Source organism: Cibotium barometz, chromosome 60 (genome assembly GCF_041138505.1).
Source record: "Cibotium barometz isolate CiBa-2024 chromosome 60, ASM4113850v1, whole genome shotgun sequence".
In the NCBI taxonomy this organism is placed as follows: domain Eukaryota; kingdom Viridiplantae; phylum Streptophyta; class Polypodiopsida; order Cyatheales; family Cibotiaceae; genus Cibotium; species Cibotium barometz.
In genome coordinates, this window is record NC_141105.1 from 13,026,645 (window position 1) to 13,170,823 (window position 144,179).

General features: G+C 42.7%; 2 protein-coding genes across 3 annotated transcripts; both read right to left on the bottom strand.

The window, feature by feature from the left end:
* Positions 1-38,164: 38,164 nt before the first annotated feature.
* LOC147605002 (putative diphthine methyl ester synthase) lies at positions 38,165-102,567 on the bottom strand. 2 transcript variants are annotated; one of them, XM_086793872.1, is made up of 6 exons: positions 102,286-102,567; positions 55,534-55,658; positions 39,225-39,454; positions 39,087-39,126; positions 38,854-38,945; positions 38,165-38,702 (listed from the first exon to the last, which is right to left on the bottom strand). In XM_086793872.1, the coding sequence occupies exons 1-6, from the start codon at positions 102,433-102,435 to the stop codon at positions 38,506-38,508; spliced, it is 834 nt and encodes a 277-aa protein (XP_086649998.1). In that variant the 5' UTR covers positions 102,436-102,567; the 3' UTR covers positions 38,165-38,505. The 2 variants fall into 2 exon arrangements, with proteins under 2 accessions (XP_086649998.1, XP_086649997.1); XM_086793871.1 differs by lacking the exon at positions 102,286-102,567 and adding an exon at positions 55,846-56,135 and having other exon boundaries at positions 38,359-38,702.
* LOC147605003 (uncharacterized) lies at positions 71,130-73,135 on the bottom strand. Its single transcript, XM_086794046.1, has 2 exons — positions 72,336-73,135; positions 71,130-72,205 (listed from the first exon to the last, which is right to left on the bottom strand). Exons 1-2 carry the CDS (start codon positions 72,386-72,388, stop codon positions 71,950-71,952), a joined length of 309 nt encoding a protein of 102 aa, XP_086650172.1. The 5' UTR covers positions 72,389-73,135; the 3' UTR covers positions 71,130-71,949.
* Positions 102,568-144,179: the final 41,612 nt, after the last annotated feature.

Genomic DNA, 144,179 nt, shown 5'->3' on the forward strand with positions numbered 1-144,179 from the left:
CTATGCCAGAATTATGCTGAAATAATGATAATTTTTACTATTCTCTAAAATTCTCTCCAAATTGAAGAAATTGGAGCTTCCCTCCTTCTTCAATCTCCATTGGTGGCTCCATCAACACACCAAACCAATTGATTGGTTGGGGGCCTCTACCATGATCAAAGAATCAAGCAATTTGTAAGGGTAAGGGTGAATTTTGATCTTTTCTATAATTTCTCAATGTTTCTTTCTTCTCAACCCCTCTCAAGCTTGAGAAGCTTAATTGGAATAGCTTTTTAATGCTATTGAAGTTAATTGATGATGAATGATAGTAAGGAGATGCATAAATTTCCATCTATGCTTAATTTTATGGTTTTTTTATGATTTTTGTCTTCTCTGAATTGAAAATGGTGTTATGCCTTGAAAAAAAGGCATTCCCCTCTCTTCTTTAGTAAATCCAACCATTCTTTATCCTAGATGAATGATTAATGGATAGAATCAAGTTTTTCATAATGTTTTTCATAATGTTTTTCTTAAATAAGTAGAAATTGCTTACATTAGAATGAATTAAATACTCTTGGTGAAATTCTTGTTGATTTTAGAAAGTAAAAATTTTAAAAATGGTCAGCCATACAAAGGAGGTTATGGCAAAATTTTCTAAAATTGTGTAAAAATAAGTTTTACTTTTTTATTCTAAAAGTGTAATTCCTACTAAATTGGATGTATGCATGGATAGATGCATTAATAATTTAAATTAATCCAAAAAGTGTTATTTTCATCAATTCTTATTTTATGCATAGAAAGATGCATAAAGAATTTTATTTTTAATTCAAAAGAGTGATTTTTATCATAAATGATTTTATGCATAAATTAGATGCATAAAAGAAATTCTTTTATATTAAAAGAGTGATTTTCATCATAAATGATTTGTATGCATAAACATATGCATAAAAGATATATTTTTTTTTATATTAAAAGTGTGATTTTCATCATAAATGATTTTATGCATAAATTAGATGCATAAAAGAAATTCTTTTATATTAAAAGAGTGATTTTTATCATAAATGATTTGTATGCATAAACATATGCATAAAAGATATTTTTTTTATTAAAAGTGTGATTTTTATCATAAATAATTTTATTCATAAATTAGATGCATAAAAGAAATTCTTTTATATTAAAAGAGTGATTTTCATCATAAATGATTTGTATGCATAAACATATGCATAAAAGATATTTTTTATATTAAAAGTGTGATTTTCATCATAAATGGATTTTATGCATAAATTAGATGCATAAAAGAAAGTTTTTATTTTAAAAGAGTTATTTTTCATTGGATTTAGTTTTTATGCATGGGAAGATACATAAGAGAAATTCTTTTATTCTAAAAGTGTAATTCCTACTAAATTAGATTTATGCATGGAAAGATGCATAAAGAATTTATTTTAATCCAAAAGTGTTATTCTTATCAATTTTTATTTTATGCATAAATAGATGCATAAAGAATTTTATTTTTATTCCAAAAGAGTTATTCTTATCAATTTTTATTTTACGCATAGAATGATGCATAAAGAAATTTATTTTTATTTCAAAAGAGTTATTCTCATTAAAATTGAATTTATGCATAGAAAGATGCATAAAAGGTTTATTTTATTTTGAAAGTGTTCTTCTCATTAAAATGGAATTTATGTATAGAAAGATGCATAAAAGGTTTATTTTATTTTGAAAGTGTTATTCTCATTAAAATGAAATTTATGCATAGAAAGATGCATAAAAGGTTTATTTTATTTTGAAAGTGTTATTCTCATTAAAATGAAATTTATGCATAGTAAAATGCATAAAAGGTTTATTTTTAATTCAAAAGTGTTACTTTTCTTTAAAATTGAATTTATGCATAAATAAATGCATAAAAGGATTTTTAAAAGTGTTATTCCTACTAAAGTTATCTTTATGCCTAATTAGATGCGTAAAGAATCTTTATATCAAAAAATTAGAATTCTCTTACATTCTTTAAATAGATGTGATGAGATGTGATAGGAATCAGATAGATGTAAATGGATGGATGGAAGTGATATGAATTAGATAAATGAAATTGGATGAATGGATGATGTGGTTTGATGTGTGAATGATGTAGATTAATGTGGATATGGATGTATGGATATGGATGAGGATGTGGATGTATGAATGTAGATGTGAAAATGGATGTATGGAGGTGGATGTATGGATGTGGATGTGGATGTGGATGTGGATGTGGATGTGGATGTGGATGTATGAATGTGAATGTGGATGTGAAAATGGATGCATGGATGTAGATATGGAAATGGATGTATGGATGTGAATGTGGATGTGGATGTATAAATGTGGAATGTGGATATGGATGTATGGATATGGATGAGATGTATGAATGTAGATGTGGATGTGGATGTATGGATGTGGATGTGGATGTGGATATGAAAATGGATGTATGGATGTGAATGTGGATGTGGATGTATGAATGTGGAATGTGGATATGGATGTATGGATATGGATGAGGATGTGGATGTATGAATGTAGATGTGGATATGGATGTATGAATGTGAATGTGGATATGGATGTATGAATGTGGAATGTGGATGTATGGATGTGGATGTGGATGTATGAATGTAGATATGGATGTGGATGTATGGATGTGAATGTGGATCTGGATGTATGAATGTGGAATGTGGATATGGATGTATGGATATGGATGATGATGTGGATGTATGAATGTAGATGTGGATGTGGATGTATGGATGTGGATGTGGATATGGAAATGGATGTATGGATGTGAATGTGGATGTGGATGTATGAATGTGGAATGTGGATATGGATGTATGGATATGGATGAGGATGTGGATGTATGAATGTAGATGTGGATGTGGATGTATGAATGTGGATGTGGATGTGGATGTATGGATGTGTGGATGTGGATGTGGATGTATGAATGTGGATGTGAAAATGGATGTATGGATGTAGATATGGAAATGGATGTATGGATGTATGGATGTGAATGTGGACGTGGATGTATGAATGTGAAATGTGGATATGGATGTATGGGTATGGATAAGGATGTGGATGTATAAATGTAGATGTGGATGTGGATGTGGATATGGAAATGGATGTATGGATGTGAATGTGGATGTGGATGTATGAATGTGGAATGTGGATATGGATGTATGGATATGGATGAGGATGTGGATGTATGAATGTAGATGTGGATGTAGATGTATGAATGTGAATGTGGATATGGATGTATGAATGTGGAATGTGGATGTATGGATGTATGGATGTGGATGTATGAATGTGGATGTGAAAATGGATGTATGGATGTGGATGTGGATGTGGATGTATGAATGTGGATGTGGATGTGGATGTATGGATGTATGGATGTCATGTGAATCAGAATGTGAATGAATAATATAAGATGTGAACGAATGAGATGTAATGAGAAATGGATGTGATGAGACGTAATGTAAATTAAGAAAGATAGGAATGGATGTTATGTGAAGTGAATGAATCTGATGTGATGGGATGAAAAATGATATATCTGGTCAAGAATGGATACACATATGATTTGGATTTGGGTTAAGTAATATGGATTGATGTGGAACAATCTGGAAAGACGTGAGTTCATTATAGAAACTATATTTGTGAACTGTTTGTAAATGACTGTTTTATGTCAAGAATGCTGGTGGGGAAGCATTTTGACTGTCTTGCGAATGTGGTCGTGGAGACCTACCTGATAAAGTTGCAACAGCTGCTGACGGAGAGTCAACGAATGACGTCTCGCGTAGCAAGGTCGGCCGAGGTCTTGACCAGCCTCGGTTCGATTTAAATGGTGAGCTTCGGGTACGGTGGATGAGGGACCAAGGAAGCAGCCTATGAGTGAAGCGCTAGGTGACCTGCGAAGGATCCTAGAGGGTGCTGACCATATGGTGCTCGGGCTCTGGGTCATCGAAGATACCCACACGTGCATCATGGAAGATATTGGAACAAGGAGTAAGAGTTGTTTTCTGAAACCGAGTATGGATCTGGTTGATTGATTTTTATGCATAAAGTGATGCATAAAAGAATTTTTTTTATTATAAAGTGTTACTTTCATCAAAATTGAATTTATGCATAAAATGATGCATAAAAGAATTTTTTTTCTTATAAAAGTGTTACTTTCATAAAAATTGATTTTATGCATAAATTGATGCATAAATGATTTTTATATCAAAATTAGGGTTCTCTTTAATTCTATGTTTAATTTCCATGAATAATCAATAAATGAATAAGTAAATACACTATGAGAGAAAATTCTATCGTTTCATATTCACTCGGACGGTAATGAGAAAATTTAAAAAAATCTATCAAAGTCAAAAATTAGATAAATTGATTAATTTATTCCTCATAGGAATTCGTGATAATTAGTTTAGAAATCAGCTAAGTGAATATTCAATGAATGAAATTCAGTAAAATAGTGATTGAAATATCACTCCCTTTTGAGAAAGGTAATTCAGGAAGAACCTTACCACACTCAAATCCTTAATCAGGCTATGACCAAGACCAAACTCCTTCGTCTGTTTCAAGGAAAGACGATGTGACCAGTTCAGAGAAAAATACACTCAAATCACCCACCGAATCTGAAACTAAGTTGAGACCCTTTGAATTTGATCTGAGGATCAAGGTTACAGAATTCGAGAAATTTTGTTCGGAATTCAGACCTACCATCCAGAAGTCTTGGATACGGATTTAAGAAATACTCATTGTATTCAAAAGAAAATCAAAACTGAAAACTTGCATAGAAACCATGTTTTCTTAAAGGACTGTCTTACGCCAGAATGCTGGAGGGAGCATTTGTTATATGTGTTTTTCTAAGGGAAGTTCGGTTGTAAGAGCTGGCGGGGAGTGTTCAAAGGACGGCTCACGCGGCAAAAACCTGCCCAAATCTTGACCAACCTTGGTATGGTGAAAAATGGTGTGCTTTCGATACGATGGGCGAGGGCCGACAAAGGGGTCCCTGAGTGAAGTGCCAGGACACCTAAGGAGGATCCTGGAGGGTTCTGACCAAGCGATGCACGGGCTCGCGGTGCTTAGGACACCCATGCGTATGTCGTGGAAGATATATATATGTATGATGACAAAAAATTATTGTAATCTGTTACTGGATCTCGTTGTTGACCAGTTGGTCTCGACGACGGAGAGTCGAGAGTGATACTTGTTTTTGAGAAACAAGGAACTGGATAGAAATTTTGAGTTATGATATCTGTAATCAATAACTGTTTGTTCAATAGATCATTTTATAAGTTCGAGTTTAAAGAGGAGTGTGTGCGCATCTATTTTCTAAAGCTAAAGTTAAGAAAGGCATTCAATTATGGGTGGGTGAGTACTTGTCTGGTTCTACCAATTCCAGTGGTTGGGCGGTGGCTAACCCATGGGCCGGATGGGGTTAGGCTGGAATCAGTAGAGTTTTAATAATAAAATTGTTTAATAGGAATACACTTAGAACTCGAGTAGTTAAATAAAAGCCTGAAGACTTCTCAAATGAATAGATCAACGGCTGTGCCTGATTTAATTAGGAAAAATGTGTTGATTTCTTCAAGTTAAGTCTCTAATAGTTTTCCTTCTATCTGGTTTATTCAGACGAAGGTTAGTATTAGTCTCTTGACCCCATTAGAAAATTCGTTAAGAAATTCAAAAAGGTGGAATTGTCCCCGTTTTTCGGACACGGGAAATTTTTCCGGTTTTGGTTTTTGGAATGACCACCAACTTAGTCTCGTGCACGGACATTCGAGGGCGAGGCCTCGAGTGGGAAATCCTACCCGCACAAGAGGGAGCTGCTTCCGCTGCCAGCAATCGGGAATCTCGATGTGTGGAGGGGGCAGTGGGATCCCACAGTTGGTATCAGAGCGCTGTTGTAAACTTATGAAACAGCAGCAGAAAACTGCCTAAAATTCTAAAGTAAATCTGCGAAAAAAAAAATCACTTGCTAAGATTATGTTTGAAATGAATTCATAAATTGAATTGGATTTTTAGATGGATACCCCAAATCAATATGGCATTCGTGGACTCTCCCAGAGTCAGGATATGTTAGCCTTTGCATTCGAGCATCTCGTCAACTCCGCTACAACCCGTGTAAGCAGAGTGAGGCTTGCTCGTCACTTTGAGGATCTATACTTCCCTGATCCTATAGAGCGACGTCGATATATGTGGTTCTCTAGAGGATGATGTATTAATACCAATACCAATCAGCGTCAGAGATTTAGGCAAAATATTTCCTTAGCCATGATCTTGATAAGGCTAGGGGTTGTTCATTATGTTCAACTCTTTAATCATTCACCCAAGAATTTTAGAATTTCTTGCCGAGTTTTTAGGCGTCTTAGCCGCTTTATCCCTACTAGAAGTAGAATTACAGCACCTCTTCCAGTGATGAATCGTGTTTATCATGGCATGTCTCCTTCAGAGTTTTGCTTCTTTATGCGTACGTGATTGAGGCAGTGACTTTGGAGCCGTGATGCTCTATGTATATATCTCAAACTTTTAATAATAAATGATGTTTTGCAAAAAAAAAAAAAATCCAAATTGTTTTCATGATTGTGAATATGGTTAATAAAATTATCAGAGTAAATCTTGTTTCAAGAAGTATGATGAAATAATTATCTATTTAAAGAATAAATCGTAAAAATTAAATAAGCATACATCTGTTGTCAAAGTTAAGTTGACAAAAATCTTGTTTTGTCAGAATCATGAGGCACGCGGCCCGTGCAAGGCAACCGGATCCTCTAACCGATGAGGAAGAGTTAGATCCGGATGTTCGTAAAGCCCTGCACAGATCCCAACCTGGCCCCTTCAAGGGTGAAGGGGAGCAGTTAGGTGAAGTAGTGGAAAAGTGGATTGAGGCAATGCAAGAATACTTTGATGTAACTGGCTATAACGAGAGAAGCAAGATGGCTCTTGCCAGATTAAAGATTGTGGAAACAACCAGGGTCGCGTGGAGGAACCATTGCAAGAGACAAACCGTCTCGACCGAAATACCCAGACCTGGACAGATCTTAAAGCTTACCTCAGGAAGAGGTTTTGTCCTCCGGGCTTCCTTGAAACCAAAATGAATGAGTTCTTTGAACTAAAGCAAGATAGCCGGACAATTGAAGAATACCATAAGGCTTTAACCCTTCTCCTCAAATATTCCCCACAATTGGATGAAGAGCAGCTGATGGCCAGACAAAAGCCTTTGTTGTTAAGGCCCTGCCAAAGCCTGCACCCTCTAACTTTATTCCAAACCCCAGGAAGTACTTCAAACTTTCCACCCCCAAAGAGGCAGCAAGGCCCAAATCAGAATCAGGATACTAGGAGATTCACAAGTGACGGAAGACCCTTCCCACAAAACACTTTCTCAGGAGCCCCACCTCTTTCAAGGATTCGGAGGGATGAGCTTAGAAGTGAGAACCGGTGTTTTGGATGTTAGGGTTTTGGTCACCAACTGAAAGACTGCCCGACTCCTGCCATGTCAAGGGGACAGGGATGTAAAGGACCAAGAGTGCTAAGACCAACCCCTTTGTATCAGTCAACCACCTCGCCAAAATCAAGGCAATCCCAGGAGAACTCCAGCTCAGCCATCTGCCTCAGTTTAGAGTAGTCTCAGAACTCCTTCCTAGAACTGGGGTAACCAAAGAGAAAGAGTTCCGCCCCAATCTGCAGAAGCAGCCAGAGCAGTCACAATTGCAAAAGTAGTGGAAGAGGAAAGAGGTCAGATTTATGTAGCAATTGAAAACCAAGGGCCAAATCATCAATTCTCTATCATCCATACTCCAGCTGAGTATCAGGATAAGCCTTTTAAACTTTTTATTGATTCAGGCAGTACTCATTCATTTATTTTCCTAGGATGCTTGCGTAAGCTAGTCTTAGAACAGAAATCAGGGAAACCTATGCAAGTTGAATTGGCCAGTGGGAAGATTCTTTTCACTCACCATGAGACAAATCGTATTCAATTTAATCTAGATGGTAATATAACTGAGTGTTAGTTCAGAGTCATACCGACGGGATCCTTGGAATGGATTGGCTCCACAAAAATCAAGCTGACATTCACTGTCACAATGGAACCATTTCCTTCCATGACCTTCACGGAAACAAAGTTCAAGGAACCGGAATTTCAGGATCCCCAAGTCTGCAATTAGTAAAAGCTTCTAAATTACTGAAAGGACTTAGAAAGAAGCAGCTCATTTACATTGTTAAAATGAATCCAGTATAGACACAAAGTTAGAGGCTAAAGAACCAGATACCCCCGGAGCTCAGCCAGTAGCCCAGCGCACGTACAAAATGCCAGTTCTTGAAGCCATCAAACTCAAGGAACAGCTTAGACAGCTGTTAGAACAAGGGTTTGTAAGACCCAGTGTTTCACCTTGGGGAGCGCCAGTTCTCTTTCAGAAAAAGAAGGATAGAACGTTAAGACTCTATGTGGCTTACAGAGGTCTCAACCAGCTAACAGTTAAGAATAAATATCCTATCCCCAGAATTGATGAGCTTATGGACAGGCTAAAGGGAGCCCAGATCTCAAATCAAGGTATTACTAGATCAGGATTAATGATCAAGATATCCCGAAGACAGCCATCAATACTCGCTATGAGCATTATGAATTCACAGTCATGCCGTTTGGTTTGACAAATGCCCCAGCTTCATTCAATGGCCTTATGCAGGACATTCTCAGGGAAGACTTGGATGATTTTGTTCTTGTTTTCTTTGATGATATTCTGATTTACTCAAAGAATGCAGCTGACCATGATAGCATGTAAAAAATTGAAAAATGGTCAGCCATACAAAGGAGGTCATGGCAAAAAAAATTTAAATTTTGTGGAAATAAGTTTTATCTTTATGTTATTCAAAAAGAGTAATCCCCTCCGTTTGTGTATTCTAAAAGTGTTATTTTCATTCTGTGCATATAGAAAGATGCATATTGGATATTTTTTATTATAAAAGTGTGATTTTCATTAGATTTAAATTCTATGCATAGAAAGATGCATATTGGATATTTTTTTATTATAAAAGTGTGATTTTCATTAGATTTAATTTCTATGCATAAAGTGATGCATAAAAGAATTTTTTTTATCATAAAAGTGTTACTTTCATCAATATTGATTTCTATGCATAAAGTGATGCATAAAAGATTTTTTTTAATCATAAAAGTGTAACTTTCATCAATACTGATTTCTATGCATAAAGTGATGCATAAAAGAAATTTTTTTAATTATAAAAGTGTTACTTTCATTAATACTGATTTTTATGCATAAAGTGATGCATAAAAGAATTCTTTTTATTATAAAAATGTTACTTTCATCAATATTGATTTTTATGCATAAAGTGATGCATAAAAGATTTTTTTTATTATAAAGTGTTACTTTCATCAAAATTCATTTTATGCATAGAATGATGCATAAAAGATTTTTTTTTCTTATAAAAGTGTTACTTTCATCAAAATTGACTTTATGCATAAATGATTTTTATATCAAAATTAGGGTTCTCTTTAATTCTATGTTTAATTTCCATGAATAATCGATAAATGAATAAGTAAATACACTATTAGAGAAAATTCTATCGTTTCATATTCACTCGGACGGTAATGAGAAAATTCAAAAACCTATCGAAGTCAAAAATTAGATAAATTGATTAATTTATTCCTTAGGAATTCGTGATTAGTTTAGAAATCAGTTAAGTGAATATTCAATGAATGAAATTCAGTAAAATAGTGATTAAAATATCACTCCATTTCAAGAAAAGTAATTCAAGAAGAATCTTACCAGACTCAAATCCTGAATCATGCTATGACCAAGACGAAACTCCTTCATCTGTTTCAAGGAAAGACGATGTGACCAGTTCAGAAAAAAATACTCAAATCACCCACCGAATCTGAAACTAAGTTGAGACCCTTTGAATTTGATCTGAGGATCAAGGTTACAGAATTCGAGGAATTCTGTTTGGAATTCAGACCTGCGATCTAGAAGTCTTGGATACGGATTTAAGATATACTCATTGTATTCAAAAGAAAATCAAAATTGAAAACTTGCATAGAAACCCTGTTTTCTTAAAGGACTATCTTACGCCAGAATGCTGGGGAGGGAGCATTTGGTATATGTGTTTTTCTAAGGGAAGTTCGGTTGCAACAGCTGGCGGGGAGTAATCAAAGGATGGCTCACCCGCAAAAACCTGCCCAAATCTTGAGCAGCCTTGGTATGGTGAAAAATGGTGTGCTTTCGGTAGTACGATGGGCAAGGACCGACGTAGCGGTCCCTGAGTGAAGTGCAAGGACACCTAAGGAGGATCCTGGAGGGTTCTGACCAGGCGATGCATGGGCTCGCGGTGCTTAGGACACCCATGCGTATGTCGTGGAAGATATATATATGTATGATGACAAAAAATTATTGTAATCTGCTACTGGATCTCGTTGTGCTGACCAGCTGGTCTCGACGGAGAGTCCAGAGTGATACCTGTTTTTGAGAAACAAGAAACTGGATAGAAAAAAGGAACTGGATAGAAATTTTGAGTTATGATATCTGTAATCAATAATTGTTTGTTCAATGGATCATTTTATAAGTTCGAGTTTGAAGAGGAGTGTGTGCGTATCTGTTTTCTAAAGCTAAAGTTAAGAAAGGCATTCAATTATGGGTGGGTGAGTACTTGTCTGGTTCTCCCAATTCCAGTGGTTGGGCGGTGGCTAACCCATGGGCCGGATGGGGTTAGGCTGGAATCAGTAGAGTACTTGTCTGGTTCTCCCAATTCTAGTGGTTGGGCGGTGGCTAACCCATGGGCCGGATGGGGTTAGGCTGGAATCAGTAGAGTTTTAATAATAAAATTGTTTAATAGGAATACACTTAGAACTCGAGTAGTTAAATAAAAGCCTGAAGACTTCTCAAATGAATAGATCAACGGCTCTGCCTGATTCAATTAGAAAAAAAGCGTTGATTTCTTCAAGTTAAGTCTGTAATAGTTTTCCTTCTATCTGGTTTATTCAGATGAAGGTTAGTATTAGTCTCTTGACCCCGTTAGAAAATTCGTTAAGAAATTCAAAAAGGTGGAATCGTCCCCGTTTTTCGGGCATGGGAAATTTTTCCGGTTTCGGTTTTCGGAATGACCACCAGCTTAGTCTCGTGCCGCCCGGACATTTGAGGGTGAGGCCCCGAGTGGGAAATCGTGCCCGCGCAAGAGGGAGCTGCTTCCGCTTCTGCCAGCAATCAGGAATCCGGTGCGTGGAGGGGGCAGTGGGATCCCACAGTTGGTATCAGAGCGCTGTTGTACACATATGAAACAGCAGCAGAAAAATGCCTAAAATTCTAAAGTCAATCTGTAAAAAAAATTGTTTTTCACTTGCTAAGATTATGTTTGAAGTGATCTCATAAATTGAAAACTCATAAATTGAATTGGATTTTTAGATGGATACCCCAAATCTATCTGGCATTCCTGGACTCTCCCAGAGTCACGATATGTTAGCCTTTGCATTCGAGCATCTTGTCAACTCCACTACAACCCGTGTAAGCAGAGTGAGGCTTGCCCGTCACTTTGAGGATCTATACTTCCCTGATCCTATAGAGTGATGTCGGTATATGTGGTTCTCTGGAGGAAGATGTATTAATAGCAATACCATTCAATGTTAGAGACTCAGGCAACATATTTCCTTAGCCATGATCTTGATAAGGCTAGGGGTTGTTCATTATGTTCAACTCTTTAATCATTCACCCAGGAATTTTAGAATTTCTTGCCGAGTTTTTAGGCTTCTTAGCTGCTTTATAGAATTTCTTGCCGAGTTTTTAGGCTTCTTAGCTGCTTTATAGAATTACAACACCTCTTTCAGTGATGAATCGTGTTTATCATGGCATGTCTCCTTCGCAGTTTTGCTTCTTTATGCGTACGTGATTGAGGCAGTGACTTTGGAGCCGTGATGCTCTATGTATATATCTCAAACTTTTGATAATAAACGATGTTTGGCACAAAAAAATTCCAAATTGTTTTCATGATTGTGAATATGGTTGATAAAATTATCAGAGTAAATCTTGTTTCAATAAGTATGATGAAATAATTATCTATTTAAAGAATAAATTGTAAAAATTAAATAATCATAAATCTGTTGTCAAAGTTAAGTTGACGAAAATCTTGTTTTGTCAGGATCATCAGGCGCTCGGCCCGTGCAAGGCAACCGGATCCTCTAACCGATGAGGAAGAGTTAGATCTGGATATTCACATAAAGCCCTGCACAAATCCCAACCTGGCCCCTTCAAAGGTGAAGGGGAGCAGTTAGGTGAAGTAGTGGAAAAGTGGATTGAGGTAATGGAAGAATTCTTTGATGTAACTGGCTATAACGAGAGAAGCAAGATTAAAGCTTACCTCAGGAAAGAGGTTTTGTCCTCTGGGCTTCCTCGAAACCAAAATGAATGAGTTCTTAGAACTAAAGCAGGATAGCCGGACAATTGAAGAATACCATCAGGCCTTTGCCCTTCTCCTCAAATATTCCCCACAATTGGATGAAGAGCAGCTGATGGCCAGATTCATTCGGGGAATGAACGAGCCATTGGACACCTTAGTGAAGAATGCCAAACCTGTCTCAATGGCCGAAGCTGTAAGAATGGCAAAGGACTTTGCCAAAGCCTTTGTTGTTAAGGTCCCGCCAAAGCCCTCTAACTTTAAAAGATTCCAAACCCCGGGAAGTACTTCAAACTTTCCACCCCCAAAGAGGCAGCAAGGCCCAAATCAGAATTAGGATACTGGGAGATTGAAAAGTGACGGAAGACCCTTCCCACATAACACTTTCTCAGGAGCCCCACCTCTTTCAAGGATTCAAAGGGGCTCAAAAGTGAGAACCGGTGTTTTGGATGTCGGGGTTTTGGTCACCAACTAAAAGACTACTCGACTCCTGCCATGTCAAGGGGACAAGAAAGTCAAGGACCGAGTGCTAAGACCAACCCCTTCGTATGAGTCAACCACCTCGCCAAAATCAAGGCAATCCCAGGAGAACTCTAGCTCAACCATCTGCCTCAGTTCAGAGTAGTCTTAGAACTCCTTCCCAGAACTGGGGTAACCAAAGAGAAAGAGTTCCGCCCCAATCTGCAGCAGCCAGAGCAATCACAATAGCAGAAGTAGTGGAAGAGGAAAGAGGTCAAATTTATGCAGCAATTGAAAACCAAGGACCAAATCATCAATTCTCTATTATCCTGATACTCCTTCTGAGTAACAGGATAAGCCTTTTAAACTTTTGATTGATTCAGGCAGTACTCATTCATTTATTTCCCCAGGATGCTTGCGTAAGCTAGTCTTAGAATAGAAATCAGGGAAACCTATGCAAGTTGAATTGGCCAGTGGTGGGAAGATTCTTTTCACTCACCACATGAGACAGATCGTATTCAGTTCAATCTAGATGGTAATATAACCGACTCTCAGTTTAGAGTCATACCTTTGGAAGTTTTCGACAGGATCCTTGGAATGGATTGGCTCCACAAAAATCAAGCTGACATTCACTGTCACAATGGAACCATTTACTTCCGTGACATTCACTACGGAAACAAAGTTCAAGGAACCGGAATTTCAGGATCCCCAAGTCTACAATTAGTAAAAGCTTCTAAATTACTGAAAGGACTTAGAAAGAAGCAGCTCATTTACGTTGTTAAAATGAATCTAGTAGACACAAAGTTAAAGGCTAAAGAACCAGAATGGTTAAGTGAATATGATGATTTATTCCCAGCAGAGCTTACTGAGATGCCTCCAATTCGGGAAGTAGATCATGTGATAGAATTGACTCCCCGAGCTCAGCCAGTAGCCCAACGCACGTACAAAATGCCAATTCCTGAAGCCATCGAACTTAAGGAATAGCTTAAACAGATGTTAGAACAAGGGTTTGTAAGACCCAGTGTTTCACCTTGGGGAGCGCCAGTTCTCTTTCAGAAAAAAAGGATGAAACATTAACACTCTGTATGGATTATAGAGGTCTCAACTAGCTGACAGTTAAGAATAAATATCTTATCCCCAGAATTGATGAGCTTCTAGATAGGCTAAATGGAGCCCAGATCTTCACAAAGATAGATCTCAAATCAAGGTATTACCAGATCAGGATTAATGATCAAGATATCCTGAAGACACCATCAATACTCGCTATGGGCATTATGAATTCACAGTCATGCTGTTTGGTTTAACAAATGCCCTTGCTACATTCAATCGCCTAATGCAAGACATTCTCAGAGAATACTTGGATGATTTTGTTCTTGTTTTCTTTGATGATATTCTGATTTACTCAAAGAATGCAGCTGACCATGAAGCTCATGTCCGAAAAGTTCTTGAGGTTCTAAGGAAGCACCAACTCTTTGCAAAAAAGAGCAAATGCACTTTCTCTGCCGACCATGTTGAATACTTGGGCTTTCTGGTATCCAAAGATGGAATTTCTCCAGATTTTGCAAAAGTCCAAGCAGTCATCATACATTGGCCTGAACCAAAGACAGTGAAAGAAGTCAGGGGATTCTTGGGATTGATTGGTTGGTATAGAATTTTTATCCCAAAGTATGCTCTCATAGCTTCCCCCCTGACTAATCTTCTCAAGAAGAATACCCCGTTTCAATGGTCTACCAGGTGCTAGAGTGCTTTTGATAAGCTGAGGACCGCCTTGGTAACCAATCTCGTTCTGAAGTTGCCAGATTTCTCTCTACCCTTTGAGGTAGTAACTGATGCCAGTGGTTTTGCCCAGGGAGGTGTACTCATACTACAGGAAGGTTATGCAGTGGCCTATGAATCCCAAAAACTCAGAACGCATGAGAGGAATCATGTTGTCCACGACCTGGAACTACTTTTAGTAGTCTATGCCCTGAAGTTGTGACATTACCTAGTGGGTCAAAGATTCACTTTGATGACAGATCATCAGAGCTTGAAGTGGATCTTCACTCAGAAGGATCTCAACATACGTCAAAGAAGGTGGCTGCAGACCCTGCAGGAATTTGATTTTGAAATCAAGTACCATCCAGGCAAAGAAAATGTGGTAGCAGATGCCCTCAGCAGAAAAGCCTCCTTGCTTACAATTACAGTGGTGTCAAATCCATTGATTAATGAGGCAAGAGAGAAGATCATGCAGGATAAATTCTTTGGCCCTATTGCTACCCTACTTATGCAGGAAAGCAAAACTCCTCAGGAGTTGAACCGAGTTCAAGGGTACAGCTTGGATGATGGAATTATGTATTATAATCACAGGCTATGCATTCCCAATGATGAGGGGACTAAGGGTCAAATTCTAAATGAAGCCCATGACAGCCTTATTGCAGGACATCCAGGTTTCATCAAGACTTGCATATCTGTAAAGAAAAGTTTTTTTGGCTTGGTCTAAAAAAGAATGTACTTAATCATGTACATCAATGTCTGTCATGTCAGAAAGTCAAAGCCGAGAGAGTAAAAATGTCTAGGAAGTTACATCCATTAGACATCCCCCAGATGAAGTGGGAATGTATCAGTATGGATTTTATTACTGGATTACCTTCAGTGCAATCAGGTTAGAACTCCGTCTTCGTGGTAGTTGATAGACTAACCAAAGTTTCCCATCTGATTCCACTAAAAAAAACCTACACTGTAGTGGATGTGGCCAGAGTGTTCCTCAAGGAAATCTTCAGATTGCATGGCCTACCCACCACCAGGAGAATAGTTAGTGATCGAGATCCCAAGTTCACGTTAAGATTCTGGATTGCATTTTTCGAAGCAGTAGGAACTTTCTTGGATCTCAGCACAGCTTACCACCCCGAGACCGATGGTCAAACAGAAAGGGTAAACCAAGTAATCGAAGATGTATTACTTCGGTCATGCTGTGGGCAAGGAACCCAAGAAGTGGCTAAGCTATCTGCACCTAGTCAAGTTCGCTTACAATGCTTCTTATCACCGAAGTATCGGGGATGAGCCCTTTCAAAGCTCTGTATGGACAAGATTTCTTAACTCCATTAACTTGGTCCGACCCATTGATTAGGGTCGAGATGTCCAGAGAGATGCTTGATGACATGGAGCAGCAGATGCAGTCAATTCGTAAAGATATTAAAGCTGCCCAGGATAGACAGAAGCAATATGCAGATAAGAAGAGGTCAGACAAAGAATTCGAAGAAGAAAATATGGTCTTCATTCGAGTACGCCCAAAAAGAAGTTCTCTATCTCTTGGGAAGTACAAGAAGTTATCCCCCAGGTATTGTGGGCCATATCTGATTACAAAGAAAGTAGGTGACTTAGCTTACGAGCTTCTTCTGCCTCCTCATCTCAAAGTACATAATGTATTTCATGTCAGCCTACTTAAAAAGTATGTGCCAAGCCCGAATCATGTGCTTGATTGAGAGATCCCTGTCCCCACCTCGCAACCGATTCGGGGTACTAGCAGCGGAAGTAGCACTTCTTACGCGGGGCAGGGTCCCACACTCAAGGCCTCGTCCACCACGGATATCCGGACAAGAGACTAATCCGTCGGTTTTTCCAAAACCGAACCCGAAAAAACTTCCCTTACCCGGAAAGCACGGGCGATTCCATCAGGATAACTCTTTACTCTAACGTAGTCAAGACCATTACTGATCAAGCTGATCCGACTGCACCTGTAAAGATACTCGGTCAGATCAAGGAAGAAACTTGCACTTGGATCATTGGGATCAACGCTTTTTTCCCCATCAAGAGGCACAGCCGTTGATTCCTATCCATAGAACAATTACTATCCGGGATTTACTTTATCTATCGTAATAATAGAATTTGAGTCTCGATTTACGGATCCATCAGTCCAGCCTAACCCCATCTAGTCCCATGGGTTAGCCAACCACCCAACCACTGTAGTGATGGGATCCAATTAAGAATTTGGTTAGGTTTTGTCCCGGGTACCAAGGAAAAGAGTTCCAAGGTCCCCTAGCCGGAAGTTCATGCAAACATAAAACTAGTCACACCACTTACACACCCAATATGAAATTGCCTTTTTCTTAGCATCAGCTAACTTTAAAACAATCCTTTAATGAAACCATTATGTCACTGATGACAATCCTCAAAGTCTCTGGATGAATCCTTATTTCTAGTCATTCATTCATCGGTATACTTATGGCATCATTGGCAACCAGGACGCTCACCACCTGTTCACTCAGGGGCCTTTTCCATAGTTCCTAGCTCATAGTAACCGGTAATATATTCATATAATAGAATGGAATCTCCGTGGAAGATCAGCAAGATCAACCCATAGATCCATATAAAAGAGCCATGGACTCATACGTTGAGGACCAGCAGGTCAATCAACCAGATCCATGCCCGGTTTCAGAAAACAATTCTTATTCTTTATTCCAATATCTTCCACGACGCACGTGTGGGTATCTTCGGCAACCCAGAGCCCGAGCACCGTATGGTCAGCACCCTCTAGGATCCTTCGCAGGTGACCTAGCGCTTCACTCATAGGCCGCTTCCTTGGTCCCTCATCCACCGTACCGGGGAAGCTCACCATTTAAATCAAACTGAGGCTGGTCAAGACCTCGGTCGACCTTGCTACGCGAGACGTCCTCCATTGACTCTCCGTCAGCAGTTGCAACTTTAACAGTTAGGTCTTCATGACCTTAATCCACAAGACGGTCAAAATGCTTCCCCAGCATTCTTGACATAAAACAGTCATTTACAAACAGTCACAAAATACAATTTCTAAATCGAACTCTCGTCTTTCCACATTATCCCTCCTTAGTCCACATTACTTATTCCACATTCCATTCAATGTGTACTCATTCTCATCCATTTCCTCATATCGACGACACATTAATTCACATACACATTCACATTCACATCCATACATCCATATTTACATGCATACATTCATTCTCACATCCTCATTTATACATCCACATCCCATATCCACATTCATACATCTACATCTACATGCATACATCCACATCCACATCCACATTCACATTCATACATCCACATCCACATTCACATTCACATCTATAAATCCACATCTACATCTACATCCACATACATACATACATCCACATCCGTATCTACATCCATACATCCACATCCACATCCACATCCACATCCATACATCTATATATCCACATCTACATGCATACATCCATTATCACGTCCTCATTCATATATCCACATCCACATACATACATACATCCACATCCACATTCCCATTCACATCTATACATCCACATCTACATCCACATACATACATACATCCACATCCACATCCACATTTCCATTCACATCTATACATCCACACACATACATACATCCACATCTACATCCACATTCACATCTACGCATATACATCTTCATGCATACATCCATTTTCACATTCATACATCCACACTCCCATCTCCACATTCACACATCCACATACATACATCCATTTTCACATTCCCATTCATATAACCCCATATGCCTTCACATCTAATCTTTTACATCACATCCATTCTTGCCCTATCACAACCCATATACATCTTATCCTATCACATACACTTCTTACCTCATCCCATACACATCTTATCACATCTTAATTCATCTTATCACCTGCTAACTTATTTCATAAGCATCTTATCACCTCTTATCACATCTTATACACCTCTTATCACATCCTATCACATCTTAATTCATCTTATCACCTGCTAACTTATTTCATAAGCATCTTATCACCTCTTATCACATCTTATACACCTCTTATCACATCCTATCACATCTCATATCTATTTATAGAATACAAGAGAATTCTTATATTTGATATAAGATTTCTTTACACATTTATTTATGCATAAATTCCATTTAAGGAGATTAATACTTTCGAAGTAAAAATCAATCTTTTATGCATCTTCCTATGCATAAATTCATTTTAAATGAAAATGACACTTTTGAATTAAAATTCAATCTTTTATGCATCTTCCTATGCATAAATTCAATTTGGTAGGAATTACACTTTTAGAATAAAAGAATTTCTCTTATGCATCTAAGTTATGCATAAAATCCATTTATGATGAAAATCACACTTTTAGTATAAAAAGAATATCTTTTATGCATACCTCTATGCATGAAATCCAATATGATAAAAGTAACACTTTTACAATAAAATAATCAACTTTTATGCATACCTCTATGCATGAAATTCAATTATGATAAAAGTCACACTTTTATAATAAAATAATCAACTTTTATGCATACCTTTATGCATGGAATTCAATTATGATAAAAGTCACACTTTTATAATAAAATAATCAACTTTTATGCATACCTTTATACATGAACTTCAAATATGATAAAAGTCACACTTTTATAATAAAATAATCAACTTTTATGCATACCTTTATGCATGAATTCAATATGATAAAAGTCACACTTTTATAATAAAATAATCAACTTTTATGCATACCTCTATGCATGAAATTCAAATATAATAAAAGTCACACTTTTATAATAAAATAATCAACTTTTATGCATACTTTTATGCATGAAATTCAAATATAATAAAAGTCACACTTTTATAATAAAATTATCAACTTTTATGCATACCTCTATGCATGAAATTCAAATATGATAAAAGTCACACTTTTATAATAAAATAATCAACTTTTATGCATACCTTTATACATGAAATTCAAATATGATAAAAGTCACACTTTTATAATAAAATAATCAACTTTTATGCATACCTCTATGCATGAAATTTAAATATGATAAAAGAAACACTTTTATATTAAAATAATAATCTTTTATGCATACCTCTATGCATGAAATTCAAATATAATAAAAGTCACACTTTTATAATAAAATAATCAACTTTTATGCATACCTCTATGCATGAAATTCAAATATGATAAAAGTCACACTTTTATAATAAAATAATCAACTTTTATGCATACCTCTATGCATGAAACTCAAATATGATAAAAGAAACACTTTTATATTAAAATAATAATCTTTTATGCATACCTCTATGCATGAAATCCAAATATGATAAAAGAAACACTTTTATATTAACTTAATAATCTTTTATGCATACCTCTATGCATAAAATCCAAATATGATAAAAGTAACACTTTTATAATAAAATAATCATCAATTATGCATAGCATAAAAATCAATTTCTCCATGATTACAATAAAATTCTTTCAAATAATCTAGATGATAATTCCTAGAATATAGTAGGAAGTTCTCTTTTCATGCTTTGAATGAAATTATTTTATGTTTAATTTTTATAAAAATTTTGCCCTAGCTCCGCTACTATGACTGATAAATCTCAATTTATTTTGAAGGATAAAGCTTATCATTAAGAGAATGATTAGAATGATCTCTAATTGGATCATTAATCCAATAATGGATTGAATCATCAATATTCATGAAATACATAAACTAAAAGCATAGAAAAAAGCCATTAATTTATACTCAAGCATAGATTTATCTTGGATTAAGAAAAAGCTTTATGAAAAGCTTCATTTGGATTGAGAATGGGTCATGAGTATGACCATTTCTTGAGTGAGAGAGAGAAATTACATAAAAACCATTAGAATTAAGCATAAATAAAAATTTATGTAATTCTTTACTATCATTAATCAATTAACTTCAATAGCATTCATCAAATTATGTAACTCTTCACTACCATTCATCAATTAACTTCAATAGCATTCAAAGACCATTCCAATTAAGCTTCTCAAGCTTGAGAGGGGTTGAGAAGAGAGAAGCATTGAGAAATTATAGAAAAGATCAAAATTCACCATTTACCTTACAAATTGCTTGATTCTTTGTTCACGGTAGAGGCCCCCAACCAATCAATTGGTTAAGTATGTTGATGGAGCCACCAATGGGGATTGAAGAACGAGGGAAGCTCCAATTTCTTCAATTTGGAGAGAATTTTAGAGAATAGTAGAAATTAGCATTATTTCAGCATAACTCTAGTATAGTAAAATTCTTCTATATTTTTTCAAAGGACTCATGTTCTATTTATAGGAGAGGGAGGCTCTAACCAAAGCTAACTGATTTCTAGAATTTTCCAATTTCAGTTTGGTTGAATTTGGACTAGATTTAGACCTAGTTTAGTTCCTTTTTGATTCGGTTTGGTTCCCTTTTGATTTGGTTTGGTTCAAGATAGAGGAGAGATAAAAATATCACATTATTTTTGAGTTTAAAACTCATTCAAGCATGTGAAGTATGCACCTCCTTTAAGGGACTCCCCTTCCTTACATATGTGTCAAAATGGAATCATTATACCCAAAATATCTCATTTTTTTAGTAATACTCATAGTTTCTTACTAATAAACCTTGTACATATTCAACTCTTCATCTTATGTGAGCATTTACTCATTTTTGGATACCCAAATTATCTCATTTTTTGATATTACTCATAGTTTCTTACTAATAAACCTTGTACATAGTCAACTCTTCATCTTATGTGAGCATTTACTCATTTTTGGGTATCTTCTTTTACAAATTGGATTTATCTCCTCCCTACACATGGATTGATGCTATTGGCCCATAGGAACCTTAATTGGACCATAATCCAAAAATTTCTGAAAATCTAGACCCTTAGGCTAAGGTCCTTTGTACCCATTTTCAATAAATTTCAATTGCACATTGGAAAGTTCTTTTTGAATTTCTGTTTCAGGGGAATTCATTTTAATAATATGAAAAAATTTTCTATCTAAAAATATTCAAAATCTGAATATTCTCTCTCTAGAATATTTTCTCTCTCTATGTCAAAATAGGCAGAGACAAGATCTTTTATATATCTAAAGAGGGGATTGATTATAGGGGAAGATGCTGGACATCTTGAGAGGCTGGGGAGGAATCTTACATTGATGATGAAATCTTAACTTCTTCAACCCAAGGGCAGATGGAACTCCAACCTAAACTGACCCAAAAATGGTCAAAAATTGACCAAACTAATCTGGAAAATACTAGAATCAGTTTGCTTGGTTAGAGGCTCACCTTTTTCTATAAATAGAAGCCTTCCACTTTGTAGAAGCTTATTAATGTTTTATACACTGTTACTCTACTCCTCCCCAAAGCCAAAAACATTGAATTCTTTGATAATTCACTTGTTTTTGACTATTTCCTCTACAAAGAATTGGTGGGCCACTCTTCATCCAAGCAAGAGTAGAACCCTCGATCCCTCAAGCCAAAGGATAGCTCACAAAACTCCAGGTAAGTCAGAAATTCTACTTTTTTCTAATTCTATTCTATGGTTTTATGAATTCTTGCTTCTTTTAAATTGAAATTGGATGTTATGCCTTGATGGAAAGGCTTCCCCCTTCTCTTCATTGAATTCAGCCCTTCTTTATCCAAGATGTGTAATCAATTAAATAGAGTTAAACTTTTCGTATTGTTTTCTCTTTAAAAAATGAGAATTGATTAGATTAGAGTGCTAAATTCATCTTGGGGTAAATTCTAAGTAGATTTAGAATGTAAAAATTTAAAAAATGGTCAGTCATACAAAGGAGGTTATGGTAAAAATTTCTTAAATTTTATAGAAATAAGTTTTATCTTTATGTTATTCAAAAAGAGTAATCCCCTCCGTTTGTGTATTCTAAAAGTGTTATTTTCATTCTATGCATATAGAAAGATGCATATTGGATATTTTTTATTATAAAAATGTGATTTTCATTAGATTTCAATTCTATGCATAGAAAGATGCATATTGGATATTTTTTTATTATAAAAGTGTGATTTTCATTAGATTTAATTTCTATGCATAAAGTGATGCATTAAAGATTTTTTTTGATCATAAAAGTGTTACTTTCATCAATACTGATTTCTATGCATAAAGTGATGCATGAAAGATTTTTTTTTATCATAAAAGTGTTACTTTCATCAATACTGATTTCTATGCATAAAAGATTTTTTTTTATCATAAAAGTGTTACTTTCATCAATACTGATTTCTATGCATAAAGTTATGCATAAAAGAAATTTTTTTATTATAAAAGTGTTAGTTTCATCAATATTGATTTTTATGCATAAAGTGATGCATAAAAGATTTTTTTTTATTATAAAGTGTTACTTTCATCAAATTTGATTTTATGCATAAAAGAATTTTTTTTCCTCATAAAAGTGTTACTTTCATCAAAATTGATTTTATGCATAAATGATTTTTATATCAAAAGTAGGATTCTCTTTAATTTTATGTTTAATTTCCATTAATAATCGATAAATGAATAAGTAAATACACTGTGAGAGAAACTTCTATCGTTTCATACTCACTCGGACGTACTCACTCGGACGGTAATGAGAAAATTCAGAAACCTATCGAAGTTAGGAATTAGATAAATTGATTAATTTATTCCTCATGAATTCGTGATTAGTTTAGAAATCAGTTAAGTGAATATTCAATGAATGAAATTCAGTAAAATAGTGATTGAAATATCACTCCCTTTCGAGAAAGGTAATTCAAGAAGAAACTTACCAGACTCAAATCCTGAATCATGCTATGACCAAGACGAAACTCCTTCGTCTGTTTCAAGGAAAGACGATGTGACTAGTTCAGAAAAAAATACACTCAAATCACCCACCAAATCTGAAACTAAGTTGAGACCCTTTGAATTTGATCTGAGGAAACCCTGTTTTCTTAAAGAACTGTCTTATGCCAGAATGCTGGTTGGAGGGAGCATTTGGTATATGTGTTTTTCTAAGGAAAGTTCGGTTACAACATCTGGCAGGGATTGTTCAAAGGACGGTTCGTGCGCAAAAGCCTGCCCAAATCTTGACCAGCCTTGGTATGGTGAAAAATGGTGTGCTTCCGGTAGTACGATGGACGAGGGCCGACGAAGCGGTCCTCCCTGAGTGAAGTGCCAGGACACCTAAGGAGGATCCTGGAGGGTTCTGACCAGGCGATGCACGGGCTCGCCATGCTTAGGACACCCATGCGTATGTCGTGGAAGATATATATATGTATGATGACAAAAAATTATTGTAATCTGTTTACTGGATCTCGTTGCTAGTCTCAAGGACGACGGAGAGTCCAGAGTGATACCTATTTTTGAGAAACAAGAAACTGGATGGAAATTTTGAGTTATGATATCTGTAATTAATAACTGTTTGTTCAATGGATCATTTTATAAGTTCAAGTTTAAAGAGGAGTGTGTGCGTATCTGTTTTCTAAAGCTAAAGTTAAGAAAGGCATTCAATTATGGGTGGGTGAGTACTTGTCTGGTTCTACCAATTCCAGTGTGGTTGGGCAGTGGTGGCTAACCCATGGGCCGGATAGGGTTAGGCTAGAATCAGTAGAGTTTTAATAATAAAATTGTTTAATAGGAATACACTTAGAACTCGAGTAGTTAAATAAAAGCCTGAAGACTTCTCAAATGAATAGATCAACGGCTGTGCTTGATTCAATTAGGAAAAAAGCGTTGATTTCTTCAAGTTAAGTCTGTAAAAGTTTTCCTTCTATTTGGTTTATTCAGATGAAGGTTAGTATCAGTCTCTTGACCCTGTTAGAAAATTTGTTAAGAAATTCAAAAAGGTGGAATCATCCCCATTTTTCGGACATGGGAAATTTTCTCGGTTTTCGTTTTTGGAATGACCACCAGCTTAGTCTCGTGCCCGGACATTCGAGGGAGAGGCCTCGAGTGGGAAATCCTGCCCGCGCAAGAGGGAGCTGCTTCCGCTTCTACCAGCAATCGGGAATCCGATTCGCGGAGGGGGCAGTGGGATCCCACAGTTGGTATCAAAGCGCTGTTGTAAACTTATGAAACAGCAGCAGAAAACTGCCTAAAATTCTAAAGTAAATCTACGGAAAATGTTTTTCACTTGCTAAAATTATGTTTGAAATGAATTCATAAATTGAATTGGATTTTTAGATGGATACCCCAAATCTATCTGGCATTCCTGGACTCTCCCAGAGTCAGGATATGTTAGCCTTTGCATTCGAGCATCTCGCCAACTCCGCTACAACCCGTGTAAGCAGAGTGAGGCTTGCCCATCACTTTGAGGATCTATACTTCCCTGATCCTATAGAGCGACGTCGGTATATGTGGTTCTCTGGAGGAAGATGTATTAATATCAATACCAATCAGCATCAGAGACTCAGGCAAAATATTTCCTTAGCCATGATCTTGATAAGGCTAGGGGTTGTTCATTATGTTCAACTCTTTAATCATTCACCCAGGAATTTTAGAATTTCTTGCCGAGTTTTTAGGCTTCTTAGCCGCTTTATCCCTAGAAGTAGAATTACAGAACCTCTTTCAGTAATGAATCGTGTTTATCATGGCGACATGTCTCCTTCGTAATTTTGCTTCTTTATGCGAACGTGATTGAGGCTGTGACTTTGGAGCCGTGATGCTCTATGTATATATCTCAAACTTTTGATAATAAACGATGTTTTGCAAAAAAAAAATTCTAAATTATTTTCATGATTGTGAATATGGTTAATAAAATTATCAGAGTAAATCTTGTTTTAAGAAGTATGATGAAACAATTATCTGTTTAAAGAATAAATTATAAAAATTAAATAATCATAAATCTGTTGTCAAAGTTAAGTTGACGAAAATCTTGTTTTGTAAGAATCATGAGGCGCGCGGCCCGTGCAAAGGCAACCGGATCCTCTAACCGATGAGGAAGAGTTAGATCCGGATGTTCGTAAAGCCCTGCACAGTTCCCAACGTGGCCCCTTCAAGGGTGAAGGGGAGCAATTAGGTGAAGTAGTGGAAAAAAGGATTGAGGCAATGGAAGAAAACTTTAATATAACTTGCTATAACGAGAGAAGCAAGATGACTCTCGCCAAATTAAAGATTGTGGAAACGGCCAAGATCGCATCATGGAGGAACCATTGCGAGACAAACGGTCGACCGAAATACCCAGACCTGGACAGATCTTAAAGCTTACCTCAGGAAGAGGTTTTGTCCTATGGGCTTCCTTGAAACCAAAATGAATGAGCTCTTAGAACTAAAGCAGGATAGCCGGACAATTGAAGAATAACATCAGGCCTTTGCCCTTCTCCTCAAATATTCTCCACAATTGGATGAAGAGCAGCTGCTGCTGCTGATAGTCAGATTCATTAGAGGAATGAACAAGCCATTGGACACCTTAGTGAAGAATGCCAAACCTGTCTCAATGGCCTAAGCTGTAAGAATGGTAAAGGACTTTGCCAAAGCCTTTGTTGTTAAGGTCCCACCAAAGCCTGCACCCTCTAACTTTAAAAGATTCCAAACCCTGGGAAGTACTTCAAACTTTCCACCCCCAAAAAGAGGCAGCACGGCCCAAATTAGAATCAAGATACTGGGAGATTCAGAAGTGACGGAAGACCCTTCCCAAAGAACACTTTCTCAGGAGCCCCACCTCTTTCAAGGATTCAGAGGGATGAGCTCAAAAGTGAGAATCGGTGTTTGGGATGTTAGGGTTTTGGTCACCAACTGAAAGACTGCCCGACTCCTGCCATGTCAAGGGGATAGGGATGTAAAGGACCAAGAGTGCTAAGACCAACCCCTTTGTATCAGAGTCAACCACCTCGCCAAAATCAAGGCAATCCTAGGAGAACTCTAGCTCAGCCATCTGTCTCAGTTCAGAGTAGTCTCAGAACTCCTTCCCAGAATTGGGGTAACCAAAGAGAAAGAGTTCCGCCCCAATCTGCAGCAACCAGAGCAGTCTTAATAGCAGAAGTAGTGGAAGAGGAGAGAGGTCAGATTTATGCAGCAATTGAAAACCAAGGGCCAATTCGTCAATTCTCTGTCATCCATACTCTAGCTGAGTATTAGGATAAGCCTTTTAAACTTTTGATTGATTTAGAGAGTACTCATTCATTTATTTCCCCAGGATGCTTATGTAAGCTAGTCTTAGAACAGAAATCAGGGAAACCTATGCAAGTTGAATTGGCCAATGGGAAGATTCTTTTCACTCACCACATGAGACAGATCGTATTCAGTTCAATCTAGATGGTAATATAACTGACTCTCAGTTCAGAGTCATACCTTTGGGAGTTTTCGACGGGATCCTTGGAATGGATTGGCTCCACAAAAATCAAGCTGACATTCACTGTCACAATGGAACCATTTCCTTCCGTGACCTTCACGGAAACAAAGTTCAAGGAACCGGAATTTCAGGATCACCAAGTCTGCAATTCATAAAAGCTTCTAAAAGTACTGAAAGGACTTAGAAAGAAGCAGCTCATTTACGTTGTCAAAATGAATCCAGTAGACACAAAGTTAAAGGCTAAAGAACTAGAATGGTTAAGTGAATATGATGATTTATTCCCAGCAGAGCTAACTGAGATGCCTCCAATTCGGGAAGTAGATCATGTGATAGAATTGACCTCCAGAGCTCAGCCCAGTAGCCCAATGCACGTACAAAATGCCAGTTCCTGAAGCCATCAAACTCAAGGAACAGCTTGGATAGCTGTTAGAACAAGGGTTTGTAAGACCCAGTGTTTCACCTTGGGGAGCGCCAGTTCTCTTTCAGAAAAAGAAGGATGGACCGTTAAGACTATGTGTGGATTACAGAGGTCTCAACCAGCTGACAGTTTAAGAATAAATATCCTATCCCCAGAATTGATGAGCTTCTGGACAGGCTAAATGGATCCCAGGTCACAAAGATAGATCTCAAATCAGGGTACTACCAGACCAGGATTAATGATCAAGATATCCCGAAGACATCCATCAATACTCGCTATGGGCATTATGAATTCACAGTCATGCCGTATGGTTTGACAAATGCCCCAGCTACATTCAATCGCCTAATGCAGGACATTCTCAGGGAATACTTGGATGATTTTGTTCTTGTTTTCTTTGATGATATTCTGATTTACTCAAAGAATGCAGCTGACCATGAAGCTCATGTCCGAAAAGTTCTTGAGATTCTAAGGAAGCACCAACTCTTTGCAAAAAAGAGCAAATGCACTTTCTCTGTCGACCATGTTGAATACTTTGGGTTTTCTGGTATCCAGAGATGGAATTTCTCCAGATTTTGCAAAAGTCCAAGTAGTCATAGATTGGCCTGAACCAAAGACAGTGAAAGAAGTCAGGGGATTCTTCGGATTGACCGGTTGGTATAGAATATTTATACCAAAGTATGCTCTCATAGCTTCCCCCTTGACTAATCTTCTCAAGAAGAATACCCCGTTTCAATGGTCTGCCAGGTGCCAAAGTGCTTTTGATAAGCTGGCCGCCTTGGTAACCAATCTCGTTCTGAAGTTGCCAGATTTCTCTCTACCCTTTGAGGTAGTAACTGATGCCAGTGGTTTTCCCCTCCTGGGAGGTGCACTCATACTACAGGAAGGTCATGCAGTGGCCTATGAATCCCGAAAACTCAGAACGCATGAGAGGAATCATGTTGTCCACGACCTGGAACTGCTTTCAGTAGTCTATGCCCTGAAGTTGTGGAGACATTACCTAGTGGGTCAAAGATTCACTTTGATGACAGATCATCAGAGCTTGAAGTGGATCTTCACTCAGAAGGATCTCAACATGCGCCAAAGAAGGTGGATGCAGACCCTGCAGGAATTTAATTTTGAAATCAAGTACCGCCCAGGCAAAGAAAATGTGGTAGCAGATGCCCTCAGCAAAAAAGCCTCCTTGCTTGCAATTACAGTGGTGTCAAATCCATTGATTAATGAGGCAAGAGAGAAGATCATGTAGGATAGATTCGTTGGCCCTATTGCTACCCTACTTATGCAGGAAAACAAAACTCCTCAGGAGTTGAACCGAGTTCAAGGGTACAACCTAGATGATGGAATTATGTATTATAATCGCAGGCTATGCATTCCCAATGATGAGGGGACTAAGGGTCAAATTCTGAATGAAGCCCATGACAGCCTTATTGCAGGACATCCAGGTTTCATCAAGACCTACATATCTGTAAAGAAAAGCTTTTTTTGGCCTGGTCTAAAAAAGAATGTACTTAATCATGTACGTCAATGTCTGTCATGTCAGAAAGTCAAAGCCGAGAGAGTAAAAATGCCTGGAAAGTTACATCCATTAGACATCCCCCAGATGATAAAGTGGGAATGTATCAGTATGGATTCCATTTACTGGATTACCTTCAGTGCAATCAGGTTGTTACAACTCCATCTTCGTGGTAGTTTTGATAGACTTACCAGAGTTGCCCATCTTATTCCAGTAAAAGAAACCTACACTGCAGTGGATGTGGCCAGAGTGTTCCTCAAGAAAATCTTCAGATTGCATGGCCTACCCACCAGGAGAATAAAGTGATCGAGATCCCAAGTTCACGTCAAGATTCTGGACTGCATTTTTCGAAGCAGTAGAAACTTTCTTGGATCTCAACACAGCTTACAACCCCGAGACCGATGGTCAAACAGAAAGGGTAAACCAAGTAATCAAAGATGTATTACTTCGGTCATACTGTGGCAGGGAACCCAAGAAGTGGCTAAGCTATCTGCACCTAGTCGAGTTCGCTTACAATGCTTCTTATCACCAAAGTATTGGGATGAGCCCTTTCGAAGCTCTGTATGGACAAGATTGCTTAACTCCATTAACTTGGTCCGACCCATTGATTAGGGTCGAGATGTCCAAACAGATGCTTGACGACATGAAGCAGCAGATGCAGTTAATTCGCAAAGATATAAAAGTTGCCCAAGATAGACAAAAGCAATATGCAGATAAGAAGAGGTCAGATAGAGAATTCGAAGAAGCAGATATGGTCTTCATTCGAGTACGCCCAAAAAGAAGTTCTCTATCTCTTGGGAAGTACAAGAAGTTATCCCCCAGGTATTGTGGGCCATATCTGATTACAAAGAAAGTAGGTGACTTAGCCTACAAGCTTCTTCTGCCTCCTCATCTCAAAGTACATAATGTATTTCATGTCAGCCTACTTAAAAAGTATGTGCCAAGTCCAAATCATGTGCTTGATGAATGAAATTTAACTTCTTCACCCCAAGGGCAGATGGAACTCCAACCTGAAGAAATCCTTGATGTTCGAGAGAAGGTTCTCAGGAACAGAATTCTGAGAGAATTATTGGTCAAATGGAAGTTCTATCCTTTTGAAGATGCCACCTGGGAGAAAGAAGCCGAACTGTTGTGGGATTACCCCCAGTTTACGAGATGAGGACATCTCGTGTTTTTCAAGTGGGAGAGAATGTAAGATTCCTCCCCAGCCCCTCAAGATGCCCCTGTAATCAATCCCCTCTTCAGAATAATAAAAGATCTTGTTTCTACCTAATTTGGCTTAGAGAGAGAAAATATTCTAGAGAGAGATTATTCAGTTTTTAGATATTTTTGATGGAAAAATATCTCTTCTTATTAAAATAAATTCCCCCAAAACAGAAGTTCAAAAAGAATTTCAAAAGGTGCATTAGAAATAAATTATACTCTCTTCAAAAGGCCTTATCCTAAGGGTCCAGATTTTCTGAAAATTTTAGATTAAGGTTCTGAGCAGCCAATTAGATTAATCCAAATGTAGGGAGAAGATAAATTGAAGAAATAAAGAAAATCCCCCCAAAAATGAGTAAATACTCACATAAGATGAAGAGTAAACTAAGGACCAAAGGAAATACTAAAAAACTGAATTTTTGACACCTCAGAGTGGGGATTCCCCCTCATGAAGGAGGCACCTATTTCACATGTGTGGTGGAGTTTTAAACTCTCAAATAATGAGATATTTCATCTCTCCTCTCTCCTAATTCAAGTCTAGTTCCAAAAAGTAAGCTAAACTGACCCAAAAATGGTCAAAATTTGACCAAACTGATCTGGAAAATTCTAGAATTAGTTTGCTTGGTTAGAGGCTCACTTTTTCCTATAAATAGAAGCCTTCCCCTTTGTAGAAGCTTATTAGTGTTTTATGCACTGTTACTCTACTCCTCCCCAAAGCTAAAAACATTGAATTCTTTGATAGTTCACTTGTTTTTTACTATTTCCTCTACAAAGAATTGGTGGTCACTCTTCATCCAAGCAAGAGTAGAACCCTCGATCCCTCAAGCCAAAGGATAGCTCACAAAACTCCATGTAAGTAATAAATTCTACTTTTTTCTAATTCTATTCTATGGTTTTATGAATTCTTGCTTCTTTTAAATTGAAATTAGATGTTATGCCTTGATAGAAAGGCTTCCCCCTTCTCTTCATTGAATTCAGCCCTTCTTTATCCAAGATGTGTAATCAATTAAATAGAGTTAAACTTTTCGTATTGTTTTCTCTTTAAAAAATGAGAATTGATTAGATTAGATTATAAAAGTGTTACTTTCATCAATATTGATTTTTATGCATAAAGTGATGCATAAAAGAATTTTTTTTGTATAAAGTGTTACTTTCATCAAAATTAATTTTATGCATAAAATGATGCATAAAAGAATTTTTTTTCCTTATAAAAGTGTTACTTTCATCAAAATTGATTTTATGCATAAATTGATACATAAATGATTTTTATATCAAAATTAGGGTTCTCTTTAATTCTATGTTTAATTTCCATGAATAATCGATAAATGAATAAGTAAATACACTGTGAGAGAAAATTCTATCGTTTCATATTCACTCGAACGGTAATGAGAAAATTCAGAAACTTATCGAAGTAAAAAATTAGATAAATTTATTTATTTATTCCTCATAGGAATTCGTGTTTAGTTTACAAATCAGTTAAGTGAATATTTAATGAATGAAATTCAGTAAAATAGTGATTGAAATATCACTCCCTTTCGAGAAAGGTAATTCAGGAAGAACCTTACCAGACTCAAATCCTGAATCATGCTATGACCAAGACCAAACTCCTTCATCTGTTTCAAGGAAAGACCATGCGACCAGTTAAGAAAAAAATACACTCAAATCACCCACCGAATCTGAAACTAAGTTGAGACCCTTTGAATTTGATCTGAGGATCAAGGTTACAGAATTTGATCAGAGGATCAAGGTTACAGAATTCGAGGAATTCTGTTTGGAATTCAGACCTGCGATATAGAAGTCTTGGATACGGATTTAAGATATACTCATTGTATTCAAAAGAAAATCAAAATTGAAAACTTGCATAAAAACCCTGATTTCTTAAAGGACGCCAGAATGCTGGAGAGGGAGCATTTATTTGGTATATGTGTTTTTGTAAAGGAAGTTCGGTTGCAACTGTTCAAAGGACGGATCACGAGCAAAAACCTGCCCAAATCTTGACCAACCTTGGTATGGTGAAAAATGGTGTGCTTCCAATAGTACGATGGGCGGTGAAGTGCCAGGACACCTAAGGAGGATCCTGGAGGGTTCTGACTAGGCGATGCACGGGCTCGCGGTGCTTAGGACACCCATGTATATGTCGTGGGTGGAAGATATATATATATGTATGATGATAAAAAATTATTGTAATCTGTTACTGGATCTCGTTGTGCTGACTAACTAGTCTCGACGGAGAGTCCAGAGTGATACCTGTTTTTGAGAAACAAGGAACTGGATAGAAATTTTAAGTTATGATATCTGTAATCAATAACTGTTTGTTCAATGGATCATTTTATAAGTTCGTATATTCCAAGCTATTAGGATCACCCAATATTGCTTGGTGTTGATCAGGAGATCAAAAAACATAATATTTTGAAGCCTTGGGTGTGTTTTTTAGTTTTTGTTTTTTATTTTGATTTGAAGTTTATTTACATTAGTGCCTTCTTAGAAGGGAAAAAACTTAAGATTTGCATGACTTTATAGCCCCAAAAGACTTTCATTACATTGAGCTAAGGAATAGCTTAGAAAGTGTGACTAGGTGTGAAATTATGATTGCGAAAACATGAGCATTAACCTCTATTAGGTATGGATTAGAGTGGGATACGTAATTTTTATTCATGCATTTCATGTTTTTTCATATTTTTTCATGCATTGTTTGAATTGGTAGCTTAGAAGCATGCAAATTCAACCCCAAGAGAAACATAGGCTTATCTCATAAAAGAAAGTATGTGAACCTAGTTCATACCAAAAAAATTAAACCTGGAGACGTGAGCATGCTGACATGAGTCTAGAGGTGTAAATGTGGAAACGTAAGCCTACATACATGAACTTGCATATATAAGCATGTAGACATGAATCTAAAGATGTGAAATTGGACACGTAAGCCTGTAGACGTTAACCTATAGATGTGAGCCCTAGAAAAACAAAAAAACGTGTCCGAAACTAGTCTCGGACCTACTCCAAAAGTACTAAAAACCTTTGATGTAAACTCGATCTAGACTAATTATTAAAAACAACAATACAATTGATTGTAGTGCATGAAACCACACTTTCTCTACCAAGCCTTTAATCCCAGCAACTCGCTATTTCTCCCCACTTAAGAAGGCTAGAGTCCTTTGGATCCACCTCAAGAAAGGAACTATGGGAAGAAATCAGCCACCAACAAAATGCACACTTGAACGGAGGAATAGTGGAACACCTAGAAACAATAACCACCATGGCCCTCTAAGCCTCAGATTCACGTCAAGGTTTTCTCTCTCCGAAAGTGGTCAACCCATGTCCAACGCCATAACGTTTTAAACATTTGGGATTGATCCTGAGCTAGGTTTATCCCAAGCTAACCACGACCAATGACAAGTAGCCCAACAATTGCCACAGTCGATCGAGACGTGTCTCCTTTAATGTACCATTAGGGACGAGCATTCTTCACAAACACCTAACAACAAGCACACATAGTGCACGCACGAGTCCCACTTTCCCTAGGAGCTCCTTATAGAAGTGTCTTTACAAAGGAACCAAGTTCTAGGTCTTCCCTGTTTTGGACGAGGGACAGGGAACACGGGCAAGGGTAAAGGGCCACAATGTCCGGGTACCTCAAACCAAAGGGATCCACAAGGGTATTCACATGTTGTGCCCTTAGCCGAAAGCGAGTGTGTAGCCTCTCAAAGCCAGGCAAGCGGGAAGCCATATAAACTAATAAAAAAAGATTTTTTAAGGTTTGTTTGGGAATGACATGTGGGCCTGCGGTGCCACATGGCATACATAACCCATTTTCTTTTTAACTCTTTTTTGGGTGATGATGTGGCACCCATCAATGCCACGTAGCATTGTTGAGCATGTGATACCATATTTATTTTTTAAGATTTTTTGGGTGATGATGGGGCACCCTATGCCACGTGGTGCACACAACCACTTTTTTCATAAATTTTTTTGGTGATGATGTGCCATCATGGACCTGCATTGCCACGTGTCACATGCAACCCTAATTTTTGCTTTTTTAGGAGTGATGACGTGGTAATATGGGCTGTAATACCACATGGCACCAAGTGCCACATGACACACAATCCTAAATTTTTTAAGATTTTTTTCACGAATAACGTGGCACTCGGTCCCACGTGACACGCAACCCTAAATTTTGTGTGTGTAAACTTTAGACACTATAGAATCACGATTGCTAACATGTGTCCAAATGCATTCAAATCATGTCAACTAATTTCAAATTGTACTCCACATGCATATTCTATAATTATTTGTTGTGTTCGAGTAATTCTGATTTGCCATGATTATCTCAAGAATTACACCCATGACTCCTCAAAATCATGACAACAAATCTTCTTCTTCCAAATGCACAAATGCATGGTATTTTGACATTCTTTCATCATGTCTAAACTACTAAAGTCCTCTCCCCTCAGCATACATGCAATATTATACCTGTGATTCTTCCAAGAATTAGGCCCGTGATTCTTATCTTTGCTTAAGCACACTGACTTGGCTATCTCAAATTCCATAAGGAAATTTAAATGACCTACACGCCGCCAGTTTTTTTTTGGGGGGGAGGGGGGGGAGGGAGGGAGGGAGGGGGTTAGAGGGGGGTTGTGTGTGTGTGTGTGTGTGTGTGTGTGTGTGTGTGTGTGTGTGTGTGTGCATGCATGTATGTGCGTATGTTACCATGGATAGAATGTGTGCACGTGCGAGCGTGGGTGTGTGTATTTGCTGTGTGCACATAGGTACATGTGAATGTTTTTAATTTTTTGACGTTTTGAGTTTTGTTTTGGGTTTCAAGTTTTTAATCATTCTCGTGTATAGGTGTATATACAATTAATAGGGAGTGCTATGCTACATATGTACAATGGCATTTTGGGGTTTTGTGCGGCTTCACTGAGCGAAGGCAGAGAGTTGCTTGCCCATCCATGACGCAAGCCTTGATTTCACTGCAACCAGCTTTGTTGGCACGTTTGAGTCTTTCCACTTCCACAGCTGGTGAGTTGGTGTTGCAACGTGACACACACGGGTGTGGTGGGGGTTGCTCGATGGTGTCATAAAAGTGTGTGCAGAGCATTAATTGAGGTTTGGCACCATGGGTGGCTCTTTTTTTATGAAAACATGGAGGGGTTAGGCCACTGCACATGAACAAGGTACTGCCTCTTGTTTATAGGCATCCATGGATCCCTCTGACTTCTCTAAAGATGGTGTCGCACATGAGTCCAATCAAAGGCATGGCTTTTAGTCTCCACTCCATTTTTGGTCTAGCGTTTAGTGGTGTGGTTGCAAAGGCTTGTGGTGCGGATTTTCTTGACTTTGAAACCCAAATGTAGGGGTTCCTTTCATAGAAGTCTTGTGCTTCTAGCAGCTTGGTTGGGACTTAAAGATTGTCTAATAGGTCTATTGTCACGCCACTAATCAAAGATGTTGTGTTTATAGACCTCTAGAGATGGTCATGAAGTCTCTTGCTCTTGAAATCAATTATAAATAGATCGATGAGCCTTAAGTCATCTAGTCTCTCAAGCTACATCTCTTATTGAGATACTTGGTTCTAGCAATGCAATCCCGCATTATTTCACACTCCTCTTGCTTGAGGTTATAGATTTGTACGATGGAACTCCATCTAGATTCATTTGACGAGAATTCCACAATGAATGTGTCTCGAGACCTTGTAGTTTACCTTTTCATGTGGATTTTTTTGACCTAAAGCACCGGCATGCTTTGCCTTCAAACAAAGGTTGGTGGAATCATCAATCGTTCCCATGGCCTCATAAATTTAATCGGACTTCTCTAGATATTGAATGGGATTTCCAACTCCATCATGTCATCATCTTTGATGAGAAGTGGATTGTCTTTGTTTTTCCCAACTCTACGTCTCTAGGTGCTATGTTTGTGACAACTCCCCTTCCCATTTCAAATGCCATCCCAGCATGTCTTCTATATATTCACATGGTAGTGGAATGTAAGGGAGTGGTTGCATACAACCCTATGTTTCAAGGTTTGGGATTTCTTGCCCCATGGGCTTAGGTTGTGAGATGCCCTTGAGGTCAAGACAAAGCCGTATGTTGCCAACAATCCCAAATTTCACCTCTAAGTTGTGCAAACTATGTAATGCTCCACTTATTTCCGCCACATCGTCATGCTTGAAGCAAGTAAGCCAAATAGCTACTAACTTTTCAAAAAGAGGATCAAGATGCGTCTAGAATTGTTTGGTCATGTCTGACAAGCCACCCATCGCTTGCAATTTTTACACTTGTACATGCGATATTGAGTGTCCTAAATTCATCCATTCTCATTGACAACCCAACCTCATTGACACCCGCCTAATCGGCCAGTCTCATTACACATCAACACTTAATTTCCTATCTCAAACCATGTATAAGAGTCAAAGAAAGAAGACAAATTAGTGGCGAAGAAAGCGGTTTGTCACCTGAAGGAGCTTTTGCACGGACCCACCTTCTGTCCACAATGCCCATACACAATACCTACAATATACACATGTACTCTTGATCTTGTAGACACATCAATAGACACTGATATCTCAAGCACCTACATTAAGCCTCATCATAGACAACCGTCCAGGTATATTTCTGGATGGGAAAATCGTAGCGGGCGTACGCTTAGTCCATGGTACTACCCATCACCTAGACCTTCCTCAAATCAACAGAGACCTTCCGTGGACTCCTCTTCAGCCCCACCACCCCATTGATCCATGGTCTCTATCCCCAATACTCGCTATCGCCAAATTTCTTGAGCCACAAAGGACACCCGAGCATATTTCTGGATGGGAAAACCGTAGCGGGCATACACTTAGTCCATGGTACTACCCATCGCCTAGACCTTCCTCAAATGAACAGGAACCTTCCGTAAACTCTTCTTTGGCCCCACCACCCCATTGATCCATGGTCTCTATCCCCAATACTCGCTCACGCCAAATTTCACGAGCCACAAAGAAACCCAGGTCCATTTATGGAAAAGTATGCTACCATGCATTAACAATCCAACGATCTTGACTCCCCAAGAAAAAGGATGTCCAATAAATGTCGAAGAAAGTAGCAAAGAGAGTCGAAGAAAGCAATTAAGTGAAAAAAAACTTTGAGCTTTTTGGACTACACACAAGGCACATCTTGCACATCTTCCACCCATTGCCCATGCATGTCACCTACATATATCACTATGGGCCACATCTCGTACCTCATAGAATGCATGCACACATGCACCTACAACTAACCTCATCAATACCAAATCCTCTAAGTAGATCACTAAATGAGAGGACCATGGTAGACATAAGCCTCACCCATGGTACAATCCATCGCCGAAAGAACCCTCAACCTTGCAAGTACCTCCAGAGAGCTTCAATGTATGCAACCTCTACTTCGACTACCTCTACCAACTACCTAATTTTGCCACAAGCTGCCTACCACCAAGACTACCCAAAGATTCTCACCAACATACCCTACATCTAACTATTGATTGATCCTGAACCATACAAATTTACCTTGCATGTCAACTTCATGGCATTGCTATGAACCATCCACCCCTTTCCACCCCGACAACTTCACAACCAACTTGGGTGACACGAATGGGTATAGCTCATCATTAATTGATTTAACAAGGAACTCAAGACTTTGGCACACTGCATGGAGCCTCGCTCGAGTCACCTCGTTTCCCATTTCAAATATCTTTTAGCCCAAGCAAGCAACGCAAACAAAAATTATTTTATTACCAAGGAGCTCTCATTAAGTCCTATAGTGCACCTGTTAATGGCATGGAGCCCCACCTAGACCACCCCTTTCTAAATGTGAATAATTTCAACCTTTTCCTTTCTAGATAATTGCAAAAATGACATGCCTTAATGATTGTTCACTTGTTGATCATGTTTTCAAGCCAACATGATGATTCAATGAATTATTGGGTCTCATCAACACTTGTGGTCTTTTTGTAAGATGTTAATGCAATCTCTCTCTCTCTCTCTCACACACACACACACATCCATACACCAATCAACGATCACTATCATACCTTAGCCTTACAAACCACCCAGACTACACACCTTGCACTCCACATAAATATCCCCATGTGGAACATGAATTGGGTGACAAGGCGTTTGATCATGTGCAAAGTAAAAGAAACAGTGTAACAGAAGATGCAATTGGCATTGTTTAATTCAGCATAAGAACATTTGTATGCATTCTTAATATTGATTATGCTGGAGAATAATCAATAGTGTATGCATTCCTGATATTGAATATATATTTGTTGCAAGAAATTCCGTGAAAAAAAACATGAGAGAAGTTCCTGATACTAGAATACATGTACTATCTGACAGCTTTCTTGATTAAAAGCTAGCACAATCTAAGAATGAAGCAAAATTTCTTAACTGATAAGGTGGCGTGAAGAGTCTTTGTATAACCCCTTGATTGCAACTTGATTAACTCCATTTTACTCGTGTGAAAATTTGCATGCAAAGTATGATGCACTAATTACTTGGTGGGGTGTGCAATGCTGAAGAAAGCAAGCATCTCATCTTCCATGGGATGAGTATTTCCAGGGATAATGAGGCAATGAAGAGGAGGCCCGAAATCCACTGCAAGGAGATCCTTCATAGGGCCTGCCACAATCTTCTGTGTGGGATTGCCTAGCCGAGCCAAACCCACGCAGAGAGTGGTGTCATTGTAAGCTACCATGCAAATATCACCAATGAATGTTAGTTTTAGTGAATTTGTAAAGTGAAATGCTAGTCAAAGGGGAGAGAGAGAGAGAGAGAGAGCTACACAAAAAACCCTAAAAACATGAAATGTGCAGACAATGCTATGCATTGAGAAACCTACCATCACCCTTTCGAGCTTCCTCCACTTCAAGCAATTGCTCCAATGCTGTATTGATCGTCATATACTTTGGCGGCTCGTATTCTTTCTTCCCTCTGTTGGCATTCATTAGGTCAAAAACCATTTGCTTAAAATTTCACTAAACTAATTAAAATCTCTTGCATTAAGATGTTAAAATTGGCCAGCATTCAGTCTTCAAACCATAGCCAACCCATACACAAGATAACAAAGCTTACCTACACAAAGACTCAAGCGTGGGCTCCTTAACTCTAATATCTACAAAAGTCATTATGGTAAAAAGCAAGTTGAGTCTAATGGCATAACTCAAAACGGTGACTAATTAATTTTAATTAACAAAAACACACTGTCTTTACCAAGGAGGCATAAACTGTGGAGGCCAAGAAGCCGATTGGACTTTATTTTGTCATAGAAACTGTCTGGCCTCCATGTATCTGTGAAAAAAGGAATTGAGATAGCTTCACCAAAGCGGTATAGCTGTAATCCACAAGCACCAACAGCATTCATAACAGAAGCGTTATGGATTACTTGCACTTTCACACCCATTTTCCACGCCCGGACAACTAGATCAGAGTGTGTCGTTGCCCTGCCAAAGATTGGAGCCGTCATAGGATAAGCCATTTGTTCCATACATACAGACACACATATATACCTACACACATCCATATACCTTACATACAGACACATACATGCATGCATGCATGCATCCATCCACACACGCATGCCAAACCATAGTCACAAAAATGTTTCGAGTTTTTTTTTAAATTTTGTTTCAAGGTACTAAACGTTTTGTCCAAAGACATTTTATCACTCGGGCAAAAAACCTCAAGACCTCAAAAATCAATATATCAAAAAACTATTTTAAAATGAAGAAAGAAGGCAGAGAGAGAGAGAGAGAGAGAGAGAGAGTACTTAGGGTACACATATGGGGTGATGTACTTATTTGAGTGTTACAAGGTAGAGTTCCCCCTGTGTGCACCCCCCCCCCCTGCGCGCACGCCACGCTCGAACCTGAATCCAGGTCAGACCCCCATTTCCCCAACCTTTCTTGCCCCCCTCCACCCCCCCGTGGCTCCCCTTCAGAGGAGCATGATAATCAACCCATGGCACCCAACTTTCCATGTACCCAGTATAAGTCTTGGCAGCAATACTCAAAGTCACTTGAGGCCATCATCTCTTCCTCCCAATTCTCAATGCTCGGCCCCAAGTCTGAGACCTCTCCCCCTCATCTCATGGGCCACCCTATGGATTACACCTCCTTCCAATGCCTCCCCTTCGACACTAGTTCTCTATGCAGATTGTCATATTTCTGATTATACACATGTGGAGGAACACCATGGAAGGATAGGTATAGACCCTGGTGTGTGTTCCAAGCATGGTTTAGTTCATGTGGAAGGACTCCATGGAAGGATTGAGATCCTAGTGTGAGTTCCTGGCATGATTGGTTACATGTGTAAGGGCTCCATGAAAGGATTGATATCCTGGTGTGAGTTCTTGGCATGACTCAGTACATGTGGAAGGGCTTCATGGAAGGGTGGATACCTTGGTGAGTTCCTAGCATGCTAATGAAGTCTCACGGAGGGTGGACACCCTGGTGAGCATTCTTTATACCTGTATGGGCCGTGCCCAAGAAGGGTTTGGTACAAGATGAATAAGTTGGGAGATGGAATCCAGAATACTATGCATAAAGCTTTTGTGTGTTTTGACATGCATGAATGACTTGTCTTGATTGCCTGGACAATGCCTGGGTGTTCACATACACTTAAATTTGGGCGGACAAATTATAAAGTGTTCACATACACTTAAGTTTGGGTGGACAATTTTTAAAGTGTTCACATCAAGAGGAGCAGTTTTTAATAAAACTTGGCCATTACTCAAGGTGGGCAACCCATCAAGCCAAAAAAGATCCACGAGTTGCTATTACGGGAGGGGAGGGTCAAAATCAGCTAGGTGCCCCCCTTTCCAACTGTTTTTGGAGGTGGAACACCCTGGGCTTGAGACAGTTGTCAGTGGGGCATGCAAAATAGCTTGGGAGAGCTGGTCGATTATGGACAGGGCGGATTTATAGCTGGTCGCTTGCCTCCACAGCTTCTACAGGCAAAAGCGATTCTTCTCTCTCTCTCTCTCCCTTGAAGCAGGCGACCCCTTATGGCTTCTCTACAGGGCTGGTCAACTGCTGTACAGCAGATTTCTGGGCTGAATTTTGATGCTCAGGACGCTCGGACTTCAAGGCAAACAACAGGGCACCCATCTCGTCTCTTGGGGTGACCTGTACAGCATGTTTGTGGGCTGAAAACAATGCTATTCAGTCCAAATCAGTAAGGTTCTTCGTGACAAATTTGAAGGTAAACAGATCTTTCCAATATGCGAAATTCGTATGATTCAGATGATGATTTTCAGCTTGTATGGGCTAATTTACAGCATGGCATTTCAGCCCCGAACTATTGCATACGGGATGGATATTTGATGATGCAAAATCGCTTATGTGTGCATAAGGATTTATGGGTTAAGGTGATGGATGAATGCCATGCACCGCCGTATGCAGGGCATAGAGGAATTCTTGCCACTACGCAAGCTTTGGAGAGGTACTTTTTCTGGCCAAACATGCGCAAAGACATACATGTTTATGTGCGCGAATGTATGGTTTGCCAGAGTGAAGTTTGACAGGCATAAAGCACCCGGTTTGCTTCAACTGTTGCCTATTCCAAATCAACCATGGGAGTCCATAGCCATGGATTTGCCAAAAATGCAGTAGGGGAATGACGCCATATGGACCAAAGTTGACAAATTTAGCAAGCAGGATCATTTCATTCCCGTGCAAAAGAATATTAAGCCTAAACACATGGCGAGGATATTCTTGGCCCAGATTTCAAGCATCATGGTATGCCTCAAACTACTGTGGGAGATCGGGATCTGAGAACCAAAGTTTGTTTTGGCGGGCTTTATTTGATAATATGGGCACAAAGCTGAATTTCTCATCAGCTTATCATCCTCAGATGGATGGGCAAAGTGAAATTGCAAATTCAGCTATACTTGATTTGCTCAAATGCTATGTAGTTGAGCGGAAATCAGATTGGGATATGTACTTGCCTCTTGTGGAGTTTGCTTACAACAATACGGTACACACCTCGACTCGACTGGGAAAGCACCCTTCGAGATTGTTTATAACAGGGTGGTGCTTCCACCTATCCTTCGAACGAAGGATGAAATCTTTGCTATAGATGAGTATGTTAGATCTGGACACAGCTTTCTCACAGGTACGGACAGCCATACAAAGAACTCAAGAAAAGCATAAGAAAGCTGCAGATAAACATCGCAGACAAGTGGATTTCAAAGAGGGTGATTGGGTGCTTCTCAAGTTGTCGAGAAGGCACACCTTCGGAAGCAACCTGGCAAGGAAGGCAAGTGTCCAAAGCTGTCTCCCAGGTACTACGGGCCATTCCAGGTATTGGAACGGATTAATGAGGTGACTTTCAAGCTTGATTTTCCTAAACATTGGCGCATACATAATGCTTTTCATGTTAGCCTCCTCAAGAAATGTGGGTCCTGAGCCGCTTGAGCTAGTTATTGAGGACCAACCCGAAATTGATGAGCTTGAAGAAGTGCTTCAACCTGAACATATTGTGTATCATAAGAAACGGAAAGCTATTGGTGGCAGGCTTATCCGCAGGTTCCATGTGAAGTTTAAGAACTACCCCAATCTGGATGCGAAATGGGTAGATGAAGACTACTTCGAGGATTATCCAGATCTTCTTCAGGTTTATTTAGCTGCTTTTCAATTGCGGACAACTGATTAGAAGCCGAGGAGATGTCATATTTCTAATTATACACATGTGGAGGAACACCATGGAAGGGTAGGTATAGACCCTGGTGTGTGTTCCAAGCATGGTTTAGTTCATGTGGAAGGATTGAGTTCCTAGTGTGAGTTCCTGGCATGATTGGTTACATGTGGAAGGGCTCCATGGAAGGATTGATATCGTGGTGTGAGTTCCTGGCATGACTCAGTGCATGTGGAAGGGCTTCATGGAAGGGTGGATACGCTGGTGAGAGTTCCTAGCATGCTGATGAAGTCTCATGGAAGGGTGGACACCCTGGTGAGCATTCTTTATACCTGTATGGGCGGTGCCCGAGAAGGGTTTGGTACAAGATGAATAAGTTGGGAGATGGAATCCAGAATATTATGCATAAAGCATTTATGTGTTTTGACATGCATGAATGACTTGTCTTGACTGCCTGGTATTTCTGCTTGTGATTGTCCATGGGCTCCGGGGACACCTGGACACCCTGTGGACGCTTGTGTGCACACCTATTTGGAACTAAGGCAGTGGTCTTATGTGTTTTGCAGGTGGTAAGTGACCCCAAACTCAATTTACAGCTTATATTTTATTATACTAAGGTTTATGAGTGCAGGTGTTCACATACACTTAAATTTGGGCGGACAAATTATAAAGTGTTCACATACACTTAAAAGTTTGGGTGGACAATTTTTAAAGTGTTCACATCAAGAGGACCAACTTTTAATAAAACTTGGCCATTACTCGAGGTGGGCAACCCATCAAGCCAAAAAAGATCCACGAGTTGCTATTCTGGGAGGGGATGGCCAAAACAAACTAGGCGCCCCCCTTTCCAACTGTTTTTGGAGGTGGAACACCCTGGGCTTGAGACAGTTGTCAGTGGGGCATGCAAAACAGCTTGAGAGAGCTGGTCGATTATGGACAGGGCTGATTTATAGCTGGTCAATTGCCTCCACAGCTTCTACAGGAAAAAGTGATTCTTCTCTCCCTTGAAGCAGGCAGCCCCTTCTGGCTTCTCTACAGGGCTGGTCAACTGCTGTACAGCACGTTTCTGGGCTGAATTTTGATGCTCATGAGGCTCAGAGTTCAAGGCAAACAACAAGGCACCCATCTCGTCTCTTGGGGTGACCTGTACAGCATGTTTGTGGGCTGAAAACAGTGCTGTTCAGTCCAAATCAATAAGGTTCTTCACGACAAATTTGAGGCAAACAGTCTCTAAACCTACGTGAAGCTTGTGGCTCTAAGGGTGGAAACTTCGGGTGGCCAGAGCCAAGGTTTTCATGGATGGTTATTTGGGACAGCACCACTGCTAGAGGGTGTGATCACGTATTAGAGTGTGGTTGTGGCCGAGTAACTCTTGGAGGCTTGAGTTTGAGGATTCAGGCAATTGTTAGATTTGTTTTCATGTTATTCTGGATGTATCTGGTGCCAGTCTGAAGAGTGTTTACTCTCTGGCACCCGTTCTCTTGTATTGGAACACTCTGTCGGTAATAAAGATACCTCGGGTGGGGGGGGCGGCACTGGCCCAACTTCAGCCACTAGTGCTGTGTTTTTTTGTGCACGTTTTCATATTGTTGTTTCAGTGGTATCAAAGTATGATGATGATGTTCAGATGTTGTCAGATGCTATGTAATATGCCATGATGTTATGTATGGGATAAGGTTTTCTGTGCACACGCTTCCGTATTTGTGACACAGGTAGTGGCTCCTCTCCAAGTCTTTGTTGTTCTTGAAGCGGTTGTCTTCTCTTCCCCAAGTGTAGCCCCCTAGATGGAGTGGGACACTACCTCAGTAGAGCACCCTTTGGGGACCAAGAGCTAGACTTCTCGCATCTGAAGCGCAACCTCAAGACACAGACGCTATAGAGTAGCTTTGGTATACAGCACGTCTGAAGTTGGTAACACCCGTGAGAGCCTTGGAGACTCTTATCTCTGTTGGTCGTCTATGCGTGGAATCGGAAACCGATTCTTGATGATAAGCTTATTCAAAGCTCTATAATCCACACACATACGAAAGGATCCAGCCTTCTTTTGAACCAAGAGGACGGGTGAACAATATGGGAAAGAGCTTGGCTGAACCAAACCCTTCTCAAGAAGCTCATTCACCTGCTTCATGATCTCCTCTTTTTGGGATGCTCTTACACGATAGGCTGGCCTATTAGGTGATGAGCTACCCGGCACAGGGTACATTTGTAGTCCCGCTTTATACACAGGTTGCAATCCCGATTGAAACCTTCTCTTCCTTTCCGCCTCGGTGGCATGCATAAATGGAAACACCTCCAAAAGTACTTTCCAAAACTTTTGTACATATGCATTCACTGATCCCCCCTCATTTTGCTTCACCCAATCCACTTCATTGTTATCTAATTCAATGCATTGGGAGGCAAGAATTGAGCATAGAACCTCTCCTCGAACTCTTTCCATGATCTAACAGGATTCGGTGAGAGCTTCTCTGTGAGCCACCAATGGGCAACAATGCCTTTCATAAACATGCTTACATGCATGGATTTCTGAGTGAAATCCTCATCACTGAAAGCAATATCAAACTGGGCAATAAAAGCAAGTGCCTTTGATGCATCATATTCCCCATGATATGCGTCAAACCTCACAGATTTGTCTCTGGCTTTGAAGTCACGAGACTTTGATACATGTGCTTGCATCACGAAATGTTTTCCCCCATGTTTGTACATTGGGACAGCCCTTGTGACTGGCATCATTTTAGGACCAAAAGGTGACGCATAAGGCATAGATACATGTGCCTTGTAAGCATGAGGCATGCCTGGCCCTTCAACATGCATTGATACATTTTCAGCCATAGCTTCTTCCTCACAAACACACTCGAAGGCATGAGTGGCATAAAAGATACGTGGAATACCTGCACCAACAGAAAATTGCAGCCCATGTTGCATGTGTTGTGCATGCACATTTTCAGCCGGCAATGGCATTTGACATACATTTTGACCACAACCATAAACATTGCATCCTTCACGGGCTACATAAGGTATTCCTACATGGCGTGAAGTCATTGATTGTTCCTCTCCCATAGCATGGAGATTCATCCTCTTAGACATAAGTTCTTGTTCGGGCACCTGTGGGGATTCCAAGACATGTGGAATGGTTGCCTTTTCTGCATAGGCATCCTCGGTACGAGCCAAGTATGCACGTGCTGCATCCCTCAGTTGCATGTGCAACTCTTGAGCAATCATTGCCATTGCATGATCCATATAAGATTCAGCTTTCTTGGCCTTCAAACAATCATGTACCAATGGATCCTCGCGACGGTCGAGATTCAATTCTTCTTGTTGTGCATGGAGAAGAGCCTGCATACGAGTAAGTTCAGCCCTCAAGACTATGGACTCTTCTTCCTGCATCGTCTCTTTGCCACCACGGGACGGCTGTCCCACATATTCTTGTTCCCTATTGTGCACCACATGAGTTCGCTCATCCTGTAAAGCATTGGAGGCATGCATTTCATTGTCCCTGCCTCTTGTGTTAGCATCTCCAACAGTCACTGTATGGCTGTCCATAATGTTCTAAGTGTAGAGATAGCTAGTGTTCACGGTGATCGTCTCTCACGATAGAAGTGAAAGAGAACCGTATGCTCTGATACCAATGTAACTTGGTTGAACACAATGCTAATCAATACACTTAAATACACTAAGATTTGATGGACACTTGCTCAAATACAAGAAGTAATTTGCTGAATTGACAAGAGACACACAATGAGCCGGAACGGCCGACCCCTCCCTCAAATAAAGTATATTGATCTTAAGAGAATCAAGTACATAGTGTCATGGGCATTTCTGACCAGATTTCCATACCAATGCATATGAATACAGTATTACAAACAAGTGGTTGTCGATGTAAACTTGCAATCCACACTACCCTCTCAAGTGCCCATGTTCCCTACCATCTGCTCTCTATTGTTCCACCAACACATGGTAGCAACAATCTGCAAGAGAGCACGTAGGACAAGAGAACACTACACAGAGTATGTGATCTTGTAATCCGGTTCCTCCCTCCTGCTACTTGCTTCCATAATTAAGCAGAAAAGCTTACCAAATGCAAGTAGAGTCGATGACAGCGGAAGTCTTCGCGATGGAAGTCTTTGGAGTATTGAGATATTCCATTTCTCACATTTCTTTGCGACAAAAGTCTTCAAGAGGATGAAGGGAACCTTGGGAAAGCTTCCCCTATGGGTCAACTTGAGAAAGGAGGGCTGGGACTGAAATTAGGGTTTTCAGCAAAAATACCATAAATTACAGCAATAAAGAGAGCTGTTTTGCTAGAGAATGTGCAGAAAATGTAGCACAACAGTCCTCATGAAGGAGGCGCCCATCTCTAGAGAGGAGGAAGAGTGAGGTGGTGAGTTGTCCAGTGTAGGTGACAGGCAGTTACTTTGTGGAGCAAGCTAGAGTGGACACATGGCTGGTTACTCCCTTTGTACAAAGGAGATAAGGTCTGGGCGGTGGACATTGGGTTATGTCCACCTCGGGACATCAGTGTGTGTGAACACCGGGCTGGTCATACTTTATAAGTGAGTTTTGGTCGCCCAAAACTTAATGAAGTGTGTACACACTCACTTATAAATTAGTGCTAACTCCTAAGGCCAGGTTTATGACCAATACTTACCACCTGTCACATTCCACATAAACATGTCAGCAGACAGTTTCACACGCACGGTTCGTGGGCGGACGTCCCCTTACCCGGAACTACACATTGCATGAAAACAGCATGCAATTTCAATTGCAAGCAAGCACATAAAGATGCTATGCAATGCAGCATTGGTATGGACAATCCCTGTTCATGAGACTATACCAAAATAGACGTGCTCTTTTGCTTGCATTTACAAAGAGTGATTGGGCAGGTTACTATGACACACGAGTGTCAACCAGTGGTAACTGTTTTCTTCTTGGTGACTCATGCATCTCATGGCTCAGTAAGAAGCAGCCTACAATGGCCACTTCTAGCTGTGAAGGTGAATACATGGCAACCTTTATAGCTACTATGGAATGTGTTTGGCTACGACGCCTATTAGCCGATCTTGGTGTTGGACAACAGTCTCCTACCACCATTTACACTGACAGTCAGAGTGCTTTGGCAGTTGCACGAAACCCAGTATTTCATGCCCGCACAAAGCATATTGAGGTTCATTATCATTATGTCAGGGAAAGGCTCCATGCAGGAGAGATTGACGTGGCTTATGTGCCTACACATGCCAATATAGCAGATGGGTTTAGCCAACAAGACATCAGAAACATTTTCAGCCATCATTGAGTCAGTCAAAGAGCGCCTTACCAAAGCTAAGGAGGCTTATACAGCAAACAAGTCACGGAGAGACATCAACTTCAAAGAGGGCAATTGGGTGTACTTAAGGATCATGAAGCAAAGACTCAAGCAAGCGGGCAAGCCCTGGTCCAAAGTTGTCATTCAGGAGTTTTGGTCCTTTTCCCATCATCAAGAAGTTAAGTGATGTCGCCATGCAACTCAGATTGCTAGACAGTTTGACGATGCACGTCTTCCATGTCTCTTGGTTAAAGCCTTATATCGGACCTTCATTGCAGAATGTCCCAGAAGAGCAACAGCCAGAAATGTTGATGAAGCAGAAGTGATAGAGCCCAAGCAAATCCTTCTACATCGTTGGAAGCATAGTTCCGGACAACGACTTTGCCAATTTTATACAAAGTTCAAAGATCGAGGGACCCATGAAGCCGTTTGGCTAGATGAAGAATTCTTCCTTGAGTATCCACACTTATTGGCGGACTACCTCAAAGCCATGAACTTGCCGCCAAGCTAAGTAGGAGGGATGTCACGCGCACCCATGCACTGTGGTACACAATGACAAACTAGCTCATCAACAATGCAAGAAACATGTACAAAAGTAGTAGCTTTTTAGGATATTTTGTCGTATGCCGTGACCCCTTGGTGAGCCCCAATCTGGGACATGTCAGGCACGAGCTACGTAGGTCACTCTCCCAGCCATAGAGGTTTGTCAGGTCAGTCCTCTTAACCCACTTTGGACAATTCAGCAAGTAGTCCTCATGTAGGTGCATGTAGATGTCAGCCTTAGGAGTAGAATGCATTAGAGCATATCAGCCCCAAGGAGGGGCAGCCTTGCAAGGGGTATTTAATACCCTTAGCCATCAGCTATAACCAGTCGGCAGCCCTTGAAGAGACCTGGGCAGCAGTCGGCCAAGCCCAAACAGCAGAAACTCCTGGCCAGCCAACAGAACATCCAGTCGTGGCAGATAATTAACAGGCCGACAACCTTTTTGCCAGCCGACTAGCTCCCAATGGACATATAAAAAGGTGAGCAAGCCTCAGTCCATAAATCATCAGATAACAAACCAGATTCTCAAGTAAACAGTCAAGGATGTGAGCTTAGGCCTTCAGCCTTTGCATACTTTCAGCATTCTTATGCTTTCCAAGCCAAGGCAATCGAAGCTCAGTCTCTTCCAGAGTTCTCGGCACACCAACCCTCAGTCTCGGGCCGGTGTATTCTCTTCGAAGATAGCTTCACAGTCGCCTACAGCTTATGCACAAATCTGCCCAACGTTTGGTCACTTTGTCATCGCGTTTGGCGGTCAGTCAGTCAATTTGTTCCGCTCGGTCTTGTGGACACAATTCAACTTGTATTCAGAGCAAATACTCCTTGCAGGGGGAAGGGGGGGAGGGTGGGGGGGGTGATCAGTGACAATTTGGGACCCCAACTGGTATCATCTCGACTACATCTTTCAGATTCATGTATGCTGTTTAAAGGATTGCTAAAGACTCACTAAACTCGGGTTTAAAGAAGGCCTCGTTGTTTCACACAGTCCTAGCTTGGCGTATGCTACAATGCATTTGGAGAGTGGCAGACTGCCGGCCTGAGATGGAACCGCTGACCGACTTCCAAAGCAAAGCGGCGCCGATAGGCGCGCCAAGCTAGCAAGATCCAAGAGGATACGGTTGTGTTGAAGAACCATTTCGAGAACCTCAGCAGCCCCTCCGACAATGATGGCCCCCCCTCAATACCTCCGAGAAACCCACCCCCCCCCCCTTTTTCTGGAGACAATTACCTCATCGAGATCCCCCTATAGGCTTTCAGTTTCCCGAGAGGCTAGCTGACCTCCAAGGCCTGTGCCAAGCCCTTCTCACAACCCCAGCCCTCCCCCCCACACGCGAACCCTTCTCCCCCTATCCCCCCTTCGCAGCCCTTGCCCATCCCCCACCCCCCCACCCTCACCATCCACAACGACTCTCCCCCCTACAGCTCTCTCTACTCCGGCTGTATTGGAACCCCCTCCTCCCCCCCCCCCCCCCGCCCCCCCCTTCCACCTCTCCAAAGCACTCTTCCCGCCCCTCGGCTGCGCCAAACCCGAAGCGGAGATAGTCAGCCAGCTCAGTCCACCATTTGATCATCGTTTTTCGGAGCTAGTAGAGATGACCATCGTTGCCTCTCCGGTGTGCGGGCACCTAGCTTTAGCCCAGCGTTTGAGGATAGATTTGCACTCTCTTGCGTGCTTGGGATCATCTTAGGCCAGCCCTTCCACAGTCTACTCCAACAGCCTCCGAGGAGTAGCTCCGACAACCTCTGATATGGAACCCCATGGTCCGTATGCCTAGCGCTCACATGCTCGAGGCTCGCCTGCATGTGTCGTGGGGAACTTTGAGCACGGGCCCCGCCAAGTCACTTGGAGATTGGCTCACATTCAAACATCTATCCCTAGAGGCCCAAAAGAGGAACCTTATTGGGATTCGGGGCAAAGATAGACTTAGCCTCAACATCGACGACTCCATCCCTCTAGAGTGTCTAGCCCCGATACCAGCCCCTCCTCCCCCACAGTGACTGGGAGTGTTCACCCACATGTGTCGTGGGGAACTTTCAGCACGGGCCCCGCCAGGTCACTTGGCTATTGGCTCACATTCAAACATCTATCCCTAGAGGCCCAGAAGAGGGACCTTATCGGGATTCAGGGCAAAGACAGACTTAGCCTCAACATCGACAACTCCGTCCCTCTGGACTGGCTGGCTCGGGCCCCTCCTCCCCCATAGTGACTGGGAGTGTTCACCATGCATGATATACCCCTAGCAGTCCATGGCACAGATGACAGCTCTGCCTTACTCACCTTCTCTATTGGGCTTCATGGCAAACTGGAGAGAGTAGAGACCCCCTTAAAGGATTTCAGGGGATGCACCTTGCAGAGGGTGAGGGTGATTGGTTTTCATGCACACGAGTGGCACATCCACCGCGGCCAAGGTGGCCAAAGAGAGACGCTGGTGGTTATGGATTTGGGAGGGTCAGCCTCTCACGAGTCTTCAGTGGGACCCAGGAGAGTGGACAAGGCATGAGCCAGAGGACATTGAGGAGACGCCTGGCACCCCCTTTTTTGTCACTCCATGGTTGGGCCATAGGATTCAGATGTCAAAGGTGGAGGGCACTCTAGCAACAGTAGGACAACTAGTAGTCCCAAGGCCTACCACCGCACTTCTCTCAAATTTCTGGAAGCAATTGTGGGATAGTTTTCAGCCGTAGAAGAAGATCACTCTTCTCATGTGGCAGCTAGCACATAGGAGCTTGGCAGGGGAACTTGGTTGGCCATTAGGGGTAGACCACCATTCAGCCAAAGGTGTGGCCACCCCAAGTGTCCCAGCGTCATTGTCTTTGGGATTGCCCGAAGTCTCAGTAGGTTTGGCACAAGATCCTACGCATTTTCACTATGGATCGGGCCCCTTCCCACATTGTTATGTGGGGCACAGTTGCCGAGGACACTGAGGCCGTGACCGTCGTGTCATATGAGGAGGAAAGTGGGAGACTAGCCCTTCGGGTCTCTCACCTTCGTATTTCTGCAGTGCCAGTTCCAACTCTTCCTACAGGTCGTTGGACTCCTGGTTCTAGCCAAAGATGGGAGATTTGCAATAGTATAACGGCGTGGCATATATGGAGAGCTCGATGCAGCAAAGCCATCGAAGGCACCCTCACCCCGCCAACGGAGTCTATCCAGAGCATCTGGCTCAACATCATTCATACCCTCCTTGGTTAGTGGCTTGAACCCATCTTGGGGCCAACTTCAAGGTGGCACAGACCACATGTGGAAGCACACAAAGGCCTTCCTGAGGATCTGGCAGCATGGTCCCTTTCTTACAGATAGTGGTGGCGAGCCCACTTGGCATTATAGACCACCCATATGGTTGTTTCCCCGTCCGCCCATTGTATGAGATAGCCTTCTCCTCCTAGAGAGGCCAGCCAGAGGAGAAAGCATCCTCCCCTTTATACATCTTGACTCTCGTTTCCCATTTGGGGACGAGTTTGTACTTAGTCATTTGACTTCTTTTCTCAGTAACTAACAGAAGGATCTTTTTTCTGAGAAAAAAAAGTACTTCCCCCTCAAAAGAGTGGTAGAACTACAAGGTATGTCAACAATCTTGTCATGGATAACCTCAGAGAATGCACACATTAGGACCGTGCTCAAACTAGAACACCTGATGAGATCCATCAATTGTTACACCCATAGATCTCCTAAACACAAGACAAACGTAATTAGTTTCCATATTAGAGGTCGTACACACTAGATAATCACCCAACATTAGGTCTACATCAACATACCACAGCCAAGCACAAGGACTAAGGCTCAGAGCGGACCGTGTGTCCTAGGCCTAGGCACACACCTCTGTCATCCGACAAAACGATATACAATAGTCCACTCATTAAGCTCACCCCACTTATATAGCCACTATAGTCCTATATGGGATGATCCTAATTAACACCTTAGACCATGTAATTCAACCTGTTGCACTAATCTTCAGGGTCCCCTAACCCAAGATTAGGCCGACTAACCATAGGTTACTATCAGGTATGTAACACATGTGGACTAGCACCTCGTGGTAGGGGACTTATGTATACACCAACAACCACTAGGTTATTGTAGACTTGGGACTTTGATCCACACTAAGATTCAAAGTACGGTATTCCAGTTGGCCTGGGGACATTATGTCTACATCCGAAATGACCGCCAGTTACAAGCTAAATGAAAGAGAGATTGTCCAATACATTTCGTGCATTACATGGCATACCTGCATGCCTGGAATTGTCTTCGCCTGAATTATTTTTACTAGCTGCAAGATCTGTATGTGTGGTGTACAGATAGAGAATGCCCTCCTCTGAACCATGCGCATGAACTTGTATTCTGACCTTGCTTGTGGGATGTAGATAAATAGTAAGTGTGACTCTAAACTCTTTGTTTATGCTTGTTAGAGTTATTCCTCAGTTTTCTATTTTGCAAGTTCACACTTCATTAAAGCGTGGCCAAACAGGTTATAAACGAGTTTGGACATTCACACTTCATTAAAGTGTCGGCGGATAGGTTATAAGTGAGCCTGGGCATTTATTAGCTGGCGCCGGCCAAGCTCTCATAAAGCAGGTGCCCTTTTCATTAATACAATGTGGACACATAGTGGGCAGCCTCTCCACTTATGGGAGAGGTGTGGCCTCCTGTGAGATGGCCCAATGGCCACCACCTACAAGTATGGAAAGGATCTCCTCTCTCTCCCCCTTCTTGGGAAATTGACAAATTTTGGAGAAGAGGAAAGAAAAACACCATTTTCAGCCAAACTAGTCCATACACATGCTCAATTACATGCTTTCCTCCTACTCCAACCTTTGGTGAAGCCTGCACGTGATTACCATGCTATTGTCCAGCCCTTGTATGTCCCTTTTCGGCTGCTCTCTTATGGATTTCTACCTATTGAAAATACTTTTGAGCATTTCTGTCGCCAACACTTCAACCTAAAGTTGATTGGAGCCTACAAATTACATTAAATTCACTAGTAAGAGCTTCTATGAGTTCTTTTAACCTACTCTACATCTGCATGCTTGACCATGAAGGTCTCCTATATCTTGGACTCACACACACATGCTTGTGTATGGATGCCATTGGAGCATAGCTGCTTGTGGGAAGTCAATGGGGATTGGGGAGCAAGGTTCTACGTGACAAAAGCTTTGGAATCGACTCCCAACTTTGACAAAACATGTTTGCAAACAGTTTTCATTGCATGAATGTCATTGGAAATCTCGCGTGTGATGCCCATGAGGCTTGTGTCTCAATTCAGGATTAGTATCAACGAACAGCTACCAGACATCACTGACATGATGAATTTCAAGGTCATATGGTTCTTTTGTTCATAGCTCCATAAGACAATGAAACAAGTTTTTCCGAAGTTACGATCACGTTACTACGGTCCTTTTCGCATTGTTAAGAAAAATTCTCCTTTAAGTTGTAAGTTGGATTTACCACCTTCATGGGGAAAAAATCATCCGAGAGAGAAGACAGGACATGTAGACTCTGTCAGATGGGGGTTGAGTTAGAGAAGCACTATGTTTGCCACTGCCCAATCTACTATGAGATCAGAGGGAGATTTCACTGTCTATTCGAAGAGGGCTTTGGGCCCTTATCCCAGATCATGGAATACCCAGATTAGAGGTGCCTTGGACTCTTCCTACTTGAGCTCAACCGCCGACACAGAGAGTCACTACTCAACACTCTTCTCATCCTCACCCCCAACACTTCTCTCATCTTACCATCACCAGTTTTTCCAGCCTAGAGGGCTGGATAGGGAGGCACCAAAGCCCACTACAGTGGATACAAGAGCCTATACCACAATGCCCCCTCACAATGGGCCCATGGGAGTTACATCGATTGGGTGCACACACTCTAGAGAGCTAGACGCCCTCTTCCCATGGGACCCCGGCCACCCCCAGCTCAACAGCCCCAAATTCAGAAGATACTGGCCCGCCATTGAGCAGCCTCATCCTCACAGCAAATTATCAACATCTCTAGCCTTCTTGCATCACCCATGATGGACATCTTGGATGGGCCGTTGCCCGGCATACAAGCTTAATTGATTGATTTTATTCAGCTCTCCCATATCCCAACACTTATTGTACCCTATACCAAGCATAATAGGATCTAGATTTTTCATCTTGTATAATCTCAAAGTCTGAGATCTTAGCTTTCAATTTTCAGTTTTAGTTTACTGTTGCTTTTTCTTTTTTCATCCATAACGAAATTTCATGGACACTATCTATACATCATTTTGGTCTCATAAACCCTTTGGGTCTTTTGAAGACGTTAATATAACTTTCTTCTCTCTCTCTCTCTCTCTCTCTCTCTCTCTCTCTCTACAATGGATCTTGTGGACCCACCTCGAGCTGCTCCAGTCCTACCTCGCCCAAGAGGAGTTACCTCGGACCGGGCCTCCGCACTCCAGCGTGCCCGACGCCCCCGGACCCCTGGCCGTCGGCCATGATCCCAAGACATGCTCCACCGCCATTGAGCTACCTTTCCACATGACATAGTTGACAGAGACCTCTCGGCCATACTCATTAGCCCCATGCTTGATATTTTGGAGAGTGGTATACCATCTACAGAGAGCTGATGCTGCTCTCATGTTTCTATGTTCCTAGTATTCCATGATGAGTTTCCATGGACAGTTTTGTATCACCCTAGTGAGATAGCTATGTTTATGCTTTGTTTCTGTTTTATTTTCCATTCCATGATGAGATATGCCATGGACATTATTATATCATTTTGGTCTCATAGGCCCATCGGTCTTTAGTAGACGCTTAATCTCTCTCTCTCTCTCTCTCTCTCTCTCTCTCTCTCTCTCTCTCATAGGCCCATTGGGTCTTAAGTAGACGCTTAATATATCTTTCTTTCTTTCTCACACACACACACACCCACACACACACACAACTTGTCACTAAAAGTGTACTTCCCAACAAAGATAAGAAAGGTTTCCAAGCTCTTTTTATGGCATTCTAATAGGGCATTCACAAATACACTTCAAAACCATGTGAAAATGAAAAAGAAAGAACCCTTGGACTTCACATCGTACCCAAATGGGTCTCCAACAACGAGAAAGGCAACATCAGAAGATTTGGCCTGTTCTAATATTTGATCTGCACCCAGTTCGACTGTTTCTCTATCAGCCAAGAGGACTGGCCGGCCATAAAGCTTCTCCTGTAGGGAACATTGAAGAAACTATGACCATCACATATACCTCATGAGACTTCAATCTAGATTCTAGTTAATTATTTCAGATCATAATGCAACAAACACCATACTTTACATATGTACTGCTAAATAGCTGAGCAAAAAGTAATGTTCTAGAATGTTGCAACTGTTTCACAGGCTGACAAATATACACCTTGATGTGTGCTTCGCTTCTTGACAAATATTGGATGCTTTCTCGGCACCAGGTCAGCCTTGTGTTGGTGCAGTGAAGAGACTGGAATGCTGAACAATGAAAATGAGACATTGGGACGTTTTTGATAGGCTGCATAAGCCCCTTATTGTGATACCTGTAGTCCCAACCATGGTCTGCCATTTTGAGCTCCATAAAGCAGCCAGGCGCCCTTGAAAAGCGTCCGACCACCTGCTGGTTTTTTTAGGCTGCCCGATGTAAACACTTGGCCAATCAAACCTGTTTTTCTCACCTAGCCCATAAACAGCCCTACAAATGGGTGATGGCACGTGCACACCTGTGCCATGGCATAATCTCAGCATATTCCCTGGTTTAGGCAGCATTTAGGGTTAGCATAGGGACCACATGGGTCTCATCAGGCATCAGGCAGCATGTGCACATCAGTCGGCAGTATCAGATAAGTCGGCAGTCAAAGATGATTTTCCTCAGGTCGTGGACAGCAAATACAGGCCGGCAGCAGTACCATCTGGCCGACCAGCATATTCAAGCCTATATAAGCGTTAGGCATCATTTGTACAAGGCATCTATTCCATCTTTTGGGCTTAGGTCATCATGTAGGTAGTAGAAGTGCATCAGCCACCTTTTGGGCAGGCCAAAGGCCTCATGAAGTTGTAAAGTCATACATCTTTTTGTAACATAGTAATATACTGAATACCAACAGCCATCTCTCTCTCTCTCTCTCTCTCTCTCTCTCTCTCTCTCTCTCTCTCTCTCATCATTTCCGTGAGCATCTATAGGTCTTCCATTATCAGGCTTAGGGCTGGATCATCACAGAAGAAGGCTTCCATACATGCAACATTGGTATCAGAGCATTCAGGCTCAGCCACTAAGCACAATGTCCCAAGAAGGTGTTTAGAGCCATCAAAGAATGCAGCCAAGGGTAGGTAGCACATGGAGTGGTCTGCAACACAGGCAAAGCTAGAGGAAAACATTCTCTGGGAGAATGTACTCAGAACCAGTACATTAGTTAGCTCTCACAGCAGTTAAAAAGTCCTAGCAGCACGCCCGATCAGTTCCAGCACGTGACCGGCCGCTATGTTAAGGGAAAGGGATAGCAGGCATGGGGACAACAGTGGAAGAGATGCTCAGTTCTTCATTTGGACTTGAAGTGGAGTTCAAAAGTGGATGGCGTTCAGTCAAAGTGTCAAAGTCCATCAAGTCAGTAAGTAAATGAAAGTCGGTAGTCTAGGGAGGACGGACGGATGACAAAGTATCCACCCCGTCATCAAGTTTAGCAAGGGGGGAGGGGGGGGGGAGGGGGGGATGTCACGTGCACACTCGTGCCATATAGCAGCCCACAGTTCTTCAACGCAGCCATACAGTCATACACAGGCCATAACCAGCAAGTACACCTGCGTTTTCTGCATACCCAGCAGACGGCCTGTGCACAGTTCCCCTACAGATCTGCATTTCAGTCTACAGCAGTTCTCAGCCTTCTAATCATCATCCACATCTGCCCCAGCCATCTGGTGAAGGTAACACATCATTCATAAGCATTTATAGCATTCTAACATAGCTTAGAACAGTCCACCGCCTTCTTTTCTCAGCCTCAGGTGTGCAGCCCTTCCTCATGCCCTTGGGAAGAGTGCATAGGCTCGAGATCAGTTCATCGAGGTGTTTCTACAGCTGTGTATAGTTCAGCCAGGCTTCCGATCCTCCGAGATCTTGCGTTTGGCTTATCTACAGTCCACAGTCATTCTCTCTAAAGAAATAAAGCAAATACTATCTCGTTATTGGGATAGGGGGCCCTTCAGTGGGTAATTCGGGACCCAATCTGGTGTACAGTTCTCATATCTCTCTCTCATATCTCTTTAAAGTTTGAAGTATTAAAGTGGATTGCTGAACTCATGAAACTCAGGATAACGAAGACGGTGTGAGCATCTGTGTGACAGGATCTTCCAATACAAAGACTTCCGCTGCATATCACAACACCACCAGCTAGTAATAGGGCAAATCATTTGTGACACAAGTGGTCAACGTCACAATATAAGTGTTTTGCACATGCGAGGCAGGCAGCCTCTATGTAGGACAGGCCTTCCCCTTACTGCAGTGACCACCTGTTGCATGCCAAAAGCCTCCTTCTGCAATCCAGCCCTAAGCTTGATTATGGAACACCTGTAGATGCTTAAAGAAATGATTAGACATAGAAGACAGAGAGAGAGAGAGAGATGGCTGGTGGTATTCAATATACCACTATGTTACAAAAAGATGTATGACTTTACAACTTCATGAGGCCTTTGGCCTACCCAAAAGGTGGTTGATGTCTTTCTACTACCTACATGATGACCTAACCCCAAAAGAGGGAATAGATGCCTTGTACAAATGATGCCTAACGCTTATATAGGCCTGAATATGCTGGTTGGCCATTTGCTGTTCATGACCTGAGGAAAATCATCTTTGACTGTCGACTTTCACACGTGTGGGATCTGATGCTGCCGACTGATGTGTACATGCTGCCTGACCCCTAATGAAACCCATGTGGTGCCTGTGGATGGCTGAAGGCAAAACACAGATGCTTAGAGGGCTAGAGAAGCAAAACTCAAGTACTCCAAGGCTGGATGAGACTAGTCTAGTGCTGAAGGCAAGGGTACTCCTAGGGCTGAGGAGGAAAGCTCTTAGCACACTGAAGACTGAATGAGAAACTAAGCCCTATGCAAGCCTATTTATACTAACTAGAGGCTGGTCAAGTTGGCTGGTCATTTATTTAATAAAGTTTATATTTATAAACGCTAAATAAATACTAGAAAATATGGAAAAAATACCAGATAAATCCTAGTAAATTCCCTAAGGCTTCTGGGATGTCCTAAATGATGCACACGCATATGAATGCATATTATGCAGGATGCAGAGTGCTTTCTGATGATGCAAACCCTAAGGTTTCTACTGACTCTGCATGCATGAATGATTCTCTCCAAGTGGGTTAAGGGACTTGACTGACTGACTGACCCGCTAAGGCTGAGGAATGACCTACGTAACTCATGCCTGACTTATCCTGGACTGAGGATGTACAATGGGGGTCACGGCGTACGACAAATAACATCCTATTGGGTTCTAATATTGTACAACTGTTGCACTGCTGATGATGAGCCAATTTGTCACCATGCACTGAGTGCAGAGTGCATATGACATTCCCTCCTGCTTAGCTTGGCGGCAAGTTCATGGCTTCCAAGGAGTCCACCAAGAACTGGGGGTACTCCTGGAAGAACTCCTCGTCTAGCCATACGGCTTCGTGGGTGCCTCGATCTCGGAATTTCGTATAGAACTGACGTATCCGTCAACCGGAACCATGCTTCCATAGATGAAGAAGGATCTACTCGGGCTCAATAACTTTTGCTTCGTCTACCACGTCTGGCTGCTGTTCATCTGAAACATCAAACACTTCTGGACCAACATATGGTTTTAGCCAAGAAACATGGAAAACATCATGCATTGTCCAACTGGTAGGCAACTTTACCTTCATGGAGACATCCAAAACTACGGAATGAAAGCTTGGGACAACGTTTGCCCACTTGTTTCAATCTCTGTTTCATGATACGCAAATAGACCCAATCCCCTTCCTTGAAGTGGACATCTCGTCTAGACTTATTCGCATGTCTGCTATATGCTTCTTGAGCTTTGGTCAAGCGGTCCTTGACTGACTCAATGATCTCGGAAAATGCTTCCATGGTTTTATTAGCCTCTAAAGATAGAGACACCATTCTCGTCAAAAGAGAAGAAAAACGGCGACCAAAGGCTGCTTCATATGGAGTCCGTCCAACACTGGATGAATGAGTGTAGTTCAAGATAGCTTGGACCAATGGAAGATAATGTTCCCATTTGGACTGCTGGTCATGACAGTATGACTTGAGAACATCAAAGGCCAACTGGTTATAAATTTCTGTTTGGCCATCTGTCTGCGGATGAAATGCACTAGACAACTGCAACTTAGTTCCGAAGTTTTCAAATAATGCCCTCTAGAAATGCGAGGTAAACTTGGAATCTCTATCTGATGTTATGGTGCTAGGCAAACCACAAACTGGATACCAATGCTTGAGAAACAGACGGGCTACGTCCTCGGCTGTGGCCGTATGCTTGCATGGGATGAGCATGCAGAATTTACTAAAGCGATCCACAATGGTAAAACACTGAGTGTTACGGGATCCGGTGGATGCTGGTAAAGGCCCTACAAAGTCCATAGATATGTCGATGAAAGGTCAGTCGGGGATAGGCAAAGGTTGAATTAAACCTGTCTTCTTTGTATGGGGAACCTTGACATTTTGACAAATCTTACAGGCTTGTACATGTGCGTAGACATCACGCCTCATCTTTGGCTAATAAAAGGCCCGTTCTAATTTCTCGAGAGTACTGTTGATACCCCTATGTCCTCCAACTAGGGAGTCATGGGCATCGTGGAGAAGAGCAGAACGCTTTTCCCGAGTAACACAGAGACTATTCTTGTAGAACAACCAACCGTTCTTTACTGAATAGTGGCCAAGCTCAGAATTGAGGGCCAAACTGTACTGAGTACCAAACTCAGGGGAGTCAACATATTGGTCTTTCATACTATCTAAGTCTTTCCCCGTGATTTCGAGAATGGTAGATTCTTGGACTGCCTGGATGCTGGACTTTCGACTAAGAGCATATGCTACTAGGTTATGCTTACCAGGGATGTATTCAATCATACCTCCAAACTGTTGGAAGATTTGACTCCACCTAGCCTGTCGATCACTCCACTGGGCACTTGGCATAGTCTGAAGCCACTTAAGTGCTTGGTGGTCTGTTTTCACTGTGAAAGCATGCCCATAAAGAAAAGGCTTCCAATGTTTGAGTGCTGTGATCACACCCAAAAGCTCTTTGTCATATACCGAATAATTCTTTTCGGCAACATCCAACTTTCTACTGTAATATGCCATGGGTCTATTGTCCTGTTGGAGGACTGCACCTATGGCTACATTGCTGGCATCGGTGATGACCTCAAAAGGTTTGTCCCATGATGCTAACTTTAATACAAGTGCTTCTGAGGCAGCTTTCTGGAGTGCACGGAATGCATCAAGTGCCTTGCCTGTAACTGAAACTTTCTACTTACGAGTCTTTACCCCCTTGAGCAAGTCGGTAAGAGGTGCTGCAAGATTGGAAAACTGATGGACATGGGTACTGTAGGCCTGACAAAGACCTACGAATGAGCGGATTTCTTGGGCGGTCTTAGAAATGTCCCAATCTAAGATCTCCTGAACCTTTGATGGATCCAGTCTAATCCCATCGGAACCGATGATGTAGCCCAGATACTGAACTTCCTTAACACCAAAGACAGACTTCTTGGCGTTTATGTAGAGCTGATTATCTCGCAAAAGTTGCAAGACTTTCTCCACATCATGCTGCTCCACAATGGTTGAGAAGACTATTATGTCATCAAGGAATATGAAAATACACTTCCCAATGTGGACTGCGAAAATCCTAGACATCATCTTATTGAAGGTTACGGGTGCATTTGTAAGCCCAAAAGGCATGACTACGAACTCGTAGTGACCACGCTCTGTTCGAAAAGCTGTTTTTGGAATGTCAGCTTCAAAAATGCGGACCTGATGGTAACCACTCTTGAGGTCGATCTTAGTGAAAAACTTAGCACCGTCTAAACGCTCCAAAATGTATTCTATCCTTGGCATAGGAAACTTATTCTTCATAGTGAGTTTGTTTAATGCCCTGTAGTCTACACAAAGGCGTGCAGACTTGTCCTTCTTTTGGACAAATAGGATAGGTGCAACAAATGGGGAGGAAGAAGGCCGAATGAATCTGGCTCAGAGAAGCTCAGATAACTGCTTTTCTAACTCGCCCTCTAAAGTCTTGGAAAGACGATAGGGAAACCTGCTAGGAGGATCTGATCCAGGGACCAAATCAATGTGATGGTCCTCAGGGCGAGAGGGTGGGAGACTGGGCGGGAGATCGTCCCTAAGCATAATGTCCTGATGTCTGGATAGGAGGTCTGCTAACTGAGGGACTGAAGATGTAACGGATGCTACTAATGAGGGAGGGGCTGTTTGAGCACGAACATAAAGGAGTGCTTCTTCTGCTCCCTTGCGGATAGCTTGTCTGGCCTGGAGATGCGAAATCGATGGGATGCCAAGAATGCTTCTATCCCCACGAATCATGATAGGCTCAGGAAAACCTTTACAAATAGTAAAAGTGTCTTGTCCCCAATCGGGAATAGGCTCATACTGACGGAACCACTGAATTCCTAAGATCATGTCACACCCCAACAGAGGTGAGACGATGAAATCTCGTTGAAATGAGGCCTTCTGAACTTCAAAGACAAATTGTTGTGCCTTCTGGGAAATGTGGATGCAAAGACCAGGTGTAAACCCGTCCACATCCAGATGATATGGGACTAATGTGCAGTTCAATTTATTAGCCAACTGGGGAGAGATGGCGTCTTCAGAACTACCCATATCGAAAAGGACTACAAACTGTCCATCCTGGGCAGAGCCATAAGCTCGGATAAGGCTCTTCTGAGCAGCATCGCTCTCACCCTCCTGCTTAGCATCAAATACCACGGATGGCATAGGATGCATAGAAGGTAAAAGTTGAACTGCATTTGAGGTAGTAGGCAGGGCTGGAGGAGTTGGGGCTGGAGGAGTTGGGGAGGTTGTGGCAACTGTGGCAGAAGGAGCTTTGGCGGCTTGTGCCACTTGCCATTTGTGGCAATCCTTCTTACCATGCCCTATAATATGACAGAAAAAACATCTATTTTCTGACTGGTACTTTCTTTGCTCCTCTGAAGGAAGATAACCTCCAGTAGTGCCTGCTTTAGCCTTTTCATCAGGGGTTTTCTTAGGTTCTTTATCTTTCTTGCCCCCTGAACTGGAGCTATTACTGCCGTCCTTTTTAGAAGCGTTACCTTCCCCTGTCTGTGCAGCTGATTGCTGCTGCTCGGGTTTGGTACTGGATGGAGATGACTGCTTGGGCTTGCCCCCGTTCAGCTTCATTTCTTCATTCTGAGCGAGAGTCAGAGCCCAATCATATGTACTTGGTTCAAAATTACAAACTGTGAACCGAATGTTAGAGTCCAATCCACGAATGAATTGCTCCATCTTAGCTTGCTCAGATAACCCTAACTGCTGTGCTAAAGTAATAACCTGACCAGAAAACTGAAGCACTGGGGATCCGTTCTGTCTGAGTCCATAGAACTCGTCTTTCAGACCGGTCATGTACTAGGACAGGAGAAATCTGGTCTTCGGGTCATGGACAAAGATGTCCCAATCAAAGGCTGTGACACCTGTGGCCTGGTCTGTATGAATACTAGACCAATGCTGCCACCAAGTGACTGCCTCACCAGTGAGATGAGGAGCCGATAAGTGGACTTTATCTTGTGGGTCTGTGATCCTAGCTAATGGAAAATGAGCATTAAACTGATGAATAAATTGATTAACTGATGAATAAATTGATTAACTGATGAATGTTCACACTTACCATCATACTTACTGAAGTTTGGTTGACTGCGAATAACGGTGGTTGATGCTGCTGCGGACTGCTGGCTGGTGACACCTATGACTAGGAAGACTGAGGAGAGCTGCTCATACCTCAAGTGTATGGCCTCCTTTTCCCGTTGGTGCTCGAGTAACATACGTTCTCGATCAAGCTCACGTTGGTGTTCCCAAGCGGCGAGTTCAGCCTGACGCCGGTCTTCGTCGATCCTGCGTTGGGCTTCCTTATAGTCCTGTCTTTCTTCTTTTTCTCTTTTCCTTCGAACCTCATCCTCTCTCCTTTGTTGTTCCATCTGAAAGAAGAGGGAGATGTAGTCGGGTGCTGCTGGAGGTGGAGAAGGACGTGCTGCTGCTGCCTCCAAGAGTTGGAGACGCTCCATGAGCAGCTGATTCTGAGCTCTAAGAAGAACTATGGTGTCTACTGTAGGCGGAAGAACATGGTCTCCTTCGGGGGAGACGTCTTCCGGCTGATGAGTACTCTCTTCTGTAGACATGATGCTGAAGTCGGTGGTCGTGCCGGAACGCAATCTAACCATCCAAGGATGCCCCCACGCTAGGATACGGTGTGTGTGGACAATCTGAATCTGATACCAATGTGATATGCAGCGGAAGTCTTTGTATTGGAAGATCCTGTCACACAGATGCTCACACCGCCTTCTGTATCCTGAGTTTCGTGAGTTTAGCAATCCACTTTAATACTTCAAACTTTAAAGAGATATAAGAGAGAGATATGAGAACTGTACACCAGATTGGGTCCCGAATTACCCACTGAAGGGCCCCCTATCCCGATAATGAGATAGTATTTGCTTTATTTCTTTAGAGAGAATGACTGTGGACTGTAGATAAGCCAAACGCAAGGTCTCGGAGGATCGGAAGCCTGGCTGAACTATACACAGCTGTAGAAACACCTCGATGAACTGATCTCGAGCCTATGCACTCTTCCCAAGGACATGAGGAAGGGCTGCACACCTGAGGCTGAGAAAAGAAGGCGGTGGACTGTTCTAAGCTATGTTAGAATGCTGTAAATGCTTATGAATGCTGTGTTACCTTCACCAGATGGCTAGGGCAGATGTGGATGATGATTAGAAGGCTGAGAACTGCTGTAGACTGAAATGCAGATCTGTAGGGGAACTGTGCATAGGCCGGCTGCTGGGTATGCAAAAAACGGAGGTGTACTTGCTAGATATGCAGAAAACGCAGGTGTACTTGCTGGTTATGGCCTGTGTATGACTGTATGGCTGCGTTGAAGAACTGTGGGCTGCTATACTGCTGCGTTGAAGAACTGTGGGCTACTGTACTGCTGCGCTGAAGACTGTGGATGGCTGAAGGCAAAACGCAGATGCTCAGAGGGCTAGAGAAGCAAAACTCAAGTACTCCAAGGCTGGATGAGACTAGTCTAGTGCTGAAGGCAAGGGTACTCCTAGGGCTGAGGAGGAAAGCTCTTAGCACACTGAAGACTGAATGAGAAACTAAGCCCTATGCAAGCCTATTTATACTAACTAGAGGCTAGTCAAGTTGGCTGGTCATTTATTTAATAAAGCTTATATTTATAAATGCTAAATAAATACCAAAAAATATGAAAAAAATACCAGATAAATCCTAGTAAATTCCGTAAGGCTTCTGAGATGTTCTAAATGATGCACAGGCATATGAATGCAATTATGCAGGATGCAGAGTGCTTTCTGATGCAAACCCTAAGGCTTCTACTGACTCTACATGCATGAATGATTCTCTCCAAGTGGGTTAAGGGACTTGACTGACTGACTGACCCGCTAAGGCCGAGGAATGACCTACGTAGCTTGTGCCTGACTTATCCTGGACTGAGGATGTACAATGGGGGTCACAGCCTACGACAAATATCATCCTATTGGGTTCTAATACTGTACAACTATTGCACTGTTGATGATGAGCCAGTTTGTCACCATTTTCTGAGTGCAGAGTGCATGTGACAATTGTGAATGGCATCTCTGTTCAAAGCCTTGTGCTGCTACTGTGACACATGTGGGCAGCAGACAGGTGCACATAGGCCCAAGCAAACAGTTGGGACACTCGGACACCAAGACACTAGAACAAGTTGGAGCATCAGAATTCAGCGGCAGATTGGGCAATGAAAAGTGGTGCAAATGGGCCAAAAAGATGCTAGAAAAGTGTTCTCACCCTACTACAAGGTTGAGCCAAGAGATTGAACCCTCCAAATGAGCCCCAAGCGACCTTTTTATAGGTTAAAAATAGTGAGAAGGGACAAAACTGATTGTAAATAAGTGTCTTCTTAAAATAGTCACCAGCACCTGTAGATAACCCACCTCTTCACTTATTCCTCATTCTTGCTATTGGATATTTTTGTTGTCACCATTTGGCCACCCAATTGGTCCACCCGTGCTTTCTCATCGTGTATGTACATTGGACTGGTGTCCATGGCAGTTGTATATGCTGGGGATTGATGCCACTCATGTGATACTATGGAATTGGCTTTCCGTTGGGACTTGTGCCTCTGTGTACATGCCCGGAAATACCTGGTGGATTCATGTTCCATTGGGTCTGGTACCTCGTGTACTTGCCTGGAGCACGTCTATTTTGGTATAGTCTCATGAACGGGGATTGTCCATACCAATGCTGCATTGCATAGCATCTTTATGTGCTTGCTTGCAATTGAAATTGCATGTTGTTTTCATGCTTGCTTGACCAATGTGTAGTTCCGGGTAAGGGGACGCTCGCCCGTGAACCATGCGTGTGAAACTGTTTGCTAACATGGTTATATGGCATGTGACAAGTGGTGGTAAGTATTGGTCATAAACCTAGCCTTGGGAATTAGCACTAATTTATAAGTGAGTGTATACCCACTTCATTCAGTTTTGGGCGACCAAAACTCACTTATAAATTATGACCAACCTTGGTTCGCACAATGATGTCCCAAGGTGGACAAAACCCAATGCCCACCGCCCAGACCTTATCCCCTTTGTACAAAGGGAGCAACCAGCCATGTGTCCGTTCTAGCTTGCACCACAAAGCACCTACCTGACACCTAGAGTGGACAACTCACCACCTCACTCTTCCCTCTCTCTCTAGAAGTAGGCGCCTCCTTCATGAGGCCTCTTTGGCTATATTTTCTGTACTTTTCTCCTTCCCAACTCCATATCCAAGCTTGCTAGGGTGTTTTTCCAACTTCCAAGAGTGTTTCCAGGTGCTGTACACTCTCCTACACACTCCCCAATGACTGAAATTCAGCAAAACAGCTCTTATTTTTGCTGTAATTTCTAGTCTTTTGCTAAAAACCCTAATTTCAGCCTTCCTTTCTCAAGTTGAACCATAGGGGGAAGCTTTCCCAGGGTTCCCTTCATCCTCTTGAAGACTTTTGTCACGAAGGATTGCGACAAAACAAAGATTTCAACACTCCAAGCACTTCCATCGCAAAGACTTCCACTGTCATCGACTCTACTTGCAATTGGTAAGCTTTTATGGTTAAATATGGAAGCAAGTAGCAATAGGGAGGAACTGGACTCCAAGATCACATACCCTATGTAGTGTTCTCTTGTCCTACGTGCTCTCTTGTATATTGTTGCTACCATGTGTTGGTGGAACAATAGAGAGCAGATGGTAGGAAACATGGACACGGGCCATAGTCACAAGGGACGAGGGACGGTAACGGGGGACGGGGACGGAACGGGGGATGGCCATAACTAGGGAACGGGGATGGGGGAGGGAACGGCACTCAAAAATACCTTTTTTTTAAGTTTTTCTACTCTACACTTATTCTACTTTGGAAGTACATCAAAATGAGCACAAATTTACACTAAAATGGTAAGCTTTTGAGTCATATTAACAAAATACGCCAATCAAAGAGTGAAGGTGTTGACGATTGATTGTATTAATAATTAAGTAGATACAAAATGAGTCATGACTCAAGAGTCAAGACTAAGCCTTAAGGAGGCAGAATACACGGACGGACTCAAATGAGTCAATGACAAAAAGTGCTAAAGCCTAGAGGCTAGAGGCTAGAGCTAAGTAGTAAGGCCCATGAATCATGATCCATGAATGATCATCCACGTGAAGTGCTCACCTCATGGTCATGGGTAGCTTGTGCCAAAGGAGCATCAAGCTCATCCTCACTCTCATCCTCACTGGCATGCTGCTCCTGCACCTCATCCTCTTGTTGACTCATCTCCCACTCGGTGAAGGGATCTGCCTTTTTGGTCACACTCTTACAAAGCATTCGCAAGTTCGCGCTGACGAAGACAAGGTCATTGACACGCTCTACCCCGAGTCGTTTCCTCTTCCTAGAGGCAATGTGGCTGTAGGGGCTCCAAAGTTGTTCCAAGCAAGAGGAGCTGATGGCCTAGCTAAGTATGCGGATGGCAAGCTGCTGTAGCTCCCGTCCATCCGAACCAAAGTCCTCCCACCATAGAGCAGCACCAACTTTGGAGCGGTCGATTTTTGCATCATGACAGCCATAGGAGCCATGAAATGACCTGTACATGGAAAGCTAGAACCTAATCTTGCGTCTAACCGATGCATCAAGCACAAGACGGTCCAAGATGATCCTCCATCCAGCGCTCACATCTCGGTCGCTCTCCTGCTTGTTGCCTTGGAATTCTGGGTCCACCACATAAGCTACTGCATGCAATGGAGAATAGTAGGAATTCCACCTTCCTAGACACAAGGCATGGATCTCCTCGTATCTGTCTTCGTCAGGCACGAAGTCTTTCAACTTCTTTATCATGCGATCCATGGCCTCATAGACCTTGCCTATGCATGGTTGCATAGCGTCTATGGCCTCATAGACCTTGCCTATGCATGGTTGCATAGCGTCAATCCTCAATAGGTGGACTATGGGCCTCACCATAGCATCCATGGTCTTCACACACTCCCACCAAGAGGCGGCATCCGCCCATAACCTACACTCTTGGCCAATGTTTGTACGGGACTCTCGCATGTCGACAAACTCGCCGCTAAGGAAAAGCCCCCTCAAAGCACCGCTACAATCCTTCAACCGGCCCAACATGAGGAAGTTGTAGGCAAACCGGGTGTCGGAATATTTGAGAGAGAGAGAGAGAGGACCTCTTGTTGAACTCATGCCGAAGTCTTTGGTGGTTGAGGACAAAGGAGACCATGGTGTTGGCCTCCTCAATGAGCGGGCTGATCCATGGCAATGCCCCTATGTCCTTGAGGAGGTTGTTTAGGCAATGAGCCATACAAAAGGACACCGCGACATGTCCATACATACCTTGGAGGATAGCTCCCGCCGCCCTATTGGAAGGCTCCCCATCCGCAACAAAGCCCACTACATGCTCAGGGTCAATGATCTCCATGGTGGTAGCCCACTCCGCCGCAAGCACATCCGCGCTCTTCCCGATGCTGGATGCATCATGAGATGAGATGAAGTACATCTCTTCGTGGGAATATGCAACCACGCCATGAATACTCCTCTTGCGGGTATCACTCCATCCATCCACAATGAGAGAGACTCCGTTCCTCTCCCACTGCCGCTTTGTGTTGTCGGCCGCTTGCTCTACAATGCGCTTCTCCTTCTCGAGCAATGTAGTGCGCAAGCTCTCGGATGAGGGGGGCGTATAGGTTGAGCCATACTCCCCAATCTTCTTAACCATGACCTTGAAGTATTCCGACCTATTCAAAAACAGCAATTTACTAATGAGAAGGAGACTAGGATGATGAAAACATGAATGCTGAATTGGCAATGATCGATTGCACTTACCTAGCCGCTTGAAAGGTAATGTGGTCGTGGCAGAAGAAGCAGGCCACCGCCATATCCACCTCCTCCTTCAACTTGGGGTTCCAATTCGTGGAGATGGAGGGTGCCAGCGTCGTGGATGGAGCAACATTCCGACTCGATGGTGAAGGTGATAGTGTGCATGATCTTGATCCACCACATGACTCCATTGTAGAGGCTTGAGTTCCTCTCCCCATCATCGCGGGATCCATCGTGGTGTCCTTCTTGCCGCTTCGACCGCCTCGTAGACGGAAAGCTTGTCAAGAAGTTCCCGTCTCTTCTCAAACGTGACATTCGTGCAAAACCTCACCTCATGCCCACTCTCATGCAAGAGGTCAAGTTCACCTCGCATTTTTGGAGGGCATTATTCAAGAACTTTGGGATCAAGTTACAGTTGTCTAGATAGAAATTTATAACCAATTGGCCTTTGATGTTCTCAAGTCATACTATCATGACCAGCAATCCAAATGGAAACATTATCTTCCATTGGTCCAAGCCATCCTAAACGATACTGTCACATGCACACCCATCAGGTGTACAAGTGGCATGGCATCATCAAGCATTAATCAGACATCTAAGTATTAGTCAGGCATGTATCAGCATGAGCATGTATATGGGGGTGTTTCAGCACCAACAACAGCACTTCAATCATCATGAGCATATAAGGTATTCATGTGCATCAGGTCGAGGCATTTGCACCAGCCAACAACCTTTTAAAGTCAGCCGACAAGCATTTATGGCATTATTGCCAATCGTGAGCATTCAGCAAGGCTGGCCGACTGCAGCAAGGCTGGCCGCTAGCAGCAATTCCCACATATAAATAGAAGCGCATCCTCCATTCAGTCCATCATCGCATCTCAGATCAGCATTTTCAGCATAGATCATCGCATCTCAGATCAGCGCATATCTCATCAAGTTCAGTCCATCAGATTCAGCAAACGCATCCATCTCCTCAGTGTTTCCTTCCCAGGTAACAAGGAGAGCATCTGCGTTTCATCATCACATCAGTCCCAAGCCATCTCTTCAGCGTTTCCTTCCCAGGAGACAAGGGAAAGTCAGTGGGACAGCAGTTCATTCAGTATATCAGCATATTCAGCATATAAGTCATCATTCCTATCTCCTACATAGAGGGAAGCCGGCATCGCAGGGTGGACCTCAGCATTGGAGCAAGGAACAGTCCTCACCATCAGCATTCAACCTATTCCTCTCATCCCGAGAAGGATATCCATCTAGGACAGCATTATAGATCTTTTTAGATCTCATCGTAACCCATTCATCTAATATAGCTGCATTTTATTGCATTGACACTATCTGTCTTTCTTAAGCATCATTAAGTGCAGTTTAGTTAGCCTAAGGTTGTGTTTACGACGGTCAAATCCTTCACATGTCACAGATACTCATTAATCCAGTGCAGACGTACTCCGTATGAGGCAGCCCTTGGTCGTCATCATCATTTCTCTCGTCTTTTGACGAGAATGGTGTCTCCATCTCTCAAGGCTGACAAAACAACGAAAGGATTCTCCAAAATTATCGAGTCAATTAAAGACAGCTTGACCAAAGCCTAGGAAGCTTACAGCAGACAAGCAAATAAGTCTAGACGAGATTTCCACGTCAAAGAAGGGGATTGGGTCTATTTGTGTATAATGAAACAGAGATTGAAACAAGTGGACAAACGTTATCCCAAGCTTTCTTTCTGTAGATTTGGACTTTTTCCTACAGTTAAGAAGCTCAGTGATGTCTCCATGAAGTTAAAGTTGCCTACCAGTTGGACGATGCATAAGAGAGAGAGAAGCTTGTGTAACTCTGCTATATACACCAATAAATCTCGGAAAAATACAAGGAGTGTGGGGACCATAGTTTCCAGGAGTTTCGGAAACGGGGGTGCGGAGCACGGCGGGAAACGGAGTTTCGGAGTTTTGGCCTTCGGGAAGAAACGGGGAAACGGAGTTTTGGTTTTAGGGTTTAATACATACATATATAATTAATAAAAACATTACAAAAGCTTACTCAAGTTCAATGTCAAAGACTCAAATGATAGATCAAAATTCAGAAATGACAACTGTAGGCTCAAGGCTCAAGCCTCAAAAGAGTCAATACAAAACAAGATCCATCATCCATCATCCATAATCCATATGTATAGACTATAGTAAATACAAAACATGATCAAAAAATATCCATGTGGCTGGCAGGCTGGCAGCAGCTGTTGGCATGACAAAATCCTAGAGCTAAGTGCTCCAAAAATCACTCATCAAGATCATCCATGGAGGAGTCATCCTCCGACTCATGAGAGTCAGGCTCAGATGAAGAAATGGTAGGATCGTGGTCCTCTGCCTCTGCTGAAGTGGAAGCGATGGATCCCCCCCTCTGCCTCTGAGAATGGGTGGTGCAGCGGGTGTTGTGGCTCGGCACTGTCAGCTCCTCATAAAGCAAGGTGTACATATCACGCTCATTCCGTGGGATCTCTGGGATGAACCTCTCCCTCCTGATGTCGATCTTATCCACATTCACCTGCGAAGGCTCCGGATGTTGGGCATTCCTCTCAAGGAGCTGGAGGTTGCAATGACAAAACACCAACCGCTCTAGCTAAGCGGTACTCAGCCTATTCCTCTTCTTTGTATGGAAGAGGGCCCAAGTGCTCCAATTCCTCTCACATGGACCCGAACTGCAATCCTGTGAGAGCACTCGAATGGCGATGCGTTTCTATTATTGAAATGCACATACAATTAGAATTAGAACTAAGTGGAAACAAGAAAGATGCACATTGTACAGTGTACTATGTAAACTGTAGTTAAGGGTAGTGAATTACCAGCGTGGGAGCACAATTTCCATACTTCTCCCACCTGAGACAGGCTGTAGCTGAGTCTCTCAAAGCTTTGCAGTCTCTCGACCAAAGCTCCCTGTCTGGTTGCGAAAGGCCAAGAGATCATCCTCTATACATTTCAGCATGTGCACATTACCAGATGTCAAGTTCCTCATGTATGTCATGAAGCCTTCTTCTAGCTCCTCGTTCTCGTATTGCTCCTCATCTCGCCACAAAGGATGCAATACATGTGCTACTGCATGAATCGGCCTGTGAAACCAATCCCATCGCCGATTCCACACAGCCTTGATTTCATCAACCCTTTAGAGATCAAACCATAAGATAAAAAAGGACAAAAAACAAGAGTCAAGAGTCGAGACCAATGTAAAGACTCAAGAGTAAAATAAAGATAAGAAGTAAAGCAAGGGTAGCCATGACTGAGGAGACTTACTGCTCTGCTCTCAAGTAGTCTTGCTTGTTGAGAGCCTCCCCAATCTTGTCCATGTACTAGTATAAAAGGCCTAGAGTACTGCCCTCCATGTCTGTAATGCATAACACTGTGTAGATGGGGTTGAGAGTTTTGATCAACCCCTCAACCTCTACCCACCACTCCTCTCTCATGACATCACGCACAAAAGCTCTTGCCTTGGGGCTCTCTCTCTCATCCCACTCTAGCCATTCATTTGAGTAGACAGTGCGTACCAACTCTCTGCGGACTCGCAGGAGTCTCTCAAGCACAATGAACATGTATGCAAATCTGGTGGCTGCAGGCTGCAATAGCTCAAGAGTGCTGTAGGCCCGATACATGCTCAAGACTTTTGGCCTCTTCTTCACAAACTTCACCATGCTTCGTGCGGTGCAAAAGATGGCTTCAACCCATTGTATTTGACCTATGTCCTCAATCAATAAGTCGAGGCTATGTGATGCACAAGGGGTCCACACAATGGCTGGAAATTCATCCTCTAGCATAGAGCCCATAGACTTACAATTACTTCCATTATCTGTCACCACCTGCACAACATTCTCAGGCCCAACTTGCACTATAGCCTCCCTTATATGTGTCCAAATAAATGCACCTGTAACTGTGAGACCTGGGAGGGAGGCATCAATGGCTTTCAAAAACATAGTGCCTTTGCAGCATGACACCAAAACATTGTATACATTTCTCCTGCGTACATCTGACCACCCATCACACAATACAGTGCAGCCATACTTTTTCCATGTTTCCTTCAAGGGCTCTAGCTGCACTTCTATGCATGATTTTTTCCGCTTTAGCTCTCGTGTCCGCAGAGCCTCAGATCTAGGGCCATCCCACTCGCATCCAATGCGGCTGATGGCCCTCATGGTCTTCCTCCATTGATTTGTCTTGGCCACATGAAAGGGAATGGCACACCGTATGAACATCCGGGTGAGCTCCCTAGTTGCCTCTGCAATTGCTTGCTTTTGAAATCCTGCTTGGATGCTAGCCCTTTGTACAGTATTTATTGGAGGGGTGTCTTGTGAATGTGATGCATCACCTGGCAAAGGAGTCCTCCTTGCATGCACACCCGACACTGAGGTAGAGGAGAAATCTGATCCTGTGTCTCTGCCTCTGGCCCTCTTTGCTGCTGCTGCTTGACTTGAACCAGCTTCATGCTCTTGACCACCCATTGCTGCAGATACTTCCTCTTCGGGAATGGCCAAACGCTTTCGCCTCCACATTTCAAGGCTTTTCCGAACATCTAGAGGAACAGAGGGGCATGGCCCTACATCTTTGTTTGGAACATGAGCAAGATGGTCCTTCACACGGGTGACACTCCCCGTTTTGACCAACCCAATATTTACATCTCCATTTCCTGGAGCCACCAGATCCTGCATAACCCCCCACTTGCTCCACATGCTGCCAAATAGGATCCGGAGTCCGAGCCATGTTACTTAACTTACTTGTGCGGTTCGAGGTCGGAAGACTCGGAGAGATTCGAGAAGTGGAGGCTGTTTTTCTGGTCCTGCAGGCTGCAAGCAAGGTGCGACTCCTTCTTGCTTGGTAGAGCTTAGATGGCAAAGGTGGAGGCCCCAAGTAGAGAGGTAGAGGGCGTGGTAGAGGGCTGATGTGGAGGTAGAGGAGTAGAGGGCAAGGTAGATGGGTAGAGCAGCTCCAAACACGCGGCAAAAAAAGGGCGCAAAATGCCGGCGAAAGAGAGCACGCGGGTTTCTAAACCCTGGAAAAAATAACACCTTGGAAACGCCGTTTCCGTTTCTGGAAACGTTTCTGAAACGTTTCCACGTTTCGGTGGGCCAGAAACGGCGTTTCTGGAAACTATGGTGGGGACAAGGGGCCCTTTTATATGGCCCCTGGCTGCTAGTCGGCCAGCCCAGAATCAGCCGACAGCAGCTCTGGCAACCCATGACCAGCAAATGTCCAGTCGGCCAGAAGAGAAGCAGTTGGCCAGCACTGAGAAAAAGCGTCGGGCAGCACCAAATCAGTCGGGCATCACAAATACAATCGGCCAGTCATCTAGGGGCAGCCGACAGCCCATACACAGCTCCAGAAAAAAAGGGGAAAAATACGGAGAGAGATGAAAAATGGGAAGACACTAAAAACGGGCGGGCACACCCACAATAGAGGCCCTAACATAGCGTACAAACAGGAGATGACTGCTAACACCCCCTCTCAACTCCTGGATGTGGAACCAACCCCAATGAACTGGAGTGCCGCCAGAGCATAGCCTAAGGTAGAGACTTCATGAAGAGGTCCGCCGCATTGTCCTCTGTCGTACAATAAAGAAGCAAGATGTCACCAGCCAAGATCTTCTCACGAACAAAGTGATATTGTATCTCTATGTGCTTGGTCCGGGCATGGAAGACCGGGTTCCGAGCAATAGCGATACAGCTCTGGTTATCACATTGGATGACCGTGGGCTCCTTCTGTGGAAACCCAATCTCGCCAAGCAACCTCCGCAGCCACACAACCTCGCAAGCAACAGCACAAGCAGCCCGGTGCTCTACCTCTGTAGACGACAAGGCAATAGTTGGCTGCCTCTTGCTGCTCCATGAAACAGCTCCTGAGCTGAGGGTAAAACTGTAGCCTGAGATCTCCTCATGTTTGGATCTCCTCCGAAATCTAAGTCATCCAACCTTGGAGTCGAACTCATTCCTTCGTTTCACCTCCACTGGTGTAGAATAGTCCAAGATCCTTCGTACCCTGCAGATACCGCAAGATCCGCAATCCTGCATCCCAATGAGACTTCAATGGCGTCTGCATAAACAAGCTCAACAACCCCACAGGAAAGCTCAAGTCCAATCTGGTGTTCAGCAACCAGATTAATGAAACAACCAGCTTCCGGTACAAAGAGGCATCAACTGGCTCACAAGGATCATTAACTGTAAGTTTCGTGTTCGGGTCCATCGGTGATGTGATAGGCTTGCAGTTCTCCATCCCAAAGGTCTCAAGCAACTCATGGGCATACCGCTGCTGAGAGACAAAGAAGCCCCTCTGGGTCTGCCACATCTCCAATCCCAAGAAGAAGTGGAGTAAGCCTAAATCGGTCATCTCAAACTCCTTTGACAATGCAGCCTTCATCACTGCAATGTGCTCCATATGACTGCCAATGAGAATGAGGTCATCCACATGAAGGATGATCAACGTGACCATGCCGCGTTTCCGAAAGAGATATAGATTAGGATCTACAACCGATCTCTGAAACCCAGTCCGTAAAAAGAAGGAATCATTCTTCTGATTCCAAGCCATGGGAGCTTGCTTAAGACCATACAAGGCCTTCCGCAACCTGTAAACCATCCCCTTTGATCCTGGAACCTCAAAGCCTAGAGGCTGCTCAACATACACCTCCTCCTGCAGGTCACCATTAAGGAACGCAAATTTCACATCCATCTAAAATACGGGCCACCGCTGAGAAGAAGCAAGGGCAAGAACGGTCAGAATCGTGGTCATCCTCGTTGTCGGTGCACAAAGGTATCCTCATAGTCGATGCCAAGCTGCTAAGCATAACCCTTAGCCACAAGTCTGGCTTTGTGTTTGTCCACCGACCCATCTGACATATACTTGGTCTTAAAGACCCACTTGACACCAATGACAGACCGTTTCGACAGCCTCGGAACCAACTCCCAAGTGTTATTCTTCTCTGTGGCATCCAGTTCCACCTGCATGGCTTTCCTCCAAGTATCCTGTGCAAGGGCCTCCTTGACACGGAAGTGGACTCTTTGTCCCGCATGATACGAGACATCAAAGCATAGTTTACCTGTAAAAGCTCCATTGAATGACTTTTGTCACGAACTCTGCGATCTTCGAGATCCGTCCTCTATGGTCCATTCGGAGGAAAGCTCCGTAGCACCTGACTCCCGAAGGGTGTCTACCAACCACCTGGGTACTCGAACAAAACGCGGAGCCTCCTGCTGTTGCGGGGGCTCATCTCCAACGACGGGCTCAACCTCCTCAACTGACTGAGGCTCAACCTCCTCAACTGACTGAGGCTGTCCAGCTGGAACAATCGATTGGGAATCATCATCAGAATCCTCTGGGTCTCCAAGAAGCGGTGGCTCATCAGCAGTGGAAACTGGAACATAAGCTGTGAGCCATCTGAAAACACAAGCCTCACATCACCTCTGCCAAGAATCTTGCATGCATGGTTATCACCCAAATAAACTACTCCTTCATTGCCAGCAGTATACCTGACAAACAAGTCTCTGCAACCTGTGACATGAAAGGAGGCACCTGAATCAATGATCCATGAGTGCATACCATGACCATCTCCTGTAAGAAGTGAACGGGCATCAAGTGAAGACGTGAATAGGACCTCATCCTCAGTGTCACCTGCATGTGACACATTGATTTCTTCAATCTTGACTCCACTTTTGCCCTTTGGCTTTACATCTTTAGCTTCATCTTTGTCTTTGTCTTTGCCTTTTCCCTTTTCCTTTTGATCATTTTTCCATTTGTAGCATTGCTTTTTGATGTGTCCCTTCTTGCCACAATAATGGCATTCCAAGTCCTTTTTGGAGCGGGACTTGCTCCTTCCCCGTTCTTGGCTTTTACCCCTTTGCTGGGATCTCCCACGTGCATTCATTGCATTGGACTTTCCAACAGAGTTGTTTTTCCTGTTCATCTCTTCTTGAAGAAGAGCACCCTCAACATCTGCATATGACAGCATAGCATTCGAATTGCTAGTGGCTGTCCTGAATGTGTCCCAACTCTCTGGCAAAGTGCATAACAGAAAAGTGGCTTTGAACTCATCGTCCATTGCCAACTTTTGATTTATAACTTGGCTGACAATACCATTAAACTCATTTAGATGGGCTGCCATAGACGCCCCTTCCTTCATCTGAAGACCTATGAGTTTCTTCAACCAATACACTTTGCTTGAGGCACTTTGCTGGGCATACAAGTCCTGCAATCTCTGCCACATTCCCCAAGCTGTCTTCTCTTCACGAATGCTGAAAAGTAAAGAGTTTGACACAGATAACATGATAGTAGATCTTGCCAGCTCATCCATATCTTCCCACTCTTCAGCAGTAAGAGAAGCGGGCTTTACACCCCTTTCTTTGATAGGCTTGTGCTGCTTCTTCTGGAGCAACACATTATAGCACTGGGTTTGCCAAATATCATAGTTATGTGAGCCTTCAAGCTTCTTGATGTGAAGCAATGAAGAGCTCTCACCTGTGGTTGCCATAGCAATATGCAACCTGTCAATGCCTGACTCCCTGCAAAATGTGCAAACACTGCACCAAAAGCACACAAAGTGCTCACAGTTGTTCTCCCAAGCTTTATCTCCCACTGCGGAAGCACAAATGCAACTCTACTCCCACTGTATGTGATGAAATCACCAAAATCTGGTTGCTGCAGATTTAGGACAGCACCTTAAATGTGCTCTGTTCCCCTTCCAAAGTACTGTACAACAGTACCAAGTGCTCACCTGTGATGTACCAAACCTGTACCGACAAGTACAGCAGCTGAAATTGAGATTTTTTGCTTACTCAAATCAATGTGCAGCCATGCCAAAACTTGTACAAAGCTGTACCAAATCTGTACCAACAGGTACAGTAGCAATAAATGCTCTCCTGGCTGTCCAAATGAGTGAAAATCAGACTTTTACAGTCCCAAACACTGCATACAACAGTCCCGAACAGAAATTGGGCAAAAGCCCCTTGACTGCAAGCTGATTTCTGAGGATTCAAGGCATAAATGTCTTGCCTGCTGCTTTGCCAAGCTCAACAAGCATAAAATCTTGAAAAACCCCTTGATTTGAGATCAATTTCTGATCATACATGGTACATTAACGCACATGAAGGCATCCAGAGTCTTCATGATGCTTCCCCCTGGCCACATATACATCCAATACATGAAAGCCCCTTGATTTACAGGCACATTGAGTGCTTGACAGGCATCAACACATTGCCCAAAGCATCAAATACGAGTGCCTGCATGCAAATCAATCCAATCGGCACAAAAGCCCCTTGATTTGCACTGCAATTTGCTGCAATTTTGCCCGAATGTGCGATTTCTCACATCATACAGCATGTATGAATGCTTAATTGCACAATTACATCAAAAGCCCCAAATTTCGACATCCAATTTCCTGCAAATTGATCCTGATTGTGACCAATGTCACCCAATTTTGCCAATTTTGCTCAGAAATTGAGCAATTCGGCACCTGTACCTGCTCAATTGATTGAATTGATAAGAAATTCCCAAAATTGAAGGCAAATACCTCTTAATTTTTGAATTTCTCTGAGATTTGCAGGCTGAATTTCTGTTGATGCTGTTGGAGAAATCTGATGCCGCTGTATTGATGAATCGGATGCTGCTGCTGCTGAGAAGGGTGCTGCACGTGTGTTAATGCTGATGCAGAAAGGGGGGGGGCGCTTCTTGCTGATGTGCCTGCTGCTGTGCAGGTACGGCTTGAGCAAGTCGACTAGGCGTTGAATGTGAGAAGGTGACGTGGAGCGAAGCGATGGACACCCGCCTGCCTTCGCCTTCGCGCTACCCTGTAGCCAGGAACGACTCGCTTACTCACGCGGACCACCACCACGTACTTGTTGCAGCCGACTGGACCTCCTGTCCTTGGCTTACGTGTCCGCCTGAGTATGCGCCTGGTTACGTGTCCGCCTGCCTTCGCCTAGTAGCGCTAGGCGAACGGGTACTCGCTCACGCCCAGCAGCCAGCCTATGCCCAACGCCTTGCTACGTGCGAATGGGTACGCCGCTGCACTTCTCCGGCCTCCGTTTGTTGACGCCTTGTGGCTAATGCTCATTATCGCTACCAGCTGTGCAGCGCTTTGCTGCGCTGCCTGTCAGCTGACACCTGCAACACCCAAGCTAGCCAACAGCAAGTGCCACCGGTTTCACCTCTGTAGCCTTCGCTTCACACACCTCCAGTGCAGGGCAATGGGAGAGAGAATCAAGACAGCTCTGATACCAGTTGAATGGGAGAGTTAATTAGGGTTAGAGTTCATGTGGGAGACATACACAGGCATTATGCCCACCCTTATAGTGTGTACAAGCCCATAAGTTATCAGAGCTGTGTATGTCTCCCACATGAACTCTAACCCTAATTAACTCTCTCTCCCTTCTTCTCTGTGTATGTCTCCCACATGAACTCTAACCCTAATTAACTCTCCCATTCAACTAGTATCAGAGCTGTCTTGATTCTCTCTCCCATTGCCCTGCACTGGAGGTGTGTGAAGCGAAGGCTACAGAGGTGAAACCGGTGGCACTTGCTGTTGGCTAGCTTGGGTGTTGCAGGTGTCAGCTGACAGGCAGCGCAGCAAAGCGCTGCACAGCTGGCAGCGATAAGGAGCATTAGCCACAAGGCGTCAACAAACGGAGGCCGGAGAAGTGCAGTGGCGTACCCATTCGCACGTAGCAAGGCGTTGGGCGTAGGCTGGCTGCTGGGCGTGAGCGAGTACCCGTAGCACTACTAGGCGAAGGCAGGCGGACACGTAACCAGGCGCATACTCAGGCGGACACGTAAGCCAAGGATAGGAGGTCCAGTCAGCTGCAACAAGTACGTGGTGGTGGTCCGCGTGAGTAAGCGAGTCGTTCCTGGCTACAGGGTAGCGCGAAGGCGAAGGCAGGCGGGTGTCCATCGCTTCGCTCCACGTCACCTTCTCACATTCAACGCCTAGTCGACCTGCTCAACCCCGACTACAAAGCAGCCGTCCGTACCTGCACAGCAGCAGGCACATCAGCAAGAAGCGCCCCCCCCCTTTCTGCATCAGCATTAACACACGTGCAGCACCCTTCTCAGCAGCAGCGGCATCAGATTTCTCCAACAGCATCAACAGAAATTCAGCCTGCAAATCTCAGAGAAATTCAAAAATTAAGAGGTATTTGCCTTCAATTTTGGGAATTTCTTATCAATTCAATCAATTGAGCAGGTACAGGTGCCGAATTGCTCAATTTCTGAGCAAAATTGGCAAAATTGGGTGACATTGGTCACAATCAGGATCAATTTGCAGGAAATTGGATGTCGAAATTTGGGGCTTTTGATGTAATTGTGCAATTAAGCATTCATACATGCTGTATGATGTGAGAAATCGCACATTCGGGCAAAATTGCAGCAAATTGCAGTGCAAATCAAGGGGCTTTTGTGCCGATTGGATTGATTTGCATGCAGGCACTCGTATTTGATGCTTTGGGCAATGTGTTGATGCCTGTCAAGCACTCAATGTGCCTGTAAATCAAGGGGCTTTCATGTATTGGATGTATATGTGGCCAGGGGGAAGCATCATGAAGACTCTGGATGCCTTCATGTGCGTTAATGTACCATGTATGATCAGAAATTGATCTCAAATCAAGGGGTTTTTCAAGATTTTATGCTTGTTGAGCTTGGCAAAGCAGCAGGCAAGACATTTATGCCTTGAATCCTCAGAAATCAGCTTGCAGTCAAGGGGCTTTTGCCCAATTTCTGTTCGGGACTGTTGTATGCAGTGTTCGGGACTGTAAAAGTCTGATTTTCACTCATTTGGACAGCCAGGAGAGCATTTATTGCTACTGTACCTGTTGGTACAGATTTGGTACAGCTTTGTACAAGTTTTGGCATGGCTGCACATTGATTTGAGTAAGCAAAAAATCTCAATTTCAGCTGCTGTACTTGTCGGTACAAGTTTGGTACATCACAGGTGAGCACTTGGTACTGTTGTACAGTACTTTGGAAGGGGAACAGAGCACATTTAAGGTGCTGTCCTAAATCTGCAGCAACCAGATTTTGGTGATTTCATCACATACAGTGGGAGTAGAGTTGCATTTGTGCTTCCGCAGTGGGAGATAAAGCTTGGGAGAACAACTGTGAGCACTTTGTGTGCTTTTGGTGCAGTGTTTGCACATTTTGCAGGGAGTCAGGCATTGACAGGTTGCATATTGCTATGGCAACCACAGGTGAGAGCTCTTCATTGCTTCACATCAAGAAGCTTGAAGGCTCACATAACTATGATATTTGGCAACCCCAGTGCTATAATGTGTTGCTCCAGAAGAAGCAGCACAAGCCTATCAAAGAAAGGGGTGTAAAGCCCGCTTCTCTTACTGCTGAAGAGTGGGAAGATATGGATGAGCTGGCAAGATCTACTATCATGTTATCTGTGTCAAACTCTTTACTTTTCAGCATTCGTGAAGAGAAGACAGCTTGGGGAATGTGGCAGAGATTGCAGGACTTGTATGCCCAGCAAAGTGCCTCAAGCAAAGTGTATTGGTTGAAGAAACTCATAGGTCTTCAGATGAAGGAAGGGGCGTCTATGGCAGCCCATCTAAATGAGTTTAATGGTATTGTCAGCCAAGTTATAAATCAAAAGTTGGCAATGGACGATGAGTTCAAAGCCACTTTTCTGTTATGCACTTTGCCAGAGAGTTGGGACACATTCAGGACAGCCACTAGCAATTCGAATGCTATGCTGTCATATGCAGATGTTGAGGGTGCTCTTCTTCAAGAAGAGATGAACAGGAAAAACAACTCTGTTGGAAAGTCCAATGCAATGAATGCACGTGGGAGATCCCAGCAAAGGGGTAAAAGCCAAGAACGGGGAAGGAGCAAGTCCCGCTCCAAAAAGGACTTGGAATGCCATTATTGTGGCAAGAAGGGACACATCAAAAAGCAATGCTACAAATGGAAAAATGATCAAAAGGAAAAGGGAAAAGGCAAAGACAAAGACAAAGATGAAGCTAAAGATGTAAAGCCAAAGGGCAAAAGTGGAGTCAAGATTGAAGAAATCAATGTGTCACATGCAGGTGACACTGAGGATGAGGTCCTATTCACGTCTTCACTTGATGCCCGTTCACTTCTTACAGGAGATGGTCATGGTATGCACTCATGGATCATTGATTCAGGTGCCTCCTTTCATGTCACAGGTTGCAGAGACTTGTTTGTCAGGTATACTGCTGGCAATGAAGGAGTAGTTTATTTGGGTGATAACCATGCATGCAAGATTCTTGGCAGAGGTGATGTGAGGCTTGTGTTTTCAGATGGCTCACAGCTTATGCTCCATGATGTCAGGCATGTGCCTGAGAACAAGAAGAACCTGCTTTCTACTGGACAGCTTGATGATGCTGATTATGTTACCACATTTGGTCGTGGAAAGTGGAAGATTAGTAAGGGCTCACTGGTTGTTGCCAGAGGCTCTAAGGTGGACACTCTTTACTTCATGCATGCAGGTGTTTGTCACCATGCTAATGTAAATGCAACCGAGCTGCCGGAAATCTCTATGTGGCATAGCCGGTTGGGACACATGAGTGTCAAAGGAATGGAGCAATTGTCTCGTTTGGGTTACTTGCCTTCTCTAAAGTTTTCAAGTTTTCAGTTTTGTGAGCATTGTATATATGGTAGGCAACTACAGTGCCCCCACAAGAAAGCTCTTGGACAGAAAGATGCTCAGTTAGAGCTTGTGCATACAGATGTATGTGAGATGCCTCAGCTTTCTTTGGGAGGGGCAAAATACTTTGTGTCTTTTATTGATGATGCCACACGCAAGGTGTGGGTTTATCCTCTTCGTTTGAAGAGTGATACATTCTCAGTGTTTCAGAAGTTTGTTGCTCTTGTTGAGAATCAAACTGGCAAAACATTGAAGGCTTTGCGTTCCGACAATGGTGGAGAGTATATGTCCAAACAGTTTCAGGACTTTTGTGATGCTAAAGGCATCAAGAGGGAGCTCTCTACTCCTTATGATCCTCCACAAAACGGGACAGCATAGAGGATGAACATGACCATTCAGGAGAAGGTCCGTTCTATGTTGTCACATGCTGCGTTACCTCATGGTTTTTGGGCTGAAGCTGTTATGACAGCCGTTCACCTTATAAACAGGTCACCTAACACGAGGCTTGGTGGGAAAGTGCCAGAGGAAGTATGGACAGGGAAGCCTCCGTCATACAAGCACTTGAGAGTGTTTGGTTGCGTTGCGTACGTGCACATACGCAGGGAAATGCGCACCAAACTTGATCCTAAGTCTCACAAATGCATATTCCTAGGATATGGTGACAGAGGTGAAATGGGGTATAGACTTTGGGATCCCGTGAATAGAAAGATTATACGCAGCAATGATGTCATTTTTTATGAAACATGCATGTATAAGGAGCCTGCAAGGCAGTAGGAGCCTAGCGGAGTCATCTTTGCAACAACCAAGGGCTGTAAATCAGCCATTACAGCAGCAAAACCAGCCCTTAAATGGTGCTGAAAATGGTCCAAATGGACAGCCAGAGATGGCAGAAGATATCCCTGTGGATATACCACAGTTAGAGGAGATACCGGGCATGATATTTCAGCCTTATGGCATGGAACAGGAGCCACCAATAGGTGATATGCAGGCTGGACAGCAACCTGCAAATGATGGTCATTGGGTACGGAGGTCCACAAGACCCTCCAGAGCCCCTGACAGGTTTGTTCCAGGGGTTGACTACTTGATGCTCACTGACTGTGGGGAGCCCTCATGTTATAAGGAGGCTTTACAGAGGGCAGACAAAGCTCTTTGGGAGCGTGCCATGAAGTCAGAGATGGATTCTCAGCACAAAAATGGAACATGGAAGTTGGTGCATTTGCCTGCAGGCAAGAAGGTTTTGCCATGCAAGTGGGTTTACAGGCTCAAAGTTGCACCTGATGCAAAGCCAAGATACAAAGCCAGGTTAGTGGCTAAGGGCTTCAAGCAGGAATATGGTGTGGACTTTGATGAGATCTTCTCTCCAGTGGTCAAAATGACCACACTTAGAGCTGTGTTAGCTTTGGTTGCACATGATGATCTGGACTTGATTCAGATGGATGTGAAGACTGCTTTTCTTCACGGTGATCTCCATGAGGAGATATATATGCAACAACCAGAGGGTTATGCAGTGAGTGGAAAGGAGAAGCTTGTATGCAAGCTGAAAAAGAGTCTTTATGGGCTCAAACAGGCACCAAGGGAATGGTATCATAAATTTGATACATTCATGAAATCCCAGAAATTCAGGAGAAGTGACATAGATCACTGCTTATACACCAAGAAAGCTTTGGATGGCAGTCTATTGATCCTCATCTTGTATGTTGATGATATGTTGATTGCCGGGAAATCTCGTAAAGAGATGGATGCCTTGAAGAAGAGGCTGCATCAGACCTTTGATATGAAGGATTTGGGTGATGCAAATCACATTTTGGGTATGCGGATACTTCGGGACAGAAATCAGCATGTGTTGTATTTGTCTCAGAAGGAATACATTGGCAAAGTTTTGCAGAGGTTCAATATGGACGGGGGGAAGAAGACTAGTACTCCTTTGCCTCCATATGTGAAACTCAGTGCTATGGACAGCCCACAGTCAGATAGTGGCAAGGCTGATATGGCCAAGATTCCGTATGCTTCAGCTTGTGGCAGTCTCATGTATGCCATGGTTGCTACTAGGCTGGACATTGCATTTGCAGTGGGAGTGGTTTCTAGATACATGGCCAACCCTAGTAAGAAGCATTGGGAAGCAGTGAAAGGTGTCATGAGATACCTGAAGGGCACACAGGATATGTGCATTTGCTTTGGCAAACAGGATGCATTAGTGCATGGTTACACGGATTCGGATTATGCCGGTCATCCAGATAACCGGAAGTCTACTACCGGTTATGTGTTTACATTCACAGGAGGTGATGTGTCATGGATATCCAGGATGCAGAAGTGCACAGCCTTATCTACTACAGAGGCCGAGTATATTGCAGCCACAGAGGCTTGCAAGGAGGCATTATGGCTATCTCGGTTAGTGGTTGATTTGGGTTATACAGGGGATATTCCATTGTTGCATTGTGACAGTCAGAGTGCCATCCAGTTGGCAAAGAACCCTGTCTTTCATGCAAAGACGAAGCATGTGGATGTGAAGTATCACTTCATCAGAGAGGTGATAGAGAACAAGCAAATTCAGCTTGTGAAGATTCATACGGATGACAACCCGGCTGATCTGTTGACAAAGAGTTTGCCTCCGGAGCGGTTTGCTCATTGCAGACACTTGATGGGCATTGGATGAGGCCAGTTTCAGCCTTGATATGGCCTTGTATATTATCATGTACATGCTGATTTTTTCTTTTCCTTTACTTAAGGGCACTTTGCCTTTAAGTGGGAGGTTGTTGGGGTAAAGGCATTATGCCCACCCTTATAGTGTGTACAAGCCCATAAGTTATAGTACATAGTACACTTAGTACTTTTAATGTACTAAGTGCACTATGTGTACTAGTGCAATATACATGTGTGATAGGGGAGTCACACACTCATATCTTGATGAGTTGACTTATCCCCACAACTCTCTCTCTCTCTCTCTCTCTCTCTCTCTTCTTCTCTGTGTATGTCTCCCACATGAACTCTAACCCTAATTAACTCTCCCATTCAGAGAGTGTTGAGAGTTTGTATATACCATTCTCCACTCCGCCTTCCCGAACAACCTTACCAGTCTCGCGGTCCCGTAGAGCAACAGAATGCTCCTCAAACTCCACCGGGAAGCCAACCTTGCACACCTCATGCACTGACAATAGATGAAAACCAAGTGCGGGGACATAAAGAACACGAGAGGAATGCTTCCCCCCTCTGCCATCGGGAATGATCTCCATCCGACCCTCATTGTGAATCGGTATGGTGGAATTGTCGCCAATGAAAATGCGACCTGACTGTCGTTTCAGATCCTGAAAGAAGTCACGAGAAGGAGTCGTGTGCCTGGAAACACCACTATCAAGAATCCATTCCCGAGTATCCTTAGCGGTGAAGCCAACTGCCTCCTCGCTCGAAGAAGATGAAGCATTGGTGTCCAACATCTCCAAGTGCACAACGGCTGGAGTCTTTGCAGCTGAAGCTGAAGCTGAAGAATCAGCACTCTTCCAGTCCGCTTGGGACACTTCCTCCAATAGTGGCCTTTCTCACCACAATCATTACAGGTCCTCTCGCCCTTCAGTTTCTCACGGTCTGAATCGGGCTGCTTCTCAAAAGACTTCTCTGGTGAAGACTTTACCCTTGTTGTTGTTGTTATGGCCTTTCAACCGTTGGTAGTCAAGGCCATAGAACCTCCGCCCTGTGGAGGGTTCGTAAATCGCTCTTCCTGGTCCAAGACCATGGGCACAAGCTCCTCCCATGTGATGGTGTTGAGCCTGCCACTGATGATCAAAGAGGAGTAAAATGCTGAGCACTGAGAGGGCAAGTGTGACAACAATGTTATGGCCATATCCTCTGACGATATCTCTTTCCCGGCCTGGAGAACGTCCTGCTGAAGAGCCTGCAACTTGTTGATGTGCTCCAGCATTGTCGACGACTTTGCAGGATTCATCACCCGCATCTGAACTTCCAAGGAGATCCTCTTCATGGGTGATACCCTGTTGTAGAGAGAAGCCAAATGCTGCTTAGTCCCTCTGGCCAGCGTCATATGCTTTATGTGATTGATCACATGTGGTGTGCAATTGAGGAAGATGAAAGAACGGACTCGGGCATTGACACGATGCCTGTGCCTCCCGTTCCTTCCATATAGAGGGTAACTCCCCATCTTCCAACTCCGGCCGTGGAACCCCAACCATGAAATCAGCCAAGTCACAGGACTCCAAAACAGATTCCATCATTACCTTCCATATGCCATAGTTGTTCCCGTCCAATTATCGATCTACCGGGAACGTGGGGAGTGTCAGGATCTTCACATGCTTCTCAACCATCTCAAGCAAATCTGCCATCTCAAGGGTTCACAAGGTCTTGTGAAGGGAGGGTGGATGGGAAAAAAAGAAGAAGAAGAGGCTGCAAATAGAATGCAAGGTGGCTGTCCAACAGTGATGGCCGCCTTCTACCCGATCTCCAAGTCCCATACAGCCCAAATAGTCTCCAATCAGCAGCTCAATGAGCAAACCCTCAACGTCCCACTCTCTCCAAGCTTCAAGCCACCTGGGGCTCTGATACCATGTCAGAATGCACAGCGGAAATGAAGACAAATGCTGTAGAGAGCAATACACAGATGAAAGAGAGAGAGAAGCTCGGCCAGTCATCTAGGGGTAGCCAATAGCCCATACACAGCTCCAAAAAAATAGGAAAAAAATACGGAGAGTGAGGAAAAATGGGAAGACACTAAAAACGGACGGGCACACCTACAACACAGAGGCCCTGACATAGTGTACAGACAGGAGATGACTGCTAACATGATACCCCCAATAGTTAACATTGAAGAGTCACATGACAAGTTATGCCTCATCTTGTCAGAATGTGCAGTGGAAAAAAGACAGAAATCGTAGAGCAAAAAACTACAGAAGAGCAAGAGAGGAGAGAGAATGTCGAACTCTACTCTAAACACAAGTATATCCGGTACGGAATGTGTGGAGGGGGGAGTGTGGTATATATATGTGATGGGGTATCCAGTCAGCCAGTAGAAATTGAGAAAACAGTCCACAGAAGTCGTTTAGTTGGCGTATGATCCAGAACAGAATTGACAGGAACACAGCAAGAAATAGCAGATAGACGTATAGTGCAATCAGCAGCTCCAGTTGGCATTCAATAGTTATGTGAAAGCTGTATGGCACACAATAAAGGTGGGCAAATTCAGCCAACAATAATGCTGATCTTGCTCAAGCAGTTGGCAGCGGGGTTTTAGCCACATGCTAGCAACAGCTGGCAAGCGCAGGAGGTACGATGGCGGACAGTAACAAGCATACAGCAAATCTACAGTGCACAGAAGGTGTATAGCAGCCAAGTGGCAACGCACAGTTCTGAACAGGTGTCTGGTGTAGGCGGCGTTGATTCAGTTGGCTGTAGCACTGGCACACAGGCGGGTGGCAGTAGCGCTGGTGTTGGCAACGCTGGTAAGCACAGATAGCAGCGTTAGTTAGCAAGCAGTACAGCAAGTGCAAATGGTGAAGCAGTCAAGCAACAGGTGTGGCGGTGTTGGCTGCAGCCGTATAGGCGCTGGCTGTTGCAGCTGGTAGTGCAAAGTAGGTTAGGCAATACAAAAGCACCAGGGTGGCGATGGAATTTCAAGCCATAACGTTGATGAAGATGATGATGATGATGATGACCACCTCGTTTTTGAGGAAGAAGATGATGATGAGCTCCAATCTCCAATGATCTTGTTCATGGTACTACAAGAGAAATCCAATCCTTTTTACACTTGTAAGAGACCCTACTTTTTGCCAAAAAGCCTTCATGCTTTTACTTTTCCCTTTTTGCCTTTGCTTTTGCTCTTTTACTTTTATTAATAAAATATTACTCAACTTTTGGTGCTTTGCTTTTCTGCCTTTAAGGCCTTGCTTTTTTGCCTTAGAGCTTCTTTTTGAGAAAGCGCCTTTTAGCTTTTTGGTCCGGCTCAATCTCCTCTTTCCAATGGTACCCTCAGCTCATGGTCAACCATGTTTGACTCTTTGCTTTTTCCTGCTTTTTGACCAAGAATGGTGCTTTTTCTTAATCAAACCTTATGGACCTTGTCCCCATGTCTTCTTCCACTTGTCTGGTGTCTAGGCATGGGTTTCATCATGTGAAATAGAGCTAACATCAGTATGGTGACGGCTAGCCGCAACCTTGTGCATGCAGGCGACCAAGGTCACCACATGGTCTCAGCAGAAGTGGGCAGCCCAGTCAACAAGCGCAGCCAACAGAACATTATTTCAATCATTAATTGTCCATTAATGCTGGCCGGCAGCTGTAAGGATGGCCGACTGCTGTCCAATACTCATATATAAGCATAATTTATAAATCAGCAGTTCATTATCAACCAGCAGTCCTACAGCATATATAAGAAACTCAACATTATTCACAACAGCAGAACATCATAACCCCGAGTCTTGCTGCAGCCAGTGCTCCTTCATCTTCAGGCAGTGCATCGTTACCTTCTGCTGCCGCTGCTGGTGTTTTCGCATCTACAGGCTGCGCATCCTCTCCTGCTGCTGCTACAGGCTGAGCATCCTCTCCTGCTGCTGCTACAAGCTGAGCATCCTCTTCTATCTGCGATTTTACCTACAGCTACTGTTCTGCAGCAGTCTTCGTCTACTGCACTTCAGCGTTTCTCAGGAGAAGATCTGCAGTAGCTTTCGCCTACAGTATATCATCGTTTTTATCTACAGCACATGGGACAGCAGCCCTCTCTCCTACAGTAGAGCTTTCCAGCAGTTTTACTTCAGCATCTACTACATCGGGATCACAGCCCTCTCGGCCCTCATCCATCATCACCGGGACAGCAGCCCTCTCTGCTCCTTTACCTCGACATCGGGACGGCAGCCCTCTCTGCTCATTTCTTCAGGACAGCAGCCTACCATCTGCCTTGGATTGTGGCCTTCTCCACCCTCTGCATTATCACAGGACAGCAGCCCTCTCTGCTCCTTCAGAGTCTCACACTGAGCTCTTGTACTCGATTTCATCATATATACACTCACTCATTTCATGCTGTGTTGATTTGCTCTGATCTCTCATATATTTGGTCCTTTCGTCCTTTTGCCCTCACATGGTATCAGAGCTATCGTAAGCAAAGGGATTGAAGACCTTGAGAACACACAGCATGGATCATCTACCCACGATTCCAGGGGACCAGCCTTTCTTACCAGATGTTGATTCTCCCAATTCAGATATAGATCACACGGAGGATGGGACTTCTTATTCACTGGAGAGCCCCGTTCGAAGTCTTTCATTGGGACATGACCAGCCCATTTACACCTACTCACCCTCTACACCCTTGGCATCTCGTCTTTCTTCTCTGAGCTTATCAAACTTCACTTCTAGAGGATACATGCCTACAACCAGTGTGCCAGTACTGGACCCAGGTATCCAGCCTCATTTGGAGAGCCCTGCTGCTAGTCTAGCCGACAGCTTGGACTTCGGTATGGGACTTTTTCTCAGGAAGGACAGGTACCTCCTTGGTCATGCCGGTGACCACGTCAGGTTCGTATGTGCCTTTGAGTACTTATGTTCCTAATTCTACCAGGGTGTCTTCTTCTATAGCACAAGTTCAACATATGGTACCATCAACTACCCTCAATCCCTGGAATTATGTGAACCCAAATAGAGGAGGATCTAGGAGCACAATTCACTCCCACGTTACTGGTATTCAAGGAGGTAACATTGTTTTCTCTTCTGGTTCACCTTATGTTCCTGCTCCTAATGTGTTTTGGAATACTACACAACCTCAAGCTCAAAACTCTCCCACCCAACCCATGTCTCTTCTTGCTAGTGTTGGCATGCAGTCATTACCGACTGCACTCCCATTGGGTCTTGCGTATGGGTTTTACCCAACACAGGTATCTATCAGCACTATGCCCTCTGGCACTATGGTGCCACCCAGCATTCCGGGGTATCAGATTGTTTACCAACCCATCTCTGGCACTACTCCTTTTTCTGCTTATGTGCCCACTCAAGGATTTGTGCCTCAGCCAGGTATTCCACCTATGCCGAGTGCCCAACCTTATATTCAATCTTATGGAGTACCCTCGCTAGGTGCTACACCTATGCCTGGTATTAGTGGATTTTCTAGAGTTCCTCCTCACTCTTTACACTCTGGATATGGGTACCAACCATCCTGGACGGCCCCACCTCCTTCCTTTCACGTCTCTATGTCCAGAAATGCTTTCACAGAAAAGAATCGTTTCAATGGGTCTAATTACACCACTTGGGTTAATCTTATGGAACAAGTTTTCACTTCCCAAGGTTCCTGGAACAACTTGAACCAAAACCCCACCCCTCACTAGCTCCTCCTGAAGTTATCCGCTATTGGGAGGCTAAGAATGCCACTGCCATAGTGGAGCTCATGCAAGGCCTTCTGACGGATTTTCATTCACAACTCCAAGAGTTCCCCTATGTGTCTGACAGATAGGCACACCTTGCAGAGAGATATGCAGCACGTGATCGCACGCGTCGCATTGATCCCAAACATCAAATCCAACTTTTCTCTATAAAAGAGAGTGATGACCTGACCGTTAAGGTTGCTGAATACCGACGCCTTAACACCGAGTACGCTATCACTGGCTCCACCAAGTCTCAAAAAAATCAGGTTATCACTTTACTAAACAAGTTGCCTCCTAGTTTCTTTACTTTTGTCACACAGACCATTAGTCTAGAACCTATGCTTAACATATATGAGTGTGAGTGCCAACTCTTGCGCTTCGCTCGGTTGCATGCTCAGTTTCATCCCAAGAAATCTTCCTCCTCTACTCAAGAGGGGGCCCTTGTGTCCAATACCACCTCTACTCAAAAAGGGCAGCAAGGGAAGGGGAATAGCAACTCAAGTAATTAAGGCAAACCTCAAGGCAACAATACTAGTCCCAAAAACCCTGCCTCAACACCCACTCCCTACTGGCAAAATATTCCCAAAAAGAATAGATTCTGCACTCATTGCCAAATGCCTAGACATGTTGATGATGAGTGTGGCATGAAAGCCAAGGAAAATAGAGGTAACAACCCCACTAACTCGAATCGCCAAAACAACCAAGATGGTAGCAATGCCCCTAATTGGCGGTCAAGAGGGGGTAATAATCCAGCACCTACTCTGCAAGGTTCTCCCCCCAAGGAACCCGCAACTAGGCAATGGTACGGATTGGCCTAGAGCATGTCCGTGGCGACCCACTGGTCAAGTCGCTCAAGGCCCCTCCACCCAGTCAGTTTCTTTTGCCACCTCGGAAGAGATGTCTGATTGGTCATCTCTTACACCACACCCCGACCCCTCGGCCAATGTCGCTCAGGTCACATCTGAGGTTGATTTTGGTCACTCTTTCAGAAGGAAGAAGAAACAACAACCTAGACGAGGCAGTCCACGCGTGGAAGCGTCCGCCCTTGTTCAAATTTGTCAGTTACCTAATAATCTTTATGTGCCTATCATCGAAGCCCACCCAACAATTCCCTATGGCCATCAGGTCACTTGGGTAGTTGACCGTGGAGCTACACACCATATGGCACACAATGCTAACTTTTTCATCTCTCAGTGACCTGCTAAGGGTGAAGTTCGATGTGGCAATAACACACTTATGCCCATCAAATCTGTTGGCACCGTTTTATTCGACACCAACACAGGCCCCAATCAAGCAACATTGGACAATGTCTATCTTGTTCCTAACTTGGGCCTCAATTTACTTTCTGTATCCCAGCTGACCCAACTCGATCATGGAGTTTACTTCAACAAGCGAGTTGTAAAGGTGATTGATGAGACTACCAGTCTTGTTGTTGCCCAAGGCCACGCACAAAAGGATGGCTTATACCAGATGTCTACTTTTTTATCCAAGCCATCTTCCGAGGGTTCTAAGTTTCATCAGGTTCGTGCCTATGTGACCAGAGCTCCTTCGGACATTGAACAACTATGGCACTTTTGCTATGGTCACCTGCCCTATGACACACTCTATGAGTTGCCTCCAAACCGGTTGGTTGAAGGCATACCTAGCCTCAAACTGACAAAGGATGCCTGCCAGCCATGTCAAATAGGTAAGCAGCATCATTCACCATTCCCACATCATGCTATTCATCATGCTCAGGGTACATATATATACCTAGATGAATCCAAGAAGATGCCCAAATTCACCTTATAAGTTTATAACCTCATAGTAGTCATCCACAAGACAATAAACCATCAACTCCATCATGCATAGTATGGACTAGATACTATGACATCCCCACTAACGTCATCAATGCCCAATAGTGGGTGTAGAACTTGGTGTCAATATATGCTCCCACACACACACACCCCACGCACACACGCAGCATACATTCATACAAAGGTCTGTGTACTGAGTTTCTGTCAGAGCTCCGAAGATACAGGGCAGACTCAAGCATAATGAAACCTAGCACCAAGGATCATAACAAATAGAAAGAATAATTACAACAAAAAGGTAGTTGATAGGGCATATGCACCACTAAAGATAGAAAGAATTAACACAATATCAACTGGCTGCAACTTGCATGAAAACTTCAGAATGTGAAATTTGCATGTCTGCTAATACAGCATAAAGATACAACTTGATGAATCCAGGAACATGCCCAAATTCACCTTATAAGTTTATAACCTCATGGTAGTCATCCACAAGACAATAAACCATCAACTCCATCATGCATAGTATGGACTAGATACTATGACATCCCCACTAACGTCATCAGGGTATCCTCAAGTTGATTCACTTCGACTTGAGTGGGCAATCCCCAACCGCCTCCTTGAACGGGTCGCTAATTGTTGATGATTATTCGAGGTACATGTGGGTGTATTTCCTGAAGCATAAATCAGATGCCTTCCAATACTTTTCCACGTGGGTTTGGTTAGTCACTAATCAAATGGGCGTCTCGATTGGGATTGCTCCCAGTGACAATGGTGGTGAGTTTATCTCCCATCAATTTACTGAGTTCTTGCAAGAACATGGCATTCAACCCCAACTCACCTCCACCAACTCCCCCTCACAAAATGAATGGAGTGGTCAAGCGCAAGACCAAACTATGATGGATATGGCATACTCCATGCTCCTTGTAGCTGAGCTGCCTAAACGTCTTTGGTCAGAATCGGTCAACACTGCAGTACCTTCTAAACCGTTGCCCCACGGCCGTTGCTCCTCACAAAGACCCCGTTTGAGGCATTTTATGGTGAAAAACCGACTGTTTCCCATTTTCGTGTACACTCATACTCCAAATGACACGAGGGGCAAGCTTGAGCCAAGGAGTGAGTTGCTCAATTTTGTGGGCTACTCTTCTGAGGCTTACAAAGTTTTTGATCCAAGATCGAACAAAGTCTTCGTTCGTCGAGACATTGTCCTTGATGAGCGGGATTTACTTCGACTTCCACTACCCATACCATCCAAACAAGACTCTCCGACTGTGCCACATGAACCCAATCAGTCAACTATTACTCCGCCTCTTGAGGAGCCTTCATTCTCCCAGCAGCCATCAGGGACCCTTTACCCCACTGGTACCAACAGACCATGCGTGATTCTCGCATGTTTCCCCACCATACCCCTTTGGACGGTCCTCGTCCCTCCACCAGCCTCACTCCTCGTGCCTCATTTGCCTCTATTTTCTCCGCAGACTATGTGGCGCATGATAAGCGAACATCGTGGAAAGATGCTATCCGACAGCTAGCTTGGAAACAAGCTATGGAACAAGAACTCGAAAGCATCGATCATAATGGCACGTGGTTCCTTGTGGATCGCCCTCGTCAAAAGAAGGTCGTTGGAACCAAATGGATCTGTTGCATTACTTCCTACTTTGCTGATGGTGCTATCCTTGTGGCTACCCCATTGGATCTAACCATCAAACTATCAAAGGAAGAGGACTCACCTCCACATGAAGAGCAAGCCTACCGCCAAGTGGTTGGGAAACTCATATGACTCACAAATTCTCGACCTGACATTTTCTATTGCACATCCATTTTAAGTCAATATTTCAATGCTCCTAAGGGGGCACATTGGAGTTCAACAATGAGGGTTGTTCGCTATCTAGCAGGTACCTATATGTTTGGACTTCACTACAGTCGTGGAATCGCCCTACGTGGTTACACGGACTCCGACTAGGCCGGTGATTTCGATTTTCTCATGGTGGTTATTTGTACTCCCTTGGATCTGCCCCTTTCTCTTGGTCTAGCAAGATGCAGGATACCGTTGTAGGTTCTTCCGCTGAGGCCGAATACCAGGTCCTCTATGACGCCACCACTGAGGCTATGTATCTTCGTCAGCTTCTTAAGGAGATGCGTGTTCCCATTGACACCGCTTCTACCATCTTCGTCGACGGTCAGAGTGCGATTGCCCTTGCTAGCAATCCTATTTTTTCTAACCGTACCAAGCATGTGGGTGTCCATTTTCATTTTACCAAGGAACAAGTTGAGCTTGGTACCATGAGGCTCCAATACATTCCTACGGCGGACAACCATGCAACCATCCTTACAAAGTCCGTCAACCGGCCCATCCTCCAGCGTCTTCGCAAATGGATCGGCATCGGTCCTCCACCATCACCCTCCGCATATTGAGAGGGGGATCTTCCTCTCCTTCAAGATTTTGTATCAAGCAGATGAGTCAATGAAAACCCCATGAGGGCATAGCTCATGTGAAAACCCACTGCATTGCATTTACCATCTTGCATTCCCTGTGCATAGCATTCTGTTTTTTGTGTTTGGGGCGCATGTGTGAATGAAAACCCAAAAATGGACATTCATGCATGTGAAAACCTCTTGCATTGTGTCATTGATCCAGTACCGCCCAAACTCAAAAGATTCTACACTTGTCAAAGAGCACATGTTCTACACCGTCGACAAACCAAACACATTCCTCTTCATGATCCTCTTCAACCCCTTTTCATCTTCTCTCATGGTCCCCTTTTGGCCTGAGAGGGGGTGTGTGAAAACATGCCTAAACCTGCCATTTTATCCAGCCCAAAAGGGTATTTTTTGGTATTTTACTTGTCTTTGCTGCTGGCCGACAATTTACCCTGACCGACCAACAGTCCTACAGCATATATAAGAAACTCAACATTATTCACAACAGCAGAACATCATAACCCCGAGTCTTGCTGCAGCCGGTGCTCCTTCATCTTCAGGCAGTGCATCGTTACCTTCTGCTGCTGCTGCTGGTGTTTTCGCATCTACAGGCTGTGCATCCTCTCCTGCTGCTGCTACAGGCTGAGCATCCTTTTCTATCTGCGTTTTTACCTACAGCTACTGTTCTGCAGCAGCCTTCGTCTACTGCACTTCAGCGTTTCTCAGGAGAAGATCTGCAGTAGCTTTCGCCTTCTGCACTTCAGCGTTTCTCAGGAGAAGATCTGCAGTAGCTTTCGCCTTCTGCACTTCAGCGTTTCTCAGGAGCAGCCTTCGTCTACTGCACTTCAGCGTTTCTCAGGAGAAGATCTGCAGTAGCTTTTGCCTACAGTATATCAGCGTTTCTCAGGAGAAGATCTGCAGTAGCTTTCGCCTACAGGCTGTGCATCCTCTCCTGCTGCTGCTACAGGCTGAGCATCCTCTTCTATCAGCGTTTTTACCTACAGCTACTGTTCTGCAGCAGCCTTCGTCTACTGCACTTCAGCATTTCTCAGGAGAAGATCTGCAGTAGCTTTCGCCTACTGCACTTCAGCGTTTCTCAGGAGCAGCCTTGGTCTACTGCACTTCAGCGTTTCTCAGGAGAAGATCTGCAGTAGCTTTCACCTACTGCACTTCAGTGTTTCTCAGGAGCAGCCTTCGTCTACTGCACTTCAGCGTTTCTCAGGAGAAGATCTGCAGTAGCTTTCACCTACAGCATCCTCTCCTGCTGCTGCTACAGGCTGAGCATCCTCTTCTATCTGCGGTTTTACCTACAGCTACTGTTCTGCAGCAGCCTTCGTCTACTGCACTTCAGCGTTTCTCAGGAGAAGATCTGCAGTAGCTTTCGCGTACTGCACTTCAGCGTTTCTCAAGAGCAGCCTTCGTCTACTGCACTTCAGCGTTTCTCAGGAGAAGATCTGCAGTAGCTTTCGCCTACAGCTACTGTTCTGCAGCAGCCTTCGTCTACTGCACTTCAGCGTTTCTCAGGAGAAGATCTGCAGTAGCTTTCGCCTACAGTATATCATCATTTTTATCTACAGCACATGGGACAGCAGCCCTCTCTGCTACAGTAGAGCTTTCCAGCAGTTTTAATTCAACATCTACTAAATCGGGATCGCGGCCCTCTCCACCCTCATCCATCACACCGGGACAGCAGCCCTCTCTGCTCCTTTACCTTGACATCTCTGCTCCTTTACCTCGACATCGGGACGGCAGCCCTCTCTGCTCATTTCTTCAGAACAGCAGCCTACCATCTGCCTTGGATTGTGGCCTTCTCCACCCTCTGCATTATCACGGGACAGCAGCCCTCTCTGCTCCTTCAGAGTCTCACACTGAGCTCTTGTACTGGATTTCATCATATATACACTCACTTATTTCATGATGTGTTGATTTGCTCTGATCTCTCATACATTTGGTCCTTTCGTACTTTTTCCCTCACATAAAGCCGTATCCTGAAGTAGATCTCCTCGTGTCTGGATCTCCTTCCCAATCAGAGTCACTCCAACCTCGGAGACTGACTCGGTCCTTCGATCCCCCTCTAGTGTCATAAAAGAGTCCAAGATCCTTCGTACCTTGCAGATACCGCAAGATCTGCAATCCTGCGTCCCAATGAGTCTTCAAAGGTGTCTGCATAAATGAGCTCAACAGCTCCACTGGAAAACTCAAGTCCAATCTGGTGTTCAGCAACCAAATCAATGAGCCGACAAGTTTCCGATACAAAGAGGCATCAACCTGCTCACAAGAATCATGCACAATAAGTCTCGTATTCAGGTCCATTGGAGATGAAATAGGCTTGCATTTCTCCATCCCAAAGGCCTCCAACAAAATACGCTGCTGAGAAAAGAACCCCCTCAAGGTCTGCCAAATCTCCAATCCCAAAAAGAAATGGAGTACACCTAAATCCGTCATCTCAAACTCCTCTAACAGGGCAGCCTTCATCATAGCTATGTGCTCCAAATGACTGCCAGTGAGAACAAGATCATCCACATAGAGGAGAATCAATGTGACCATACCGCATTCCCGAAAGAGATACAAGTTCAGATCTGCGGCGACTGATCTCAAGAAACCCTGCTTCTGAAAGAAAGTATCAATCTTCTGGTTCCAAGCCCCGGGAGTCTGTTTCAAACCATACAAGGCCTTCTGCAACCTATAAACCATACCTTTTGAGCTCGGAACCTCAAAGCCAGGAGGTTTCTCAACATACACCTCCTCCTGCAAGTCACCATTCAGGAATGCAGATTTGACATCCATCTGATACACCGGCCCGCTACTGATGAGAGGAAGGGTAAGGACAATCCGAATCGTGGCCATCCTAGCTGTCGGTGCAAAAGTGTCCTCATAGTCAATGCTTGGCCGTTGAGCATAACCCTTAGCCACAAGTCTGGCCTTGTGCTTATCCACGGACCCATCGGACTTATACTTGGTTTTGTAGACCCACTTGAGACCAATGACTGACCGTTTCGACGGCCTCGGAACCAACTCCCAAGTCCCATTCTTCTCTATGGCCTCTAGTTCCACTTGCATGGCTTTCCTTCAAGTCTCCTGGGAAAGAGCTGAAGTAGGCTCCTTGTCCCGAATGATACAAGACATCAAGGCGTAAATGCTCCTCTGGCTGACATTTGTCACGAACTCTATAAGATCTTCAAGGTCCATCCTCTGTGGTCCACTCAGAGGGATACTTCGTCATACCATAGTTGCCAGGCGTTTCATGAAACGCGTTTCAAAAAGGTTTCATAAACGTACAGGCCCCAAACTTTATAGTTTATAATATGTAAAAAATATGTTGCCTTCCCTGCAAAACAATATTAAACATGCATCATTTACACATTAAAGCATGTTTTCAAGTTAAAACTAAAGAATCTGGGTTAAAAACGCTTAAATCGTACAGTTCCCAGTGGACACGAATGAAACGCGTTTCATTCGTATGAAACGTTCACGAAACGTTTCGTTTACGCGTTTCATTCGTATGAAACATTTACGAAACGTTTCGTTTACGCGTTACGTTGCAACTATGTATGCATCATACCCGACTCTCGAATGGCATCCAACAACCACTTCGGTACCCCAACAGAACACAGAGCCTCTTGTTGTTGCTGGGGCAAATCTCCAACCTTGGGCTCAATCTCTCCAACTGACTAAGGCTAGCTAGCTGGACCAATAGCCAGGGACTCATCCTCATACACATCTGGCTCTCCAAGAAGCGATGGCTCCTCAATAGTTGAAGCTAGAACATGCTCAGCAAAGACAACATCCCTGCTAACAACAACCTCATTCCGCTCCAAGTCATATAACCTGTAGCCTTTGGAAAGAGAGTTATATCCCACAAAAACAAGCTTTTGGGACTTAGAGTCAAGCTTCCCCTCAGCATCTTTGGAATGTGAATATAGGTATCACTCCCAAAAACACAAAAATGAGAGACATCTGGTTTCTTGCCAAAATAAGCCTCAAGCAGAGTCATCTTAGGCACTACAGTCGTCGAAGATCGGTTGAGGATATGCCATATGGACATCCATAGCCACAGCCTCTCCCCAAAGTAGACGAGGAAGGTCTCGATGCTCCAACATTGTCCTCGCCATCTCCACCACAATCCGGTTCTTTTGCTCAACCACTCCATTCTCTAAAGGCGACCCTGTATTGGCCAACTCCGATTTGATGCCATGCTCCGCACAGAGGCATAAGAAGGGAACTCCCCTCCTTTGTCAACCTGAACAGTCTTTACTTGCAATCCAGACTCCTTTTCCACCAAAGCATACAGGTCCTTGAACCAAGTAAAGGCTTAGTCCTTATGTGGCAAAAAATACACCCATGTAAACTTGCTACAGTCATCCACAATCAGCATGAAATACACGGCTCCTCCTAAGGATGGGGCTTGCATAGGCCCACACAAGTCACTGTGAACCAACTCCAATGGTTTCAAAACCCGCCTGGTAGCCTGCTTCGAAAAAGACATCCTATGCTGCTTCCCACGAATGCAAGAACTGCAATTAGCATGAAATACAAGGCTCCTCCCAAGGATGGGGTCTGCATAGGCCCACACAAGTCAGTGTGAACCAACTCCTGGTAGCCTGCTTCAGAAAAGACTCCCTATGTTGCTTCCCAACAAATGCAAGAACTGCAATGTCCCTGCCTGCTGCCAACATCTGGCAAGCCATCCACCATCTGGTCCCGAAAAGCCTGCCGCAACACGTCCACATTCAAGTGGCCAAAACGAAAATGCCACAAATTACCAAGCTGAGTACCTGTAAGAGAAGAGAGTGCTGAGAGTTTGTAAATCCCATTCTCCACTCCACCTTGCCAAACAACCTAGCCTGTTGCTTTGTCCCAGATAGCAACTGAATGCTCATCAAACTCCACCCGCATGCCAATCTTACAAACCTCATGCACTGACAAAAGATGAAAACCAAGAGATAGAACATAAAGAACTGGGGAGGAATGCTTCCCCCCTCTGCCATCGGGGGCGATCTCCAACCTGCCCTCACTGTGAATCGGGATAGTGGACTTGTCACCAATAAAGATGTGACCTATTTGCCTCCGAAGGTCTTGTAACAACTCTCGAGGAGTCATGTGCCTAGAAGCACTACTATCCATAATCCATTCCCGAGTATCCCCAACGATGAGACCAACCACCTCCCTGCTCGAAGAAGATGAAGCTCTAGTGTCCATAATCTCCAAGTGCACAAAAGCTGGAGTCTTCGCGGCTGCAGCTGAGGAATCTGCACCTTTCTCGATGCTCCGCTGAGGACACTTCCTCCAATAATGACCCTTCTGGCCACAATGGTTACAAGAAGTTGTTGTTGTTGTTGCTCTAATACCATGTCGGAATGTGCAGCGGAAAAACGACAGAAATCAAAGAGCAGGAAAACTACAGAAGAGCAAGAGAGGAGAGACGGTGTTGAACTCTACTATATACACACGTATATCCAGTACAGAATGTGTGGGAGGGGAAGTGTGGTATATATATATATGTGATGGGGCAGCCAGTCGGCCAGTAGAAACTAGGCCGACAGCCCTTGTGTAGGCCCCACGACCTGCAACACCTGGTTGGCCATGATCAGGCCTGGTCGGCCAGCATGTAGTCAGGCAACTCCTGGCAAGCAAACTCCTACAACTCACCAGAGAAAGTAAACAGCCCCCCTCACGACCTACAAAACTGGGAAAATGGACAATGGAGAAAACCTCACACAAGAGGGCACACCCACATCACTGGCCCTCACTCCCTACATTGTAATATGATACAAACAAGAGATGACTGCTAACACATGTATGGAGGTATGACCTACTGTGAATGGATGTTTGTATTCACATAACTTGTTGCAAGGGTTGTGACTTTTCATAAGTGTCCTTTGAGATAATAATCAATAATTAATAAAATAATTGAGTATATAGAGGCTTGAGTCCCAATCCTGATACTCAAAAACAGACTGATTCTTTTGTCACGTGACAAGTCATGCCTCATGTGTGGAGGTATGACCTACTGTGAATGGATGTTTCTATTCACATAACTTGTTGCAAGGGTTGTGACTTTTCATAAGTGTCCCTTGAGACAATAATCAATAATTAATAAAATAATTGAGTATATAGCGGCTTGAGTCCCAATCCTGACACTCAAAAACAGACTGATTCTATGGCCATGGCATAGCCCTAACTTGGTATCCTAGCATGACACAATGCACATGCACCCAACATTAGAAGGCTTCTTCACATGATTCAAGAAGACTGTGAAACTTGCAATGGGAAAGGATTGGCAGCATGACAGCAGATGGCACCCCAGCCCTCACCCACACACCTTTTGGGATAGATCCAATGCATGCCCTGTAGTAGTAAAAAGAAACATCAAGGACCAAGTTTTAAACCAAAATTTGCTGTCATGTAAATCAACATGGTACATCCTCACACTACCATCTGCTGCCTTTACTGATTCCTTCTTTTGTATTTCAAGGATTGCACAAGCATTGTTCTTCTTTCATGTTCCCTGGTCAAGGCGAAACTTCTTACAGCTCTCGTTCTTATATAATGTTATAGTTTTTTAGAGAAATAACCAAGAATATTTGACTGTGTGAAAAACAACTCTGAGATTCCATCACAATCGAAGTGTCGTCACTAATGAGCAAAATGACCCAAAAGTAGCCTACATCAGAAGAGCAATCTCTCTCTCTCTCTCTCTCTCTCTCTCTCTCTCTCTCTCTCTCTCTCTCGTAATTACTGTCTGGCACTGATATGGATATGTACTCTCACGTATACTTACACATGGGCATGCACTCTACCGTTACCCATCTACCATTACTCACATACGGATATGTATTCCCTCATGTACTCACATGATGATTAGGGAAGAGACATACAGTTGCTCTATTCGTTGTACGAGTTTTCCCATGGAACAGTACCACAAGGAACCCTATTGAGTCTTTTGAAGACGTTTAATACACCACACTCTCTCTCTCTCTCTCTCTCTCTCTCACACACACACACACACACCCTCTCGCGCGCGCGCGCAAACGTTAGAATAATCTTACCAGAGTGGAGATTGCAGAAGGGCCAAGACCAAAACATAGGAGAGAAGTGTAAGCCTCAAGGTATACAGTGTGGCAGGCACGGACCACTTCAAGGCCCCGCACAGTGATATCTGACTCGTCGCCTAATCCCAGTCCCACGAAGTAGAGCATCGTCACTAGCTGTGCAGACGAACCAACTGGGAAACTTGAAGTGATATGTCCATTGACGGTCACACCACCACCGTAAGGTGAAGTAAACCTGTCCGCTTGTAAAGTCTAAGGTTAGTTAAAGAAATAATGAGAGTGTGATGAAGATATGAAAGTCACATGGCATGTGGCAGGTGTATGCGTATGGAAAGTTTTGAAGGAGTTGGTGTCAAACGGGAATAGGAGAGTTGGATTGCCAAAGTCTCGGCGTAAAACACAAAGGTGGTATGTGAAGGAGAAACAACCTGCACACACCTTCCTGGTATTAACGGAGAACCCAATTGGAAGAATGCTTGATGTGAAGATATGGAACAAGGAGGAGGCTATGGAGTAGCAGACCCCTAAGGGGTTCACAACTAAGACTGTGTTGGTGGCTGGTTTTTATATTGAATCGTTCCACCACTAGCAAGTTGTGAAAATACAATAGATTAGGGAAAATGACTTTTTTTAATGGAGGCTAAAGATTGGGGAAGTGGTTTCCTTTATCTTGATCAAGTATTGTATTGTTTTAATGATCACCCTCCTTGTCTAGATTTGAAGTATATCATGGTGATGACAAGGTACATACTTGAAATCAAAGGTGAATACCTACTACCTACACCTATCATGGTTAAATAGCCCAAGTGATCAAGCACCTAGGTAATGGCCCTTGTTGCCACCCACTCCAATGACTCAACCGCCTACATTGCCAATACTTCCTGTCTAGTCACAACAACCACAGTGAGAGTTCCCATTGCCCCTGCCACTAGCATCTATGACCACACTCGTTTCTTTCCAAGCCTCGACTGGTGTGATTATTTCCACATTCTCTAAGATTCCTTATATAGTCCTATGCAATACCCACCTATAGATCCCAACCAACCAACTCAAATTGAGCATATGCTCCGGCAACCACATTCCATTTAGTTTGATGCTAGTTTTATAATCATGCTAGGTTTCTCACAAATCTTTGCACCGTATACCCCCCATGTATTTATATGTCACTCTCTCGATCGTGCAAAAATAAGTGGTGGACCACGATATACATTCTAAGTCATTAAATGTGCTTAACAACACCATCAAACATTTGATGGGAATGATCCTCAAGCATATGTAATATCACATGCAATGTGGCAATAATTCACCCCTTCAATCACAACAACTTCTCAACTCGGCAATAGCATCTTCAAAATATGTAAGACATGCATGATGGGGATGTAGCCACACTCACTACAGAAAGAAAGCACAACTCAAATGCAATAAAGGCTTGGCGTGACTTAAAAAAAAGCAAGTGATCAAGTTATGGCAATGTCTAGGAGAAGGACTTAAAAAAGCTAGAACCTAGTAATTCTCTAGTACATGGTTGTAGGCACAAACTCTCTATACCTATCTTGAATACCACCCACTTAGTGTTCCAAAGGAAGCACATCGAGAATATTTATAGGCACGGTATCAGGTCTATGCAAAGAGGATCCCTATTGTATCATAGTCAAAAGTAGAACATGTTCAAGCCTAACTCAATACAAAATGCAAGTGAATAAAGAAAAACATTTACACACATGCATATTAGGGACAAAGGATATCAACAATTTGTGGAAGGAACACAAGGATTGGTGTGACCACTTGAATGAGTAGAATGCAAAACGATTGGGAGGGCATAATGATCATCAAGATACACTTTTCCTAGGTTGCATTACTATAGCTAGTTCATGTATTTCATAAATTATAGGTCAAATAACAAATTTATTGGGTGCTTTTGTACAAAAGGCTTTCATACAAAGACATGTTGTTGCCTATAAAGTCCCCGATGGTTCTAAAGTCTTTCATTTGAATTGTGTGCGTGTGTGTGTGTGTGTGTGTGAGAGAGAGAGAGAGAGAGAGATGAGAGAGGTAATAATCTCCATTTTCGCTCTTTCTTTGTATGTGTGTTTGGTTTAGTGTGCATTTCTTGGTCTATCTTGGACTAGTGTGAATATTGTGAACCATGTATTTTTTATTAGGTGGTTGAAGTTTATGAGTTGGCAAGCTAGACCATACATGTATATATATATCTTTCTCTCCATATATGGTCCCTCCTACTCGTGCAAAAATGAATATGTTAAATAAAAGAATTTTGGCCCAAAAATGATAATTGTATATTATTGGAATAAGTTAAAATGTGTAACAGAATGTTGAGGAAATTACCCAAACATTAGTAAAAGGCTTTGAAAATTTTAAATTTTGGTCAGGAATATAGGATCAGAGGAACAAGTCAGCACTTCTTAGATGAATATTTGCCTAAGTTAAATCATCTGATTTTGTATCTTCCATATCAATTTTTTTTAATTATGGGACAATATTGAAATTTCTGCTTGTTTGGAAGAAGGGGTTTGATTTCCCTATTGCAATGTAATCAGAACTTTTGTGTAAATAAATACATCTTCACCTTTACTCACAAGATGCATGCCTCTAGGCTTTAAATGCATCCCCAGAAATTGTCACGTGCGGGCAAATCTTTCCACTTGGTGTGGAAGAACTTGATAGCGATATTTGTGAAGCTGTACACAAATCTCAGCGCGCGAGGACCTTTCCATGGTGGCTTTCCATGGTGAAGGGAATAAGGTGGCTAAAATTTTTCGTAACTAGATAGATGCAATGGATGAATTTTTTAATATTGTTAGTTATAATAAACAAAGTAAGATGGATTTGGCCCATCTTAAGATCTCTACTTTGGCTCATTCAAGCTGGAAGCATCATGTAGAAGCACACCATCTAAATAAAGATCAACTAAAATGAACAAACTAAGATGGATTCAGCCCATCTTAAGATCTTTGGTTCGGCTCGTTCAAGCTAGAAGAATCATGTAGAAGCAAACCATCTAACTTAAGATCAATTAAAACGGAATGATTTAAAGATATTTTTTTTGGAAGGTATTTCCCTCCCAGGATATGAAGAGGATAAGATGAATGAGTTCTGGAATTATCCTAGGATGGTAGATCTATTGATGCATATCATCAAGCTTATGCTAATTTGATACGATTTGCTCCATCTTTGGATGATACCACATTGCTTACCAGATTCAAATGTAGATAAGGTGGCTCTAAGGTGGTTAATAATGGTAAGCCATACTCCATACCAGAAGTAGTGCATATGGTGAAGACTTTACCAAGGTTTTTTCGAAGGAGAACCCTCAGTCTAGAAGGATGCCCCTGATTGCTTCAAAGAGATCATCAGCCCCAATTGAGTGTGTTTTTTTAGGGAGCCTCATGATGATGGAGGGAGCTTTGATATGAAAATTCTCTCTCCAGTCCCTCCCATCACTAGCTCCTCCCATCTCCTCCCACTACCTTCACCACCACCTCTCAGCCTAGCACACTTTCTCCCCTCTAGCCTAGCCTAGCTCCTCCCTTTCCTCTCTCTCTCTCTCTCTTCATCTTACTCCCATCTCTCTCTCTCTCTCTCTCTCTCTCTCTCTCTCTCTCTCTCTCCTAGCCTCCCATATCTCTCCCTCTCTCCCACCCTCTTTCCTCTCTCTCATACACTCTCTCCCTCCCCCCCCCCCTCTCTCTCTCTCTCTCTCTCTCTCTCTCTCTCTCTCTCTCTCTCTCTCTTCCATCTTCTTCCTTCTCTCCTCCCTTTCCTCTCTCTCCCTCCCCCCCCTCTCTCTCTCTCTCTCTCTCTCTCTCTTCCACGTGTGCTCTTGTGACATGCCTGGTGTGAGGATAGAGAGGCAGCTCCAGAGTGTACTATGCTAGGCAAGTTTAGGGTTAGACGTATACATTGTTCATGTGACTAGACTCTAGTGCAAATGTAACCTGGAGTGCTCATGCCTTGGGAAGGATAATATGGATATTTTATGCAGGCAGATTAAGTTTATAGCCAACTCTGCGTTATATATAAATAATCTTGATAAATATTTATATTATGTTTTTATGGTTGGAGAGATTGTCTTTTTAATATCTTTTACATTATTTTCAAGTTTTCTTGTTAAGTAGATGAAGGGTGCAACAGATTACTTGACCTTACCTATCTGGTATACTGGGTTGTCCCGAGAAGGTGACATGATAGCATTTGAATTTAAATATCTTTTATCTCTGGAAATCAATGCGAGAGGATTATTTTGATGCATCATTTTAAAGAGTTGTTCTTCCTGACGTGGCACAAATAGAACAATGGTGTGTCTTTTAAATAATGACACTTGCTTTAGGGGAGAGAAAGAAAGAGTGCACTCATAATGGAGTACCACATGCACTCATGATGGAGTACCACATGCACTCAAGGGAGTACCACCATAGCCATAGAAGCTTGGAGCTCCAAGAAGTATGATTTGATTAGTCAAAATGATAAGATGCACTCAAGGGAGTACCACCATAGCCATAGAAGCTTGGAGCTCCAAGAAGTATGATTTGATTAGTCAAAATGATAAAATGCCCCTAATACAATTTATTCACTTATATACTTGCCCACCTTTTCACACTCATTAATGTTGGGCCTCCATACTTGCCTGGCCATATCCATGCCCCCATGAGCTCCCTTTATGTCTAATACTAATCCCCCTTCATTACAAACCATCCCCACCCAAAAGATTTGTCCTCGAAACCATGTATGGAGCAATATATAGGCTGTTGGGAATCTTCTTGACTTCTCTGATGAATGTGGAAGTACATTTGTTGCAACTCCAAAAGTGCCTCACACAAGAGAACTCCACATAGAGCTGTCCACTTATTTAATGTACATATGGACTGCCCCCTATGATGTCCATAAGCCTACGGAGTCTTGTTGAGCATTGATTTGATGAGTGGTGAAGTACACCAATGGCCATGGTTGTCCATATAGTAAATTTGCAATAATGACACCCTTCATGCCATCATCCCATTCCATGCATATAGTTGTCCAAAGACACCATCATACAGATGTACTCATTTCATGAAGACTCAAGCATAAGATAGTAGGTGACCCACGCCAAGTCCCCATCAATAAAATTGACTTCCAAAAATGCTCAGTTCAAAAGGAAACCCATCCGCTTCAAGTGACAATGCGTAGTATCCACCCGGGTCATATGGAAACCCATCCGCTTTCAAGTGGCAATGCATACTATCCACTCGGGTCATATGGAAATGAATCCACATCAAGCATCTTTCCATTCATTCACATTTATCTCATTCACATTACATCTCATCACATCTATTCACCTCACATCTCTTCACCCCTATTCACATCACATCCATCCATCCATTCATGCACATCTATCTGATTCACTTCACACATCTCATCACATCTATTCACCTCACATCTCATCACCTCTATTCACATCACATCTATCCATCCCTTCATTCACATCTATCTGATTCACATCACACATCTCATCACATCTATTTACCTCACATCTCATCACCTCTATTAACATCACATCTATCCATCCCTTCATTCACATCTATTTACCTCACATCTCATCACCTCTATTAACATCACATCCATCCATCCCTTCATTTACATCTATCTGATTCACATCACACATCTCATCACATCTATTCACCTCACATCTCATCACCTCTATTCACATCCCATCTATCCATCCCTTCATTCATATCATTTCATAGAATTTAAAAAAAGAATTTAAGAGAATTCTAATTTTGATATAAAAATTCTTTATGTATCTATTTATACATAAAAATCAACTTTAATGAGAATAACACTTTTGAAATAAAAATAAACATCCTTTATGCATCTTTCTATGCATAAAATCAATTTTAATGAGAATAACACTTTTGAAATAAAAATAAATCCTTTATACATCTTTCTATGCATAAAATCAATTTTAATGAGAATAACACTTGAAATAAAAATAAATCCTTTATACATCTTTTTATGCATAAAAATTAAATTCAATGAAAACAACACTTTTATAATAAAAATTTCCATTATGCATCTTTCTATGCATAGAAATTAAATTCAATGAAAACAACACTTTTATAATAAAAATATTTCCATTATGCATCTTTCTATGCATAGAAATTAAATTCAATGAAAACAACGCTTTTATAATAAAAATATTTCCATTATGCATCTTTCTATGCATATAATTAAATTCAATGAAAATAATACTTTTATAATAAAAATATTTCCATGCACCTTTCCATGCATAGAAATAAAATTCAATTAAAACAACACTTTTATAATAAAAATTTTCATTATGCATCTTTCTATGCATTAAATTAATTTTAATAATTTAATATCAATGATATCCATGCATATTCATAGGTGAATATGTACATGGAGTAAATTAGATATTTCTTTTAGAATGCACAAAAGGGTGGGAATTACTCTTTTAGAATAACATAAAAATAAACTTTCTTTTCCACCAAATTCAAGAAAATTTTGCCATAACCTCCTTTGTATAGCTTACCATTTCTCAAATTTTAACATTCTATTTTCAATTTAAATTAACCCCAATTAGATATAAAGGACTCTAATCTACATAATTTTTAATTTTTAAGAGAGTAAGAAAAAATTAAACAATCTATTTGTTAATCATTCTAGGATAAAGAAAGGCTGAATTGTAAAGAAGAGAAGGGGATGGCCTTTTCATCAAGGCATAGCATCAGAATTTACTTTAATCAACTATAAAAAGCAAGAAAATCAGAAAACCATAGATTTGAATTTAAAAAGCAAAATTTTTTAGCTTGCATAGAGTTGTAAGCTTTTCTTTGGCTTGAAGGATTGAGGGTTCTACTCTTGTTTAAGCAAGAGTGGCCACCAATTACTTTGGAGAGGATTAAGCCAAAAACAATTGAATTATGAAGAAAATTCAATGTAATTAGCTCTGGGTAGGAGTAGAGTAACAGTGCATAAACACTGTTAACCTTTTACAAAGGGGGAGGCTTCTATTTATAGGAAAAGGTGAGCCTCTAACCAAGCAATTTGATTCTAGAATTTTTCAGATCAGTTTGGTCAATTTTTGATCATTTTTGGGTCAGTTTAGCTTACTTTTTGGATCTAGTTGAAACAAAAGAGAGGAGAGAGGAAAATATCTCATTATTTTTGAGTTTAAAACTCCTCCACACATGTGAAATAGGCACCTCCTTCATGAGGGAAGTGAGGTGTCAAAAATGCATCATTTCCTCTAAATATCTCTTCTTTTTTAACTAATAAACCTTGTCCTTAGTCAACTCTTCAGCTTATGTGAGCATTTACTCATTTTTGGGAGATTTTCTTTTATTCTTCAATTTATCTCCTCCCTACATTTAGATTAATCTTATTGGTCCATAGGAACCTTAATTGGAGCATAATTCAAAAATTTCTAAAAATCTGGACCCTTAGGCTAAGGTCCTTTATACCTATTTTTAATTAATTCCAATTGCACATTGGAAAGTTCTTTTTCAATTTCTATTTCAGGAGAAATCATTTTAGACACTAGGAGGATTTTTATATCCAAAAATATCTCAATTTTGAACTACCTCCCTCTAGACATTTTCTCTCTCCAAGCCAAAATAGATAGAAACAAGATTTGTTATTATTTTGAAAAGGGGATTGATTACAGGGGGAGAAACTGGACATCATGAGGGGCTGGGGAGGAATCTTACATCCTATCCCACTTTAAAAAAACGCGAGATGTCCTCATCTCGCAGGTGGAGTATGATGATCTCTTTCATCTTCTTCCTTTTCTTCAATCACTTCAAGTGTTACTGCCTTGGAAGTGGACGGCCGATTTGGGAACATCTCTCTTTGACTTCCCCTATTCTGAGGTGGAGGTCTTGCATTACTTTGGATTGAGACTGCGGGTTGGTTAGAGGGTCTACCTTTGGGATTTCCTTGATTTTGGCAGAAAGAAACCTGATTACTCTGCAAGGAAGGAACTGGTGTCTGGAATCTTGATCCTTGATTTCCCTGCCCCAAAAACCTTGATACTCTGATGTCCAAATCCTTAACAGTTATAGCATTTCGCTCCCTTGTTCAAGGGTGGAACTTCTGAAGTTAAATTCCAGGAGATTGAGTTTCGAGAAAAGGACATTTCTTCCATTCTGGAACTTCCCATATCCTGGGCTTGACCCTGATATCTTTTAGGCGGCGGAAGGTTGGAATCACCTTTTGGAATTAAAAACCTTTTGAAAGGTGATGGTGCTGGCTTCGGCGTGGGACTTTGACATCAAAGGCCTTGGCGAAATCCTTCGCCATCCGCACTACTTCAGCCATGGAAACTGGCTTGGCATTCTTCACCAGGATATTCAAAGGTTCGTTCAGTCCTCGAATGAACATGGCCATGAGCTGTTCTTCATCCAGCGGTGGTGAGTATTTGAGGAGAAGAGCGAACGTTGGTGATATAATTCAATAGTTTTGCTCCCTTGGGTTAACTCTAAGAATTTGTTTATCTTTGTTTCCAAAAAGCCGAGAGGACAGAACCTCATCCTTAGGTAAATTTTGAGATCATTCCATGTCTGGGTATTCCGATCCAGACGGTTTGTCTCGCAGTGGTTTCTCCATGCCACTCTTGCTGTTTCTACTATCTTCAGCCTTGCAAGAGCCATTTTGCTCTTCTCATTGTACCCGGTGACATCAAAGTACTCTTCCATTGCTTCGACGATCCACTTTTCCACAGCTTCACCCAAGTTTTTCCCTTCACCCTTGAAGGGTCTAGGCTGCGTCTATGAAGAGTTTTACGAACATCCAAGTAGAGCTCTTCCTCATCGAGTTGGGGGTTATCATTTCTACCACGACGACCTCGATCCATGCTCCTATCAATACAAAAATTCTTGTTAAGTCCCTTTATTTATGATTCAAATCCGATTTTAGATTCAACTGATTCTGGGGTTCTTTAGATTGATTAGTTCTTCACAGAATCATGGGATAAAGATATTCATATAGAACTCATTATCAGACAACAATTCATTCAGAACATATCATTCTTATCTTTAACACAATAATGGTCCATTAGACCGAAATTTCCATCTAAATAGTCCATGGAAATTTCAATTATACAGATTTTTAATTTGTCATCCCTTAACTTAATCCACTAGGTCAAGTGTTAACAGTAGCAATTTGTCAGCACAATCTACTAATCTCATAGTGATTTGCTGAAGTCATTATCGTCATTCCAGTTACAAACATCATCACAGGGACTCATCCCATTCATCCTCATTATGGTTTTGCTCAGCTTATCGCTTTTCAACCAAAATTTAGGAATCACCATTTTTCAATCAGAATCCAAATCAACTCATCAGTTCTCAACGAGAATTTTAAAATCATATCAACCACATTCGAATTCATCATCTGGATAGCATTTTTGCTTATAATTTTAAGATCTTAGATTTACTTGTATATACTGCCAGTAAAGAGCTGCAATTATACCCTCGGTATATACGGGTAGTCACGGTCCTTGGAACTATAAGGTAAATACCATCATGTCTAGGCCTCAAGCAAGTCAGGGATTCCATATAACTACGGTAGTTCCATCTGAAGACCCAATTACTAATTTATGAATTTCAGTCTGAATATCAATTTGTATGAATTTCATCACATTTTTAACTTTTTACTTTACTTCATAAATTTTTGACATTTTTGGCTTCTCAGTTGATCCACTTTAGCCAATTCGCTATTATACCAGCTGAAAGATCCTTGTCCCCACCACGCAACAAATTCGAGGGTGCTAGCAGTGGAAGTAGCACTTCTTGCACGAGGTAGGGTCCCTCACTCGGGGCCTCGCCCCACGAATATCCGGTCAAGAGACTAATCCATCGGTTCTTCCAAAACCGAACCCAAAAAAACTTCCCTTGCCCAGAAAAGCACGGGCGATTCCTCCAGGATAAATTTTTCTCTAATGTAGTCAAAAGCCTTAACTAACTGAACTGATCTGACCGAACCCGTAAGTTCCATAGTCAGATTAGGGAAAAGATTGCACTTGGATCATAGAGACCAACGCTTTTTTCCTCATTGAGAGGCACAGGCGTTGATTCTTTTCCATAGAACAATTTTTATCCGGGATTTACTTCATCTATCGTACCATAACAGAATTGAGTCTCAATTTAGGGATCCATCAGTCCAACCTAGTCCCTGTTGAGATATCGAGCTCATTTAGTGAGGCGGTGGACACTGATGACCCGCCTGGGGGATAGGCCCTACACTTACACCATTAGCATGGTTGGTGAGATCATGGGTGATATGCGGCCAGTGGAATGATAGGCTGTGTGATAGCTATTCTAGAGACTGGCATAGTTATAGCACCAGCTCATTTAGTTGGGTTCACACTATAGAGAACCCTAGTATGTATTTGGTTGAGTACCTTTTCATATGAAGTGTTACTCTTATCTTTGTATATGGTGTGTTGAGTGTTGGGTGAAGAAGAAGAAGATTTTCAGCCTCTCACCTTGTGTGTTCTCTTTTAGGGTTTTGTGAGTGTGTGTGTGCTTGCAAGAGCTCAAGCTCTCTTCTCCCCTGCATCTTTTCATGGTATCAGAGCCTGGTTCATGCTAAGGGCTGAGCTGCAAGCAAGAGAAGCACAGGAAGCGGTATGAGGGTAAGAGCCTCATCTACTCTTCCCTATTTGTCTTATCGGGAGCTCTACGGGAGGCACCGGCAAACGATCTCTGATTGAGGAGATTTCTTCGCGGGATTAAAACTATAGGGCAACTATCTTGTCCTATTGGTCCTATCGGACAGAATTTTTTGGATCGAAAACGCGTTTCGGGCAGCGTTCGACCTCCGTTTTTCAGAAAGCTGGTGATTTCGAGCATTGCGGGGTAAGTCATCGATTCTCTATAGAACTCTGTTTTAAGAACTACAGGAAGACAGATTGGTTGTGCAGACATTGTGTGTGCTGCAAGGAGGTCAACAGTTGCCATTTGGTGTATGTATGCACATTGAGGTCATTGGCTCTGTGACATTTGAGTGTAGTACAATACCGCTGTAGAAAATATAGCAGTTTGTGTAGAACAAACCAGTGCTGTTTCTGGTAAATTTGTGTGTCTGGCAAGATGTCAAATGATGGCATAAACCAGATTGTTGCTGAGAAGCTTGATAAGAACAACTTCCATGCTTGTAGATTCAGGTTGACAAATTTCTTGATGGGAAAGGGTTACTGGGACTATATAGAAGGTGAGCATGAAGAGGCACCGGAGATACCGGAGATCAATCCGATTGCTGCAGATGTGAAAGAGTTCAAGGATTGGAACCAAGGAGCCAGAAAAGTTATGTATTGGCTCTCTACAGGACACCATGATTGGGCACATACAGGATGCCAAGTCCCCCAAGGAGGCGTGGGACACCTTGGTAAAACTCTATGAAACGAATACCAAGGCGCGAAAGATATAGTTGAAGAATGAACTTCATACTGTGGAGAAAAAGAGTATGTCTGTGAATGACTATGCATTGAAGATCAAGGGTATTGTGGAATCCCTTGCATCTATTGGCGTTTCAGTAGATGATGATGATAAGGTGGAAGTCTGTCTACGTGGTCTCGAGCCACAATACAAGGCGTTCAAGACGTCTATTTAGACTTGGGAAAACATTCCCAATTTCACATATTTGGTGTCTATGTTGATTATAGAAGAGAAGAGCTTGGGTGAAGACCAATAGCCTTCACAAAACAAAAACAGTTCAGAGTAACAGGCCTTCTACACATGTTCAGGAAGAAGAAGAGGTAGAGGAGGCCGTGGACGTGGCCAAGGAGGTGGCCGAACAGGTAATCAGAATTATGGCCAGCAGCAGTAACAACAACAGTCCCATAATTCACAACAACAACAACAACACGTAGGTGGAAGAGGCCAATTCAGAGGTAGGGGGAGTCAAAGAGGTCGTGAAAATTGGCAAAGGCAGTATAATGATACACGTGGATGCTTTTATTGTGGTAAGCTTGGACATGTGCAGGCAAATTGTTATAAGAAGCAGGCTAACATGCAAAATGGGAAATCACAGCAAAACAACTATGCATCCTTGAGCAGAAACAATGAGAATAATGAAAGGTTGTTTGTTATGCATGTCGTTAATGCCATGTCTGAAAATGTTGAAGCAGCACATAAAGATGATGTATGGTACGTTGATTTAGGTGCTTCGAACCACATGACAAGTCATGGTTGGGGAGTGGTTCAAGGAGATGAAAAACCTTAAAAGACCAGGTTTTGTGGAAACAAGGGATGACACTGCACATCCATTTGCCCATGTTGTTGGAGATGTGCCATTGTCTATGCAGGATAGCAAAGTGAAGTACCTTGCAGATGTACATGTTCCGAACATAACAAAGAATCTAGTTTCAGTTGGCCAAATGATTAAGCAGGGTTTGCAGGTTCATTTTAATCCTGATGGTTGTTATGTTGCAGCAAAACAACTATGCATCCTCGAGCAGAAACAATGAGGATAATGAAAGGTTGTTTGTTATGCAGCATGTCGTTAATGCCATGTCTGAAAATGTTGAAGCAGCACATAAAGATGATGTATGGTATGTTGATTCGGGTGCTTCGAACCACATGACAAGTCATGGGGAGTGGTTCAAGGAGATGAAAAACCTTGAAAGACCACGTTTTGTGGAAACAAGGGATGACACTGCTCATCCAATTGCCCATGTTGGACATGTGCCATTGTCTATGCAGGATGGCAAAGTGAAGTACCTTGTAGATGTACTTTATGTTCCGAACATAACAAAGAATCTGGTTTCAGTTGGCTAGATGATTGAGCAGGGTTTGCAGGTTCGGTTTAACCTTGATGATTGTTATGTTGAAGACTTTAAAGACAAGTGCAGGTTGGTTGCAAAAGGCAACAGAGTGGGCAGAATGTTTACATTGAATGTAAACATGCCTGAAGTGAGTGTTGCGATGTTTGCAAATGGTTCAGGAATTGTTGCAGACATAGACATTTGGCATAGAAGAATTGGACATGTGAATGTGCAGAGAATGAAGTCTATGCGGAGACGAAAGGAATTGTGACAGGACTGCCAAAGTTTAAAGTTGAAGGTATATGCAAAAAATATGTGAAACATGCCAATTTGGAAAGCAAACAAAGCATGTATTTCCACGTAACAAAAATGTGAGCAGAAATGCACTAGATGTTATGCATTCAGATGTATGGGGTCCTACGAAGACCATGTCTATGGGAGGCTGCAGGTATTATGTGACATTTATTGATGACCACACAAGGAAAGTGTGGGTATACTTCATGAAGGAGAAGGGTGAGGTGTTCACTCATTTTTAGAATTTGAGAGTTATGGTTGAAAAGCAAACAGGAAAATATGTAAAGTGCCTAAGGTCAGATGGAGGGGGAGAGTACTTCTCCAATGAGTTCTCTGAATTTTTGAAGAAGAATGGTATTCGGAGATAGTTTACATGCAGATACACTCCGCAGTAAAATGGAGTTGCTGAGCGGAAAAACAGGCACATTGCTGGAGATTGCGCGAGCATTGATGGAAGAGAAGAACATGCCGCATAGCTATTGGGCTGAGGCTGTTTCTACAACAATTTACATCATGAATAGGACTCCAATTGCAGCCATACATGATGTAACTCCAGAGGAGAGGTTTACTGGTGGCAAAAAACCTGATTTGTCTCATTTAAAAGTCTTTGGATGCATTGCATATGTGCATGTGCTAGATGAGCTGAGAGCTAAGCTGGATCCAAAAGCTAAAAAATGTGTGTTTGTTGGGTATTTCCTTGAGCAAAAGATATACAGGTGTTATAACCGTGCTACACGTGAGTTGAGGGTAAGCAGGGATATTGTTTTTGATGAGATGAGCAGCTGGTATGCTGCTGAAAAAGAAGCTGTTGGGACTGATGTGAGTGGAAATGTGGTTGCATAGAATACAAGTCAGCAATCATAGTCTTTGAGTGGGCCAGGAGAGTCCTCATCTAGTGGTTCAGTTTTGATAGACCATGGAGTGGCAGGCTACATCATAATACCAGTCCTGCAAATGTGATTAGTACATCACATAAAGGCAAAGAGAAAGTGGTTGAGCCCCTTAGTATTCCTGACATTTTTTGCAGGGCATTCTCATGTTGATGGGCATTCTCATGTTGATGGAGAGTCTAGTGGCTCAAAGATGAGCCTTGATGAGGAGCTCGGGATACCAGCTACTATAAGAATACCTGGTGTAAAGAAGGCTATGGAAGCCATGAATGCAAAGCTGCGAAGATATGGGAGAGTGAAGAATCCTGTGCAGAGATTTACCTATGATGGTTATGTGGCACATCACTATGCATACATGGCAAAAGTTGTGCAGGTTGTAGAGCCCACATGCATTGATGAGACTGTTGGAAATGTGTGTTGGGAGAAAGCTATGGATGAGGAGATGGATGCACTTATGGAAATGAGACGGGATTTAGTGTAATTGCTTGAAGGCAAGAAAGCCATTGGATGCAAGTGGGTGTACAAAGTAAAACATAACAGTGATGGAAGCATAAGCAGGTACAAGGCTAGATTGGTAGCCAAAGGATATGTGCAGACATATCACATTGATTATGAGCAAACTTTCAGCCCAGTTGCCAAGATGGCAACAGTGAGAGTTGTGATAGCAGTGGTGGCTGCGTCAAAGCAATGGTCTTTACATCAGATGGATGTAAAGAATGCATTCTTGCATGGGGATTTGCAGGAAGAGGTGTATATGTTGTAGCCACCTAGTTATGAGGATGTGAGCCTGGTTATGAGGATGTGTGTGCATTTTTGCCGCACAGGTCGTAGTTGGGGACTTGCCGGCCGGACACCGTATGCGAGCCACGAATGGCTGCAAGCATACAACCAGGGAAGGAAGCTCAAACAGAATGCAAAGGGTGTGTCACTCACCGCTCAACTACCGCCTTGAAGGATTCCCGCGTCGCAGCAGTGAAGAAGGAGCCGCCGCCGTCGCCGCTCTACCGCCTCTCCGCCGCCGTGCCGCTACACAGTGCTCGATCGCTCTCTCACTCACTCTCTCTCTCTCTCTCACACATGCAGGAGAAGGAAACCAAGGAGATAAGGCAAGAGCACTCTTGTATTCACAACACATGAGAATGAAGATTTTAGGGTTACATTTGACTCTTATAGGTGACTTAGCCGTTCACACTTGGGCGTCCATACATGGCCGGCCGATCCTAACCCTTATCCTACTAATATTCAAGGTGCGCCTCTCATCGACGATCACCCAATCCCTTCATCCTTAACATATAGTGCCGACAAGCCCGGCCCATGACTCAGAATATTTAAATTAATGACGTAAAACATAGTACGTCTCAATGTCCATCATAGGTTAACATGCCCCCTTCCTGATGTAGATTCCGTCCTCGGAAGCTATGGTATGGTAAGCTCGAGAGGGTTGTTGTTGATCGTCTGCAAAACAGGGAAGTAGAGTGAAAGTATGCTGGAATTCAAAAGATATAAAGTGTATAAATTCAAGCATGTTAGACCACAATGGATGTTGCTATGAGAACTTAGTTTACGGGTCACATGAATGAGGTAGTGTAGCAAATTAATAGGAGTTTAAAATTATTGAAAGTAAATCAAGAGTAAGCAAGGTGTCAAAGGTTAATCAAGGTTTATAACTGGCCTAAGTCAAGGAAAATAACCAAGCTTAATAAATAAACAGATGACCACACTGTGTCTACTCTAAGAACAAGTTAATACCACAAGCCTAGGGACACAAGAAACATCAGAGTTACAGGAGCTTTTTGCCTTTATTTTTTTTAATGCACGTGACAATTTTTACACACAATGGCGACCTTCATAAGGCAAAACTAACATCGATCCTGGTACCATGTTTAACACAAGGCATTATCCAGGAATCTATTAGCTCACTTTAGGCAAGGCTACCCCTACCAACCAAGGCATCGGTCTGGAGTAGAATACTCCTCGCCTACCAAGTATCAATAAGACGATAGGCCAACATTAAAGCACATCATAGACTTGTATTGCCATTTATTGTAGGCTTTAAAAAAAAAAAAATCTATTTCTTTTGATCTTCGCTCCTGAACTATAATTTGTCTTGCATCCTTTCGACAAAGGGGTAATAGCTATGTCCTAGAGGTCAACACACACATGGCCAGGTGTCAAATATTAAGATGGTTTGACCCTAGACCTAAGACAATCGTATTCCAAGGTTAACTAAAGACGTCATGCTGCCTAGGAATATTTTCAATAAAGTTAAGCTCATTAATGATGTACACTAGCATGCAAGCAACTTCAAAAACTAAGTAGTACATTGACAATTTCCATGTGGTCATGCATTATAGTTTATGCAATTAATTGAACAGTAAAAACGAAAGAGAGTGGGTATGGAAGAATTACACCTGTAATTGGAGATCGCCTTGATTTGACGAGACAACTTGCAATTTGATGTAGATATATTTTGATGAACGTTGCGGCAGTCTCAGGACTTGAAAGCGAACCCACCTCAAACTTTTCAACCTGTACAAAACTAACAAGCACTATACCTTGAGAGGCACATCAATGTGAAAATTTCAAGACTTGTTTAAGGAATCTAAACTAGAAAAAACTTGAAAACACTAACCTACCTACCAGTCACCACACTACTACTGAGGATACGGTAAGAGGATGTTGTAGAGTCCTGGCTCTAGCCCTAAGGCTAAGCCTCTATCCGCATCATCCAAATAAATAAAGTCAACCTCAGTAGTGCCATGAGTTTCATCCGTCCATTCATCTCATTGTCAGATATTTCCTTTTCATTTTCCCATCCACATAAACTCATCAAAAATGTAACCATGCGAGGATAGTCATCTTGTGGAAAAGGAAAGCATATGTCCTCTACGGAGTAGGGGTCAGTCATGGTCAATAGGCAAATTAGCCATTCTAATTCCTCAACATTTTCCTCTCTAGCTAGTACATCTATATGATCCCATTCAGTTTCAATTACAGGATAGCACATGTGGAATATCTGAGAAAGGTACAGATGATACCTTTCACCAAAGGTAGGAGTGGATGAAGTGTATGATGATCGGGCATCTGCCATATCTGCAAACACAGATATAGCATCAGTAGGTTTATGATAGGTCAATCTAGTTCTTGATTGTATACGGATATTTCTCTTGTTTTTGTGCTCTTGCTCTTTTTACTATTTTTTGTTTTTCTTTTCTTTGTTTTTTTTAAAAAAAATGTATGAAGCTATATATATACATCCCCTTGAATTTGGCAATTACATGGTCAGGGGAGAAGGTTAAGGAGGAAGCATTAGAATGTCGAGCGTGAGTACATGCTCCCCCTTTCCTTGGGTAGATCATATTATTTGCAATGATGTTGTAGCCTCTTGGAACCAATTTGTCCAGCGGGTCATAGGTTGTGATGTGGGCAGATAGCTTTTTATGACCCTTGTGGCCACATCCAATTGCAGAGATGGTAGTGTACGCTCCCATTGACGAATGGAGGAAATGGTTTCCGACGATACTATTACAAGGTGAGACGTAGACTCATCGGTTTTTTGTTGGGTGTTGACAAGAGTAGGTGTAGAGCATGTAGAAACTTCTATATGAGTGTGTGCCTGGCATGAGGAGCTAGAAGCTTCATGTGGCTCCCCCCTTCCTGAGCTAGGTGGTAATGATCGATATCGTTTGGGAATCCTAACTAACTTTGGAAGAAGTGGTGCAGAGCACTCTATTACCTTTCCCTTACCACGGTCTTGAATTGTCATTGGGGTGGCAACAATTGGTTTGCAAGGTTTTACATGTGATGTAGAGGGATTCAACTTATGTTTAGGGACCTAAATCTGGTCATTCCCCTCGTAGTACCCTTGGGCTACTAATAATTTTTTAGGGATCCATCGTGATGTTACATTGCTCTTTCTCGGGTGGGTAGCTGTTTTCTTCCTACGAGGCTTCTTGGTGGGCTGAACGAGATTGAGCAGGGGAAGTAGCTGTAACGAAGCTTTTGGGACCCATTTGTATATACTCTTTGGCATAGTAAGCGGAGCTTTAGAGACCACCCTGCATGTTTCAACTCTTGGCGTTGAAGCGTTAGAGGAATGGCAAACAATCAAAGATGGTTTTGCCATTGGACTTTGTGAATTTTCATTATCTAATATTTGAGTGGATGACTTAGGTGCGGGATTTTGAGCGGTCAGACCTAGTGTTGGTTCTTGTGTCGTGACTCGTCTGGTTGCCCAATCGATATTGCATTTGGTGGCCATCATCCATTTGCACCCTAAGTTTACAGTCCCTTCCATTGTACCAGCAGGCATAACCAAAAAGCTTTGAATTATGGTTCCCTTGTCATAAGCAACCGGAGTGTGCAGAATTCCTGAGACAGGGGTTTTCTTCTTGTTGATTCCTTGAACTTGGATAGAACTCTTGGATAAAGGTGGTTTTCCCAGTTGACACCACACGCCATATGATAGCAAATTGTGTTGAGCTCCTGTATCCAATAATGCATTATACAGCACCTCCCCGTAAGGACTCTGTAACTCAATTGGGTATCTTAGAGGTGGGTCAGATTCCAGTGAATCCTCGTCTGCCTCCTCAAAAAATGCTTGTGTAATCCCCAAGTTGGCTTCTTGTTGTCGCCTAGCACGTTGTTGACGTTCTTTGGCTTCGACTCTCGCTTGTATCTTTTTAAGCTCAGCTTGTTCTTTAGCTGCCTTCTTTTGATGGATTGCATGTAACTCCTCCTGGCTCAGGGGGTCATAGTATCTTTTGAATTTACTCCCATTAAGGAATCCAATGGTTTCAACTCCGTCGAGAGTCTCCACTCTGATGGTACCTTGCGGGGTAATTTCACATACTCTATATGGTCCCTTACCAGCATATTTGAGCTTCTTCTTTTCGTTTCGCACTCCATACATCAGGACTTTATCCCCAACCTTGATGTCCTTGTCCTTTAGATGGCGATCAAACCATTTTTTCCTTCTATCCTTCTCCACAAGGGCATTGTATACAGCCAATTGTCTTTCTTCGTTTAGCCGCTCAAGGATATATAGACGCTCTACTAAGGGATTACCATCCCAACCCTCTTGAGTAGCAACACGAAGACTAGGAATGACAAATTCCCACGGCATGACTGCTTCTTGGCCATATACCATTTTGAATGGTGTGCAATTAATAGCCACTTTGTACGCAGTACGATAGGCCCATAAAGCTATCGTAAGCTTTAGATCCCAATCCGTGCGATGAGCTTCAACTGTCTTTGTCAAAATAGAGATTAAAGTCTTGTTGGTACTCTCGGCTTGGCCATTCGCTTGCGGATAGTAAGGAGTAGATTTATGATGGGATATCATGAAATTTGTTGTGAGCTCCTTAATCACTTCATTTATAAAATGCGTACCATTGTCGCTCACAAGTTCAAAAGGACAACCGAATCGTGTGATTATATTTTCAAAGAGGAACTTGGCTGTTGTCCTCGCATCTGCCTTACGTGTCGCTTTCACTTCAGCCCATTTGGTCATATAGTCAGTGGCCACAATAATATAGCGAGATTGTGTGTTTCGAGCCGTTGGACTAATTGGACCTACAAAGTCTAAACCCCACTTTTCAAATGGTTGGTTTACTTTGATCGGATGTAGGGGCATCCGATCTTTCCTCTGGGGTTTCTTATATCGTTGGCATTCATCGCAACCCTTCACAAAGAGTGATGCGTCTTGGAACATAGTGGGCCACCAATACCCTGATTGTAAGATCTTTCGCGCAGTTAAGTCTCCTGAGAAGTGACCACCGGCTATGCCCATATGTGCCTCTTGCAAAATGTATAGATACTCATCCTCTCGGGCACAACGCCTAAGAACGTCATCCTTTCCTCTTTTATAAAGAGTCCCGGCTATCAGGCAATAGGGTTCGCATTCTTTGATTAGCTTTCGAGCTAGATCTTTACGAAGCTCCTTGGGTGGAAAGCCATTAACCAAAAAGTTAACAATCTTCTCACTCCATTCAGGCATTGTCTCCACCATGAACAGGGAGGTGTCCGGTAAGTCATCATCAACCCCCGTAGGAGCCTCACCATTAGGTATGCGAGACAAATGATCAGCCATAACATGTTTTTTGCTAGGTCTCACAACAACAGTGAAATCAAACTCAAGAAGAATCAATAGCCATCGTGTGATTCTTCCTGTGGAGCATGGTTTGTTTACCAGATACAATAATGCTTGATGATCTACATAGAAAACAAACTTGGTGGCAAGGAGGTAATAACAAAATTTCCTTACTGCATATATCATTGCCAACCCTTCTCGCTCCGTAGTGGTGTAGTTCATCTCAGCATCGTTCAACTGGCGACTGGCAAAGCTAATGGGGTAGTCTAGCTTTGTTCTCCAAGTTGAGTTAACACACACCCAATAGCAAAGTTTGATGCATCAATATGCACATGGAAGAGTAAATCCCAGTTAGGCATTCTCAAGATTGGAGCACTCGCCAAGGCCTTCTTTAATAGCTCATAGGCACGGTCACATTCTTCGGTCCAAATAAACTCGATGAGAAGCTTATACAATGGTCGAGCTATCTCGGCGAAGAATAGAATAAACCTTCGATAATAACCAACATGGCCCATAAACCGTTGGACTCCCTTGTAGTTGTTGGTGGGTGGGGGTAATTCCAGAATGACCTTGATTTTACTCTCGTCAGTGAAAATCCCATTTTTGGACACTATATGCCCTAAGATAACTCCGTGTTTAACCCAGAATTGGCATTTGAAAGGATTCAAGGAGATGCAATATAATCTACACCTTTCAAATATTTTTCGTAAACACATCAAGTGCTCGTCCCAAGAGGAATGAACACAAAGATCATCTAAGAAAGCTTCACAGAAGTCCCTTAGATATTCCTTAAAGGCCGTGTTTATCAATCGTTGGAATGTTGCAGGTACATTGGTCAAGCCAAAAGCCATGACGCGAAAGGCAAACACTCCAAACTCCGTGATAAATGCTGTTTTAGCTTGGTCCTCGACTGCAATTGTGATCTGATTGTAACCCGAGTACCCATCTAAAAAGCTATATGCCTCCTTGCCTGCCACTCTTTCAAGCACATGTTTAGAATATGGCAAGGGGTAATGATCCCTTCTGGTGGCTGCATTAACCTTTTTGAGATCAACGCACACTCTGAGTTTCCCATTCTTCTTTGGCACGATGACTATCGGAGAAACCCATTCTGAGTGCTCAATTGGGTATATGAATCCACATTTTACCAGCTTTTCAATTTCCTCTTGTACAATCTTTGCATACTTAGGATTCATTGGGTAGGGACGTTGCTGGACTGGTTTAGCAGTGCTACTCATTGGAATCGTGTGTTGCACCACCGAGGGTGGAACACCCTTCATATCATGATATGTCCAAGCAAATATGTCCTTGAATTCTTTAAGAAGCTTCGTAAGTGCAGCTTCTTCCGCCTTGGTGAGGTCTTGAGCAATAAAAACTGGTTTAGACTCCTCACCCGGATCTGCTAAGTCTATCTCCTTAACTACCGCAGGGCCATCGTAGACACCGCTACTCCCATTGGTAGGCATTCGTTGGGCTTTTGTGTAGACTACTTTACGTTCCCCTGTGTGGTGAATGATTTGAAATGCTTGGGTGCGGGGTGTAAGTCTACTGGTTCTTGTTGTGCCAGGCTTTTTTCTTTCAATTCCGCTTCCTTTTGTTGTTGAGCCAACTCTTGGTTTTGCCGCCTTCTTGTAGTACGACTTAGTTTCGGCTTCTCTTCGATTTCTAATTGGGCGATGTCATGAGGTTGCGGAATACACCACATGACACTTTGGAGGTATTGTCCCCAATTATCCGCTATCTTCCGATGAGCATCAATGGCTCCTACATAACTAAGTCATTCTGCAGTGGATCTTTCCTTGTTCATTGCAGTGCGTACATTAGCTCGATAGCGTTGGCGCTTATGTCTCGTTTTCTTCTTACAAAGTTTTTGATTTTTGTTTCTATCAGATTCGGACTCACTTGGTCGATCTTCACTTGTGTCCCCCTCACTTTCGGATGAACTGCAGGAGGTCACTGTCCTAGGCCTTGAGCACCTTGCTTCCACATTTGGGTGAATATTTGATTCATTTTTCCCATCAGGCTCAGGGTCAGTTTCTTCTTGAGATCCATACTCAGAGTTGCATTGGTCAGAGTCTTCGCTACTTTCAGTGTCGGTGGAGTTTGCCACTTTCTCGCCATCATCAAGTGCATAACACCTATCATGTTTATTGGCACTAACGGTGGCATATCTTGCCCCTCAGGTGTTACCCAGCTTGTGCCTCTATTCCCCCATGTGTCTATGGTTGCCGCTAGGTGTACCCAATCCACGTTATCCGACTCAGTCATACCCGGTAGGACATCCATATAAGGAGAATCTTTCCCATCATCAGTCTCTTTTTTGCATGTATAGCAATACCTTAATGGGGCAGAGTGAATAGTGGTATCCGATCGATTATCAATGATAACCTTGCTTCCTAAAGGATGTGCATGACCATTCTCAAGATCAACTCGAATGACAGAGTCCTGGAATTGTAGGTAGACATGGTTTTTCGACCAGTCATGCACCATTTGTGCTTCCCTCATGAAAGGACGTCCTAAGATCATTTGATATGACATAGGATGCTTGGAGAAATCCATTACAATGAAGGTATGTCTTACCTTGTACCCCAGAACCTTGATCTTAAGGTCCCTTAACATTCCAATAGGCTTAGCAATAGTTCCGTTTGCCATCTTAACCACTATGTTTGTGACTTCGAGGTGAGGTCTTCCCATAGATTCCCAACAGTTTTTAGTCACAATGCTCACGCCAGCACCACCATCAAGGATTCCCTTCAGAGTTAACCCCTTGGTAGTAATGGGGAGGGTTGCATTAGATTCGTCCCCTTCAAAGTACTGTCCCAACTTGTTAACATGTATTTTCACAATCGAGTTTTCATCTAGGTTGGGTTGTAGATCCCAATGTTCCTCCTCATCTTGAAGCGTGTCGGCTCTATCCATATTTGCAAATTGTGGTAGCCCCGCCTTTAGTTCTCCATTGAGAAATTCCCGAAGAGCTAAGAATAGCTCAGGATCTCCGTATAATTTGGATATGATCGTGGTTCTGATTTCAGAGGACATGAAATCCATTAGCTTAGACACATTCAATGGTACTTTTCGAGACATCGCCCCTTGACTAGGGACTGGTGAAGATGGAATCACTTCCTCTTCAATGGGGTCATGCATTCCCTCACTAAACATTCTTTCCAGCAAGAAGGGTGTTTGCCCACTTCCGGATGTCCTATCCTCACTTTCTTCCTGAATGATACTAGGTATAGCTAACGGTTTATGGTTCCGGTGAGGCTGAACTTGCGTAGGAAACACTGTGTCTGGAATTTTGATTTTTCTCGGGTTTGGCTCCAGTTCTCTTTGTGTTTCTTCCACCAAACCCCTTAAGTGTTGCACTTGTTTAATCTCCTCAACTGGGTTTGGGTAAGTTCCAATCTTTTTCTTGAGGGTTTTTGGCCCACGTGGCTTGTCTTGGGGAGTCTCAGTCAGTTTGGGTGGTCGAGAGGGCATTAACTGACTTGGTTGTGGGGCCGAGGAAGTTTCCTTCTGTTTTCCCTTTTTTATGTACTCGCTTGATTCTCCTTCATTGAGCTCCCGAGTGGGTTCCTCCCTTAAGGTAGTGGCTTTGGTCCCCATGGTTTCTATTGAATCAGAATCATCTTCAGGATCATTCATATACACGGGGTCATCTCTTGTCCCTATGTTGGTCTTTGAACTGGGCTTGGAGCTCGTGGCATTAAGCGATCTCTTTCGTCGTGTTTTCTTTTTCTTTGCTTGAGTGATTGATGCAGTATCCCTCTCTTCAAGAATGTAGTTTTGATTTTGAAGCATTGACCGTGTAACTACATTCGCAGGTACAACAGGTGTGGTTCCTCGTGCTTGGTTGGTGACCTCAACCAAATTCAATGGCGTAATCTTGGGTGCATTAGGATTATGTGGACATTGAGCGATCAAATGATCTATGCCACAACGATTACATGTAAGTACCGGCATTCCCGATGTGCTCCCTTGATTTGGTTGCATTTGAGTAGCGATCTTCTGTAGCCTATTAGGGCACTCCGCTACACGATGCGGTCCACCACACTCATAGCATTGAAGAGGTGGTCTCCTCGCCAAGGTATTAAGGTTTTGCCCTCAAGTGGCGAGAGCAGTCGCTTGATATACAGGCTTAACTTGCCCGAAATGATCCTCCATGTAGTACTGGGGAATCATTTCAAACGTATCAATCCCGTATGGAGTAGTGGGGTCTATCTCCTCTTCATAATCCCCACATGCACTATGTGACTCACAACCTATCTGGTTTACAGGGGTAATCCTTGGATGTGGAGGTTGTGGTCCTAGCACTGGCGGTGGTAACGGCACAGACTGGACTACATTCGGATTCCTTGGAACTATGTGCTGTGACGATTGCTCGACAGGTTGTGCAGGCATTAGCACGGGTACTTGAGGTGTGTTTGACCAGGCTAGTGGTGCCTGATTTGCCAACATTCGCTTAAGTACTAGGCAATCTTTAGATTGATGGCCATACTTACCACATGCATTGCAATTCCCATTGAATTTGACTCTGAATGTGGGACATTCACTCGTGCTATGTGGTCCTAAGCACACCGAACACCATGTTGTTGCTCTCTCCTTGGGTACATATGGCTATTCTGAGGAGCTCGATTACCCCTAAAGTATTCTTGGAGAGCCTTAGTAAGGTCGGTCATTCACAGACATTTCAGATATCTTGGGCTCCTTGGCAATAGGTTTTACCGTCATTGGCTCGTGCCTAGATACTTGCGAACTAACGGATTTTGTTTCTGAAGACACCTTTTTACCTGCAATCATCAAGTTGTCTTCTAACTGGATTGCATTGGCAGTGACTGCTTCCCACGTTGTAAGACCTCTAATGACTAGGCCATTGTAAATGTCCTTGTGGCGCAATCCTCGGATGAATCTATCGAGGAGTTGGTTGTTATTGAAGCGTTCATCGGGAGTGCAGCGAGAATTTAGATGCTTCAATCGACTTATAAAGTCTCTCACTGACTCCCCTTCCTCGTGTTCAGCTTTTTGGAGTTGAGATGCTACCCCCCAAAGCATACCCTCGCGTATGTATTCTTTTAAGAACAATCTCTTGAGAGTGGGGTAGTGAGTGCGCTCTTCAATCCTTAAGGTTCGATACCAATCTCCGGCCTTCCCACTCAAGGTTAAGCCTAAGGCTTTACACTTATGCAGCTCATTGTGCTCTTCCAAAGAATCACACACGTGTTCAAAGACTTCAATGTGCTTCCTAACATCCTCGTTACCACTGAAGTTTTGAGTGAGCTTAGCCACTTGTACTGCCTTGCTTCTAGGTTCTCTCTCAGGTATACCCCGCATGTTTTCCGCAATAGATCTTCCGATCGTCTGAGCAAACGCTGCGAGATCACCTAGGTGAGCAGGCATAGCTGGTGGAGGCACTTCTGGGATAGCCTGGCTGATAGGAGTTGGCGTTGGTCTGAGTATGTTGGCAAACGACATAGGATATGATATGTGACTAGGCCTAGCTCCCCTTGGATAATGGTTATGATAAGGTGGTCGTGGAGCATACGCCATTGGCATACTAAGAGGCGTAGGAGCTACATGAGCATGAGTAGCGATAGGTACATATGGTTGATAGGCACTGGCACGCACTGTTGTAGGTACTATTCCACTAGGTAGCGGTGTCGTACTAACTACAGCGGTAACGGGTGCATTTTCCGCTATGCTCATCATTGGGGAGGGCATTGTGGATTCCTGAATGGAAAGTTGAGCCAAGGTTGGAAAGCTAAAGTTACTACTCGTGGGCTCAACCTGCATTGAGACTCAAGGTGAAACAACATACGAAGGGTCTATGGGACTCACCGAGGGAGTCTGCAATTGTGATAGGGTTGGTTGTTTGGCCTTGCTCGTATCCAAAAATCTCATAGGGCCAGTGGAAACTAGGTTCACTCCCCTATTTTGCCTCTCAAATTGGATAATTCTATGAATGACCTCACATATCATTTGTTGTTGCTCTTCTAGATTAGTGGCGCTAGATGTAGATCGTAGGACTTCTAACCAAACCCCATGGTATGTGTAACCCGTGTATAGGTCCGTTAGAGTCTCTGTGTGTAGATCATATTCCCAATTTTCATTGAGAAATATCCCATCTAGACTTGGTGTGCCAAACGGTTCTCTTGAAGTGGACGCAATGTCACTTCTTATGGATTGGCTTCTAGGGACCTCTACTTTAGGAAGAGCATCGGAATGTGGTAGCTCAGTAGGGCCCTCATTAAACGAAGTGGGTAGAATATCCACATGGACACTCTTTGGGAGGGTAGGGTCTACATGAGATGTGAATGGCGAATCCACTACCCCACCTTCTTCATTTACTTCGCTTGTCGCATGTTCAGAGCGTGTAGCTCTACTAAAGGTCTCTATTAGACGACTAAACATGCTAGATCCGGGTTGTGGGGCCCAACCTGGCATGTTTTGGCTTGTCTCCTCAGGGTTCTTGGTAGGGTGCCCTTCCATGGCTTCTGAGTCAGAGGACGAGTCACTATCCACTATTCGTGGATCTTGGGTTGCACTCCCTTGGGTTCCAGCCGAAGGCCAAGATGCTAACATGGAGGGATGGTGTGAGCCTGCATAAACTGAAACACTTTCTAGTGGTTCAGGCTCTAGCACCCGACCAGAACGTAGATGCATGTGACGTGGGTACCCTACGTGCGTTGGTAACTACCCTTGAAACTCACACAAGTGGTTTCTTAGGTGTTTCGCACCCCGTTTTTACTTGTTTTTAGATTGTTTTTAACCCGTTTTTGACCCCCTTACTTATGGTCGAACCTGGACTAGGGCGTGTGATAGCTCGAAACGAGCGTATCGTTTAAAGGGTCCTAGTGTGCTTTACAGCACCGTGTTCGCCTATCTAGAGCTCCTGTATAGTCCTCAAAACAGTTCGTTTCCTTTGGGGGGAAGGGGCGAAAGCCTATTTGCTTGTGGAGGAAAGGGTGAGGGCTTTATCCCACATGCTCACTTTACTCCTTGGGGAGTGGGCTACATATAGGGCACAACTTCCCATAAGCTCTCACTTGAAAGAAAGCTATGGAGGCTCACTCTCCTATATATATATATCAAAAGACCGGGGCCGGGGCCGTGGGTCGTGGGTCGTGGGTCAATTGGGGTTCTTTCTTTTCAAAATTTTTTTCTCCAAATGAAAAATCTTTCCTCTCCACACGTTTGGTTTTTTTCTTTAAAAAAAATTTATTTTTTATTTTTATTTTTTTAAAATTACTTTTTTATTTTTTTATTTTTTTTTTGTTTGGGATAAGTTTTCTAGGGTTTCTATCTAGGGTTCAGCCTTGGCCGCGGTGCAGTTCGCACACAACGCAGGTCTAGGGATTCAGAAATGCCTCCTCACACGCAGAAAACCAGATAACAGAATGCACGCCCACACGACGCGGAGCGGAAAAATAACAAAAGAAATAGAAATGCAGAAGACATTGCAGAAACAGAGATTGAAAACCACAGAAACACCTCAACAGCAACACAGACGCCTTTCCTGCAGTGTAGATTAAACTTCACGCAGCAGCCCGAGCTGCAAACTAGAGCTTGGTGCAGGGCAACTCCCCGGCAGCGACGCCAAAAATGTGCGTTTTTGTCGCACAGGTCGTAGTTGGGGACTTGCCGAACACCGTATGCGAGCCACGAATGGTTGCAAGCATACAACCAGGGAAGGAAGCTCAAACAGAATGCAAAGGGTGTGTCACTCACCGCTCAACTGCCGCCTTGAAGGATTCCCGCGTCGCAGCAGTGAAGAAGGAGCCGCCGTCACCGCTCTACCGCCTCTCCGCCCGTGCCGCTACATAGTGCTCGATTGCTCTCTCACTCACTCTCTCTCTCTTTCACACACACAGGAGAAGGAAACCAAGGAGATAAGGCAAGAGCACTCTTGTATTCACAACACATGAGAATGAAGATTTTAGGGTTAACCACATTTGACTCTTATAGGTGACTTAGCCGTTCACACTTGGGCGCCCATATATGGTCGGCCGATCCTAACCCTTATCCTACTAATATTCAAGGTGCGCCTCTCATCGACGATCACCCAATCCCTTCATCCTTAACATATGGTGCCGACAAGCCCGGCCCATGACTCAGAATATTTAAATTAATGACGTAAAACATAGTACGTCTCAATGAGGTTAACAATGTGAGTCACCCCGAGCATGTTTGTAGGTTGAAGAAGGCCTTGTATGGCTTAAAACAAGCACCAAGAGCATGGTCTGACAAGATTTCTGAATATCTTGTCACTATTGACTTTCATGTAGCCAATGCAAATTTCTCGCTGTATGTGAGACACAGTGATAGTTGTCATCTATGTAGATGACCTAATCATTACGGGGGACCATGATGCAGAGATCTTTGATGTAAAGATCTTGCTTAGAGAGAAGTTTGAGATGAAGGATCTGGGGGAGCTCAGATATTTCTTGGGCATTGAGGTGATTACCTCTGCAGTAATCCAATACCATGTGGTGACCTAAGTATGGCTTGGACATGTTGTCCAAGTATGGTATGACAGGCTATAAGCCTATCTCAATGCCATTGGATCAGAATGACAAGTTGAGTGCAGATTCAGGAGAGATTTTGGAGGATCCTACTATGTATAGGCGCATAGTAGGAAGCTTTATCTACATGACGATCACCAGGTCGGATTTGAGCTATGCTTTTGGGTTGGTGAGTCAGTTTATATAGGTTCCTCAGAAGCTGCATTTGGATGCATTGAGACGCATACTGAAGTATGCATTGAGACGCATACTGAGGTATGTGAGGTCTACTTTGCATTGTGGACTATTTGGAGACATTATCTTTTGGGACAAAGATTCACCTTGATGATAGATCATCAAAGTCTGAAGTGGATCTTCACCCAAAGGGATCTCAACATGCGTCAAAGGAGATAGATGCACACCCTGCAGGAATTTGATTTTGAAATAAAGTATCGGTCGGGGAAAGAAAATGTGGTTGCAGATGCGCTCATCAGAAAAGCGTCCTTGCTTGCAATTACAGTGGTGTCAAATCCATTGATCAATGAAGCAACGGAGAAAATCATGCAGGACAAATTCTTTGCCCCTATTGCTACCCTTCTGATGCAAGAAAGCAAGACTCCTCAGGAAATGAGTCGAGTTCTTGGATACAAACTGGATGAAGGATGCATGTATTATAATAATTGGCTATGCATCCCCAATGATGCGGGAATAAAGGGAAGAATTCTGAGAGAAGCCCATGATAGCCTGATAGCTGGACATCCAGGGTTTATAAAAACCTATATGTCTGTGAAGAAAAGCTTCTTCTGGCCAGGACTCAAAAAGGATGTACTTGATCATGTAAGGAAATGCTTAATGTGCCAAGGAGTCAAGGCAGAGAGAGTCAAGATGCCAGGGAAACTACAGCCTCTAGACATTCCACAGATGAAGTGGAAATGCATCAGTATGGACTTTGTCACTGGATTACCTTCAGTGCAATCAGGTTACAACTCCATTTTTGTGGTAGTTGATAGGCTAACTAAAGTTGCCCATCTGCAGTGGATGTTGCCAGAGTTTTCCTTAAGGAGATCTTCAGATTGCATGGTTTACCCAGGAGGATAATAAGTGACCGAGATCCCAAATTCACATCGAAATTTTGGACTGCATTCTTTGAAGCAGTAGGAACTTTCTTGGATCTCAGCACAGCCTACCACTCTAAAACAGATGGCCAGACGGAAAGGGTGAATCAAGTAATTGAAGATATCCTTCGGTCATGGTGCAGCAGGGAACCCAAGAAGTGGTTAAGTCATTTGCATCTGGTCGAATTTGCTTACAATGCTTCTTATCATCGAAGCATTGGGATGAGTCCTTTTAAAGCTTTGTATGGACAAGATTGCCTTACATCGTTGACTTGGTCTGACCCATTGATCAGAGTCAAAATGTCCAGACAAATGCTTGATGACATGGACCAGCAGATGCAATCAATCCGTAAAGATATAAAGGTAGCCCAAGACAGGCAAAAGCAGTATGCAGATAAAAAGAGATCCGAACGAGAGTTTGAAGAATCAGATATGGTCTTCATTCGAGTACGACCAAAAAGAAGTTCCTTATTCTAAAGAAAATGTGAAAGAAGCTCTCTCCTAGATACTGTGCGCCGTATGCTGTCATAAAGAAAGTGGGCGATCTAGCCTACAAACTTCTTCTGCCTCCCCATCTCAAGGTACATGATGTATTCCATGTCAGTTTGCTTAAGAAGTATGTATCTAACGAATCACGTGCTTGATGAGAAATTGATCTCTCTGACTCAAGGCCAGATGGTACTCCAACCTAAGGAAATCCTTGACGTTTAAGAGAAGATTCTCAAAGTAGAGTCCTCAGAGAATTCTTAGTAAAGTGGAAGTTCTTCCCTCTAGAATTCTTAGTAAAGTGGAAGTTCTTCCCTCTAGAAGATGCCACCTGGGAGAAAGAAGAAGAGTTGGCGAAGGATTAACCTCACTTTGCGAGATGAGGACATCTCGCATTTTTCAAGTGGGAGAGGATGTAAGATTCCTCCTCAGCCTGAATATCAAATAAGCCTCTACTTCAATCCCTTGTAATCATTCTATGATTCTGAATACATCATTTTTTCTTGTTTTGCCTAGTGATAAAAAAATTCTAGAGAGTGGTAAATCAAAATTGGGATATTTTTGGATAAAAAAATTCTTCAAATATCAAAAAAATGTTTCCTTGAAATAGAAAATCAAAATAGATTTTCCAAGGTGCAATTGGAATTAATTAAAATTGATTCAGAAGACCTTAGCCTAAGGGTCCAGATTTTTGAAATTTTTTTGATTATGGTCCAATTAAGGTTCCTATGGATCAATAAGATTAATCCAAGTGTTGGGACAAGATAAATCCAAAGAACAAAAGAAAATACCCAAAAATGAGTAATGCCCACATAAGATGAAGAGTTGACTAAGTACTAGGTTTATTAGTTAAAAATTATGGTGTATTAATAAAAAAATGAGATATTTTGGAGTAATCATGCATTTTTGACACATGTGTAAGGAAAAGGGAGACTTTTAAGGAGGCACCTATTTCACATACTTAGATGAGTTTAAAACTAAAAAATAATTGGATATTTTTGTCTCTCCTCTCTCCTAAATCAAACCAAATAAAAAAGAAAGCCAAACTGGTCCAAAACTTGTTCAAATTCAGCCAAGCTGAAGCTGGAAAATTCTAAAATTTAGTTGGACTCAGTTAGTGGCCTCCCTCTCCTATAAATAAATCCTCATTTCTTTGTATTATTATCTGTGAACTAAACTATGCTGGTATTACTCTAAACTAAGCTTAATTTCTATTATCCTCTAAAAACCTCTACAAAATTGAAGAGATTGGAGCTTCTCTCTCTCTTCAATCTTCCTTGGTGACTCCTACGACATACCAAACTAATTGATTGGTTGGGGGCCTCTACAGTGACTAAAGAATCAAGCATCTTAGGAGGTAAAGAGTGGATTATGGTCTTTTTTCTATAATTTCTAAATGTTTCTTTCTTCTCAACCCCTCTCATGCTTGAGAAGCTTTAATTTGAATGGCTTTTGAATATTGTTGAAATTCTTTAATGTATTGTAATAAAGAAACACATAAATTTTTATTTATGCTTAATTTTAATGGTTTTTAATCATTTCTCTCTCTCTCTCCCCCAAAGAAAGGTCATTCCTATGACCTATTCTCAATCCAAATGAAGCTTCTCATGAAGCATTTCTCTAATCCAAAATTAATTTTTATGCTTGTTTAATTGGTGGAGGCCAAAATAATGGCTTTTAATGCTTTTATGATATTTATTTCATAGAGAAATTATGAATCAATCCATAGTTGGATAATGATCCAATTAGTGGTCATTCTAATCATACTAATCATATTAAACTTCATTCTCTCAATTAAATTGAGAATTATCAGAAATAGCAGAGCGGAGCTATGGCAAAATTTTTGTAAAATAAACACATAAAACATTTTCATTCATAATATGAAAAGAGGACTTCCTACCATATTCTAGGAATTATCATCCTAGATTAATTTAATGATTCTCATTGTAATCATGAAGAAATTTATTTTTATGATTATGCGTAATTAGTAAATTAGGAAAAAGAGAAATTTTTGGTAATTTATTTTTATGTTAAAAGAGTAATCCCCAAGACATTGGAAATCCATGTATTCCAATGATTTAGAGAATAAAATTGGAATGCTAAAATAATGTATAATTTATGAAAGATTTTAGTTAAATATATCTTTTTGTATAGATAAGCTTTTATGATGAAAGAGGAATTCCCACCATATTGAAATTCAAATATTTAAAATAAGGAAAGTATAATTCCTAGTGCAAAGGAATTAAGAAAGATTTTTATTTAATTTTTAAGAGAAAATATATTTAAATTTATCTTTTTGTATAGATAAATTTTTATGATGAAAGAGGAATTCCCACCATATTGGAATCCAATCAATTAAATGAAGAAAGTGTAATTCCTAGTGCAAAGTAATTAATGGGGATTTTTATTTAAATTTTAAGAGAAAAATTTAATTAAATTTATCTTTTTGCATAGATAAGTTTAAATGATAAAAGAGGAATTCCTGCTATATTGGAATTCAAATGTTTAGATGAGAAAAGTGGAATTTTTAGCTTAAAGGAATTAATGGTTATTTTTATGTAAATTTTAAGAAGAATTTCAATAGATTTAATTTAGGAAAAAGAGAAAATCCCATGATAATTGGATTGCACTCATTGAAATGAGAAAAAGAAGGATTTCAAGTTTATTCAAAAAAATAGGTATTGATATTTTAGTTAAAAGATGAATTTCCATGATAATTGGATTTGAATTAAATTCTAATGTCAAAAGATGAATTTCCATCATAATTCTACCTAATGAATTAAGGTTGAGAGTTATGTGGGAAAAATAAAATCTTAGATAATTGAATTGGAAAAATCACTAAATGGATATTTAGTTGAAAGTAATCCTGGTAGAACTAAATTGAATGAATTTAGTTAGACTACGTGAGGTCGGACAGTAAACCTAATTGTCCTTCTCTCGAACTAAATCAGTCAAAAACTTTGTTTGACCAATCCCAGTTACTAAATCCAAAGAATAGACTACGAAACTAATCTAGTTTTTCCCTGACCAATCTCACCAAGAATCTAGTTGGATAAATGGATAAAATGACGGGTAGATTACCTCATGAGAGATCAAGGATCCTCATTATTGAAATTGGGAATTATTGGAAAAAGGGTCTTTGGAACCAATCTCAAACTGGAATCTCACTTGCATTGCAAACTCTGTTTTTCATTCAAAGGACTGTTTTACGCCAGAATGCTGGAGGAAGCATTTGGTTTATGTTTTTCTAAAGGAGGTTCGTTGGAATAGCTAGCGGGGAGTCGTCAAGGGACGTCGCCCGTCGTCGCCGCGGGCAAAGCCTGTCGAGGTCTTGACTAGCCTCGGTACGGTTAAAATGGTGCGCTTCTAGTACAATGGGCGAGGGCCGATGAAGCGGTCCCTGAGTGAAGTGCTAGGACACATAAGGAGGATCCTAGAGGGTTCTGACTAGGTGATGCACGGGCTCGCGGTTGCTAGGACACCCAGGCATACATTGAGGAAGATATTTGATGGACAAAAAGGAAAGGTTTTTGGGAACAAAAATTTGATACTGGATCTCGTTGGTTGGCCAGCTGGTCTTCAACGAAGAGTTCAGATGATGCATTTTTGTAATACAATGGACTTGGAATTTCGGAAAATGATGATCGGAAATGTTATGATTTTATTCAAGGATTGTCTTAAAGCCAGTCGAATCTGTTATAAATGGCAATTTCATATTGGGTGTGTATGTGGGATGCTTATTTGATTTTTGTATGAATCACTGGCTAGGGGGCCTGGGAACTCTTTTCCTCGGTACCCGAGCAAAAACCCAATCAAATCTTTATAAAGGAATCCCACCAATTCAGTGGTCGGGTGGTTGGCTAAATCCCATGGGCCGGTTGTAGGCTGGATCGGAGGATTCCTGAGAAACACAAAACAACCCGTTGATCATGTCAAGCACTCAAACACCAACCAAACAAACCATCACAACCCATTTGGCATCGGCCACTAACACCAACCCAGCAAAAACACCAACAATAACCATGAGGGCACCATCCTGGATAAGGCAAGAAACCTAAACATAGTCCTCAATGTCCTCTTATCTCACTTTTTAAAGGGAAAATGCAAGTGGTCTTCTGTCTAAATGGCAAGGTGTAGGCTCAACATTTTCATCTCAATGGCATAATTAAGGATCCATGACATCATCACAACACAGCTCACACACACCAAGGTGTCTCAAGTAATATATTTGTTGGAAACTTTTTGAAATAATATCATCCTCCCTCTCTCTTCCTTGGTTACAAGTTCATCATCACACAAGCACTCCTAAAATCACACACAGAATCACCATCATAATCATAACACACATCCTAGCAAAGAACAACCAAGCTCAAGATCAAGAGGTAGGAAATGTGATCAACAACAAATGCACATGCTACTGGAGCATACACTCGAGAAACACCAACATCTCAATACCGCTAGCTCGAGGCTGGTCTCACGAGCACCATAGCACGATCTGGAAGGCCACGACTCCTGTGGATCTTCAAGGCTTCAATCACAATTAATATTTCAAAGATGATTGAACTTTTTGTACACTCTATGGCCTCATGCCATAGCTTCCCTTCAAAACATTGTCAAGGGATGGCTACACAAACCACCATAGTAGCAAGTACTATTGATGTGCAATTATTGATGTGCAAGGTCTTCCCTCACACAACTTCCTTCTGAGCTGCTGGCTTTTAATCCACCATACATTTCACATATAGTCTGGTTCTCTACCCACAACCTCTCTCTCTCTCTCTCTCTCTCATGAAATTTGGGGACAAAATGGTAGTGTATCCCCCTCTTCTCTGTACAGAAAGCTCGCTACTTCACACCATTGCGCTTATTTACAACTTTTTAGTGCTAGACAATCTCGAAGGCAATTGAATTTTTATTCCTTTCTACTCCTGCTGTTGGCGGTGCCGCTTATGCCCTTCTTCTTAGTTGAGCTGGAACCTCCTTGTGGTGAGCCAGCCACCCCGTCAACAACCCGTCACCTTGCACATTATATGCCAGCCATTAAGGCATTAAACACCTTAGTAAAGGTTTAAAAAAAAACCTTTATTTAATACTCTATATACAAGGTTTTTTTTAAAAACCCATTGCAACCTTTGCTCACACCTCATATTACCATACTTTTATAATGTATGAACCTAATTACATTAAAAAAAAAACTTGAATCACTACATCCCGTCTTCATCCCATCTTCCCAGGAAACCTCTCAAAGTTTGTCATTCCCAAATATCATTACCCATGTGCTACTCTGGGCTTTGAAGCATATCAAACATGGAAAATTCCTAAGACAAAATACCACATCATCACTTGAGCTATGATGTCCCCCCACACACCATGCATAATGCTATGTATATAACATGTAAAAATGCACTTGTTAATCCCATCTTGGATTAACAAGTATGCTCCTCCATTTGAGGACATTAATAAGTGTCGTGCACAGGCACTATAAAATTTGTAACATTATGAGACACTAGCCACCCAAGGCCTTAGTTAGTAAGTTTTGGGCGCCCAAGTGTGAATAAGGGCCAATTGCATATAAGTCATTTTCTCATAATGAATGGACACAATCCCCCTTTTGTGCTATGAGAGCTCTTCCCTTATCTTAAGAGAGAGTGTGAGAGTGTACTCTAGTACATGTGCCTTCTCTATGCTTGTATGCTGGTGTAGAGGAGTGAGAGAGAGAGAGATTGCCTTGTGGTGGTGTGAGCGACTCTACGGTGACAGCATGGAGGTGGAGCTTGGAGGATTGGAGCTTCTCGAAGTGAGCTTGGAGACCTCTTCGAAACATTGGTAAGTTCCCTCGACGGTTGTGATCTATTGCTTCTTCCAATGATGAATGCTTAGAGTTCCTTCTTGGGAGGTGTGGTAGCCCATAACATTTTTAGCGCCACTGTCAGGGAAACACGTTTGTTTCTTCCGTCCTCTTTGAGTTTCAGCTCCCAATATACATGTTTCATCATTACCCTTGCATTCAGGTAGTGCATTGTGTAAAGAATAAATGGATAAGGTTTGAGTGGAAGTAAAGATTTGTGAGAAATTGTTTGTTTTTATTGTGTGGGTGAGCACTTGGGTGACCTTAGAGGAGAACTACACTATTTTTTCTTTTAAATTTTGATGTTTGTATCACCAAACTTGTTGATGTGAATGAGTAGGGTGATACTCTGTTTTTTGTTTTTTCAAAAAAATCATAAAAATAAGGAGCCATTAGTTGTGCTTTAAACTTGCATTACACTCCTTATATGACTAGCACAACCATTTTGGAGCATCTGGATAGGTAATTTACACCCAATCTTCACTCTGTTGACGTAGGAGTTCACACGCGAAAGTGCAAGAAAATGGTTCATGGCGTGACCATTTCCTGCCATCTCACAACCTGAACCACTTCCATAATCAGCACCACAATTTGCAGGATTACCTTGCTACATATAGGGTGCCTTATCCTGACACCTCTGACACAACAGGTCCTACAAAATCTTATCGTGTGAACTAGCAGGAAGATACTTCATGATGTGAAACACCCCCTATTTCACGGCATGAACCATTGCTATTTACTTCACGATGCGAACTATCAGAAACGGTTCTAGTTCACAAATCAAGGATAATCAGATTAAAATTAGGAAAGTGCTTTAAATTTTGCAAATTGAGACCAACCAACTTAGATTAGGGCACGCGGAATTAAAATTTGAAATAACCATTGAACACGTGAAAGTGTAGAAAATAGTTCGCGACATGAACCATTCTGGTCTCATGACGTGAACCATTTCCTGCTATCTCATGGCGTTGTGTGGACAAAAATAGAGACTGATAATGTGTACATACTGTGCAGAGTACTGAGAGTGTCAGGAAATATGTAACCAGGTTGGGTTAGCTCTGAGTTTTGTTTGAGATAAAATTTGCTGAGTAAGGGAAATGAAAGCATAGCCATCAGTATAGCGGATGCAGCTCTTGTGTTCATATTGGAAAAGTGTTGGCACCATGTATATTGATGAAGCATATGAGGGAATTGTAGAAATGCCACTCTAAGCATTGTGGCCACCTTTTGGGCTTAATAAAAAAATAAAAAACAAATATTAATGTGGCCATCTTTTTGAATAGCCACTTGGCTGCGTGCGCTGCAGCCAACGCTTTTGCCACAGCACACACCGGCGCGAGAGGATTGACAAAGGGAGAAGTTTCCAGAGTGGCGGCCGAGAGAGTGGTTTTCAAAAGAGAGAGAGCGGAGACGAGAAAGGAGTGGAGAGAGAGACGTGGGGGGAGCGTGCAGGAGGGTGGACTGCCTGCAGTGACTTGAGCCGCCTTGGTGAAGAGCTGTGGTTGGCTATGTCAGCAAAGTGTGGCGGCTAGGAGAGACTGGTGTCGAGGGCAAGAAAGGTAGCGAAGGCAGTGGCGGTGCCGACTAGGAGGAGAGCCGGCGAGCAGGTTGGTGAGCACGCTATTTGCTGCAGAGGAGCTGGCAGTGAAGGGAAGAAGAAAAAGCGTGTTGGGCTTGCTACGGACGCAGCTGGTGGCACTGGCGTCGACTGGGAATGTCGACAAGCTGTAGAGGGAGCCGGGGTGGCTAGGGCAACCGCAAGCGCAAAGGAGGAGGGTTGTCTTCAACGGAGAGGGTGCCGGTTGTAGTGAAGGGGCCGCTTCCATTAATAGGCATCGACGGCATGGAAGTAGGGGGGCCCTCACCACAACTGCAGCGAAGAGAGTGGAGAGCAGAGGCAGGTAGAGGTGCTCTTGTTGAATCGCCGCCTCAGAGCTTGTGTGTTTGTTTTGTTTTTGGGGCGCAGTGGCTGGCGACGAGAGGAGATTTTTTTCGAAAAGATGGCGGCCTCTGTGTGCGCAAGGGATGATAGAGGAGTGGCCTTGTTTTTGTCTCGGTGACTGCAGTGGCTGGGTCTAAGAGCACTTGAGCAAAAAAGGAGAGAGTGTGTGTGTGGTTTTTTGTGGGTTTCTACCTTCGGAAGTTTCAGGCCAGGGGTGTTGCTTTCTGTTGATTAGCTGTGGGGCTGGTGTATGGGATATCCAACTCTGTAAAGATGAAGGTCTGTTCTGAAATATAAGTCTTGTTCATGCTCTTTGGTCTGGTGTTCTGGGTGTGTTTGTATGCGTGTGTGGAAGTGTGGCACTCTATAAAGGCGTAAACAGCTTTACCGCTTCCGTGTCATCAGCATGAACTGCTATTTGCAGTCTCACGGCCAAAGAATTTTAGATCGACAGAACCCTACAAAAATTCATTTCGGTTAGCGATTTAGCCTATCAAATTATTTTCACATGCACTTGAGGTTTGGGAAACTCATCGGAGACGACCTTACTCTCGACGATAGTGCATCAAACCACCCAGGATCTTCTTATCAGTGTTAGTTTAGGCCAGTTTGCGGCGAGCACTTAATTGAGTGTTTTACCTCAGAGAAATCTAATTACGATTGATACAAGTAGTGAAGAGTCCATGGAAGAAGGGCTATGATTCGCTGGGATTGGAGAGGAAGAAAAACCATCTTTCCCTACTACAAGATCCAGTGGTATCTTTGACATAGCCAGGGGATTTTTTGGTCTCCAATCCAACACAAAAGATGAAGCACAATCTGCGGGTACAAGCCCGTCAACCAACGCTAGACAAGGTGTAAGACCAAAAGTACGTACTAACCTAGTCTTTGAGTTCTGGGCTGTCTAACACTGGAACTCCCAGGATGAGGAGGGACATGGAAAGTGCAGTAGCCACAACCGATCAAGTCTTCTTCCTAACCTCAGAGGAATTAGAATTAGACTTGAAGAGGGCTGAAGTAGAGAAACAACTGCAAGCATTGAGCTTAAGGAAACAAGAGCTCGATACTCGACGAACAAGGGCTGAACAAAAGGAAATGGAAAAGGTAAATCCATTTCAGTCACATGGCCAGAAATGTTCAAGAATGCCAATAGTATGGAAATGGGCAGGGCTGAGGGAGCCATCCCAAATTTAGAACCCATTAATGAAGATCCAAGGGAGCCATCCCAAATTTAGAACCCATTAATGAAGATCCAAGAGCGAAGGAGGGATTTGATACCTAGAATGAAGGGGACAACATACCGAGGGAAATTGTTGAAGAAGTTAAGGATCGCCTGTACATTAAGAAAGACATAGAGAAAATGATCAATCATCCCACGTTCTTGCACGACATGGAGCTCTTGATTCTACAAAGATGGACAGAGGTTGCTAATAATGAGCCAGCACAAAATGAGGTGGCTAGACCTACTCATAGACCCGAAATGCCTAGAAGAGCCAATGTAGGAAGAGGACAAGGTCTAGGTAGGGGGGGAGTAGCTCCTCAAAGACCAATGGTGGATCCAAATGTACATCTTAATGCGACCACAAGGACAGATTTGTTAAATATGGCTGCAAAATGGGCCGAGGAATGGTGAGGGAACTAGGCACTGCTCTAGAATCCAGACCATCCCAAATGAAGCCACACATCATTTCAAAGCTCATACAAAAGTTCTCAGGGGATGGGGACTCGATCCAACATGTTGAGATCTTTGAGTCCACATGCAAAACTTGTGGGCCAATGAGTGATGTAACCACATGATTCATGCCTTCTCACTGACCCTAGAAGGAAAGGCTCATCAATGGTTTTGAACCCTAAAGCTGGTGGATAAGATCAATTTCAATCGGCTCAAGAATGTGTTCGTACCAAGCTTTGCCCAAAGTGGTGATAATCATACCACTACTGAATTCCCTCAATTAAGAGTAAGGCCATTACTCTCTATTGTGCTCATTGCCATTGCGTGAAATTAGGGAACCATGACACTTCCATGTGCAGGTATCCAAGATTCCAAACTGCAGCACAATTGCCAGCACCCAAAGCGCTATTGGCCTTGCCAGCACCACCAGTGTAAATCACTGGTGGCTCTGCAAGTCGAACGAACTCATCCTATTTACCAAGAGGGATGTTTCGAGTACAAGATGCGTCACCTCTGCTGCCACCTGCTCCATCACCACAACCACCACATGCTAAGATCAACCAAGTGTTGATTGAGGAGCCATCAGAGATGAGGGTGAAATGGTGCGTGAGGTAGAAATCCATAGTGAGTACTATGAGGAAGTTGCGGAGATTACACTAGAATTTTATGTCTTACAAAATAACACGCCAATACCAATGTTCCAAACCACTATATAAGGGAAAGGTAAGGACATAAACTCAAATATGAGAAGGGGGCCACTACAATGTTTTGGTTGCGATGGACCTCATTTAATAGCAGTCTGTCCAACAAGAATGTGGTTCATGCGCATGAAACTCAACCAATGGCATCACCACCTAATGACATGCCAGTTTTTACTTATACTAAGTGTGGGATTCATCATTTGATCAAAGACTACCCATATCGCGCAAGTGGTTTTGCTTCCACTTCTAACTAGGCCACTATCAAGACCCAAAGTGTACAGCCTGGAAACATCACACCATTGAATGTCCTAACACGAGCCCAAGCCCAACTAGAGGGACAAAGGGAAGAACCCAGCAAGAGAAGGAGAGTGAAAAAAGTGGGTAAAGGTGACACTAGGGTCACCATCTAGGATGGATCTGAAGAAGATACTATTGACACAGCATCCACCCAATCAAAGAAAGAGAGTGATCAAGTGCCAAAATCAGACAAGCTTGCCAAAATTAGACAAGCTTGCCCAAGAGGCACAAAGAGAGAAACCAGCAACCCCTAAGGGGATTGGTGAATACCCAAATGCTAAAGAAGAGATAAGAAAGCTTGAAGAAGCTAAGGCATTAGTGGAAGAGTGCCAACGACTTCATGAAGCCAAATTAAGGGCTAACTGGGCTAGGGATACAATGTATCCAAGAAATGAGCCGATAAGGGAAAGAGAATTGGATGTGCCTACTCTAATTCCAAAAGAGTCTGAAGGAGGATCTTAAGGAGACCTTATGGTGGCAAGAATTTTTGAGGAGGCTGAGCAAGATGAATGGCCTTCCTAGGATCACTTCGTAATTTGTATTCTTGCCAAAGTCTACAATAGCAAAGGTATGTCCGTACTCAATGCCACATGACTTGACTATAACGTTCTCAAGCAATCCTATGGGACTCTCTAGATTTCCGTCTGCCAATTGCAAACTCATCCTTGTACTTCTAACTGCAGGTTTTCCCCACATTTCCCATACAATTTTTGTTGCTATACTCACCCCTGCTCCGCTATCTAGAATAGCTATATATTCAATCTTGTTGATCTCCACAGGAAGCGTAGTATTTCCTTTGTCGTCCTCACAATGCTTGCCCACTTTGTTCACAGGAACATGAATTGTTTGCTTAAGCATTAGCTCAGAAGCCTTTGTCTTCAACAACTCCTTAACTTGGATGTTCTGGTTCCACAAACCTTGCTCAGTTAATTGTGTAGCCACTTCTCCCCACAATCTTGGCCTAAGCTTTAAGAACTCTGCGAGTGGAATGGTACACATAACTGGTGCCGACATTAAAGCTTATAAACTCCCTATGTCTCGTTCCTGATGAGGTTGTTGTGTCATTGATGGTACTCGCATGATTTGGCTATGTGCTTCGTATAGTCCTAAATATGAGGACAATGTCTTGCATGTGAGCTTGTTGCTCCGAGCTGAGACAACAGTCTGAGCATCATTTGGTAGAGATAAAGCATCTAATTCTTGAACCCTTTGATTCGAGAATTCTATTATACATAACTGTGGTGACTTGTCAGAAGATGCTAGATCCTCAACTTGTTTT

Excerpts from the sequence above, each read along its gene's own strand:
- LOC147605002 (XM_086793871.1), bottom strand. The coding sequence starts at position 56,037 with ATGGAGCTCAAAATGGCAGACCATGGTTGGGACTACAGGTATCACAAT. Across the intron at positions 55,659-55,845 it reads GAAGCGAAGCACACATCAAG|GAGAAGCTTTATGGCCGGCC; the intron begins GTGTATATTTGT and ends TGTTCCCTACAG. Across the intron at positions 38,703-38,853 it reads GGAAGCTCGAAAGGGTGATG|CTTACAATGACACCACTCTC; the intron begins GTAGGTTTCTCA and ends TTTGCATGGTAG.
- LOC147605003 (XM_086794046.1), bottom strand. The coding sequence starts at position 72,388 with ATGGACAAGATTGGGGAGGCTCTCAACAAGCAAGACTACTTGAGAGCA. Across the intron at positions 72,206-72,335 it reads GACTACTTGAGAGCAGAGCA|GGTTGATGAAATCAAGGCTG; the intron begins GTAAGTCTCCTC and ends TGATCTCTAAAG.